We start from the raw sequence: 144,179 nt of genomic DNA, 5'->3' as shown, positions 1-144,179 counted from the left end.
TTGTTTGTTTTTCTTTTTTAATTTATTGGTTAGATTTGGCTAGTTGAGTGATAACCAACAACACTATTTACGTGGATAGGCATTTTCTCTACGGGGTTGGGGTGTTCAGTCACTGTTCACCCTAACCAATCATAATCCTTCATTTTCATCGTCTTCGATCCAATCCAAATTTTACACGTTGAAAAAATTTGGGTGAAAGTCGCTTCGTTGATCTCTTGCAAATTGGCCTCCTCTTGCATCATTAATTTCTTGCAAATTGGCATCCTCTTGCAAATGGATATCCATAGTCGATTTATTGCTGTCCCTGTCGAGAGTCACTCAAAATATTTCCTAGTTAAGTTTCATAAAGCCCACTTCCAGTCTTCCTGTGACCGGCTCCATTTTTTCTAATAAAACCCTTCAAATTTCCTTGCAAGATAAAGGGCTTTTCAATCCACATATGCAAAGCCCTTGGTACCCTCTGATTTGGCTAATCTAGAGCATTGCTATCCATACATTAGACATAATGTTATTCTGGTGGTGATGGCTATATACAAGTTGCCACAGGGAGAACAACTACTCGTCAATGCACCAAAGATGATATAAAAGGCCCTCGCGACTGAGTAGGATTTGTCTTCCAAAAGAAATTAGTTCTTGATGTTTTTCACTTGTGCTCAGGAGCATGCGATCGATTACCTTATTCAAAACCTCGATGTCGTTTCGAAATAGGGGGATTTTCCACGATGGGTCACCTTATTCAAAACCTCGACGCCGTTATGAAATAGGGGTGTTACAGGTCTATTTGTGCACATCACTCCCATCATTCAGATTAGTACTTTTAGGGCTCATCAAACCCTAATTCAGTTGCTACATTCTCTAAGAAAGTCATCACATGAATGACATCATTCCTGAGAGTTTCCTTAGCTGAAGACATCCTGAAATGGCTCCTTGAGGGATTAACACAGCCTTGGTCAGGGGTAAGTATGCTACAAATCACTTAGGCCCTTTCAAGCCTACTCTGTAGAGCACCTAGAACCACTTTGACCTGCGCTGGGCGAGATTGAGCGAAATCTTCATAGGGTTCTTGGAATATTCTTTCATTCTAGATCATTCTAGAAGATTCCCACCTCTTATCCTCTCATATGAGCTCGAAATTGGATAGGGAATGAATCAAATAACCTCCTATCCTCTCATCCCTTCCTCCATGGAAACTAACTCCCAAATTGTAAAGTCATTCAATGCCTAATTTAAGACAAAACCACCTCCGTTTCCCTCTAAATTGAGCACTCATCATAGTGATCAGGGGCTAGACTTTGAGAATTTGTAAGGAGATACTATTGGTTTGAGGTTTGAGATTGTAAGCAAGTATTGTTATGTTGTCAGAGTGTTGCGCTTTTGGTGTGATAAGGGATGGAACTCAAGCTGGATGGGTGACATGGGATCGAACTTCTTCGGTTGTAACTCTTCCTTCTACTTAATAAAGTTGTTTACACCTTTTACCATATTCTTGTCTTTATGTATGATGATTATATGTGTAAATGATTTCGAATCCATTTTCTTATAGTATATAGTTCTCTTGCTTTGATTGGTTTTTGTCCTCTGTTTATGATTGCACGTACTTATCGATCAGATTCAATTCAAGAAGGATCAACGGGAGCTATTCAAAGGAGACAAAGGAAAGAAAAAGATAACAAGTAGGTCCCTTCTCTTATTTATTTCTATATGAAAAGGTTGAACTCTTTAATTATGTTGTTCTAGGTGTAGTTACCCACCTAGGGAAACTGTGTTTATTCGTAGATGAAAAATTCCACATAACAAATTGGCGACTTTGTTAGGGATCGACCATCATTCTGGGTAGTTTATCCTCATCATAGTACACTCTAGTAGACTTTACTTGCTTCCATTGATCTTTTTTCAGCCTTTTTGAAGTGTTTTTTGGTAAAACATTGTGCTTGGAAGCCCCTAGAATGGCCTCTCTGGAACCAGCGCAAGATTGGTCAGGACACAAAGCACTGTAGAGGACCCTTGGCTTGAGGACAGTGCTCTGAAGTACACTGTCTCCCATTCAGGGTTGCATTGATCCTCCTTAGGTCAAAAATCCCACCTTTGACTTGATTTTTCCAAATTTCCTTTTGTTTTTTCTTGATGAAAGATCAATGATTGTGGTGTCTCTAAAATCAATTTTTATTTCTCCTCCTAGCCCCACTTTGGCCTTGATTGTTTAGTGTTTCTTAAATGATTTCTTTATCATTATCAATTCATTGTCAAATTTAGTTTATAGTCGATTAATCTTTGCTGAAAAGAAAATGTCGTAAAATTCTTCATTTATTTCGAAACGGAATTGTCGTAAAGTCTTCGTTCTTGTAAAAAGATTGATTGATTGTATGAGCACTAGTTTCATTTTGTTCATCTCAACATTAAGGGAATTGAAAAGAAAAACTTGCATTTTGCATATTGTAGTTTGTGAATGCTTGATAGGAATAGCTAGGGAAATTGCATTAGGTGTTCTATTTTCTCTTTGTCAAAGATCTGATTGCTCTATCCCTTACTAGCTAGGGTTTTCATTGTTAATTGAATGAAAGAATGTTTCTCATGTTAGTTGCATTCTAGGAATTATAAACATACATCACTTGGTGAACCTTGAAAGGAAATTTTTTAAGAAGATCAACTTAAAATTTATCTCAATTAACCTAATGAAGCATTGTCACCTAACGAATAACATTTATAGGTCTAGGCTAGAGATGTGTTCTGGCGTCATAAAACATAGCAGCAGTCGCTAACTTGTCTACAATACATTTTGAGCGTGATACCTAATTCCATGTACATAATTATATGGTAGCTTGTCCATGTACTTTCGGGTATAGGGGGCGGTGTTACAATACGTAAAGTATAAAGGAGTGCTCTCATTGTGCGGTTTTGCATTAGACAGCGCTAACACGGATTGGAACTCCACATACTTTTGGGTATATATGGGAGGACTACATTAGGTTGCTATCCATCCTTAGGTAACCGAGTCGGCCACCTTGTAAATTGTGATACACCGAACACATCATTCGGGGAGATTTCCTGCACGTATGTTAAGTCCTTGGTTTACTGAGGCAGTATATTGTAGTTCACAGTTGCTTGGTAATCCTTTTGCCTAGATTATCCCTCTTTTGTTTTGTTATGTTATTTTCATTAGAATAAAATTAATTGATCACATATAACATCTTCCATGCTCACTCCTTAGTTGATCTTAGGTTGATACATATGGCAACAACTTCGGAGTCCACCGATCAAGGAATTCCTTTTGATTGGAATTCTAGTCCTTTTCCTCCTTTCCGAAATATTGGTGCTCCTTATATGGCTACATTTTCCATTTTTGGATTTACCATTGGCTTGCCAGTATGGTTTTTCTCAACCTCCTTGGTTCAAAATGTCATGATTTCTCCGCAATTGAGCACCCCTCCAACTGAAAAAAATCAACCTCCAGTTGATCCTTTGCCTTCTTCCTCAGTTTTTTCTTCCTCCCCTTCTTCCTCTTCACCTGGTGAAAGTATTGACACTAGTAACCAAGTGGCTAAGAAGAAGAAGAAAAGGAAGAAGAAGAAGAAGAAGAAAATTCAGCAGGGGGGCAACCAAGAAACCATTGCTTTAAATGTAACTTTTGATGAGAAACCATTCGATAAGCCTCACAAAGTTTGATATCCATGAAAACTTTGTATGAGAGACCATCATCTTCGAAATTGTCCTGATATTCCTCAGATCTTAGAAGAATGGTCTTCTCGTTCACATCGTCCTGTGTCATCAACTTCTGGCGATCATGTTGGTGACACACCATCAACTAGTGGTAGTAAAGTTCATGGAAAGGAGGTTAAAGTTAAGTTTCCCTATAGGTTATGTGAAGGGAATCACCTCATTCACCTTTGTCCCTATCTGGATGAAGCCAAAAAAGTGTTTGATAATCGTCCTTCTTCTCTGTAGCGACTTCCATCTAGTTACAGGAGACTCTCCCTTAATCCTTCACTAGTTGATAAAGTGATTGACCCAAATCAACCGTTAGTCAAACCCACTCTCTTTGAATGTGAATCCCATGAGTCTATACTTGACCAATCATAGGTTGAGGAAACAGTTGACCCAATTTCACCTTCAGTTAATCGTACCTTTCCCAAAGAGAGTGAATATGATACCACTCAGGTTCTTTTCATTTCTTCAGATTCCAATGAGCTTGGGGGAAATCCTCCTGTTCCATCAAGACAGGAGGAAAATCCTCCCGCTCTCGTAACTCAAGGGGTTAATTCTCCCATTTCTACGGTACCCCCTCCAAGTAGTCTGGTCACTTCCTTTGATTGGAATCGACTGGCAGGATGTCGTCTTCCTTCTTATGTGCCTTTCCAGATCATAGTACAGGTTTGTAATATGGTCATACCTGGCACTATTATAGATGAAGGTGCATCAGTGAGTATCCTTTCCTCCACTGCTTGGCAAGCGCTTGGTTCACTGCCATTTGTGCTTGTTACCCAGAATCTGTTGGATTTTAACAGAGGAACCAGTCAACCATTAGGAATCCTTCCTCAGTTGCCTATTACTTTGGGAGGAATTTTTTTTAATTTTAATGTGATGGTAGTCCCAGGCCCTTTAGATTACAATTTACTTCTTGGGCACGATTATGTTTATGACATGGGAGCTATTGTTTCAACACTCTTTCGAGTGATGTGTTTCCCGCATGAAGTAAGAATTGTCACCGTTGACCAGCTTTCATTTCCTGGTCCAAATATGGCTTCCAATCAACCATCTTCCCTAAATGGTTATTTTGTCCCAATGGTATCTTCCCCAGCACGGGTCAATTATGTGGCAACCCGTTCCATGCCTACATCAACTAATGATCGATTCCATGATGTTGTACATTATGTACTGGGGGCATTGGAACTAGATCTCTCTAATGAATTCCTTGCTACGTATCCCTTCTAGACTGGTGAGAACCTCTTGGAAGTCATGACCTCTTATGGGTCATGAAAAAAGAATATGAGGAGAATTCCTTGTCTTATGTCAACCTCGTTAAAAAATGAAACAAGGAATATGAAGAGAGTTCCTTGTATTGTGTCAACCTCATTAAAAAATGAAACAAGGAATATGAGGATAGTTCTTGGTCTTGTGTCAACCTCATTAAAAATGAAACAAGGAATATGAGGATAGTTTTTTTACTGTGTCAACCTCATTAAAAAATGAAACAAGTCCCATGAGCATAGTTCCTTGTCCTGTGTCAAGCTCATTAAAAAATGAAACAAGGAATATGAGGATAGTTCCTTGTCTTGTGTCAACCTCGTTAAAAAATGAAACAAGGAATATGAGGATAGTTCCTGGTCTTGTGTCAACCTCGTTAAAAATTGAAACAAAGGATATGAGCATAGTTCCTTGTCTTGTGTCAAGCTCATTAAAAAATGAAACAAAGAATATGAGGATAGTTCCTGGTCTTGTGTCAATCTCGTTAAAAAATGAAACAAAGGGTATGAGCATAGTTCCTTGTCTTATGTCAAGCTCGTTAAAAAAAGGAAACAAGGAATATGGGGATAGCTCTTTTACTGTGTCAACCTCATTAAAAACAAAAATGAAATAGGTCCCAGAGCATAGTTCCTTTTCTTGTGTCAAGCTCGTTAAAAAATGAAACAAGGAATCTGAGCAGAGTTCCTTGTCTTGTGTCAAGCTCATTAAAAAATGAAACAAGGTCCCCTGGAGCAAAGTTCCAATTCGAGTCTTTGATTAGATCTCATAAAATCCTAGTAGAGTCTTTCACTTGATCTCGTACATGAACCTTCATTCCATCCACGTGATGGCCATGAGTAGTCTACTTAGGTAAATGCAATGAAGCTTGGGGAGCATGCACCTAGAATTGAATAATCATGTTGGGGGCATGTAAACCAATTCCAAGCATAATTTTTCATTTCAAGCTTATGTAAAAATGAAACTGAATCCAAGCATAGTTTTTTCGTTTCAGCCTTGTGTAAACATGAAACTGAATCCAAGCATAGTTTTTCATTTCAAGCTTGTGTAAAAATGAACCCATCTCCATTTTAACCCTCGTGATTGCCATTTTATCAGCCTCTTCTGTTAGATGAGCCTTGGTGTTTCTCCTTCCATCATCACTATCTGCTTGGTGTTGAAATATGGCAACAAGAATATTCCAATTTAATTTGTCCTTGAATTAAATTGTGAATTAAAATTGAATTTAGTCTTAACAACTACTTGGAAATAATTAATTAATTAATTTTAAATCAATTTGTTGGAGAAATTCAAGTTAGAAGACTTTATGAAGTCATGCAAGAGTTATACCTTAAATTAAGGAGATAAGATTGAGTTATGTTTGAGTTGTAATTAGTTAACTCAGTTTACTAAGTTAAGTCTAGTTAAATTAGTTCCAAATCGTTTGAGGAACTAATAGTGAGTTAACAGTCAGTTGATGCATTAATGCACTCAATTAGTGCTACTCCAGTTAATTGAAGATTCCCTCATCAGAAACTCATGCATGTCTATTATGAGAAAGACCCAGTTGAGATTAATGTTCAAGGACAGTGTACTATCAGTTGCATGTGTTTTCTCATGGAGAAAACTCATGCATGCAGTCAAGGATTCATCCTTGAGGATTGCGTAGTTTTGAAGGCTTGTTTTTCCACTTGGTAATAGGCTAATCATCCACAAGAAACAACGCAAGGAAATAGGAGCTTGGAGGGCAGAGAGGAAAGCTAAGAGAAGCTGAGATTGCCTGTGAGCATCTGTGAGGATTGTACTGAGAGCTGGCTAGTTGTGAGAGCTAAGGCTTTGTATAATTCCTATGTATTTCCACCATATATGATAATACAATAGTGTGGGGTTTTTATCTAAGACTTTCCCCAAAGTATTTTCATGTGTATTGTGCCATTGATTCTTCTTCTTTTGGTTATATTGTTCAACTCAATCTTTAAGCTTCCGTAAATTGATAGTAGAAGTAGGTTATAGTATTCTTCTTTGATTTATATTGCATTATCGGGTTAAGCAATCACAAATTTTCTACATGGTATTGGAGCTGTGAACAATATATTGAGAAGAGAATTCGAAGTTTGAAGTTTAGGGTTGCAGGTGCAAATCGAATTCATATCATACTTCAAGGTTGGCCAATGGCGTTCTATGGCTTGAGACTCGAGTATGCCTTGGAAGGTAGCTCGAATTACATAGCATGGAAAGATAGAATGGAGGATGTATTAGAAGACAATGGCTTGAAGGAATTCATTGATTAAGAAATCCCAAAGCTAGCTTCAACTAATGCACAAGAGTTAGCTGAGTGGAAGAAGTGTGTGGCGAAGGTGAGATGAATCATCCTTGAGGGAGTTTGATACCATATTGTCTCAAGTCTCCATGGGAAGGATACTCCATTTTCAATTTGGAAGACATTGAAGGACCTCTACTAGAATAGTAGCGACCAGAGGAAATTGGCGCTCAAGGATAAGCTTCAAAGAATCAAGATGGAGAAGGGCGATACTATTTCCACATATCTGAACAAGCTCAAAAATTATAGAGATGAGCTTGGTAGTCTGGTAATAACTACTGCCGATGATGATATGGTGAGCCTCACTCTCCTTGGCCTTCCAAAGAGTTGGAATAGCTACCAGGACTCTATGAATGGAAGAGAGAAATTGCCAGATTGGGAACAACTGTGGTAAGATCTTATGCAGGAGGAGATCAGGAGGAGCACACGAGATGGTTCTTCATCCAAGAATGATGATGAAGAAAATCTGGCCTTATTAAGTAAGGCAAGGAAAGGGAAGGGGGAGGCTTCCCATTTCAAATCGAATTCTTCTCATGGAGGGAAGAAGGGTGACATGTATAAAGTAAGATGCTTTAATTGTCACAAGATGGGACATTATGCAAGTAATTTCCCATTGAAGAAGTCCAAGAAGGGATCCTCAGAAGGATCGGAAGGTGAGGCATTAGCCTCTCAGTTCAAAATGGACTTTACCCTCATCGCATGCATGGTGTCATCAATTATGGGTTGTGTCTGGTATCTTAATAGTGGAGCCTCATTCCACATGACTGGTGATAAAAATTTATTCAGTGCCTTAGAGGAGAAAGACCTCAATATGCGCATAGAGATGGGTGACGATGGAAGGTATAGTGTTTCAAGAGTGGGCACGATTGCTTTTCAGAGGGAGCATGGAGCTCCTCTCACCTTGACATATGTGATGTATGTGCCTGGACTGAAGAAGAACTTGGTATCGATCGCGATGTTGGAGGACAAAGGCTATGATGTTGTCTTCAGTAAAGGAAAGGCGTTCCTAAGACACATAGCCACGGGTCAGACCAAGAGGATAGGGATTCGGGTGAAGAATCTCTATAAACTAGAGGTAGATGATTATGTAGCATTGAGTACGAAAGCAGAATTGGTGCAAAGCCAAGATATTGGCGAGTTGTGGCATAGGCGGTTGGGGCATTTGCATCATGGGGCTTTGAAGATGATGCAGCAGATATCTACAGGACTTCCCAAAGGTAAACTTGAGCAAGTTGACACATGCAAAGGTTGTACCTTGGGAAAGTACACCAAGTCTTCCTTTCATGATAGAGATAGTCGAGCAGAGGCTATCTTAGAGCGAGTTCATACTAATTTGTGTGGACCATTCTCGGCAGCATCCACAATGAAGCAAAAGTATTATGTGATTTTCATTGATGACTATTCTCATAAATGTTGGATTTATTTCATGCAGAAGAAGGACCAAACTTTCACAAAGTTTTGTGAGCTCAAATATTTGGTCGAGAAAGAGTCAGGGAAGAAGAGCAAGGCCCTGAGAAGCGAAAATGATGGAGAATATGTCTCTCAAGAGTTTAAGGACTTCTGTGTAGTGGAATGAATCAAGCGAGAGTTGACGGCACCTCATAACCCACAATAGAATGGGGTGGCCGAGAGGAAGAACATAACTATTATAGGGGAAACATGGGAAATGTTGCATGACCAAGGCCTACCACTTCACTTGTGGGCTGAGGCATGCAACATAGTGGTCTATTTTCAGAATAGAAGCCCACATCACATACTTGGGATGAAGACACCAGAGGAAGCTTTCTTCGATAAGAGACCAGATGTGGGTCACTTCAGGATCTTTGGCTTATCGGTATATTTCCATGTGACAAAGGATTCCTGGAAGAAGCTTGAGCCAACAACAGGGTTGGGGATATTTGTGGGGTACACTGATACACCTCACAATTATTGGGTGTACTTTCCTACCAGTTGGAGGGCAGTGGTTCGCAGAGATCTCAAGTTTGATGAGCAGAAGGCCATGCGAGTTTCCCTTGAGAGGGAGCTCCAACTATAGGCTATGGAGGAACTGTTGGTTCCTAAGGAGGAGGAGCCTCAGACTGATGCAAAGCAGCTGCATGCAGAAGTTCCAGGAGTGGAGACATCCACTCAAGCAAAGTCTTCAAGAGATGGATGGAAGTGCAAAAGAGAAGATGACAGATTATTGGAGGATGTGAGAGAGAATGTGGGAGCACCATCTTCTTAGAGCGGACAGAGGAGGTCACTTGAGAGGTACACTGGATACATGGCCCTTACTGGGGAATGTGTTGAGACTGCGCCATCTTCCTTTCAGGAAGTAGTGCGGCAGCTAATTTGGGTTGATGCTATGGTGGAGGAGTATGGCTCCATAGTTTGTAACAGTGTTTGGGACGTGGTTCCGAGACCAGAGAACAAGTCAATTGTGAGTTTCCGTTGGATTTACAAGGTAAAGCAAGCTGCTGATGGTAGTGTGGAGAAGCATAAGGCAAGATTTGTTGCTAGTGGCTTTTCAATAGGTTCTCTCTCATATTATTTTACGCTTTTTCGGACTTAAGAGACAAATCTACGAAAAAGAACTCATGGAGTTTTATTTTTGTCCCTTTTCAAACTCTCTAAATATTAAAAGGACTGAGTTATCATTTTCGTTAAACTCATTGAAACATCAAATAACGACAAACTTATCCATCATGACAAGACCGAATTTCACCTTCGCTAGACTCGTTAAAACATCACATAGCGATGGATTCAGCCGAAGGGTGGAATTATACAATAAGAATATGTTATCCTCCTCAAGCTTGATAAAAATAAAGAGGTACTGGTCAACAATGACTAGGGAAAATGGGAAAAGGGGTAAACCACTTTATGGTAGCAGGTCACTCTTGAACATGACACTTTCACTTCATCTTTGTGACTACTTGGGTTGGGTTATCTACTTGATGGTTATCATACCTATGGTCTATCACACCATCCATCACTTTTGTTTTGGGTCAATGTTGTCAATTCATTTAGTGTCACTGATATGTTCAAGAGAATTCATTTAGTAAACTTCATCCTTTCCAATAGTCATAAACATTTATTTTCATGATTGTCATTCTTGAACTTTGTGTTGTCAATCACTTTCCCTCTCCAAAAATAGTTACACTCATTTCGTGTTGTTGATGTGGGATACATCAAGGCCCTCCTGCGATGAGTCACTTCTTGTCGACATCAGCACATTATCCAAGAAGTTGACTTAGAAACACCCTTTCAGTACCTTGGGGCTTGCATACATCAATGGCAAGTTTCTCGCTTCCAGCGATAGGTTGACATCACTGGCCTTCGATCGAAAGACTTTCTATGGTGTTCGACATCAAAAAATCCATTCACACCATGCAGAATGTATTGCAGTACCTTGAGGATCATTATCATTATCGGTGATTTCTCTCGTGTTTGTTAATGGCTTACATCATTGGTTGGTAATCAGACATTGTCCTCCCATGTTCGACTTCAGATCACATATTCACATGGTTAGACTCGTACTTGAGCGAATGATTGAACAAGATAGAAGACCCCAGATCTAGTTTCATCCATCTGGGCTGTGATTTTAGGAGAGTACTAAATCATCTATATGATTGATTTACACTGTTGGTCATCCCATCTTGGGTCTATATCTGCAGACGACTATTTATGTTCATGTAATGAAAAGTTTATAAGCTGAACATGGGTATTCCTTCCCTCAACAATTCATGAAAAATCCAAAATATCATGATATTATGTATTGTAATTGATGCAGGTCACCATCCGCTTTAGAACCTCCTCATCACATCGTAAAGCATATCACTCGACATTATAATTTTCGACTTCATGCTTTAGGGGGAAACTGTTATAGGTCTATTTGGGCGCATCACTCCCATCATTCAGATCAATACTTTTAGGGCTCATCAAACCCTAAATTGGTTGCTACATGCCCTAAGAAAGTCATCACATTGAATGCCATCATTCATGAGAGTTTCCTGGCTTGAAGACATCTTGAAATGACTTCTTGAGGGAGTAGCGCAACCTTGGTCAGGGGTAAGTGCACTGTAGAGAACTTAGGTCCATTCAAGCCTTCTCTGTAGAGCACCTAGGCCCACTTTGACCTGCGCTGGGCGAGATTGAACGAAATCTTCATAGGGTTCTGGGAATATTCTTTCATTTTAGATCATTCTAGATGATTCCCACCTCTTATCCTCTCTTATGAGCTCGAAATTGGATAGGAAATTAATCAAATAAACTCCTATCCTCTCATCCCTTCCTCCATGGAAACTAACTCCCAAATTGGAAAGCCATTCAATGCCCAATTTATGACAAAACCACCTCCATTTCCCTATAAATTGAGTGCTCATCATAGTGATCAGGGGCTGGACTTTGATAATTTGTAAGGAGATATCATTGTTTTGAGGTATGATATTGTAAGAAAGTATTGTTATGTTGTCGAAGTGTTGTGATTTTGGTGTGATGAAGGATGGAACTCAAGCTGGATGAGTGACATGGGATCAAACTTCTTTGGTTGTAAATATTCCTTCTACTTAATAAAGTTGTTTACACATTTTCCCATATTCTTGTCTTTACGTATGATGATTATATGTGTAAATGCTTTTGATTCCATTTGCTTATAGTAGATAGATCTCTTGCTTTGATTGGTTTTTGTCCTTTGTTTATGATTGTAGGTACTTATCGAGCAGATTCAGTTCGAGGAGGAGCAACGTGAGCTATTCCAAGGAGACAAAGGGAATCGAAAGATAACAAGTAGTTCCCTAGTCTTATTTATCATCTATAGGAAAAGGTTGAACTCTTTAATTCTGTTGTTCTAGGTGTAGCTACCCATCTAGGGGAATTGTGTTTATCTGTAGATGAAAAATTCCACATAACAAGGGGGATTGGTTATAGATGGTTTTTCTTGATCTGATCCTAAAGGTTTGCAGGTCGAACCCTATGGAGAAGGGGACATACATCAAGACCATAATTTCGTTGTTGAATTCATCTTCGACCGCAGTCATATACAAGTGCGCGAAAACTTTGGTGAGTCTTTCTTCATCCCCGACAACAATCCAGGCTACGGGGAATACCTAATATAGTTGTTGTCATAGAGTACCAACAATGTGAAGCTCATTGTGTTGGGTCAGTTACAAGAGCTTAAGGTTTCACACAAGGATGTTATGGTGGATATGATCATGGATGTGCTACGGGCGTTTTCGAGTCTGAATATGGATATATCGAGGAACACGTTGGATATAGCCTTGGAATCGATCACTCCCAGTAATATAATGAGGTTTCGATGACACAGATATTTGTGAAAGAAACCATGGCTTTTCTAGAGAATGTAGATAGATACAAGTTGTGTGTGCATACTGTCTCTAGTATGCACTAATCTGGAGGACTGATTATAGATTTTCTGATTGGTATTTTTTAATGTAAATTTTCCTTGAACACCATATATTTTATAAGAGAAAATGGATATGCCACTAGAATTTAAAGAAGTCAGAACATTCCAAAGAATATTAATGCATAAAATCAAATATTTTGTGTGTAGCGATAAAGGTAGAAAATTATATTAATCTGTAAGTGATATTGAATAAAATATTTGTGGAGATTCACTGGGTCTGTAGATAGCTAGAATAATATCCCAAAACACCAAATCAGATAAGAGACTTCAAAGGTTTTATAAACCAAACTTTACAAAAGCAAGCACACAGAAACTGTTTAAAAAACACCGAGGAACTGATAAAAGAAAATAGGAAAACCCTTGGGCTCTCAAATCCTAGAGGCTTAAATACTAGTACCCTCGACATCAAATACAGAGGAAATCAATTCATCACTTGCATAGTAATCTCACGCCACTACCTATGGAAAGGTATGAATCCCCATTATTCCTCAAATTTACTGCATGGTTTTTCTTAAATCAATCTAGAGAAACAATTGCTTATCAACTTGAAACAAACCCTAAGAGAGAGAAATTTGTCATTTCTTCTCATGGCCTTAGTGGACCTTGCAAATTATTGCAAACATATTTTACGGTTTGTTCTGAATTGATTTTCGAGGGATACCAGTTTTCAATATAATTTATTTTAGTGAGGGATTTAGCTGGTTTCTTTTAAGCTGGGGTTTCTAGTTTAGTAGGGTTATTCATGGATCTAGTGTAAGATATTTATTTACTTTTAAGGGTTGTTACGATGGTTTAGGAGCCGAGATATTGCTCGAACTATGGCTTGTGTGCTGTGGAAAATGAGATAAATCATATTTCAATAGTTCTCTTTAGAAAGAAGTGAAGAACTAAGTATTTTGAAGTTGCCCTATTATATAATACACTCTATAACAAGTGAAAATCCATTGGATTTGGCCAAAGCTCCTATGGCTGTGGAAATTGATGTCATGTTTAATGTTAGTTGCTTTAGCAATGAATCTGTGAGGGCGTTTATAAGTTTTGGAGTCAAGGAACTGGGGTACTTAGTTGGTATGATTCTTTTCATTGAAGGTTTTTCACATGGAATTTGCACCTATGGTTGGGTGTGGTGATTCTCGAGACAAACATCATTGGGTAGAGGGAAAAGCTTACATGAGAAAGGGTCATGGCAAAGGATCTAAAGGAAATGCTGGTTTTAATGCTCAAAATTTGACAGCATAATTGCAGAGAGCATTAGGGGAATTTTGAGGTCTAAAATGGGCCTCCTAAGAAAAATGAACAACCAAAATAAACTTTATAAGAACCAATAGGATTCAAGATGATGATTCAACCATGGGGGATACTTCACAATTTTTAGAGTACAAAAGTAAACAGATTAAAAAATGATAAAACTACTTTTTCAACTTGTATTTTCAACTTATCTCCCTAAGGTTTTTACTCAAATTTCAAGCGTGAGTACTCGTGGGATGAAAAATTTAATTCCTCGTCCAAGGAGTACCCCCGTTGCATACTTTTTATGGACCCTACTACACGAAAAATGAGAAATACATGAAAAAACATGATTGCAATCACATTTTTCATGTATTTATCATTTTTCATGTAGCAGGGTACATCGAAAGTATTCAACATTGGTGTTCCATCGATGAGGAATCAAATTATGCATCCAACGAGTGTTTTAAGTCAAAATTTGAGTAAACCCATAGAGAGATAAGTTGAAAATACGAGTTAAAAAAAATTGTTTCTTCTTTTTTCCCTCTAAAATTTGATGATGTAATATAATATTATTTTATTATTTCCACTATTATTTTATAATTTCCTTAGGAGGCCCATTTTAGACCTCAAAATTCCCCTAGTGATAATGACAACATGGGCAATTCGATTTTCGATAATGGAAAATATGAAGCAGCATATGAGGGATTGTTGAGCCTTAGCAGGAAGTAAATAACTGTAAATTGGGATCATCCTCATAATGAGACTATTAGCATGCCTGTTGTTGGAGGATTGCACAATGTAAATACTCATGTTACTTTTAAGTTGGAGGGGTGCTCCAAGTAGAAGGTATGGTAACTTCGTGAGAAATTGACAAATGAATTAGAACAAGTTAGGGGCACATTCAAGAGACTTGAGGGTAGAGAATTGTATTTGAGGGGCTGTTATGTTTCTATAGGAGTAAACACTAGTTACAATGCCTCTTAGTTATATGGAAATGATACGAGGAACAACAGTGGCAAGGAGGTCACATCTGAAATGGCATCTGGTGGAGCAATCACACCTAAGCAAAATCAACGAGAGTCTAATCCTGCTCGTCAGTTGAGAATATATATCATGGAAAACAATCAAGTTGCAAGTGGCATGGGGGAAGGGGAAGTGCACACCAAAGGCTAACTAGTATTACTGCAATTCAGAATTTGATTTTGGAAAATATAAATTCCCACCTACATAGGGTAAGAAATCTAAATATAATGGTAACAAAAAGATTTCACGATCCAAAGTATTTTCTAAAGAGACAATGCAGGTAGGAAAAGAGTTCATGCCACAAAAATCTGTGAATGAGGTCTTCAAATAATGCAGCTTGTTGATTACAAAGCTGATGAAACACAAGTATGGTTGGGTGTTTAACTTACCAGTTGATGCATAGGCACTGGGACTTCATGATTATCATACGATAATAAAAGGGCCAATGGACCTTGGTACTATAAATTCCAAGCTGGAGAAAAACCTATATAACTCACCATTTGTCGAATATGTGAAAATGACATTCTCTAATTCCATGACTTATAACCCAAAAGGGCATGAAGTTCATACAACGAATGAGAAATTGTTGCAATTATTTAAGGAGCACTGGAAGCCTATATATGAAGAACACCTTGATGGTAAGATGAGGTTTGGAAGTGGGTAGCAACTTGGGGAAATCAATAGTGCTAAGAAACTGCCTTTCCAAGACTCAAAGAAGAATTTAAAGAAATCAAAACTTGCTGGAGGGCCACCTCCCCAAAAACCCAAATCCACAAATCACCATGAAAGTAGAACCCCAACTGCCAAAAAACCTAAGGCCAAAGATCCCCATAAACGTGATGTGACTTATGAAGAAAAGCAAAAGCTAAGTACAAACCTTCAAAATTTACCTCAAGAAAGATTGGAACTTATAGTTTAGATCATAAAGAAGAGGAACCCATATGCATGCCAACACGATGAAGAAATAGAGGTTAACATTGACAATTTCGACACTAAGAGTCTTTGGGAACTTGATAGATTTGTCACCAAATATAAGAAAAGATTGAGCAAGAATAAGAAAAAAGTGTTACTTGCTGATCATGCTAAAAAATCCAATGAACATGGTTCAACCAGAAATAAGCATCCAATGATTGGAAGAGAGCTACCAATGAAAAATAAAAAGGGAGAACAAGGTGAGAAGGAGGTTGAAATAGATCGCATGGCAGCAGCAAACCCAACCGTTTTTGAGGTTGAGAAGGATGGTGTTTATGCAACCAGATCTAGCAGCTCTAGTAGCTTGAGTAGTAATTTAAGGTCTTCTTTCGATAACTTTGATTCTGGGAGTTCCTCGGGAAGTGAATCTGATGCCTATGTTGCAACTTCACCTCCTGCTGGTTCAAACACATCAACTAGGGGTTGATTCAGAGGATATTGTGGCAGAAGGTGAAGATGGTTTAACATATTGGGAGTCAAAAGAAGATGTTTGGATTTCATACGATGGAACCCAATTGCTTCAGAGGCTACAATGTAGGAATGCAATGTCATGTAATCTATTTATTCACCATTGACTGTGGCATTGTTATAACCAAAAAGAGAGTAGTATATTTTTAAATTTAATGCAACCACATTCCTTTGGCAAGATGCTTTCTTGATGGTCATATTATAGGATATGATCAGAAATCCGATTTGCATATTTTGAAAGAACATTGGTAAGAGTGTAAGAGAGACCAATGTTGATGATACTATAAAAAGGGATTATCTTAAGGCAGTTTCACTCTCCTGGTACATTCTTACCATCGTAGCCACATGATTGGAAGTACTGACTTAGTGCAAAAGACATGATAGACACTAAAATAAAAACTAAGCTCATACAATCCTATCGTGTCCTTTTTTATTGTGGTTGTATTGAAGAAAGTAGATTTTAGCCCATTGTTCTGTACTTTGAATTATTGATTCAAAGGGTGTATCATAGGAGTTACTTTGAGTTATTGATTCAAGGGTGTCTCAAAGGACTTTCTATGAAAAAATATTAAAAAAAAACAAAACAAATAAGAGAACATGAAACCTCCTTCAAATATATTCACCTGTAGATAGAATATTAGTGACTGCCAGGTCTGGGATGAGATTTTAGAGTGAGTAAGGAATTTGATAGTATTAGTTCTCCTCAACTCAATTGAATGTTAGCTGCATTTGTTTCAAGTCCTTTAGCTTATTTTCCATGATGCCCCGAACCAGTTAGAACATCTCTAACAATGTTGCTTATCCTATTCTTTGTTGAACCCTTATGTCTCCTTACTAGAGTCCTAGTTGTATTGAGTTTAAGAAGGAATTATTGAGGCATATGGATGGGAAGTTCATGGCCATGGTTGATTAGTTGAACATGTAGTGGAAAGAAGCTCATGGTGGGTTGTGTGAACAGGTAATGGAAACATGCTATGTAAAAACTTATGGCAAGGGGTTTGCAAAGCACAGTTGACGAGTGGAAAAATATTTCCATATGCTTGAAAACTAAGTGTTTGATTATGCATCATAAACTTCACAATGTGAGTTTGAGTGGAAGGTGAATTAATATAAACAAATTGCATCCTATTTTAGTTTATAAGCCTATAGTTTGTAAAGTAATAACTCTATTAGTATGATATTTGTATATATTTTCATTGAGTGACATAATACTCCATGATCCATTGATTGGCTTGTGACTGACTTACTGGGCATAACCCTCATAGATAACTGGGTTGTCATAATTGAAAGTTCAACTACATTCTGTGTTTAAAAAAATTCTCTTTGCTTGGTCTTAATAAAACCTTTTAAACAACCGGGAAAACATATAAATTTGAAATTTTGTTTGGTGGGAAATTTTTTTATTATTTTTATAGATTTCATTTGACACGTGATCTTGCGATTTGCATGTCAAGATTTCATTTGACATTTCATATTGATATTTGTGCATTGGGTGTTAAAAAAATTATATTTTCTTGCACTCTTTCCAATCGCATGAGACAAATCAAGTTGTCATCCTTCAAAATACATAAAAATTAAATCAAAATTTGTATCTTAATATCTATGGCATATTTTTGGTGCAATATTTAGTTTCGTACTACACTGGTCCTTTTAAAAAGTAAAGTATAAAGTGCAATCTAAATTTTATATTTTGTTTTATTTATATAATTTTATGATAGAAATTAATTATATATATATATATATATATATATATATATATATATATATATATATATATCAAGAACTTGTTTTTTTATAGGTAAAGAAATAGATTAATGATCAGCAAGCTTGTCACTTGATTTTCTTTGAATAATGACTATGAATCAACGTGCATTAATGGATATCTCTATGACTAATTTAACAACTAAAATATGATAGTGACATAATTTAGATATGATCATTTTTTATTTTTTTATTTTTGACAATTATCTAATTTAAGATAATTTTTAATACTAACTATTTTACATATGGTGATAATAATTTAGAGAAGACTAAGTGATTCAAATATTTTAAAATTCTATGTTTCACACAAATTTAACTATAATTATAACCTTAAACAAAGGATCATAAAAGTTCAAAATCCTAATTTGGTTATGAAAACAATTAAATAAATGGACTTTTGAGTGTGGAAAAAAAAGAAATCCTTATTTTGAGATATTCGTCACACTTATTTGTTGGATGTGTATAAAGTTTGAGGTTGCAATAGAATTATAAAGGAATATCAAAAAAATCTAAGTGTTCTTTATGATTTAATCATAAAAGTAAAATAAATATGCCATGTCATATCCTCATCGTAAGAGTTAGCCTTTCCCCTATTGAGAATATGACTATGGCTAAGTACCTAATATACAAGCATGGAAAAACTAACATGAAAGATTCGATTATTCGTAAGATTGTTTCAAACTCTAATAACAGTCACTTGTGACTTGAGAGGGTTTGGCATAAAGATGTTAAGAGTTGGCTCAATCATTGGAAAGGAAAGAAGGAGATCATTTTAAAAATAATTATATCATTGAACATGTTATCGAATTCAAGTTTAATGATAAATTGTGGTGTGATAAAAAATAGAAGATAAGAGAAAATAAAGATATTGTAAAGAGGTGATTGTTCCCAATGTAAAATATCAAAAGTATCGTTTTGTTATGGCAACTTAAGAAAGACTTGACAAGCTTCATAATCAAATAATGTGATATATTATCCCTAAAACACCACGAAATAAAATAATTTGTAATATTTATGATACTAAGAAGGCCAAATATTTAAATAACTTTCACTTAAAATTCCATATGTATTTCCTCATTAAATATCACTTTCATAATATCTATAACATAATCAACCTTCCTACCCAACTAAATTTTCTCATTTTTCTTAAGGTATGATAAACCAAAGTTGGTCTCAATAGATTGTGACAACATCGACATCGACATAATTTATTAAAGAGAAATAAATAAATAATAAATAAGCATTCTTCTAGAGGTGATCATAATATCTATATGTTTAATGACAGATAGATATATGGGTTATAAGTATTGGTTTAGGCATTACTGCAAAGAGAATTCCAAGCATTAATGCATCTTGAATCCCTTTCTTCATTATGTTAGTTTGGTTTGGAGAAGCCAGATAGACATGGGGACCATTATTATGCATGTGTGAGGTTATTGGTTCATTTGCATGAGGAAATCTATGAGCATGGAAACAAGACTCTCACTATTTAGAGTCAAGAGGATATTTGGTTATGATGATGACCTTTTTCCTTCAATGTCCAAGGTAAAGGGTAAAAAAATTGAGAGTAAATGGCCCTTGAAGGCCAAACCCCAAGAAGAATGCTAATCAAAATGGCTAAGAGCACAATGAACTTAATTCTTGAAACTAGTAAAAAGAAAATTTAACCATGTCGATGACTAGGGTTTGCAACTTTTGGCACTCTAAATAGTGCAAGACGTCATCCTCACTACCAACAGTTCTGACATGGTCACCAAAAAAAATTCCAGAAACGCTCGACGAAGGAAGTCGAGAAGCAGTCTCATATACTAGATTCGAAGAGTTGTCTTATCATTTGACTCCACACTCAGTCCTAAAATCCTCCTGGGAATGCTTCTCTTATACTCTTTTGAAGTGTCTAGAAAAGCAGCATGGACACCAAATGCCATCGAAACCCCAAACCTCTAAGCAAATTCTTCTCTCTAACCAAATAGCCATATCTTCTCTCAAATTCCTCAGAGACTTTGATATCATCAAAGCTAATAGATGTGGCCATGAAAATCTTAACACCATTGGCATTTGCATTCTTGACAATATCAAAGTAATCCCATACTTCTCCTTTGGTTCCAAAATACTGGACCAAAACCACATAGACATCCTTGGAATTACTGTAATCAAAATCCTTCAAAACAACCTTTAAGGCCTTCAGATCAAGAGCGCCTACCTGAATTGACATAGCTTCTATTGCAATAGTCTTTTTTTCTAGAAGAGAAGAGTTGGACATGAGTAAGCCGGTATGATATGTAATAATAATTTCAAAACTCAATAGTGGCTCCAGCCTCCCCTGGGAAATCTTTGGCTTGTCAATTTTTTGTCTAGCTCTTTGAAGTTGTCCTTTGATTTGTATTGACCCAATTGGTAAAAGAAATAGTCTAAAAACTTATCCATTTTGTCTTCACAATTTCCCTTCCTAGTATGGAAACGTAAGAAACCAACAATTTCTTCAATACTAGAAGAACTAAATAGGGAATTGTATAAATGCTTCAGTCATTTGGTTACTTACCTGTGTAATTTCCCATCATTCATCTTATTCTAGGCATAACCAAATGTTACAATGAAAAATTTCCATCAACTAGTAAGTAACCACTGAAGTAGAAGGTTGCTCTTCGTAATCATAATCCCAACTACAATCATCTGAATAACGCTTTCAAAATCCTCATTTTCTTCACATCAACCATGTCTATGTGAATACATGATGATCAATTGATTCCTTCCCATTTCTTTCATTTGAACCCAAGAATTTCACTCAACATTGCAATTATCCACTCATTGTTGTTTGCATTGTTGGTGCTGTCAGCTTGACTTCTCCTACATCCATCATACGTCAACATCGTGGCTTGGAAACTCCCAAAAAATATCTCATCTTGCGCAACATATTAGGTTGTAGCATCAATGTCATCTTATGGGTCACACAATGCCTTAATCAATGGGACATAAATTCTTACTTTTTCACTTTATGAATCACTCTAGCCTTATAATCAAACAAGGTTGTGTCATCGAGTTCAGAGGAAGGACTATTAGAACTATCCCCACCACTTTCCTTCTAAAAAACCCAGATATTGTTGAAACACACCAGATCAAACAATGGTTTCATGAAATAGGTTTCAATACATCCTTGTCTTCACCGAGTTGAAAATATGCAAGAATATCTAATAGATCCCTCATAATAGAAACAAACTTTGAACTTGTTATGATTCGATAAAACTCTATTTATTGTCATTCATGCTACCATTACAACAATTAACATGGAAGATTTTTACTTCCTTGCATGCCCCCTTAGGATTGATGGGATGCAATGCATGAAAAGGTTGTCCTACGATCCCACAACATGTGGCATTGCACGAAATGCAATGATGCCTTCCTTGAATGTGACTACCACTATGCATTTCGTCTTGAATTACATGACCGTACTCGTCATCTGGAAAATTTCGTTGTTTTTGAAGATGTTGCAACTAAATTCTTAGGTGTAACAACAAAGGACCTTGACCTCCTTTTAAGCAAGCCAAAATCCATTAGACACATCTCCACCTAGATTAAATGTCATCATTTCCTTTTCACCCTATCTATTAAAACGTATGCTTTAAATGACGTTGAATGCCTCCACCCAACCCTTATGCACTATTTTTTATGTTCAAAACTTATTTCATGCCATTTTAAAAACCCCGAAAGAAATTGAACTCCTCTTCTATGCACCTTCTACCTGCAATGATTTCCACTATTCTGGGACATTTATGTTAGTGTAACTTTCTTCTTAAATTTAGCCTCCTACTACATTCTTTAGAAGATATATAAAAACTCAAATTTTGATTGTATTTCATTGTCTATATATTTCATTTATTTATTGCCTTCCATATTCCCCCCTCCTCCTATCGATATTCATTTGCACCTCCCGGTGCAATTGCTAGTTGTATATTAGTTGAAAGAAAAAAAGAAGCCATAATAAAACAGAAAGTAGATTATGACAATTAAACACAATCTTCAATGAAATTGGTAAGGTTTCCACTTGAATTGAGGTCAATGAAAAATTGCCTTTTATTTTTTATTGATCAACAATAGTTATGATATCACAACAAAGTAAATCCCCTTTGATCGAAGAAATTGAATTCAAAGGGGAAGGTTGTTTATTCATTTTGAATGGGGAAAGAAACACCTCAATTTTGGAATTTTATGCTTGGGAGAAGCTTCCAATTATATTTAATGAGACTTCCATATTAAGTAATACTTAATTAGTTTCAACCATTTTTATTACTTATAAATATGCTTGAAATGGTTTACACAAAAAAATAAATAGTACCGACTTCAACTTAAATGGATATATAATTAGTACAAGGTTTCGAAAGGGTTATTTGTGCACTCTTTATTTATATCTAGGTTAATTGGCATATCGTGATAAATATAAATAATGTTAAAAAAAAAAAGGAAATGGTTATAATTTTCAAAATTCACTAGAATTAAGAAGGAGGATTTGACTTGAGTTGTGTGATTTTATTGTTTCCACTCCTGAGCTCATGCTACTTTGAAAATAATTATCATCGAGTTTTGAAATCTTATGGGGCCCTATGAAAAATAAATTTTATTGTGTTAATTGGTTAGTGAATTGTATATTTAATTTTTGTATCACAGAACTCAGAGTCATAACTTGAATCTTTAAATAGAAACAATAAACTTTGTATTCATGAAAAAATCATGATAGATAACTTGTAAGTTGTTTAACAGTTTTTATGTTTTTTTTTGTTATTTATTTTATTTATTTTTGCATGACAAGTGAAATAAAATAACATGGAATGTACAACCTCAAATGTATATGATAAAGGGTATCACCATATTGAGCAAATACAGGTGTATTTTTATAGTAGAAAATATAAAATAACTTTATTAGTCATAGGCAATGTTTATATATAAATTTTGAAAGTGATAGAGGATTGATAATTAATAATATTTATAAAAAAATTGTTTTAGATGAAGCTAATTTAATGCTTGTTTTAGAAAGGAAAATTTCAAGTTTCACGTGTCTTAATCACAATTTATGGTATGAGTTTCTACTTATATATAATATTAATATCCATTTGGAATTTTCAAACCACCATTGATCTAGCTACCTACTTGTTTAAAAGCGACAATTTAAGAAATGTCCACTGTAATATAGTTGAATGTATAGACTATATAAAATGTAGGTGTAACGAAAATATACTTGATGTCTTCATTTTAATGGTTAGATCTTATCCAAATTAAAAATGAGTGATATTAACTTCAATGACTCTACATTACATGGAACTTGGAAACAATAATGTTTTGCTTAAATAATTGTAATATAGGCCGATAATAAGATATAATCTTTATTTATTAGTGAAATGTATAACATCATGATATTCATGAAATATTGAATTTTTTTTAGTGGTGGAAGGTTGAGATGGTATTCAAGTTTTTTTTTAATATAAATATAAATAAATAAATAAAATCAACATCTCCTATGTGAATAAGTTTGTTTATCCCAATGAGATACTAATGATTAAGCTCTATAATGATCAAGTGAGGAGAAACTTTCCAAGCTCATTCATAAGGATGATATTCCTTGTTTTGTGGAATGATGATTACTAAATGAAAAAAAAAACAACTAAGAATGATGTAAATTGGAAATGAGAATTTAGTATTGATATGAATGAAAGGTAATAGATACTTTATCCATACTGATGTGCTTGTAGTCCATTGGATGGATATGGGTGGATAAGGTTTATCAATGATCATATTCCATTCATATAAGGAAAAAAAATTATATGTACAATATAAGGTGTATATAGAATTAAGAGTTGATTTGAAATATATTTAACCTCTCCAAAAATGTTTATATAATACATTCATGTATTTAATAGTTAAATGAAAATAAATAGACTTGCTTCTTTGTTCCTTGCTTAAAATAGAATCTGCTAGTTGGGAGGATGTAGAAACGATAGGTCGCAACTACCATTCACTTTGGACAATGTGTTATGCCTATTTTCGCTAGATAGCCACTTATGTTGAGACTTTATTTGTATTTTCGTGTTGTTTTGGTAATGAAGGCTATGCAATATTGATGAATTTCAGTTGGATATATGATTTACTCATATAAAACACTTGATGGATTATGTTTTTTGATTAAAGTATTTTCACTTTAGGAATCACTCCAGTCCTTATAATGAAACAGGGTTGTGTCATCGAGTTCAAAGGAAGGACTATTCGAACTATCCCCACCACTTTCCTTCTTAAAACCCCAGATATTGTTGAAACACACCAGCTCAAACAATGGTTTCATGAAATAGGTTTCAATATATCCTTGCCTTCACCGAGTTCAAAATATGAAACAATATCTAACAGACCCCTCATAACAAAAACAAAATTTGAACTTGTTATTCTTCGATAAAACTCTTTGTATTGTCATTCATGCTACCATTACAACAATTAACATGGAAGATTTTTACTTCCTTGCATGCCCCCTTAGGATTGATGGGATGCAATGCATGAAAAGGTTGTCCTACAATCCCACAACATGTGGCATTGCACGAAATGCAACGATGCCTTCTTTGAATATGACTACCACTATGTATTTTGTCTTGAATTACATGACCGTATTGGTCATCTGGAAATGTCAATGTTTTTGAAGATGTTGCAACTGAATTCTTGGGTGTAACAACAAAGGACCTTCACCTCCTTTCAAGCAAGCCAAAATCCATTAGACACATCTCCACCTAGATTAAATGTCGTCATTTCCTTTTCACCCTTTCTACTAAAACGTATGCTTTAAACGACAATGAATGCCTCGACCCAACCCTTATGCACTCTTTTTTATGTTTAGAACTTATTTCATGCCATTTTAAAAACCCCCAAAGAAATTGAACTCCTCTTCTATGCACCTTCTACCTACAAGGATTTCCACTATTCTGGGACATTTATGCTAGTGTAACTTTCTTCTTAAGCTTAGCCTCCTACTACATTCTTTAGAAGATATATAAAAACTCAAATTTTGATTGTATTTCATTTTCTATATATTTCATTTATTTATTTCCTTCCATATTCCCCCCTCCTCCTCTAGATATTCCTTTGCACCTCCCGGTGCAATTTCTAGTTGTATATTAGTTGAAAGAAAAAAAGAATCCATAATAAAACAGAAAGTAGATTATGACAATTAAACACAATCTTCAATGAAATTGGTAAGGTTTCCACTCGAATTGAGGTCAATGAAAATTTACCTTTTATTTTTTATTGATTAATAATAGTTATGATATCACAACAAAGTAAACCCCCTTTGATTAAAGAAACTGAATTCAAAGGGGAAGGTTGTTTATTCATTTTGAATGGGGAAAGAAACACCTCAATTTGGAATTTTATGCTTGGGAGAAGCTTCCAATTATATTTAATGAGACTTCCATATTAAGTAATACATAATTAGTTTCAACCATTTTTATTACTTATGAATATGCTTGAAATGGTTTACACAAAAAATTAAATAGTACCGACTTCAACTTAAATGAATATATAATTAGTACAAGTAGGTTTTGAAAGGGTTATTTGTGCACTCTTTATTTATATTTAGGTTAATTGGCATATCGTGATAAATATAAATAATGTTTAAAAAAACAAGAAATGGTTATAATTTTCAAAATTCACTAGAATTAAGAAGGAGGATTTGACTTGAGTTGTGTGATTTTATTGTTTCCACTCCTGAGCTCATGCTACTGTGAAAATAATTATCATCTAGTTTTGAAATCTTATGGGGCCCAATGAAAAATAAATTTTATTTTGTTCATTGGTTAGTGAATTGTATATTTAATTTTAGTGTCATAAAACTCAGAGTCATAACCTGAATCTTTAAATAGAAACAATAAACTTTGTATTCATGAACAAATCATGATAGATAACTAATAAGTTTAATAGTTTTATGTTTTTTTTTTTGTTATTTATTTTATTTATTTTTGCATGACAAGTGAAATAAAATAACATGGAATGTACAACCTCAAATGTATATGATAAAGGGTATCACCATATTGAGCAAATATAGGTGTATTTTTATAGTAGAAAATATAAAATAACTTTATTAGTCATAGGCAATGCTTATATATAAATTTTGAAAGTGATAGATGATTGATAATTAATTATATTTATAAAAAAAATTGTTTTAAATGAAGCTAATTTAATATTTGTTTTAGAAAGGAAAATTTCAAGTTTCACATGTCTTAATCACAATTTATGATATGAGTTTCTACTTATATATAATATTAATATCCATTTGGAATTTTCAAACCACCATTGATCTAGCTACCTACTTGTTTAAAAGGGACAATTTAAGAAATGTCCATTGTAATATAGTTGAATGTATAGATTATATAAAATGTAGGTGTATTGAAAATATACTTGATGTCTTCATTTTAATGGTTAGATCTTATCCAAATTAAAAATTAGTGATATTAATTTCAATGACTCTACATTACATGGAACTTGGAAACAATCATGTTTTTCTTAAATAATTGTAATATAGACCCATAATAAGATATAATCTTTATTTATTAGTGAAATGTGTAACATCATGATATTCATGAAATATTGATTTTTTTTTAGTGGTGGAAGGTTGAGATGGTATTGATTTTTTTTTTTTTTTTTTAAATAGATAAAAATAAAAAATAAAAATAAAAATCAACATCTCCCATGTGAATAAGCTTGTTTATCCCAGTGAGATACTAATGATTAAGGTCTATAATAATCAAGTGAGGAGAAACTTTCCAAGTTCATTCATAAGGAGGAGATACCTTGTTTTGTGGAACGATGATTACTAAATGAAAAAAAAAACAACTAAGAATGATGTAAATTGGAAATGAGAATTTAGTATTGATATGAATGAAAGGTAATAGATACTTTATCCATACTGATATGCTTGTAGTCCATTGGATGGATATGGTTGGATAAGGTTTATCAATGATCATAGTCCATTCATATAACGAAAAACATTCTATGTAAAATATAAGGTGTATATAGAATTAAGAGCTGATTTGAAATATATTTAACCTCTCTGAAAATGTTTATATAATACATTCATGTATTTAATAGTTAAATGAAAACAAGTAGACTTGCTTCTTTTTTCACTACTTAAAATAGAATCTGCTAGTTGGGAGAATGTAGAAACTATAGGTCGCAACTACCCTTCACTTTGGACAATGTGTTATGCCTATTTTCCCTAGATAGCCACCTATGTTGAGACTTTATTTGTATTTTCGTGTTGTTTCATTTATGAAGGCTATGAAATATTGATGAATTTCAGTTGGACATATGAACTTACTGATATAAAACACTTGATGGATTATGTTTTTTGATTAAATTATTTGATGTATGAATTATCTCATATATGAGTTTCTTGATTATGGTTATTTATATATGATTATCTGATATAAGATTTACTTCCAGCATGTTGACATTAAATGAAAAAATAAATGGGTATGTGGGTAGCATACTTAATAACATGATGATTATGATCACTTGTATCTATATATATATATATATATATATATATATATATATATATATATATATATATATATATATAGATATATATATATATATATATATATATATATATATATATATATATATTCTTATTATTTATATGTAGGTATGCTAACTAACCTGCAGATTGGAAAGGACTATGTAATAGCCAAGATCTATATTATAAATGGGGGATATCGAGACATCCAATGAGGAATGGTATGGTGTACATTATTCTATTACATTTCATATATACTTGATATGCACTATTCTGATATGGGTAAAGTGAAAATGTCAAGTGACATGACTTCCTGATTGGACCATTTGGTCAGAGGTGTCCAACCAATGTCGTAGTGTGGTCCATATTAGGGTTTTTACCCTAGTCTTGAGGAGGGGTGGAGGCATTTCCCACTGTGTAACCTCCAAGCCTGGAATCGTGGGAGGACAGTGATGGACATGCTCCCCTAGACATGTGATGACAATTTTGAGTTGTCTGTTGGGGAAGTTAGGTTGATATAGTCTACGCCTCCGCCATATTGGTTTTATCAGGGGTTAGATTGGTATAGCCAATGCCATAGTATATTGCAACAGAGGATGGATATGATGGGAGAGGAAGTAGGTTAGAAAGGATAGGAGGCTATAGGTTAGTTGGAGACTCTTGACGGAAAGTGGTACCATTGCTTGACTTACTTAATTTGGCCACTACAACTCTCTCTATTCTGTTATGCCTTATCGTCAAACTTATTTCAAACTCCTTCTATCATTTTCACTCTATCTTCAGGATGAAGTTTTTTGAAGGAGGGCTGAATGTAATTCTCTACTTGATCTTATCAAGCTAATTTTGATTAATGTTTAATTAACCTACAGATATTGACTTACAATTATTAAGTAATATTGGCATATACCTACACTTGTGAATCTATAATTTTATTTTACTAATACAAGTTTTATTATTTGTTGTTATTCTATTCGCAAGGTGTCTTCTCAAATCTACTTTTGGATAAGATATGGTCTTCTTATATTTATTTCTAAACCAAATATCTATATTTTATTTCCAAGGTGTCTTCTCAAATTTACTTTTGGATAAGATATAGTCTTCTCCAATTTATTTCTAAATCAAATATCTATATTTCTATTCCCAAGGTGTCTTCTCAAATCTACTTTTGGATAATATATTTCCTTCAATTTATTTCTAAATTAAATATCCATATTTCTATTCCCAAGGTGTCTTCTCAAATCTACGTTTGGATAAGATATGGCAAGGAAAGTCAAGGATATTAAATTAAAAGGATGAGGGGGTAGTCATGGCATTAATGGTAAGAGGTTAAGGTGGATGAGAGGAAGAGACATAAAGGGAAGGAGGATGAGAGGATAAGGGGGGGAGGCGGGGCTGGGGGCGGATAGATACTTGTTCTTTATTTTGGCATTGGAAAATTTTATTTTGGGGGAGGAGGAATGTGATGAGAGGAGAAACGAGAGAATGAAGAGAAAAATGAGAGAGTTCAAACTTGGATCTATTAGACAATGTTGGTTTAAATTAGACACACTACAACTGGTTGGACTTGGGCTCAAAGGGATAGAGAATCTATGGAGGTTCCTTGGGCTAGGAAATCATTCCTGGTTGGCTGGGAGGTAAATTCAGTCGAGTAGCCATGCAAGAATATCTAATAGAGTCAGGAGCATCCCATCCAAATCTTGGGGCATGTATTCATCATTTTCTTGTTTTATTTAGATAAATTGTGGCAAACGAAATTTCTTACATATTAATATGTTGTAAATCTAATTCTACTTGTAATATGTTGTCAATCTAATTCTACTTGTATGTTATTATCAAATAAATTTCGAATTATAAACATGTTATTTTCCTTATTATTGTGATTAAATTAAATGATAAATTTGGTTTAGTTAGAATACCTAGGATATGTCCTCACGCTTTCCTTTTATATTATCCATCAAAATGAAGAGATACAACCTACAACAAATCCAATTTAATTTCCTCTTCGTTGTCACACATTCTCATCTCTCGTTCTTGCTTAGAATAATAATACATAACCGCAATACAGTTCCCTCATATAAACCAAGGGTTTCCTTTTAGGGAAAAAAAAACCTAAATTAACATAAATTATACCATCAGATCATATTCCTGATTAAAAATCGAGATTGACTATGAAATTACAATATTTTACAGGGTAATTTTTCATCTATGTTAAGCTTTGCCCTTGAACTCTCACTAGGGGGGGCTCCAAACATGTAGTTTCCCCCCACTTGAACCCCCAGGAAACAATAGTGGGGGGGGAAGGGCCCCACACTCCTTGTGGTAGATTGGGATCCAAAAACGACTTAAACAATACCTCTGAATTAGGAAGATAAATAGGCTCCACATCTAAAACTATCCTACTTCGAGATTTCTTATATCAACTCCATCACCACTTCACTTGCTGGACAATGCTTCCACTTTGGACCTAGCTATTTCTCATCATCATCATCATCCTTGAAGGCCAATTAAAACTGAGCAACAACTCAATTTCTCCCTATTTAGAACCTTTGTCAACATATATCCAAGATTTTGGCTAGTGTGTATTTTTTCTAGCTTCAATTGTCCATCATCCAAAACTAACTGTAACTTAGCTATATATGTTTAGTATTATAATGAAATGTTGAATTATTTGCAAGATGAATGGCACTCTAGTTGTCACTATATAACATTCTCATCTCCTTCTTCTTTTCCAACTCATCCATAAACCTTTGTAACCAAATCAATTCTTTACTAGCCTCTGTAGAAGAAACATACTCTGCTTCCATTGTTTAAAGTGCAACAATGTTTTGCAATGTTAAAACCCAACTAAAAATTGTTCCACCTACAGTAAACACATACCCTGTGGTGCTCCATCTGTTATCTCTGTCACCTACTATATCTGCATCAATATATCCATGTAGAGCAATGTTTGAACCTACAAAACATAATCCTCGATTTGTGGTGCCTCTCAAATACTTGAGAATCCACTTCACTTCCATACAATGCTCTTTTATGGGATTATTCATATACCTGATTACAAATCCCACTGCATGTGCAATATAAGGTCTTGTGTAGAGCATTGCATACATTAAGCTTCCAACAATTGATGCATATGGAACTTTACACATATAATCCATCTCTTCATAGGTCTTGGAACACATCTCCTTACTTAGTTTGAAATGACTAGCAAAAGGTGTACTGATTGGTTTTGCATTCTACATATTAAATACTTCCAACACCTTTTCTATGTACTCACTCTGAGATAATGTTAATTTGTGATTTTTCTTGTCTCTAGTTCTTCTCATACCAAGAATTTGTTTTGCAACACCCAAATCTTTCATTGCAAATGAATTTTCCAATTTTCCTTTGAGCACATTTATTTCCTGCATGTTATACCTTGCAACAAGCATGTCATTTACACACAATAGCAATATAATATAGCTGCCATAATTTTACCTTTTAAAATAAACACAATGCTTAGAGTGGCATCTAGTATAATCTTGTTCAGGCATAAACCTGTCAAATTTTAGATACCAGTGCCTTAGAGCCTGTTTTAAGCCATACAATCTCTTCTTGAATTTTCACACTAATTTCTCCTTCCCTTTGACCTCATACCCTTGTGGCTGCTGCATATATATTTATTCCTCCAAAATCCCCATGGAGAAAGTTTGTCTTTAAATCTAACTACTCAAGATGAAAATCTTTTGTTGCCACTAGACTTAAAATAGTTATGTTTGAAGTCATTTTAACAAGAAAAAAAAATTCATCAAATTTTATACCTTTCTTTTGTGCAAATCCCTTCACCACAAGTCTAGCCTTATACCTATGTTTACCTCCATCTTCTTCCTTTAACCTATAAACCCATTTATTTTGTAATGTTGTTTTACAAGCAGGAACCTTGGCTAAGTCCCAAGTCTGATTCTGCATCAAGGAGTCCATCCCTTCTTCCATGACTTGATCCCACTTCTTCCTAGTTTCTACCTGCGTTGATTCATATCTTTCTGGTTCAGCAAAATCTGTCAACAATACATAATATATTGAAGGAGAGTATCATACAAGGGGTCTATTTATCCTAGTAGATCTTTTAACATCAGTTTCAGGTGTTTGAGGTGCATGTTTCTATTGTGGTTGTTGTTGTGGTTGTTGATCTTATGCACATTCACTTATTATGTGATCTCATCAAACACTATGTGTTATTTGTTTTCCTTTTCCTTTTCCTTTGACCTTTTCATTGAATATGACATCTATGATCCTAATTATTTTAATAACTTTTCATAAGCATATAGGCAATAACCAAAATCATTTACACCATATCCAATAAAGATACATTTCTTTGATTTTGTCTCAAGCTTTGATCTATTTTCTTTATTGATGTGGACAAAGGCTTCACAACCGAAAGCATTTAAAAATGTGTAGTTTATGTATTTACTTATCCATGCCTCCTATAGAATACACCCATCTAAGGAACTTGAAGGCCTTTTTTTATTAGATAAAAAGCATTATCTACAACATCTGGCCAAAATTGTAAGGGAAATCCTGTATGCAATCTCATGCACCTTGCATGCTCCATGATTGTCCTGTTCATCCTTTCTGACACACCCTTTCTGTCTCATTCTCAACCAAATATTTCCATTTCTTGAAAATATCAAATACATCTGATTTATTTCAAATACAATAAATCAAGGTTTTCTTAGTTGTATCATCAATAAACGTAACATAATAGTGAGAGCCACCGAGAGATGATACCTCAGGAGGTCCCCATACATTTGTATGCACAAGCTCTAATTTTTTCGCTCTTCTTTTCCTTCCCAACATTGATAAATCTAACTATCTTTTGTTTTCCATAAACATAATTTTCACATAAATCAAAATCAACATGCTTCAAATCTGACAACAAACTTCTTGAGTGAAGAATCTACATCCCCTTCTCACTCATGTCACCAAGCGTATGATTCCAAAGTGTTATATGTGTCCCTGTGGAGGTTAAAACATTAACAAAATTATAAATAATATTGCTTAAATACAATGTACCAACCTTTTCTCCTTTTGCTATTAGTAGGGCTCCTTTAGTGACCTTCCAGGTTTTCTCTGTAAAAGTAGTTACATAGCCTCCACCTCCCAACTGCCCTATTGAAATTAGATTTTTATTAAAATCTGGAACATGCCTTACCTCCTTCAAAAGCCATTGTTTTCCATTATATTGCTTTATAAAAGCTTACCCATTCTAATGATTTTATAGTGTTTATCATCACATAGACAATTTTGTCCAAAATATCCTTGAACATAGTCATGAAAATGCTTCTTATTAGGTGTGGCATAGAATGAGGCCCCTGAATCTACCACCCAGGAATCAATAATATTCTCTAATGAAAGAATCAAAGCATCTCGAAACACATCATGTGTGAAATTATCTGCATGATTGTTTTCTTGTTGTTCATCTCCTTCTTTTCCCTTTTGAGATTTTTAGTATTTCTTCAGGTATCCTTTCTTCCCACATTTCCAGCACACTCTCCCTGATTTGGACTTGGATCTGCCTTTTCTTGACTTACTGCAATTTCCTGGGCTCCTTCCTCTTTCCATTTTTCTTCACCTAGTATTTGGAGTCAAAGCATTACCTGATGTCTCACCAAAGATTTTGCATCTCATTTCCATGCTAAGGATGGCACAAACAACATCATCAAACTTTAAAGTACTAGATCTCGAGATAAAGTTACTAATATCCATATGCCGGCCATTCCAACTTTCTGACAATGAGCACATAAATAACAGAGCCCTAAATTCAATAAAACCTACCCCTGCAGAACTTAAATGACTGGTAACCATGTTAAATTCATTTAAATTACCAGCAAGAGATACACCTTTTGACATATTCATATTAAATCGATGCTTCATAAGAAATACCTTATTTGAGGCCTAGGGCTTTTCATATAGTTTGGACAATGCCATCATTAAACCTTTTGTTTTAGTTTGCTTTGAAATTTTGAATACCACTAACACTACCAAACACAACCGTATTGTTCCTTTATGTCGAGAATCTCGCATTTTGTGTCTGTCATACTCACCGACTTCTTTGATTTTCTGCTCAATGGTAGGTCAAAATATTTCTGATATAGATAATATTCCATCTGCATCTTCCACGTCTGGTAGTTTTAGCCGTTAAATTTCTTGACCCTAAACCTACCATCTTCCACCATTTCTCCCACTTGAACTAGGAATCCTTCTCTCCTTCGATTTTATCAGCCAAATAAACCTTCGACTCTGATACTAGTTGATAGAAATTAATTAATGGAGCAATGAAATATACATGGTTCACCCAGTTTGGGCTACGTCCACAGAGAAACATCCAATACTTCCTTTTAAATTATCTAGCAAAATGAAGAGATACAACCTACAACAAATCCATTGTAACGTCGTCTTCACTCTCACATAGTCTCCTCTCTCTTTCTCGCTCAAAATAATAATACACAACCTCAATGCATTTCCTTCATATAAACTGAGGTTTTCCTTCTAGGGAAAAGAACCACAAATTAACATAAATTCTACTGTTAGATCACCCACCTATTGAATGGCCTAGATTGACTACAAATTTACAATAGTTTACAAGGCAGTTTTTCATGTATTTTTAGCTTCGGGTGTTATGAAACTAGCTCACAAAAAGATAGAAAAGATAGATCAACAACTTCAAAATCAACCTCTTCAAGGGGGCAACCTCCTTTACATTACACAAATGAACAATTCTTGAATGATACAAATGACAAAACCTCATTTCTATATATAGGAGTCTAAGGGGTCACAATATAATCAAAGTTGACATAACAATAATAATATAAGGGCAAAACAGTAACAATAGTGGGCTTCTATGGGGCACAACAATAATAATATGGGGACAATAGGGGTACAATAATAAAAATAAGGGCTACAATGACAATAGTAATGGGGGAATCACTAGTATTATAGGGACCTAACATGCCCCTCTCCTTCAAAAATGTGTTTTCCTCAACACTTGAGTAGTTCTGGATGATTTTGTATAAAATTCTCATCCTCCCATGTGGAATCTTCTGCGGTTAAGTTCTTCCACTTGATGAGATACTCCGAAATTGATTGATTTCGTAGCTATCGAGTTCTTGTTTCTGTGACTGCTTTAGGTTCCAATATGATTTTTCATTCCTTGTCAAGTTCTAGAAATATTGTTTGAATTAGGATCTTGTCACCTATAACATTATTTAAGCATGAAACAAGGAAAATTGGGTGCACTTGGGAAGCTACAGGAAGCTCCAATTTGTATTCCATAGTACTAATCTTTTGCAACACTTTGTATGGACCATAATAATTTGGTGATAATTTATTATTCTTTTTAGATTGCTTGAGGGGAATTTGTTTATATGGTTGTAGCCATAGGAATACCCAGTCACCTACATCAAAACTTCTTTCACTGCGATGTTGATCTGCCTGTTGTTTCATTATATTCTGCGCCAAAGTGAGTTTATCCTTTAAGATTTGGAGAATTTGTTGTTGATGCTCGATGTGATCTTCCACTTCTTGAACCTTAGAATTTTCTCTTAAATATGATGTGATTGATGGTGGATGATATCCATAAAGTTCCATAAATGGAGTCATTTTTGCTGCAGTATGGAAGGAAGTGTTATACCACCATTCAGCCAGAGGCAACCAATTCACCCATTGTGTCTATTTATCAGAGACAAAGCAACAAAGATATCCTTCCAAACATTTTTTTACTATCTCACTTTGCCCATCATATTGAGGATGATAAGATAGGTATGAGCTAACTGAGTACCAAGACAAGAAAATAATTATGTCCAAAAAATTCCAGTGAAAATGGGATCTCTGTCACTTACAATAATATTTGGGTTTTCTTGTAGCTTTTGAATTGTTTCCATAAATGTAGTAGAAGTTGTACTGGCTTTAAATGGATGAGATAATGCACAAAAGTGTGTATACTTGGTAAGTTTGTCAACTACCACCATGATGACACTCTTTCCTTTGGACTTGGGTAAACATGTGATAAAATCCATAGAAACCTCCTCCCAACATTGGCTTGGAATGGATAAAAGTTGTATTAGACCTGGGTATTAATTGTTTCAACTTTATTTTGTTGGCAAACCAAACATTCCACCACAAAATTTTGAATATTCGATTTAAGGCCATCCCAAAAAAATTCCTTCTTAACCATGTGGTAAGTTTTTAAAAATTTTAGTACCCTCCTAAGGGAGAAGTGTGTAATTCCATAAGTATCTTTTGTTTGAGTTGGGAAATATTACCTAGGTATAAGTGATCTTTGTACCATAATGAATCATTTTTCCAGCTAAATATATTAGATTCACTAGGATCTTGTTGTATCTTTTGAATGAGTGCACACACTTCTTCGTCATTCTTTCATTCATCCCTTGCTTCGTTTATCCAATTTGGTTGGATAATAGAAATGGCATAAAGAAATGATTCCACATCCTCATCCTTTCTTGAGAGTGCATCTGCCACAACATTTTGCTTCCCTTTTTTGTAGATGATTTCAAAGTCATAACCTAGCATCTTTGTGACCCATTTTTGTTGCACTTCTAAAGATAATATTTGTTCTAAAAAGTATTTAAGGCTATCATGATCCATTTTTACCTTGAAGTATCTTCCCATTATGTAGGGTTGCCATTTCTTAAGTTCTTGTAGTATTGCCAACATTTCCTTGAACTCATAAATAGCTTTCTGTAAATACTTTCCTTTGATTGGACGACTTTCAAAAGCAATGGGTCTTTCTTCTTGCATTAAAACAACACCAATTGCATTTCCTGAGGCATCACATTCCATAATAAAGGTTTTTGTGAAATCAGGGGTAGCTAAGACTGGTGCTTGGCACATTGCCTCTTTAAGATGTTCAAAGGCCTTCATTGCTTCTGGAGTCCATGAAAATGCATCTTTATTCAATAATGTTGTTACAAGTGCTGCTATTCTCCCATAATTCTTAACAAACTTGCGATAATACCCTGTCAACCTGAGAAATTCTTGCACACGCTTTATGGATGTGGGGAGCTTCCATTCCATAATGGCTTTAATTTTGCTAGGGTCTACCTTAACACCTTCATGAGATACAATATGACCCAGATATTCCACCCCTTGTACTCCAAAGTAACAATTGGAGATTTTTACATATAATTATTTCTCCTCCAATAGTTTGAGCACCCTGCCAACATGTTGAACATTATCCTTACAAGACTTGCTGTAGATTAGTATATCATCAAAAAATACTAACACAACTTTTCTAAGGAAGGATTTGAAAATGGAATTCATAAAACCTTGAAATGTAGAAGGTGCATTGGTAAGGTCAAAAGGCCTGATCAAAAATTCATAATGACCATCATGAGTTCTAAATGTTGTTTTCAGAATGTCTTGAGTCTTCATTCTGATTTGATGATATCTTGAACAAAGATCCAACTTGGTGAAGTAAATTGATCCATGCATTTTATCCAATAATTCATCAATGACAGGAATGCGAAATTTTTCTTTAATAGTGAGCTTGTTGAGCTCCCTATAATCCGGAAACATGCACCATGACCCATACTTCTTGTGCACCAATACTACTGGAGTAGAGAAAAACGTTGACTAGGTTGAATTATACTAGCCTCTAGCATTTTTGCAACCATACACTCAATTTCACTCTTTTGGGCATAGGGATATCTGTAAGGCCTGATGTTTGGAGGAACACTTCCCGGAATTAAATGAATAACATGATCATGATCACGAATAGGTGAGAGGCCTTTGGGAGTCTCAAATACTTTGGAATGATTGTCCAAGACCTTTTGGAGATCTGGAGAAATAGATGATTTCGATGTGGGAACCTCTAGCGAACATAATTGTGCAATTACACCTCGTTGTTCTTTCTTTAGAATATTTGTCATTCCATTAGAGCTGATTATCTTTCCCAGTTTCCCTGTGATACCTCTTAATTCAAATTCCTTTCCTTCCAAAGAAAATTTCATGAAAATTTCTTGAAAATTAAAATCTATTGTACCCATGGATTGTAGCCATTGGACTCCTAGTACAACATCAGCACCAGCCATTGGAATGGAAAGCATTGAGCTATTCAATACATATTATCCATGGATAGCTTGATATTATGGCACTTTCTAGAGAAATTTATGGTTCCTCCACTTGCAACCATCACTTGACACTCTGGTGTTTCATATAGGAAGAAATTCAATTCCTTGGCTATCTTATAATGAATAAAATTATGGGTACTTCCCGAATCGATCAACACTATTACCTTTTTCTTCTTGATATGTCTTTCTATCTTGACAGTTTTAGGAGTGGTAATTTTGTCCAATGCATTACAAGATATGGTCAGATTCATTTCTTCTTCCTCTATGGTGTGTTCCTATTTTATATCCTCTTCTTTTGATGTTTCTTGTTCCTTTTCTTCCCCCTTTTCACAATCTATGTAAAATAATTTCTTCTCAACACACTTATGACAACTGTAACAAAGCCCTTTTGCTCTTTTTTCTTCCAATTGTTGTGGTGTAAACCTTGTAGGTTGTAAAAGGCTAGGGGAAAAAACAATTCCATATTTATAGTTGTGAGCAATAGGCTTCCTTGTTGGCATAATTTTTCTTTCCATTTTTCTTGCCAACCTGAATGCCTTCTCCAATGAATCAGGTTCCCAAAGGTGAACCTCATATTGGATGTTATCCTTTAAAGTCCCTATGAACATACCAATCCTATGTTCCTCTGGAATATATTTTATCCTTATATTCAAGTTTTGGAAGTCCTCAATGTGCTCCATCATTGAACCCTTTTTTTGAGATTTATAAATGACATGTTTTGGAGTAGTGAAACCCTAGAATCCAAAGCTCTGATACCAAATGTTATGAAACTAGCTCATAAAAGATAGAAAAGATAGATCAACAAATTCAAAATCAACCTCTTTGAGGGGGAAAACTCCTTTACATTACACAAATGAAAAATTCTTGGATAATACAAATGACAAAACCTTCTTTCTATATATAGGATTCTAAGGGGTCACAATATAATCAAAGTTGACATAACAATAATAATATAAGGGCACAACAATAACAATAGTGGGCTTCTATGGGGCACAATAATAACAATATGGAGGCAATAGGGGCACAATAATAACAATAAGGGCTACAATGACAATAGTAATGGGGGAATCACTAGTATTATAGGGACCTAACATTGAGGTGTTTCCCTCGAACACCTGATTGGGGGGCGGGGGTGGCGAGACCCCCCACACCCCCCATCTATGATTGGGATCCAAACACAGCTGAAACAAGACCTTTGAATCAGGAATATAATCAAACTCCACATCCAACAAAAGTATTGTTTTTCTGTTATGCATATTTTCTTTATTATCTACAAATTAATCGTCTAGACATGATTCACAGTTGTTTTTGCTTCATGACACACCATGCATTGGAACAATATATAACTACAACACATTTTAGGAGATTGATGTATTACCAATTAATTCTACTGATAATGAAGCCAATATATATCAGAGCACATAAAATGTGGAAAGTATGCATTATGTGCTTTAGCACCTTTAATATATCTTGTTTTTAATATTGTCTTACACGTGAGACTAGTGGGAAAGTTTGACATGGATTTTTATATAATTATTCTACATGGCATATCAGTACAAAAAAATCATATTTGCTTCAAATTCTACATGGTATGGCTCCTAAGTTATAAGTACCCTAAACAATATTAAATTCCAACTAATACTTTCACACCTCAGTATTAGTTATTGAACTATTAATTTGTGACATGCATTGTGCAAAAAAAATGGAAAAATGGAAAAATAATGTTCAACACATCATATTAAGCCCAAAAATTAAGGTTTGAAATGAATCCTACATGAAAGTAGAGTTCATTTCCTGATTTCTGTTCTAATATAGAGGAAATTGAGCTCTATAAAGTACCATTATGTGTAGAAATTTTGAATAATATGACACATATTCACAAATATTATCCTGATTATACACTTATAAGCGGAACATGCATAATACATAACCTTCTCTATGTTGATCATCAATTTACAGAAGCAGAAACATTCATAGGCGCACATAGAAGCATCAATCACACATATCAACACAATATTTTCCCGGGGAAAGCATCTCGCTAAAAACCCCAACTATCTGTATATTATAGTGATTGAATCATGTAAAAATACATAGTACAATACTGCTCACAAGTACTCAGTACTATCTCCACATGCTACACATAATACAACTCAGATCTGATCTCCAAATCTTCCTCATTGCTTGCCTGCCTCCACAGCTTAGTACCTGCTCAAGAATGAATGAGAATGGTTTACCAAACTCGTATTTAACCTCCAAAGAATCACTCGCACTAGGAAAGACGTGAGTAGAGGCTATAATACTTGGTATTGACCAATTCATTGGCATACTCAATCCCTTTGATTGTGCAAATCATCATGCACAACTATAGTCACAACTGATAGCAATCTGATCCTCTAACACCTATCGCTGCTGAACTGAACATGCACTGACATGCAACTGAGTTAACTAATGTATTCTATAGTTGCATTATGAGTTAATAATTAGTTTAACAACTCATCATTAGTCTATTTGCAATTAGACTAATTACAACTAGTTTAACCAAGTCAAACTAAACACAACTCCATCAACTCTACAATCAACTCCAACAAACTCAACTGATTGAGTTCTAACTGAAGTCATGCATGCAACAACTCAACTGACTCATAAGAAAAACGTATTTCCTTCTGACAGCTGCATGTGCCACATATGTAGCTCAAACTGAAGTGCTCCAAAAGAATAAGATCAAGTTTATAGTCTAAATATTATTATGAGACAATATTATTTGACTTTTCTATTTTTGATAGCCAGTCTAAAAATAGACTTTGATCACTCCTGCTGTGATCACTCCTGCTATGATCACTCCTACTGTGGTCACTCCTACTGTGATCATCCCTGTTGTGGTCACTCCTGCTGTGATCATCCCTGGTGGGATCCAAAAATAGAACTTGCGCCATAATTTGCCTGCGGGCCCACTTAGTGAAGGCGACTCCTTTCCACTAAGCTCCATTATCTTGTTGCATTCTCAACAAGCATTTCTTGTTGCACACTTTTCAACACTCCCTCTCAACAAGAAAGGCTTCCTCTCAAAATCGATCCTGTAACGCTAGAATGTTCTCCATGCAACACATCTGGCCAGTCCACTTGCTCTGTCATCAATGTCTCTGATTGCTATTGCCTCTGTCGACTGAAGACTCTGCATCTCTGTGCTCTTCAGTATCTGACTGCTCTAGCATTTGTCACTTTGATCTCTGACTGCATCCGTGCTGCTGCTGGTTCTATCTCCCAGCATTACATCCGCACTGCACCTCCCAACTGACCTCCCTGTTGGGCTAGAAACACCCTCTGATGATGAAGCTCTACCTGCTGCTGAAAAGTGCTCCATCTCTGATATCTGCGCTACTGCAACATCTCCATGCATCTCGCACCATTGCACACCTCTTTGTGCCACCTAGAACTGTGCAAAACACTTGTACCTCTCGCATTGCTGCAGCCTGCTAGCTATGCACTGTCTTGGGATTCCCTGCACTGTCGCTCTCTCTGCCGCTCCATCCGCATCTGTCTCTACCCAATCAATCAGTTCTTGCTACTACACATTGGGGCTCCCGTAGCAAGGTCTCATCCAAGAGGTTGGGTACCTCAAGGATCCTGCCCCTTCTCCTTGGGACGATCACTCTATATCGCCCCACCTCCTACCTGCAGGTATGGCTACATGCGATCCCTCAGTCCACCTGGCTCGAGGTTTCCCCCTACTGGAGGTCTCTGGATGAGTAGATGTCTCTACTCGATCTTCTCTCAGCTTCCCCTGTTGTGGCTCCTCCACAACCTCCTGAAGCTGCTGCACCAATCGTGGCTCCTCCACAATCGTCTGAGACTTCTTATGGCTCTGTATGTTGAGAGATAATATACGCTCCCTCTCAACCACCAAGTCTCCATTAGTTGCCTCGCTGCTCAAGGCTTTGCATGCATCTTGAACTTCAAGAGCATATAGGTTCTTGACCCGTGAACCAATCTGCTTCACCTGTCTAGTGATGATGTGTCTAAGGAAAATCTTTCCCTTACTGAAGACTACATCATAGCCTCTGTCTTCCAGCATCGTGATCGACACCAAGTTTCTCTTCAGTGCTGGTACATACTTGACATCGGTCAAGGTAAGGCGAGCTCCATGCTCCCTCTGAAAAATAACCGTGCCTACACCTGAGACACTATGCTTCTCATCATTACCCATCCCTATGAGTATCTGGAGATCTTTCTCCTCCAAAGTACTGAACAAACTCTTGTCACCGGTCATGTGGAAAGAAGATCCACTGTCAAGAAACCAACCACTTCCCACCATGGATGAAACCATGCATGCGAAGAGTGTGAAGTCCAACTCAAGCTGTGAAGCAAGTGAGGCTGCCTCACCTTCAGATCCTTCCTCGGATCCCTTCATGGACTTCTTCTTTGGGCAATTAGTAGCATTATGGCCCAACTCATGACAACGAAAGAATCTCACCTTCGCCTTGTCAACCTTCTTCCCATCATTGGAAGAGCTGGATTCGGAAAGAGAAACCTTCCCCTTCCCCTTCTTCACCGTAGTCGCTAAGGCACAGTTCTCTTCATCATGTATAGATGAAGAACTGTCTCTGGTGCGCCGTCTAATCTCCTCTTGCACAAGATCTGACCAAAGTCTCTCCCATCCTGGCAATTTCTCCCTTCCATTCATCGAGTCCTGGTAGCTATGCCAACTCTTAGGAAGGCCAAGGAGTGCTAGACTCACCATATCCTCATCCTCAACAGTTACCCCCACACTTCCCAGCTCATCTCGGCATTGGGTGAACTTTGTGAGATACTGGGGCATACTGTCTCCATTCTCACACTTAATGTTTCTAAGTTTATCCTTGATCGCCATTCCACCAGCTCAAAACTCAACCGCTTCTGATCTAAAATTCGTGAGAACAAAGTATTTCTCGTACAGAGATCGACTGTATGGGCATTCACCGGATATCTCACCTTCCAAAAGAAGGATGAATCCAGAGGCTACCTGGCCCGATTACAGACTCTTCCTGAAGAAATAAAATGTAAAAACTTTCTGAATAATAGATCCGATGATCAATCCTCGCTTGATATCCTGTAAAAATCTCTTCTACAAATCAAGCAGCTCTGATACCATGTAGAAATTTTGAATAATATGACACATATTCATAGAGATTATCCTGATTATACACTTATAAGAGGAACATGCATAATACATAACCTCCTCTACGTTGATCATCAATTTACAGAAGCAGAAACATTCACAGGCACACATAGAAGCATCAATCACACATATCAACACAGTATTTTCCCGGGGAAAGAATCTTGCTAAAAACGCCAACTATCTGTATATTATAGTGATTGAATCATGTAACAATACATAGTACAATACTCCTCACAAGTACTCAGTACTATCTCCACATGCTACACACAATACAGCTCAGATCTGATCTCCAAATCTCCCCTGCTACTTGCCTACCTCCACAGCTCAATACCTGCTCAAGAATGAATGAGAATGGCTTACCAAACTCGTATTTAACCTCCAAAGAATCACTCAAACTGGGAAAGACGTGAGCAGAGGCTATAATACTTGGTATTGGCCAATTCATTGGCATACTCAATCCCTTTGATTGTGCAAATCATTATGCACAACTATAGTCACAACTAATAGCAATCTGATCCTCTAACACCTGTCCCTGCTGAACTGAAAATGCACTGACATGAAACTGAGATAACTGATGTATTCTATAGTTCCATTATGAGTTAATAATTAGTTTAAAAACTCATCATTAGTTTATTTGCAGTTAGACTAATTACAACTAGTTGAACCAAGTCAAACTGAACACAACTCCATCAACTCTACAATCAACTCCGCCAAACTTAACTGATTGAGTTCTAACTGAAGTCATGCATGCAACAACTCAACTGACTCATAAGAAAAACGTATTTCCTTCTGACAGCTACATGTGCCACATCTGTAGCTCAAACTGAAGTGCTCCAAGAGAATAAGATCAAGTTTATAGTCCAAATATTATTATGAGACAATAATATTTGACTTTTCTATTTTTGACAGCCAGTCTAAAAATAGACTTTGATCACTCCTGTTGTGATCACTCCTACTGTAATCACTCCTGCTGTGATCACTCCTGCTATGGTCACTCCTGTTGTGATCATCCCTGCTGTGGTCACTCCTGTTGTGATCATCCCTGCTGGGATCCAAAAATAGAACTTGTGCCATAATTTGCCTGCGGGCCCAATTAGTGAAGGCAACTCCTTTCCACTAAGCTCCATCATCTTGTTGCATTCTCAACAAGCATTTCTTGTTGCACGCTTTTCAACATCATGCACTTCTATATTTCATCTTTCCAATGAGATGTTGAGCTTGAAATCCCTCATGTATCTCTCAATTTTCACTTCTCGATATCATTTCTACCATCTAATATTGGTTCACTCAGGCATCTAGAGGAGCTTGATTTATCCTTTAATAAACTAAATACTTTACCAAATAATATTTCCAATTTAATAGCTTTAAAATTTTTGAAGGTGGCAAGCAACAAACTAGTGGACTTGCCACTTATGCTATCAAGTCTACTAAACCTGCAGACTATTGATCTTTTGAATAATAGATTGACATCTTTAGAATTTTTAAAGTTTTTTTTCATTTTAACAACCAGGGAAATTAATGCACAGGAGGAAATCTTATCTTCTAAATTAATGGCTCAATGTGCATTGTATATTGTCAGCTATTCAATAGAAACATAATAAACTTTGTGAAAAGTGGAAAATTATTCTTTGGATAAGCTTCAATTTGGAAGGAAATGATTCATTGGAATTAGTGGTTGTTGAGTGTGAGCCAATAAACCTTTCTAGTGAAGAAGAGGTTTTTGATTCAAATTTATGCAAGGAAAAAATAAAAAATCCATTTGAAGGCAATTCTAAAATGTATTTGTCAATCCTTTCTTCTGAGAACATGTCAACTATTGGATATTATCTCACATTCATATCATTCTTCTAAGAAAATGTAAACTATTAGATATTCTCTTAAATTCTAACCAAGAAACCCATGAAATAGGTAACACCATGATAATCAACAATGAACGGAGTGTCAAGGGTGACTGAACAATAATAGGAAGCTTTTTGTTGAAGGTCATAAAGAAAGAGAGAACACATGAATCATAATGGAGTCAGTGCCTATGTCAAATGGGAAATTTTATTATGGAAAAGAGAGTAGTGAGTAACAATAAGAAAATTCTTGCAGTGAAAAAGAACTGGATCCTAAGATACAAGATATAGTAACGAGAGGCAAGGATTCAGGTGACACTAGGTGCATTAATGCCAAAGAAATTTATTCCATATATCTAATGAAAAATAAAAATTAAAAGTAATATTACATTTGGATGATATTAATTGCAGTTTTTTATATTATACTAATTCCATTAGTAGTAATTTTAGAAAATCAGTTTCTAATGTCATGTCAATTGTAGATAAGAGTGGAACATCCCTTACTCTTGTGAAGGAGAGTGGTGAATTAGATGGTTTCTATGAGGCCATTAATGATGATTTTCCCACACCAAGTAAGCACCATGATATTTTATAAAAAAATGTAAGCCCAAAAAATAAAGAGGATCGATGGAATAATTTTCCTGGGCATCTAAAAAATATAGCCCTTGATTATTTATGTGGAATCAATGATCTATTACCTGATGGATTCTATGATATTGGATGAGATCACCAAGTTAAGCAATTAATAAAATTTGAAAAGGAGAACCTTTTCTTATATTCTCAAGAGATTATTTTGGTTGATAAAAAAAGTGATGAGGAGTTGAATGCAATAACTCTATCCTCTCAAAAAACAAATCCTGATTTGAAGAACTATAGAAAATGAAATGAAGAGGAAATCAAGTCTATAGTTTATGACTTTCATATAGTGTTACTACTTGCTCTTTTTGTTAAAATTCTTTGGTGTAAGGGATAAATATTTGAATATATCACCCATGTGAAGAGTTGATATCCAAGATTTTAATTACAATACATCCAATACTAACCTTTAGTGGTGTAGGAATTAATCCAAGATTTTGATTACAATATATCCAATACTAACCTCTCTAACTCTCATAATGTCTTTGTGATAAATGTGGGTGGATCTCTCTAGGAATTGGATTGGTTCCCTAAAGGAAATCGAGATATTGAAAACCAAATTAATTATGAGTTCCTTGCATTCAGATCACATCCACCTAGTTGTTCATATCACATACTTGGTTAAATACATATAGATAGGAAAGCTATTGTTTAAATGTGGTCCATTTTCAATGCATGTAAGTGTAAAGGACCCACCTTCCAAACGATAGAAGGTGAGAGAATAAAAAAGAAAATGGATAAAGGTGGACCTGGTTATGAAGAAGACAAAGTATCTACAATGCTTGTCCTATTTAAGGAGTTTGTGGTATGGAAATACTACATTCTAGAACTAGTATAAGTTCCAAAAAAGAAATCATGAGGGATCCAGTTCAATAAAATTAGTTGAAAATATAGAGGAAAAAATGAGGAAAAAGGGAATTTAAAAAATTTACCCAGCACAATATCAATTCATCCCTAAACTACTCAACCCTAGCAATCACTCAGCGCATATCAAATCCAACTTTACATGGGCTTGTTGTGCATCTAAAGCAATTATTTTTTAAAAAAGTATTGAAAGTAAAATGAAACACAACATGACTTCAAGCTATTCTTTGAAATAGTGAGAATTCAAATCATAATTCAAATATCTTTGTGAACCCTAGCTTAAATTTGATGATAGAGCTTACGATCAATGCCTAATTGTTTTTGTTTTTACAATAATTGCCCCCTAATCATCAATACATATATGTCCATAGAAAATCTAAGTCATGATGTTCTTTATTATTGATCTTGTTTATGTGTGCATTGTAGTCACTGTATCTACCAATGTTTTGAAAAAATCATTCAAACTTTGTTGAATCTAAATGGAATGACTAAGTTAGCAGGTTCAGTTGAATATGTTTTCTAGATTTCCAAATATCAACTACTATCTCTTTGATAATCCTTACAAATACATATAATGAAAATTCCTATAAATTTTCAACTTAATATTTGATGTATTGCCTCACCCCCAAATCATCATACTTAACAAGGAAATTGTGAGGTATTATATTCTAAATAGAGGATGGGAAATTGTGGGTTTAAATAATACCATCCAACAAGTTCTCAATATGAAATAGACTAGCTAATATCCACTAGCAAGACTAATTTGAAATAAAAAAGTAAATCAAGCATTTTAGGCTTATCTTTAGCTTGAAAGCATGGAAAAGACGATTACTTTAAGCCCTTGATATCACTATAATGTCGAGCCTAGCCCTTTCCCCTTTAAGAAAACAAAGGTCAGTGATGGCATCTCTTGCCTTCCCTTCCTCTAGATGCATTTCTATTGTTTAATTCCTCACTTGACCCAGCCCAAACACCTCACTTATGTGAATACATACACTTGAAGAGCCAGGAACACACACACTAGCCAACGCTTTAAGAGATTTGGAGTTGGATAGTTTTCGAATGACAGGTGGGTTAGTTAAACCTACAAACCCTACCAATATGCACCTAAATTCTCCTAAAAATACCTACAAATAGGTCATGATGGAGGAATAAATGGAACGTTGAATTTTCAAAACAAAACTTATGCATTGATGGAAGTAGGGTACCACCATTGGTTGATTTCTATTATGCCCCCAAAGAGAAAATAAATATTAATTAAAATAAATAAGAAATAGAAAAAGGGTAAGTTGAGATGAAATTGTTATTTCCTCTTAAATTAATGTCTCAAAATGTCCCTTCTTATAGTAGTGTTGAATTGTGTGGCCTTTAGAGTGCATAGAAAACCAAAAATTTGGGTGTTTCTCTGTTGGAGAGTCATGGCATTTTTCCACAAAGATATTAGTATTGGCTAGGAGCTAGTGCTTTTTCTAGATTTTCTACTCTTACAAGAAAAATAGAAAATTTAAGTGAGTGGAAGCAATGTACCCCTCAATATTTAACTCTATTTATCTACCATAATTAAATGCTCTCAATTCCTTCTTCTAAATTATTGACCATGGCTTCTACTTATAGGATAAATTGAGATATGAATCTAAATTAGTTTCAATGTGAATGCTCCTCCTTAAGTCATGGACATCCAAATTCTTTACTACACCTAAAGGAGGGCCAAAGGATCAAGTGCTAATGAGAAGGTGAGCTCAAACAAGTTTGTCTATGAATTTACTATGCAAGGTTTCCTTGCATATTTATGAGCTATAAAAATGCTAAATTTTATATATTTATAGCAATTTTCACAATAATTGAAGTGTTTTAGGCACCACTTGCACAAGTATTAAAGCATATATATGGTTAGAAATGGACCACTGAGGGTTTGAATCTGTTTAACTGTGTATAATATCTTATGGGTCATGACTTGACTATGTTATGTAAGTTATACGTGGAGATCTGATGCTTCCAAGTACCATCACTTGAATGTTATAGGTGAGTGAAATTATGGTGATAACAATATTGATAATATCAAATCTTACATCTCCATGAAATTTAAAGATAATACCTAGAATGACAATGAAATAATTAATCAGAGAAAGATGAACTACTTCAAATACTTTATAAATCCTAATTTTGTTGATCAAAACCATGTATTACATTTTAAATTAAAGAACAAACTGAATATTCAAAATTAAAACAAATTCTCATGACTTGCATCGTGAAAGTCATCATTGTACTAACCCAAAAACACCTTGGGATGAGAAAATTTGTGGCACAAAGGGTAATATCCTTAATAATATAAAACATTTTTACTCAATTTCATAATTTAACTATTCTTCAAGACTCCTTAATTAATGAAAACCATAATAATTTTTGTACTTTCATTTTCACCATGTTTAAATATAGAAATACCTTTATAAAAAATATTGTGTATTCTATTTTTTTAGTTGTTTAGTATAATGTAACTTCATTTTCATTTCTAATAATAATTAATATCATACAAAACATGGACAAGGTATCTTATAACTACAATGTATCTAATAATAAATAATATCATACAAAACATGGACAATGTATCTTATAACTACATTTTGTTAGAGTAAATTTCAAATATATGTACACCTACTACTTAAATATGGGCCTTATCTAGGAAGAAAATTGACTAGGGGTGATATATGAGAAGAAAATGGAAGTAATAGGGTAATTGGAAAGTGTGAGGTTTATTTTTAAGTTATACAGTTGACTATGGTACATGTTGATTACATCATTTACACATGTGATGTTGTGATGCTCCAACCTTTGGATTTAAAAAATTTCTTGTCCCTAGATAAATTATATAAATATCACACCCTAGATGACATTAAGGGAGTGGTGTTTGGGAGGTATGTTACAGTGGTTGCAACTCCACTGCCTAATTTCACGGGATAAGAAATATCCTTCAATACCATTTCAAAACTAATGGAACATCCTAACATTTGCAACTACAACATGATTACCAAGGAGAGCAAATCAAATCATGTGTTAATAGAATCAAAGAAAGTTTCCTTCAAAACAGAAGCCATGATTACAACATACATAAATAATAATGTGTTAAGGTTGGGGACTACTTATATACCATACCTGAAATGACTTGCCAATGATCTCGTTAGAAGTGTTTGTAAGCTAAACAATTACTTAAAAACTCTCCCTCCATAGAATGTATAGTTGCATTAACAATAAGTTGTAACCATAATTATAAGAGAATATATGTAAGGTGTTAGAAAAACCTTGAATCCAACACAAATGTTGGAGCATTTAAATCATATGAAATTATAATAAATAATGAGGGAAGTCACGTCTACTACCAAGGACCCTAAAAGTAAGATCTTCATATGGATACTAATGTGGCATTAATTTTGATATTCATAGGAATATTTTTTATCTTTACAGTGTTACAAGGGTAGCACTAATTCTGATTTTCTCAAGAATTTTTTATGATAGTTCTCTAAAACTATCCATGCCCTAAATTCATGTTCTACCATAATATTTTTTTATTTTATTTTATGAAGTGGCTTCAAAATGGTTTGGATCTGAGAGGGTCTCTGTTTGGAAGATTCATTTTCATTATTTATATCCTTATACCCTTGGCTAATCAGTTCACAACCTCCCTTAAACTTAAACTATGATTGTAGTAAACAATTAAAACTCACATTATTTCATCTAATTGTGACATAATTTCAACAACAAATTACTTCCCAAACTTCAATTAGGGAATGTAACTAAGCTCGGGAAGGGATTAGGTTTTCTATCACCTTGAGAAATTTACCTACATGCACTTAATATTCACTTGATAATAAAAATGTCCTACATCAACTAGAAATCACTTGTGGCTTGAAATCCAGAGTTAATTTTTTCTCTATTACAACATATTCTAAAACATATTCCATTCTCTAACTGGGATTGAATTTGTGGTGTTAACAACCTAAAAATTCCATTGGTCAAGGCCATTCTTTTACATTCTTCAAGAGTCCAAAAATCATAGGTTGTCTACCAATTGTCGCTACAAAATAAAATAAAGGCATTCTCACTATCTCAGGATTCTATTCCTAAAAATAAAAGCAGGAAATAAATGGTTACTCAATTTGATCTTCTTGTTGACAGATTTACTTGAAAAATCTACATATATTATTTTTCCTTTCTATGTGCATTATTTCATTATTCCATACTAAATAATGTCACATGGAATCACGTACCTCAATCATGCTTCCAAGGTGTCCTATTCTAAACATCTTGCCTACCACTTTATTGAGCCCTAATCCCACACTCAAATTGCATCTATTCCACACTCCGTTCACAATATTTTTACTACTAATATAAGGGTAAACAACCACAACTATAACAATGTCATTGTACCATTCCTCCTTTTCAGTGTATTTCTTCAACCACCATGCTTCCACGACAAACTTGGAAATCTAATTTGAAGAAGAATGTTAGTAACTTCAATAACACCAGACCATAAATATATGCTATAATGTTATTGATCCAATATATATACTAATGAATATCAGGTGAAAGAAGAAATTGCAAAATTTGTAGCCAAAATCATTTAATTGATCTTCAAGCTAAGGGAATTAGTGAAAATTTAATCCAACTTCCAAATTTTATGAGTATTCCAATTTTAAAAGTGAATAATAAACATACATTGGCCAAAGTAAACTTACCTTGCTTCCTTTCCTAAGTGGGTGTGCCTTGCAAAGGCATTATCTTAGCCTTCCTCAAGTAATATAAGGTCTAGAGTTGTTTGCAATCCATATATGGGCTGAATTGGTGGTGTGTAGGGACAATACATCCCCAACTTATAAAACTTCAAATAATCATTCTTATCAAAAAAATATCCTTAGTTACTTTGTAGTCTTTTCTAATTCTAAGGACTTTGGACTTGCACACACAATACGAACACGTGCTAGTAAGGCATAGCCTTTTGAGAACCTGGTAGCATTACATCCACTCCCCATTCATCCATACATAAGTCAATGACACATATAGAAGGCACACCATCCATAAGAAACAAATAATAATGAATGAAATCATCTGCATCCCCCTCATTCCAAATATCATTAGATACAAGTGAACTTATGATTAAAAAGAATAGTCATTTTTCTTATGATTATAGGTATGAGTGTAACTCAATTGCAGATTCCAAAAATCTAATGGAAAATAACAAATTCAAATACTTGACTTCACTCTTGTCCATCCAATTTTTGAAATCTGCAATTGATATAAGGATGGCCTGATTATAACCAGTTGCTCTTGTTTTTCAGATTTTTGGAATATTCCAGAATCTACAATCAAGATAAGGATGGCCTGATTATAGCCAATTTTCTAACCCTCAACTAATTCTTCTTCTTCGTAGACAATAAATTTATTAAGTGGCATTGTAAAATTATAAATAAATACTCTGAAGCAATGAAATCAAATCAACACCAGTGGTCATACTCACCAAGCACCTTCCTTATATTTGCCAAATTATTTTTGACCCCAGTTGTAGTCTCATTGTGAACACAAAAAATAGCCTTTACTTTGTGTTCCTTATATTCTTCAATCTTTTCCCTTAGTATCCCAATATCCACCCTTGTCCCCCATTCACACTATACAACATCAACATCAAATTTGAGGCGTTTCATTTGATCAATCCACAAAATACTGAATTGGCCCATCTCAAAAGAGATGATTCAATCTTGTGGTGATAGTGTGTTTGTAAGAGCACTTTCTTAAGCACTGATACTCAGATAATGCCACCAACTTACATAATATATATTACCACATTTGGTTAAATTAAAACTGCCAAATAGTGCTCCAAATGAATTCTTTCGTAAGTTAGCAATTAGTTTGACTCACTAACCATATGATGGAAGCCACATAAATCAAAATTGATGAAACCAAAGAAAAACACACAAATTTATTAAAAGCAAAGCACAATTTGTGATTTTTGTTTTAAATTTTAAAATTTAACGAGCCAAGATAGTGTAGTATAGTAGTAAACCATGCAAAAAAATCTATGAACAAGAACTCTTGTAGTGGTAGTAAACAAAAGTATAAAAGGAAAACCCAAAGTATGGGTTCTATCACAAGGTAATATGTTTCTCTCTGCTCTCTGATAAATAAGGAGTTTCAAAAATTAGATTTTCTATGGTGTATAATACATAATTATGAGTTAGCATAAAAAACCTTTATTGCCACTCATATGGATTTAGCAAGAGAAAATTTAAATGGAATGCTAAGATTGAGAAGAAGCCAAGCATAAATGATAGAACCATACCCTTAACAAAACCCTGATCAGTGTAGAGATGAGAGGTATTAAAACCCTTGATGTTGCACAATCTGAGGTTGATTCCTTACTAGGGATGGTGTATCTCAAGGGTTTGAATACCTATAAGTGCTAATTTGATCAAATAATAATACCAATGTACATACACTCAAGAGGCCAAACACTAATTTTTGAAAAGAGAAAAGTGATATTTCTACTAAAAATGATGAGATATTTACCCTAAATTATTGCATATGGTTGATGACATTTTGGATTCGGAAGCAGTCAAGTACAAATAATAGAATAATATTATACATACATAGATAACCTTCAATGGTGACAAATAAAAAAAAGAAACATAGGGCATAAAATTCTTGATGGCATAATTCGAGAACAACCAAGGAAAGCACCTAAACAATAATCGTTTGAACACAAACAATGTGGACTTAAAATTTCCCTGTTAATGAAGTTGTATATAGAAGAAATAAGAAATAGAATATAAATGTGCATTCACAAATATATAAAACCATGTAAGTTAGGGTCAAACCCTTGAGATGAGCATGATAATTCAAACAAGACTAGACATGCCCATGGTAGGAAATAAGAAATGAGTGTTTAAGGTGGATTTGAATATTTTCTTATGTCTTCAATAATATTCTTTTTAAGAGTTGGCACTACTGGAGAGTGCTAGTCCTCATTGTTTCTATTCATATCCTACAGAACATGCTCCAAAATATTGACATGCCCGAGAAGAAGTAGATGATTTCTCCTTGTTCCTTAGAAATGATCCATCTTTTACTTTGGATCTTGAAATAAAAAAATACTCAATATTTGATCTTGTAACTGCTTCCTGAGTATTTTCTTGTATTTCTGAAATAATTTAGTATAGTACGTATTAGCCTCACCCTTAATGTGACTGTAGGATATCTATTTCTATATGAAATCTAGGGAGGTTCTAGTTAACCATGTTTTTGTTGCCCAATTATACATTATATCATGTCTTCATGACCTATCTGAATCCTTAGGCTTGTAGATGTAACTTGGAATGTATGGTTTTGAGAACTAGGAACTCGATATTCTTGTCTCTAAAATTGTTGTATTGTAGCTAAGGTTGTGGGTATTTTGTGGGTGCAACAAACATGAACAATGTAGACCTAGGCAATGGTATCACAACTACATTACAAATTATGGGCAACCCTCAAAGAAAACTAGAATCTAAACTACAAGGATTAGTGATGAGATTGGAGTAGATGGAACTTGTGAATTGTAAACTTGTAGTTCACTTTTAGATTTATCAAGGTCTTGTTCGAGGCTTATTGCTGACTTATGGATCAAGTTTGATCCCTTCCTGGGTTTTAGGGAGACTTGATAAGACTTGGGCCTTCGATGCCTTGAGAAGATTCACTTTCCTCTGGTTGGGGTTGTAGTTTCACCTCTTTTAGGTATCCAATGGGAAATTCGAAGACAAAAGTATATATCAGATGAGTCCTTGCTGCAGATTGACTTTTTGGAGGAGAATATCTATCCAACAATCAATTCAACAATTATCTATGCCCTTCATTCAAAAGATATTATTCAATTTAAAATTTTGTTCAGTATTAAATATTATTTAATATTTGTCCTTCATTATCTTTTTGCATTACATCTTCTAAGCAAGAGTCAAATTGAATGCCAAAGATATAACAGAGACAACAATGCAAACGACATAATGAGAGTTAAAATCATGTGCTAAAATCTCAAATATAGAACAAAACGATAACCCTTTCACTAAACTACATCACAAATGGATCATCAGTCTTGAGAAGAAAGATCTTGCACAACTGGTTTTTTTGGTCTTCTTTCAACCCATTTGCTAGCAGTATAATGAAACTTCTTACGTGAGATGGCATCTGATTTGTAAGGCTGCTTCAAGCAATTTCTGAGCATGGAAGCACATACATTGACATAGGAAACATAGGTCAATCTTGTTTCCCTCCACATGAGAGTTATTGTTGTCACCACCATAGATCCCACTGCAGAAGCCATTCTACTATATTCTTTCTTTGTGCCTATACACACTACCACTTTATGTTGCCTTCTCTTTGTTATCTACACCCTTTAGTCATCTCGCTTATTCTTTTTATTATCCCATTCATTTATTTTAGAAAAGGGGCAAGTTGAGACGGATCGAAAAGTTGAGACAAAATTGTTATTTCATCTCAAACTAATTGAGCCAAGAGGCTCATTCTACAACCCAGTATGATGTGTAACTTTGTATGTCTGTCATCAAAGTTGAAATTTTTCTCATGTCGGTCCAAAAGAAAAAAAAAAAACATTAAATAACTATAGAAAATATTTAAACACTGTCGGTTCACAAAAAAAATTGCATGTGAAGAAATTGATTTGCACATGAAGAAATTAGACCCCTCTCGACTCATGTTAGATCTGTATTTAAGATGGATCTATGCTAGTGTATTAAAACACCCTATCATTTATGGTGCAAGTTGAGACAAAATTGTTATTTTGTCTCAAACTAATGCCTTAAAACACCCCATGGTGTAGTAGTGTTTGACTAACAGAGTCAACGGCATTTGCGGATAACAACTAGTGATGATTGTCATCGTGGTTGCAACTGAGTTATGATAGAAGGTTTTCTCATTGTATAAACAATGCATAAATAAAATCTTAGGAATTGATATGGAATACAAATTTACAATAGTGAAATCCAAATACAAATTGTTGTAATTTGATTTTTTTTTTAAATAAAAATTCGTAAATTCCAAATAAAAATTCATACTTGGATTCCAAATTTATATGATAATAGGAAACTAATACTAATGGAACCATATAAATTAAATGGATAGTAAATGTCAATAGACATCAAATGCATCTCATATTGCAAAAAAAAAAAAAAAAAATCATAAAACTGAGCTAAATTATAACTTTATTTAAATTATTATTATTAACTATAAAAAAAGAATTAGCTCCACTTTACCATTGATATTCTTAATTTGTAAGTGTAATAAAATTTTAATCATGAAGATTCAATTGTACGTTACCATAGATATTATTAATCTATAAATATTATTTGTTAGGTTATCACAATCCATCTTACTAATATCTTATACCCAAAAACTATAATTCATATTCATCTAACATTTTTTAAATAATTATTTTAATTGAAAGGGAAAAATAATATAACTACTTTAGAGGTAAATCTCAACCTTTAATTTATGACTATCTATTCTAAATATTTCATGGAGTTTAAATCCCTAGCAACCACCTTATAATTATCCATAATGAAATTAACATTTTGAAAAAACTTATTATACGATAAAAAAAAAATAACTAAAACAAACTTTAATATATATATATATATATATATATATATATTCATTTCTATTTTACTATAAATATTTTTAATTCTACTTTATTATAAGTTTTGCGATCATACCATGGATCAAGACCATTGCTTACTAATTACATATGACTTTTTATTATCCATTTAATAATGCATACTAATTTTTATTATTAACTTAATTCTTGCAATGTAATTTCTACGTAAAATGTTTCAAATATTTAAAATATATATCACAAAACTTAAATTTGAAAATCTAATAATAATTATTAATAATCAATTTAAATTTAAAAATCCTTATCCACGGTAAATAAAAATGCAATATTCATCTTTAACAAATTTATTTATACCACCATTAATAAATTTGGTCAAACAATAATTAAATTAAAATTCTTAAAATACTATGCCAAAAACAAAAACTTGTGAAAGCCATATTAAATTAAAATTCTTAAAATACTATGCCAAAAACAAAAACCTGTGAAAGCAATATTCACTGTGAACAAATTTATTCATACAAACATTGACAAATTTACTCAAACAAACCATTGAGATTTTAATTTATGCCCAGGATTCGTTTCTAACCTTAAACTTTAATTTGAGTCGTCACCTTCCAAAACTCAGACTGTAAAACTAGTCAACGCTGTATATGTTACTTTATATAGCAGCAACTTGGCAAGTAGAAATCTCTTCATTGCTGGTTCATACAGCATATACATGGAAACATATTGGTTAGCAAAACTCGAATTTTCACCTTTTGGATTTTCCCTTCCCTGCCCGCCGCTTTTGTGGTTGCTTTTCATGCGCATTATTGGGCTTTCCATTGGTTTGCATACCATTTGGTTTTCCATTTTCATGCCCGCTGTTGAGGTTTTCCTTTTCATGCCCACTGTCTATAATTCCTTTATTATGCACACTGTCTGATTTTCTGTTTTCATGCACATGTGCCTGCAAAAGCTGACTTTCAGCCCTCAACTGCTGGAGCTGGATATCTCTGAATTCAAGACCCTTGTTGACAGATTCTAAAGCACTCTCCAATTTCCTTATCTTGTCGAACGCTATTGCATATTTCTTCAATTCACTCCTTAATGAGTTGTTTTCCTCATGGAGGTTATTTTTTGCGTCGTCAAGGTCTGAAAGATGGCGACGTAGATCAGCCAACTGACACTCTTTCTCCACAGCCATGGCCTTGGACGAGTCAAGATCCTTGTTGAAAAAATCCAAAGCTTTTTCCAGTTCCCCTATTCTGCCCTTGAGATGCTGTTTTTCTTCCTCGTAAACCAATTTTATTTTCTCTGCTTCATTGTTTTTCTCTTCCAGGAGCCTTTTTTCCTCTGCAATGGACGAGAGTTGATCTTGTAAATCAGCTAACTGAATGACCACGGCACAAAGTTCACACTGTATATCAAAGATTTGGCTGTCCTTTTTCTCTGCAACATCTAAAAGTTGGCTATGTAACATAGGTATTTGCTGCTTACCCTTGGAAACGGATTCCTTCAATTCTTCAAGAGAAGATTTCGTTGACAGTAATTGTTCTTCAAGTTCCTTCTTTATGGACAACTGTAACATCAGGTTTTGATTTAAAGCTTCTTTTTCTTTATGCATTTGGCGGGAATCATCTGATAATTTATCCATGTATTCTTCGATCTTATTTAGTTCAACAAATACTTCATCATATGCAGACTTTGCTGATGCCAACTCTGACTGCAGTCCCAGTGACTGACTTTCAAGATACAGGATTCTCTGATCACTGTTCAAACACTTCACTGAAATTTCTTGAAATCTCTTGGATTCCTCATTGAGACTCTGAAGTAACAAACTATGCTCATTCCTAAGAGAAACGTTCTCTCTTTGCAACGATAAAATCATCTTTTCTTGTTCTTCATTTTCTTTCAACAGCTCCAAGTGTTTCTCCTCCAATTCTGTATATTTCTTGGCAAATTCTGCTTGCAATGATTCAAAGTGAATCATCTGCTCTTCCTTTTCCTCAAGCTGCTTCTTAATTGTAGCATTCTCGACAAGAAAATGTTCAACTTTCTGATTCTGCATTTCAAGCAAATACCTGGCATTGTCTACCTCCTTTTGCAGCATTTCATTTTGTTCATTAAGGCAGTTTTCTGTTAACTGGTACCTATGAACTGAATTTGAATGTCGTTCGACCTCATCATTCACCTGCTGTTGAAGGGCACTAATAACCTTTCTTAAGTCTCTCTCAGTTTCCTTACAGTTCTCTTCCATTTTCTTTGCAACTTCCCTTTCTTCGTTTAAGCTCTCTCTTTCTGCAATCAGGGTTTGATTCATCTCCCGCAATTTGGATATCGTTTCATCTCTTTCTGATGTGGACATTTTGTCATCTTTATCTTTGCCCGTGGAAGAATAAGCCTTGGCAGCTCCACGATTTTCTGACCGTGAAATTTTTCTCCACCACCTGGCTTTGCCCATTTCGTTCAACAGTTGCAACAGCCTGTCGAAAGCAGACAAAAAGTTGCTCTGTTTTTCTAACGAACCATAAATCTTCAACAAAAACAAAACTAAAAAATTTAAATTTCAGACTAGTGGCGGTAACAGTCACAATAGCAAAAACAACTTAAAACTTCACGTCTTTTCTGAAATTGGCGACGGAACATTGTGCCACAGGAAACAACAAGAAAATAAGAATCGTAGATAAATACCTCCTCCCTGGAAAATGAAAAAATGAAAGTCTTTTAACAAACAGCTGGTAAAATCTGCCGAATGGTTACTGTAGAGCCTTTACTCCTGCGATCCCTCCACGGAAGAGTAGTCAGAAAAATCAATTTCCTTTAATTTTAGAATTTTTTCCTGAATGCTTCATGCATTCACCCTGGTATGGAAACAAATAGAAAATGAAAAAAATATTGACAGGTAGCAAAGGATTCTGTCTCTGTCCCTTTTCCTTCGAATCACAGAACTCAGCAAACAACTTGTAAATCGTGCTTGGTATGGGAGCTGCCTACTCTATATAAGTCTTGTTATGACAATAGCAACGTTCCATTAGCCGTTACTAGGTTTTAGAACATCTTTTGGATTTGCTTTAGGATTTCAAACCTTCACAGTTGGTCAACCTTCCTGAGTTTGCTCTTTAGAATTTTTAAAGCAACATGGACAAAAATATATTAATATTAAATATTTTAAAAATAATAAACGGCAAATTTTAACTTTTTTAAATATAATTATAATAGTTTCCATAAATAATAATTTCATTCGAAAGAAAAATTAATAAGGAATTTAGACTTCTGTAATCCATAACATTGTATAGAAAATTTTCGGCAAAATCACATAACCAATCTTTTGTCGACGCGTTTCGAACCAACCAGTGTGGTTCATCGTCAGGACAAGTTGAAGAACCAATCCGGCTTAGCTTGTTTAAATAGAGTATGCAGAGACTCCAACGGCTATATCGCCAACAGCTAATTTTGACCTAATGACCTTAGTCAAACCCTTAATATTTAATTATTATTATTCTTAGAAAATAGCTAAATCAGGTAAATAATAAATAAATTCATTTGTTAATTTAAGTAAATGTATGTGTATATCTAAAAATAAATAATATATAATCAAGTAACTTATATATTAAAAAAATTCGTTTGTTAACCAAATGTATTTGTTTAATAATACATAATATATAAAATCCATATTTACTATCTTAAATTAATAATTCAGATTTATTATATAATCTATATTTATTATTATTCCCACAAAGTATTACACTCTCACCATTCCTAGAATTTAGTTACATTAGTTAATTATATATCTAATTTATTAATTATGAAAAATTAATATTTCATAATTTTTATTTTTAATTTTAATTTATAACTTAAAAATTATATTATATATATATATATATATATATATATATTTAATTATTTAAAATAATAATAATAATTAATTATATTGTTAAATTATTAAGATTTTATTCTTTTCATTAAATTTTATATTTTAAACAAAATTTCATATTTAATTAGAATTATATGGAAAACTTTACTTCATAGTATTCAAATCTCTGGGGTACTTGAATTTGAAGACTCTTAGCCAATGCATATCTCAAGATTTTGCTTTTTTTAAAAGTATGCTTTAAAAACCATTTTGAAAGGAAAATCTTGAATTCTTAAAATTAGAGAATGATATTTTTTAGGGGATGGTTTTAATTCATATAATCTTAATTAATCCATTTCGTCACAAGCTTTAAGTGTCAAAAATTTGGGTTTTCTTTATATTTAATTCTTTTGTAATACTCAAAAGTAGGAAATTGTTCTTACTTCTTCAAAGTCATTAATACCTATTCCTATGTCATAGTAAAAAGACATGTAGTGTATATCAAAGAAGTATAAGTCACCACCAACTCCACATGAATGTTGGGTTACCTAGAGTCATTAAAGCACCAAGGATAGTAATTATGAATAAAAACCACTAAGACATGTCTTCACTTCCTTTTTATTACATGTCATCATTAGTGCATTTGTTTATGTGAAAATATTGAATAGTAAAGACAATAATTTCCTAATGATTGTTTTATTCCTACCAATCCAAATACTCCATTTACCATAGTTGGGAGTGTTGGATGTTCACTTACCTCTTTGTCATTAGTACACTTCCCCAAGGCTTCTTAGTCCAATTTTGGATCCTAGTATTAATGAGTATCATCTAGAAAGTGAGCCTAATTCTGTAAGGATGACCTTTTAAATTAATTAAAAAATACTCCAACTACCTAGTGAGCCAAAATTAAAGAGGATAATCACAACACATTAATTAGCTATCTCTGAAGTACTACAATTAGGGAGGTGAGGGGAGGAAGTTATCTAGTTCTCTCCCCTCAAAAGAAAGGGGGCTTCATCTTGTTGTGTTGGGATGTGTAGCTTTGGAGGTACTCCAACAACCCTTGGGGTACTGGGTTTGTGAGAAGTCGACCCACGAAAAAGTAGTTTTGTGGGAAATGTACCCAAGTGGTGGGTTTTGGGCACATGTTGGTGGCTAAAGACCAAAAAGAATTATTTGTTTAATCTTATTGTTGTGTGAGGACACCATTGATGGATAAATGGAGGCACCTAAGGCAACAAGAGAAAACTATAAGTATAGGATACCATGAGAGGTCTAAATACACACCATCGATCTCATCCAAAGAAGCAAGTCTACAAGCTAAGGGAGTCGTAGGCCTCAGGAGGAGTTGAGTTTGGATTAGGAGAAAGTTTTGTGGTCTTTCTTGGTTACAAATGCTGGAAAAAGAGGGTCGAGTCTGCTCCGAGACAAGGCCAAGATTTCTATGGAGATTTTGTGCACTAATAGGGCTTGGTTCAAGCCGGGATTAGGATCAAAGGAAGAATTGATCTGTGTGTGTAATGATGCCCTAGTAGAGGTCTAAACTAGCCACGTTTCCACGTAAAATATCTATTCTGGAGGCCAAATATTTTTTGTACATAATGGAGATGAGCAAGCCACTAAATGAGGCCTAATATGCTTCAACCCACTATGTTAAGGAGGGATGAAAGGCATCTAGAATAATGCAGGAGTTTTGTGTCCAAGGTTTATCCTAAAAGAGGTTGAAATATGCCTCAGAAGTGGAGTAAATATTGCACATAATTACAAGAGAAGAGATAACATTGTATGCTAGTGTGGTTGGCTTTTTTGTAGAGGAAATTGAGTGTTGAGGTGTGTGCATGAAGGCCTGTCCAACAAAGGTGTGATTGGGCAGAAATTTGAGGGCTTAAGTATATTATTCTAAGGAGCATATTCACTATGTTGCAAACCTTGTTTTGAAGGTTATGTACAACCGTATTGGAGCAAGCAAAGAGACTTGAAATTCCAAAAGTATTTAAGGCCTAATGTACAATGATTTTGTGGAGGATAAATCAATGTGTTGAAGACCTTGTTTGGAGCTTAATTATACAACGGTATAGGAGGAGCTAACCCACTATGAGAAGGAGGATTATTGGAGGCTAATTCGACAGTGATTTGATGTGCATATTCGCTGTGAGAAGCCAAACTTGTTGAGCCTATATTCAATGACCTTTGGAGTAGCATTTTCACTGTAAGACGTAATATATGTTGAAGCTAATTCTGCAAGGATTTTGGAGTAGCAAAGGACCTTGTGAGAAGCTGAAGTGCAGAGGTATTGGAGGAACATATACTCTATGAGTATAAGTGGAAAAGGACCTATCGAGTGTTCAAGGAAAGTGGGCTGAAAGGGTTTTGTTCAAGTGCTTCTTTAGCAAGTAAGTCAATTGTATTCTTGTTCTTAGGCAGATTGAGAGTGAAATGTTGTTGGCCTTAAGCCCTAGTTTTCCTTGTATTAGGGAAAATTGTACAGGCCATGATCCCTAGTATGGGAGCCCTATGTTTTTTGTATTAAAGTTGTAATATAAACAAGTTTTGGGTTTGAAAATCTTTATGTACTTTATTGATTCATTGTTGTACATTTCAATTGTGAAAAGTGATTAGAGATATTTGTATTTTAGTGTGTTTGTAATCATGTTTTAGACATAGACCTAATTCTAAAGTACTAGAGGAAAAATCAACATGTTGACCAAAGTCTAATCAGATTCATTCATGGAGTTTTTATAATTGTGAAAATAAAGTCAATAAATTATATGTATTAGGGGGATGGAAGGGGTTGCAAGTGTGATTTGTAAACTACCATGGATATCTACTAAAATATATTAGAAAATTTTCACATCATATCTAGTAAAATATATTAGAAATTTCAATACATTATGAGGGTTTATTTATCCTTAGATTTATGTATCTATTAATTATTGATTATTGTCTATGAATGCAAATTCTAATGATGTAGAAAAACAAAACAATGAATAAAACTCACAAACCAGAGATTAACATAAGATATAACCCAGGAAACCCTTTCAAGATAAAGCCCCACTAGAAGGTGAGGATGCTTTGCTCTCTTTCTCTGAAGGGAAAATGGACACAAGTATAAAGAAGTGTGGCCTTTGGTTTACTACAATGCACAAATCCTCTCTATTTTCTCCCTCCTATCTATGTTCAACTACTTTATCCATCTATGGAACACAATGTACTCAAATAGAATGGAGCCCCTTTTCCACCTAGTGACATGATTATAACATAGTCCAACAACCTACTACTTGTTAAGTTTGTCTCCTTTATCTCTTAACTAGAGTTATAATATCGACTCTTCTAGAGTCTTATTCATCATGAACATTTGTCTAGCCCCTTTTCCATGATTAGTGGGGGCTGATGTGGTTTCCTCTTGAATTATGGTGGTCGAAACAAGAATGTCAACTTCTCAATGACATAATTTTACATATAGACTCTGATTGAGGTGATTATTGTGTTGTAGGAAAGACATCTATAAAATAACACAAAGAGGTTCTACACATTAGTAACAAAATTTTAACCCAAAAGAATATATTTGATGCCTCAAACTACTTCTAAGAGGTTGCATGCCCCAATTTTCTAAATTGGGTCCCACTGGTAAAAATGTTATGATGAACTAATTCCTCCATTTTTTCTACTATGAAAGCATCAATAGATGATAAACAATATAATGATCCAATTTGGATCACTCCTCCTCATTTTGGGAAGATTTTGGTCCCCAAAAGCTACTACTAGATAAACTGAGAAAATATTTCCTCCACCTTCTCTTGGGTGTACCATTTAGCCGTGCATGGAAGATGTCCTTTCACCAAATCTACCAACGGTCATGCTACCCTTTCTTGTAGTTCTAGATTTTGCAAAATTTTATCCTTTGTCAACTTTCCTTGAGCATCTTGTGCCAAACCTCTATAGAATGGAGGACTTATTCCTCTTCCTAATCTAACATGGAAGGTTCATAGAGATTTCAATTCTCTACATTCATCACTAAGTAAATGTGCATGTACATGGGTAGACTAAATATATAGACGTTATCTCCCACTATTTCTAGTATCTAAAATGGACCATATCATATAGACTTGATTTTATTACCATGACCTTGTAGCCTCTTCTTGTTTAACTATAACCATACTCTATCTCCCACCTAAAATGACATATTTGTTTAGTATAGGTCATGAATGGTCTTGCATTTTTCCTATGAATTATATAGTGCCTCTTGTACCTATAGATGGATATTCTTGATCTTTTCAACAACTTTTTCTACCCTTAGGGCATCCCCTATGAGATCGTCCCACAATGTAATCCAAAATGCATTGAGACATGTATCCGTACCTATCCAAAGAATAGGTTCAGTGTTTCTTTCCTTTTAATGGTCCTTTTACAAGGCATCAAAACACACATCTTGTTATTATTAACTAACATGAACAAGTGGTCATGTCTCTTCTTGGTTGCTGGTAAAACACCCACAAAGTCCATGGAAATTCTTTTTGAAGGATGAGTGGGTACAGGTAATGGATGATACAAACCTTTTTATCTATTATTAGAATTGTTGATGCAACAAATCATGCATCCTCTTATGAACCTAGTTACTGATTCTCACATCTTGGGATGATGCACATACCTCTACAAGTTAGCCATCCTCTTCCTTACACCAAACTTCCCTATAACTTTGGAGGAGTGGGACTCCCTAATTATCTATAGTCAATCACCTTTAGGAACCATAGATTATCTAACCTATAGAGTAACTCATCTTAGAGATGGTAGTCAAATATTTTGTCACCATCATGCACATGAATTTGGATCTACAACTGTTTAAACACCTCTTTGAAGTAGTCATCCTCTAAATATGCCTCTCTATATGTTTCATGGGTGAATGGACCCATGCGTATGAGAGTTGCCAAAGTTGTGATGTTTGACGTTGGTGGGTTTGAAACCATGTTGGCCAACTTGTTTTGTTTCCCTTATTAAACATGATCACTAGATAAAACTATTGTAGAAATCCCATCCGCTAGCAATGTCTATTTTGTTGTAGCTTACTCTAAACCTATAGGTATTGTAATGGTTGGTTATATATCTTGATTACTCTCTCTTTTCCCATTAGATAGTGATTCAATTTCTTCATATCTTTCACGAGGGCATATAGCTCCTTGACATAGGTACAGTAGTTGAGAATTTTCACATGAAATACTTTAGAATGGTAGAATATAGGATTTCTTGCATCAAGACTTCTCCCACAACATACTCACTCACATTTGTTTCCACTTTGAAGGGCTATTGCAAGTTTTGCAATTCCATAATCAATACTTGATTAAAATTCTTATTTAACTCCTCAAAGGCCCTCTAATGACAAATTCCCCACTAGAAAGTCTTGCCACTTGTTGTTATGGCATGTAGTAGTGCTTCTACTGCTAAAAATGAGGTTGTAAATTTCCTTAAATACTATGTTTCCTCAATGAAACTCCTAAAATCAGAAACATTAGTACGCATTTTCCACTTCATGCTCACCCTTATCTTGGTGCAATATATTTTCAACTATCCTCCACTTATAAAATAACCTAGATACACTAAATACTATTGTGTAAACTTACACTTCTTAATATTTGCAAATAGTTGGTGCTTATTTAATGTATCTAGCACTTGTATCAATTGTGAGATGTGCTCCTCTCGAGTAGGAAAGTACACCATTATATCATCCAAATAGATAATAACAAATGAATATGTAAAATGGAAAAATACATCATTCATTAACCTCATAAGAATAGTTGGTGCATTACATAGGCCATACAACATGATTAACCACTCATATAAACCTATTCTAGTTTTGTACGTGTTCTTCCAAGCATCTTCTTCTCTGACTTAGACTTGGTGATATCCAGATGTTAAGTCCATCTTGGTGAAGTATTCGACTTTCTGTAACTGATCTAGTAGATCATCTATCTTGGGTAGTGACGGGCCTCTAAATTAAACATAAATTAAGGCCAGTGCCTCTAATTTAAAACATAAATTAAGTCCTATGACCATCCTTCAGCACATTAAACCTCTCGTTTTGAATTAGATAATTTATTTTTAACTTTAATATATTCATTAGGAAGTTTTATGAATAATTGAATATTTGTGCCTAATATTATTTATTTTTTTGTGGAATATTATGAGAATATTGGGCAGATTATGAAGAGTTGGAGGAGGAGATAATTTAGGATCTTGTTCCCTACGACTGGAGGATCAATAATAAATAATAATTCAACAAGATATTATGGAATTATGGCACAAATTGGGGAACTCCAATGATTGAGAAAATCTAGGAATGTGTTCCACTAATCAAGGGAGAAGATCCACCAATCAATGGAGCAGATCCACTAATCAAGGGATTTCGGTGGGAAAGCTTCCTCCATTCATGGGGAATGATTCTTAATCATTTTTTAAAAGTACCAAGTCGAATTTTCCTCCAAGGAATGATTGAGAAAATATAGGAATGTGTTCCTTGCCATTTAATGCAAATTCCTAGTATTGGGGACTAGATCCACTAATCAAGGGATTTTGGTGGGGAAAGCTTCCTCTATTCATGGGGAATGATTCCTAATCATTTTGTATAAGTACCAAGTTGAAGTTTCCTCTAAGGATATATTTTCATTAGTTTTATTGGGGAGAGAGCTTGTATTTTTGTAGGTCCATTGTATTTTCTTGCAGAGATGTAATTCTATTGATGAAAATAATGAAGATTGTTGTCATGTTCAGCTTCTAAATCTTGTTCTCCTCCATAGGTCTTTGATTTTCCTTGGGCTTGGCAATCCCAGGAACCTCAGAGCCCTTTTGTATCATTCTTTTTCCTTCTTTTCATTGCTTATTCACATGCATCTCTAGTTTTTATTTCTTTTTATTTATGCCTTTAGTATTAATGATTTCTTGTTGTAGGATTGAGTTAAATGGTTGATGCAAGTTCTTTTTCAGGATCAAAAGCATTATTTCATCCTTGGAAAAGCTTTGGAAGTTCATAATAATCATTTAGGTCCTTGGATTAGTCTTTTTATTCCCAAATCTAGATTGTTGGACCTCCTTTTTAGCAAAGAACAATAAATTTCTTATATTTTTTAGAGCATGCTAATGAGCTTCAATTGAATTGATTCCACTTGAATTAGATCACAAAAAAATTCTAGTTCATAACAAAATCTACCCCATTTCATTTTCACTTGATTTGGTTAGGATTTTTTTAGATTTACTAGCTCACTAGTTGTCAAATTTCTAGATTTTCGACTAGTAATGTTTTTTATTTTTTTGCATGGGTTAACAGAGATAGTTTTGAGTGATTCCACTTGGAATAGGGACCTAAGATATCCTAGTTAATAAAAAAATATTCCCATCCAATTTGGTTTTCATTTTCTTGGTCATTAAACCCTCACCAACTTCATTATTTCACAAGGAAACTTCTCCAAGCTTTTTGAGCAAATCCATCAATCTCCCAACTTTGGTTTTGAGTTCTGAGTGATCCTAGGCATTTTCTCACTCCATTCCACCCATCTACCACCTTCCTAAGCCTTTCATCACCTCCAACACCTCACATTTTTCTCTCGACTATATCCTGTAGGTTCATTGTAATTCCTACAGGATCATCCTGTAGGTTTCTAGTACATCCTATAGGTTTTCCTTAAATGGCCTGTTTTGAGGTCGAATTGAGGGAAAACCTCTAGGAAGTCACCAAAATAATCCTAAGGGTCTCCTACACCATTCAAACATCTCCTAACCCTTCCAGCCATCCTCCAACATCCTTAATTCACCTGCCACATCACCAAAAGAAATTAGTTTGCATATTTGATTTTGCATGAAAAACCAAAAAGACAAAAAAAAAATTATTTCAATCCCTTTACTTGCACATTAGTGTTGTTTGATGCTTCTTACTTACATGCTTAGATAGTATCATTTGGTTCATGATAACTTAGCATTATTGCAAAGCATAGTTTCTTGGTAGTTAATTAGGAAATGATGTGATTTAGCATTGAATTTTCGTCTCTTTCGTTGTACTTTCTTTCTTGCAATAGGTTAAGGTTCCATTTTGAACATTTCATTCTCTACAATTAGTTTAGGATTTGACTTGAGTACATGCACTCCATTACATCATAACAACAAAGGAAGGACACATTGTATGCCTCACATATAGTGCGTACACCTCTTAAGTTTGTACAAACCTCGAGTTGATAATTAAAGTCGGTAGCCTTGGGAGTTGTAGCATTCTTGTTGTAATACCAAGGCTCATCAAGTAGGGAATACGTGTCCTTGAGCATAATTTTGTTGAACACCTTATAATCAATACACATCCACAAAGTTACATCCTTATTTGGTAAAATTATTATGGGTGAAGCAAATGGTGAGGCACTTAGTTGAATGACACCCTGTTCCAGTAGTTGCTACAAAATTATTCTTCACGTCACTTTCTTCCATAATGGACTTCCTATACAACCCAATTTTTGGTAATGGGGTGTCTTGCAATAGCTATATCTTGCAATCCACTTCCCTCTTTGGCTATAGCCCTTTAGACTCTTAGAACACATCCCTATATGCATGTAACAACTCTTCTAATTGGTTTTTTTGTTTCTTGGCAAATCTATTTAGGGATGACTATGTTCTCATTAAAGCTTCTACAAACTTATTTTATCTTAAGAATAGTAAAGCATACTTCTTCCTAGAGTTGACCAATGTCTTGGTTTGGTTGGAACATTCCACTGAATGTTTGGATATTCCCTTATGTATGTTGATGGTGAAGGGTTTTCCATCCTTGAAGAAGCGATATTGGTTGGATCTCCACATGAACATTGCATCTCACATGTATAGATAGGGACTTCCAAACATCACTCCACATACATCAAGGGGAACTACATCTAGTTCTACTTCTTTAATAAAATTAACACTGATAGTTGATATGATTTTTCACTATTTTGTCACCTTCATTTCCCCATCCTTATTTAACCATCCCAGTTGATATGGGGTTGGACGATCCTAAACATATAATCCCAATTTTTTGGTCAATTATGTTACAATGAGATTCACCTATGATCTTGAGTTCAATAGAACATCAATATTTTTCTTCTTTACTTATATTTTTATATGGATGAGTATGGTCTTTTCTTTTTCTTCTTATTGTTAAAGGCTACTCATATTCAACTCCTTCTACAATGATGTACAAATGATCTTCTCATCCATGTCTAAGTTTCTTTAATCCTAGTTGCTCGAATCAATGTCCATGAGGTTCTTCTTCTTTGCATCTTTATTTCTTTTCTTCGAGTTAACCTCTAGATGAAACTTCCACCACTTATACTATGTATGTCCATCAATGTTACAATGGCTACACTGTTTGACCTAAGATATCCTAGTTAATCAATACACATCCACAAAGTCACATCCTTCTTTGGCATAATGATTATGGGTCACCCACATGGTGAGGTACTTAGTTGAATGACACCGTGTTCCGATAGTTGCTACAAAATTATTCTTCACCTCACTTTCTTCCATAATGGACTTTCTTTACAACCCAATTTTTGGTAATGGGGTGTAGACTTACAAAAGCTATATCTTGCGATCCCCTTCCCTCTTTGGCTATATCCCTTTAGACTCTTACAACACATCCTTATATGCATGTAACAACTCTTCTAATTGTTTTTTTTGTTTCTTGGAAATTCTATTTAGGGATGATTATGTTCTCATTAAAGCTTCTACAGACTTATTTTATATTAAGAATAGTAAAGCATACTTCTTGCAAGAGTTGACGAGTGTCCTGGCTTCGTTGGAACATTCCACTGAAAGTTTGGACATTCGCTTATGTATGTTGATGGTGAAGGGTTTTCCATCCTTGATGAAGTGGTATTGGTTGGATCTCCACATGAATATTGCATCTCACATGTATATATAGGGACTTTCAAACATCACTCCACATACATCAAGGGGAACTACATCTAGTTCTACTTCATTAATAAAATCAACACTAATAGCTAATCTGATTTTTCACTATTTTGTTAACCTTCATTTCCCCATCCTTATTTAACCATCCCAATTGATATGGGCTTGGATGATCCTAAACATCTAATCCCAATTTTTTGGCCATCTACGTTACAATGAGATTCACCTACGATCTTGAGTTGAATAGAACATCAATATTTTTCTTCTTTACCTATATTTTTATATGGATGAGTCTGGTCTTTTCTTTCTCTTCTAATTGTTAAAGGCTACTCATATTCAACTCCTTATACAATGATGTACAAATGATATTCTCATCCATGTCTAAGTTGCTTTAATCCTAGTTGCTTGAATCAATGTCCCTGAGGTTCTTCTTCTTTGCATCTTTATTTCTTTTCTTCGAGTTAACCTCTAGATGAAACTTTCACCACTTATACTATGTATGTCCATCAATGTTACAATGGCTACACTATTTGCTAGTATATTTTAACTATTATTTTGTGGCCACTATATTTTTATCTTTTGCCCTTTTCAATTCTTCTTCCCTTACGTAGAAGCTTCATGTTTCTTCTTCTACTTTGACCCACTTGATTTCCTTTTGTTCTATCCTATGTTCTCTATGTATTTTCCTTGTACACAAATCTCATCCACCAATATGGACTTGAGTAACATCACTTACTTCCACAAATGGTTGTGTATACCCCTAAATCCTTGAGGAGTACGTCTATTTTATTTGTGAGATGCCTAATATTATGGCTATACTTCTAAATTCAATGGTGTACTCCTCTACACTCTACCCCTCCTTCTAAATGAGGTAATGCCATTAGATCCAATGGTTGTCTACATACTCGATAGGGTAAAATTTTGACTTTATGAGGGTTTTGAAATCATCCCACTTAGTTTTTGCAGGATTTCACTCCAACCTCAAGTTTTGCTTGTGGATTTCCCAACAAGTCAGGGCATGGCCCTTTAATTTCACTTGAGAAAATGAAATATTCTTTTCTTCTTCTATATTGTGAACACTAAAATAAACTTCTAATTACTATAACTAGTGATTCAACTTCAGAGCATAAATCTCACCTTGAAACAACTTAATGTCAAAATTCTATTCCATTTTGAATAGGGACTATGAATGGTTCATGGAAATTGAAATGTGTTGGTCCTTTTGAGGTTCTTTCTTATATTCCCTCTCTGGTCCTTCCTAATTTGTTGATTTCTCCTTTGATCTGACCCCCACATTAGAACCTCCATCTTTTCGAAATAACCCAAGATTATTGGTCGGGACCGCCATGAGGAGGCTTACATTATGATTTATATCTGTGACTTGTACTTCCAACAAAGAAAACCTCTACTCTATGAGATCATGAGGGTTATTCATAGATTGATCAGACATGACTAGGGTTTTATGACTTTTGGTTTGCTCTCTAGTTCTTCCCAATTTGTTTATTTCTCCTTTGGTTTGACCCCCACATTAGAACCTCCATATTCTCAAAATAGTCCAAGATTATTGGTCAAGACCGCCATGAGGAGGCTTACATTACGATTTATATCTATGATTTGTACTTCCAAAAATGAAAACCTCTACTCTGTGAGATCATGAGGGTTATTCATAGATTCATCAAACATGACTAGGGTTTTATGACTTTTTTCTTAGCCGATATGGATCCCCTGCAACTCTGCACAATACACTTAAAGAAACCGGGTCTAAAAAAATTTGATTCTTGAATTATTGTGGATCTTACACTAGACAATTCATCACAAAAGATCATCTAAATATACTAGAAAATATAAAATTGACACTATGAGGATTTATTACTCCTCAATTTTTTGGATGTGCTAATTATTATTTATTGCATATGCATGAAAATTATATTTATGCAGAAAATGGATAAGAATAAAATATAACTGACAAACCACCAACTCAGATAAGGTATAACCTGGGAAACCCTTTTAGGGGAAAACCCAACTAGAAGGTAAGGTTGCTCTACTCTCCTTCTCTGAATGGAAAATGGATGCAAGTAAAAATAAGTAAAGACGATGGACTATGGGCTGCTACAGTGCACTCATACTCTCTATTTTCTCTCTCCCTATCCACTCTCATTTTCTCTACTCATATATGGAACAAAACACACTCAAATGAAATGGAACCTGTTTTCTCCAAGTGGTCTGGTTATAACACAACTTGACAACTTACTTGTGGTTAAGTTTGACTCCTTCATCTCTTAACTAGAGGTATAATATGGACTCTTCTATAGTCTTATTCCTCATGATCACGTGGCTTGCCCATTTTCCATGAATAATGGGGAATGACGTGGAATCCTTTCAAATTATGGTTGTCAAAATAGGAAGGTCAACTTATGAGTAGCATAATTGTTTTGTACATACTTTGATTGAGGTGATTCTTACACCATTAGAAAGGTATCTTTGTTTAGAATAACACAAAAAGGTGTTGAACTTAAGTAGTGTAGAATTTCCCATTGTAGATCACCTGATAATGCAATATACTAAAGCAAAATACTTGTTCTACTTCTACAAACAAACTTGTCGAAGCTTAATCGATTTTGAGAAAGATCAATTAGAACACAAATAACAGAGAATGAGAAATCAATCACAATGAACATCGAAGAATACACTGGGGAAAGCCTCAGCTAAAAACCCTGATATCTGTATTATCATACAAGTGGAAAAATCTTCGGATTACACAAAGCTTTAGCTCACAATCTATCCAACTCTCAGTACAATCCCTCAATGTTGCTCATAGACTGAATAGACACAACATATGCCTTCCCTCGGTCCTCCAAGCCTCCTATTTCCTTGCGCAGTTTCTCCTGGGTCCTCTAGATACCACCTGTGTAAATTTGCTTCTCACACAACTCACCAAACTTAGAAGTAACTGCACAATCTCCAAGGAATGAATTCCTTTTGCATGCAAGAGATATCCTCAATGGAATATTCCTGCGACTGATAGTACATTGTCCCACCATCTGATCTCAACTAGTTCTCTGACTGAACTGACATGCATGAGTTATTTATGAGAGAGTATTCAGTTATCTGAAGTACAGTAGTTACATGCATGCATGCATTAACTAACTGAACTCACAATCAGTTCCACAAACTGTTGGAACTAATATAACTGGACTTAACTCAGTTAATTGAGCTAACTAATTACAACTCAAAGCACAACTCATCGTGATCACTTTAATTAAGGGATAACTTCCTCAATCAAAGGGAAAATTGTTGCATGTCTTCACATAGACTTCATGTTTGATTTTCACCAACTAATTAACTCAAGATGAATTAATTAATTATTTTTCAAACAGCTGCTAAGATCAAATTCGAATTTTAATTCTCAATTTTAGTTCAGGGACTAACTAAAATTGGAATGTATCCCAAAATTCTATTTATAGCAATTATGTTTTTAGCACTTCTATATTTAGCATTTCTTGTTGCTATTTTCAACACTCCCTCTCAATAAGAAAGGGATTATCTTTCACCCCAATCCTATCTCTGTGGAACTTGAATTTGCATTTTGACAATGCCTTAGTCAAAATATATGCATCCTGCTCCTCGGTCAAAACATACAGCAACAACATGATCCTCTTCACCACACAGTCTCGAAGATGATGATACCGGATATCGATGTGCTTGGACCTGTCATGAAATATTTGATTCTCAGAGAGTTTGATACAACTCTGATTATCAAAATAGATCACAGTTGGATCCATCCTCTGACCAAAAAATCCAACTAGAATTTTCTACATCCAAATGGCCTCACATGTTGCCTTACTGGTAGCCATGTATTCAGCCTCTTCTAAGATAAGTTTAACTGACCTCTGTTTCCTATTGTACCAAGAAACTGTAGTTGAACCAAGGTTGAAAATTCCTCCTGAAGTGCTCTTCCAGTCTGATGGACTACCTGCCCAATCTGCATCTGTGAAGCCCTGAAGCTTCACTCCCTTTGCCTGTCTGTACCATAATCCATACTGAGATGTGTCTCTAAGGTATCTCAGCACATGCTTCACTACCTTCCAAAACATCTTGGTAGGCTGAACCATAGCTTGACTCAGCTAGTTCACCACAAAGCACAAATCTGGTCGTGTGTTCACTAGATACATCAATGAACCCACAGGATGACGATAAACAGTAGTAGCTACTACCTCACCTGAAGTAGCATCCTCCTTCCTCCATTTACCTGTTAGAGGAGTCTGCATGGGCTTGCACTTCTCCATGTAGAATCACCTGAGTATCTCATTGGCATACTTGCCTTGATACACAAACACTTCCCCATCCTTCTACCACACTTCCATGCCTAGAAAGTAGTGCATAAGACCCATGTCTTTCATCTTGAACTCTCTTGCAAGGTCCTCCTTGCAAGACTTGATCAACTAATCATCACCTATCAATATCAGATCATCAACATAAAGAACAATGATCAATGGCTTACCTTCTACCATGATGTGGTAAAGGTTCGCATCCGCTTCACTCTTTGTGAAGCCCAACTCGATGAAATAGCTATTGAGCCAGGTGTACCAAGCACGAGGTGCTTGCTTCAGCCCGTACAAAGCTCTCTTGAGTTGGTACACATGTGACTCATGATCGAAGGTCTCAAATCCTTCTGGCTGCTCAATGTGCACCTCTTCCTCAATCTTTCCATTGAGTAACGTAGTCTTGACATCCATCTGATGGATCTTCCAACCCATCTGAGATGATAGTGCCAACATCGATTTGATAGATGAGTACCTTGCTATAGGAGGAAAATTCTCATCGTAGTCGATCCTCTCGACCTATGAGAGACCACAGGCAACAAACCTTGCCTTATGTTTCTCCACACTGCCATCCGTTGCTTTCTTTACCTTGTAAAGCCATTGGGAACTCACCACTGACTTGTCCTCCGGCCTTGGGACAACATCCCAAACACTGTTCCGAACGATGGAGTCATACTCCTCCACCATAGCATCAACCGAGATTGGTTACTGCACTACTTCCTCGAAGGAAGATGGTTCGGTCTCTACACACTCCCCAACTAGGGCCATGTAACCAGTGTATCGCTCAAGTGATCTCCTATGTCTGCGCTGAGAGGATGGTTGTCCCACATTCTTTCTCACATCCATCACCAATCTGTTAGCTTCCCTTGAGTGTTTTCATCCATCTCTGGAAGACTCTGCAAAAGTGGATATCTCCACTCCTGGATCCTCTCCATGCGGCTGCTCTACATCAGTCTAAGGCTCCTCCTCCTTAGGATCTAAAAGTTCCTCCTTTGCATGCAACTTGAGCTCCCTCTCAAGGGAAACTCGCATGGCCTTCTACTCATCAAACTTCAGATCTATGCATACCACTGTCCTCTGACTAGTAGGCAAGAACACCCGATAGTTGGGGTGTATCAATGTACCCCTCAAGTATCCCCAACTCACCTGTTGGATCTAGCTTCTTCTGGGCATCTTTGGTCACATGGCAATAAACCGTTGATCCAAAGATCCTGAAGTGACTCACATTTGGTCTCTTCCTAGAAAAGGCCTCCACTGGTATCTTCATCCCCAATATACGATGCAGACTTCTATTTTGCAAGTATACTACTATATTGCATGCCTCAGCACACAAATGAAGTGGTAGGCTTTGGTCATGCAGCATTGCCCGAGCTGCTCCCACAATCGATCTATTCTTCCTTTTGGCCACCCCATTCTGCTATGGGTTATGGGGTGCCGTCAACTCCCGTTTAATTCCTTCTGCTGCATAGAAGTCCTTAAATTGTTGGGGGACATACTCTCCACCATTGTCACTTTGCAAGGCTCTTATTTTCTTTCTAGATTCTTTCTCAACGAAGGCTTTGAACTCAAAAAACCTTGAGAAGGTTTGATCCTTCTTCTGCATGAAGTATATCCAACATCTACGAGAAAAATCATCAATAAAAATAACATAGTACCTTTGTTTAGCAATGGAGGCTGTAGAGAATGGTCCACACACATATGTATGAACTCGCTCCAGGATTGCTCTAGCTCTACTATCTCGATCCTGAAAGGAAGATTTTGCATACTTACCCAAGGTACAACCTTTGCATGTATCCACTTGCTATAGTTTTCCCTTGGGAAGTCTGGTATAAATTGCTACATGATCTTCAAGGCCCCATGGTGCAAGTGGCCCAATATTCTATGCCATAGCTCGCCAACATCTTGGCTCTGCACCAACTCTGCTTTGGAACTCAATGCAGCATAGTCGTCTACCTCCAACTTGTAGAGATTCTTAATTCGGATCCCAATCCTCTTGGTTTGTCTAGTGCCGATATGCCTCAGGAATGTCTTTCCTTTACTAAAGACTACATCATAGCCTTTGTCTTCCAACATAGAAATGGACACAAGGTTCTTGTTCAGACCAGGCACATACTTTACATGAGTCAAGGTGGGAGGAGCTCCATGCTCCCTCTGAAACACAACTGAAACATGGTACTTTCCATCATTGCCCATCTCTATGCGCATCTAGAGGTCCTTCTCCTTCAAGGTACTAAATAGACTCTTGTCGCTAGTCATGTGGAATGAAGCTCCACTGTCTAGGTACCAAACACAACCCACCATCAATGAAACCATGCATGCGATGAGGGTGAAATCCAATTCGAACTGTGAGGCCAGTTCCCCACCATCAGATCCTTTCAAGGATCCCTTCTTGGATTTCTTCTGTGGACAATTCGTAGCATAATGGCCCACCTCATGACAATGAAAGCATCTCACTTTTGATTTGTCAATCTTCTTCCCACCATGGGAAGAACTCGATTTGGAGTGGGATGCCTTCCCCTTCCCTTTCCTCGCCTTACTTGCTAAGGCTAGATTTTCTTCATCATCTTGCTTTGATGAAGATCCATCTCTGGTGCTTCTTCTTATCTCCTCCTGCATCAGATCCAACCAAAGTTGTTCCCAATCGAGCAGTTTCTCTCTTCCATTTACCGAGTCTTAGTAGCTATGCCAGCTCTTAGGAAGATCGAGGAGAGCAAGACTTGCCATATCATCATCAGCTGTCATGATCCCTACACTTCTAAGCTCATCCCTACAGGTGGTGAGCTTGTTCAGATATGTAAAGATCGTGTCGCCCTTTTCACACTTGATTTTCTGAAGCTTGTCTTTCAGCACCAGCTTCCTCTGATCATTGCTATTCTAATGTAGATCCTTCAATGTTTTCCACATTGAAAATGGTGTCTCCTTCCCATGGAGACTCGAGACAATGTGGTCTTGAACTCCCTCCAGAAGAATCCTCCTTGCTCTAGCCACACATTTCTCCCATTCTGCCAATTCTTGGGCATTAGCTGCTGCTGGCTTGGGGACTTCTTGATCAATGAAGTTCTTCAAACCATTGTCCTCTAATACCACTTCCATGCGATCCTTCCAGGCTATATAATTTGAGCTGCCATCCAGGGCATACTCGAGTCTCAAACCATTGAACGCCATTCGTGAAATTTGAGATGTGATAAGAATTCGAATTCTATAATCAGAAACTTCAAACTTCAAACTTCTCCCTTCTTTGTATACTATTCTTCGCTTTGATCACCTTTGCTCTGATACCATGTAGAATTTCCCACTGTAGATCACCTGATAATGCAATATACTAAAGCAAAATACTTGATCTACTTCTACAAACAAACTTGCAGAAGCTTAATCGATTTTGGGCAAGATCAATTAGAACACATATAACAGAGAATGAGAAATCAATCACACATGAACACAAAAGAATACTCTAGGGAAAGACTCAGCTAAAAACCCCGATATCTCTATTATCATACAAGTGGAAAAATCTCCAGATTACACAAAGCTTTAGCTCACAAGCTATCCAGCTCTTAATACAATCCCTCAATGTTGCTCATAGACTGAATAGACACAACATATGCCTTCCCTCAGTCCTCCAAGCCTCCTATTTCCTTGCACAGTTTCTCTTGGGTCCTCTAGTTGCCACCTATGTGAATTTTCTTCTCACACAACTCACCAAACTCAAAAGTAACTGCGTAATCTCCAAGGAATGAATTCCTTCTACATGAAAGAGATATCCTCAATGTAATATTCCTGCAACTGATAGTACATTGTCCCATCATCTGATCTCAATTGGGTCTCTGACTGAACTGACATGCATGAGTTATTTATGACAGAATATTCAGTTATCTGAAGTACAGTAGTTACATGCATGCATGCATTAACTAACTGAACTCACAATCAGTTCCACAAACTGTTGGAACTAATCTAACTGGACTTAACTCAGTTAACTGAGCTAACTAATTACAACTCAAAGTACAACTCATCTTGATCACTTTAATTAAGGGATAACTTCCTCAATCAAAGGGAAAACTGTTGCATGTCTCACATAGACTTCATGTTTGATTTTCACCAACTAATTAACTCAATATGAATTAATTAATTATTTTTCAAACAACCGCTAAGATCAAATTCGAATTTTAATTCTCAATTTTAGTTCAGGGACTAACTAAAATTGGAATGTATCCTGAAATGTTATTTATAGCAATGTTATTTTTAGCACTCCTATATTTAGCATTTCGTGTTGCTATTTTCAACAAGTAGTGAATTTTAACCACCAAAAAACATTTTTTGATTCCTCAAATGGTTTTCAAAAGATTTAAAGCCCTGATTTTCTAAATTGGGCCCCTTTTGTAAAAATGATATGTGAGTTGATTTCTCTACTTGTTCCACTCTAAAAGCATCAACATGAATTAAAAAAATATAATTTTCCAATATGGATCAAGGAAAGAGTGGATGAAGTGGATCTACATGTTTATAGGCATTGCGAGATATAAAATGAGTCTACTGGGGCATGGAATTAGCACTCTTTTTGCATCCATTTTTCTTATCTTGCTCACCATTTTGACCTTGATAGTCACATCTTGTTACTCTATTAATTTCCTTTTAACGAATGTATGCCTCTTTCCTATATCACCTAAATGTATTCAACTTTTTTGTATCTTGGTATGAAGTTGACTCTTTTAGGAATATTTATTAACGAAATTTACAAGGGGCGATTTCAGGGAAATTTGGCACGCTAAGATGTTGTTGTAGGGATATCATGTTGTTTCTCTCAATTTTGTCTTACCAATTCACAAACACCTTGTTGATACTGCTACTACTGTGCCAATTCTCTACCTTAAGGATGATCTGTTCTTCCAATGATAAAAACAATGGTCAACGCAGGATGTCACTCAATCACAATCGACATTAGTGTTGTGCCAAAAAATAAAATTAATTGTTGATAACATAGCCAAAGTTGGCTAAGGAAGTTATGATCTTTAGTTGTTTGCCTTTCATTATAGTACTTCTTATTCACCATAAAATATTGTAATTCATTATGTGAGGTTCAATTTGGGGAACACGATGATCGAGAGATTCACATGGTTGATTTTATTTCAAAGGTAGATGTAATGTAATCTATAACATGGAAAGCCATCTTCCTTGCAGGGGAGTGGCATCATTATTGTAATTTTGGAGAAACTGTGTAATTGCAATCATTTTCTAATATCAATGAAACTCTAATGATTCATGGCTTCATATCTCTCCATTGATTAGCCCATGAGATGTGTGTTACCAGCTCCCTTCTAAGAAAGAAGGTCCCTCATATTTAGTAGGGATTGATGAGACAATGAGGTATTGTAGCAGTGTTCTTGGTTTCTCTTAGTTATATTTCAAGATTATTTTACTATTAATATTACAAATTTCTTTGATATATTGCAGTTACTAACTAGTTTATTTGCATAATAGTAATATCCATCACTCTTGTAACAACTGAAGTTGTGATGCATTCCATTTGTTAATGCATGTGTTTCATGTTAATTTATTGTTACAACTCTTAGATTTTAATTTACGATTTGACTTTTTTTGTTACAACATAATTATTCATACTGATTGAGTGGTGTTACAGTGAGTTATTTTATTTAATGAGATTTTGAGTGAATGATTTTGAGTGTTGTTTTCCTTCTACATGAATGACTGAGTGATCGAGTGGGTTTTTTTGTAAGAGTGTTTTATTCTACAAGAGTGTTTTCCTTTCTGCACTATGTGCAAGGTGTGTTGAATATGGAGAAAAACAATGGTTTGGTGTGTCGAGAGTGAAAATTACAATGAATTCACTTTGGGAGTTTAATATTAAATATTGTTAGTTAGCATTGTTACCTACATATACTTTGCATGATAACCTTGAAATAAAATATTACCTTGGTTGAAAATTTATGACATATGAATGTGATTAACTGATCCTAATTTAAAGACACTTAATTCACCCAACATTTTTGCGCCATTACAAGCGAGGTTATTAAAGGTGCATATGTGTGACTAGAATTGTTTTTCTTTTATGCATTGTTTGCAAGTGTGTTAGGTGTGTTCCTGGATTTAAGAGAGGTAAGAACCTATGAATCACATCAATATACTGAAGCGATCTCGTCCTCCTAAGGAGTGAGGGTACATAGGATTTCATGAATTATAAAGAAGTGAAACATGGTGCCCCCAAATATACTAACCGTGAAGCTAAAATAGGATGTGGGAGAAAGAATAATCAAGATTTGGGAAGAGTAACGTACATTCAAGATTTGATTTCAAAATATGAGGTAGAATCATCTACCCTATGGAAAATTTCCAAGAAGAAAGGATCTAACAATACTATGTCACAACAATCAATATGTCCTGAATCGTTTGTGTTGGGAGCACATATCAGGGAGGTAGAATATTATGGTCCTTCAACCTCAGAAGCAAGCCAGAGGATTTTGATCCATATTTATCAGCTGAAGAAGAATATCATGACTTGTTGGAAGGATAAAGAGGAACATATAATTATGATTTGGAAGACTACAAGTTGAATCCAGAGGAACAACCCCTTAATCATTCTATTCCATACTTTGGAAGTGTTGTGAAACAATTTTTTGATTATTTTATTCCAGAATTTGGAAATGTTGTCATAAATTCTATTGGTCATCCTATTCAAGATTTTGGAAGTGTTGTGAAACAATTTGATTAGTCTGAAAAGCCTGAACAACTTATAGAATATTCCCGTCAACCAAGGAAACAACAATTACCTAAGCCTTGTAGAAATTCTGCAAATTCTCTACAAATCTACCTCTGAGATCTATGTAGAAAATTTGACTGTAGATTAACTCGACAATGCAATATACCAAAGAAAAATAGTATAATCTACTTCTACTATCAAACTTGCGGAAGCTTAAAATATTTGAGCAAGATCCAGCTGAACACATATAACCAAAAGAAGAATCAATGCACATGAAACACAAAAAATACTCAGGGGAGAGCCTCAGCTAAAAACCCCACTATTTGTATTATCATACAAGGTGGAAATAACTCAGAATTACACAAAGCCTTAGCTCTCACAGCTAGCTAGATCTCAGTACAATCCTCCTGGATGCTCACAGGAAATCAAAGCTTCTCACAAGCTTTCCTCTCTACCCTCCAAGCTCCTATTTCCTTGTGCAGTTTCTCCTATGTGATCCTTTAGTTACCAAGTGGAACACTAATCACTCACACTGATCCTACACCCTGTCATAACTGTGCAATCCTCAAGGAACCTTCCTTGGCTACATGGATGAGTTTCCTTTATATGAAAACACATGCAACTGATAGTAACATGTCCTTGACATTTAGCTCAACTGGTTCTTTCTCAGAACAGACATGCATGATTTAATGATGAGAGAATCTTTAGTTATCTGGAGTACACTAGTTGAGTGCATGCATGCATCAACCGACTGATAACTCACTATTAGTTCCTCAAACAGTTTGGAACTAAGTTAACTCGACTTAACTCAGTAAACTGAGCTAACTAATTACAACTCAAATATAACTCAATCTTATCTCTTTAATTAAGGGATAATCTCGTTAATTTAAGGGATAACTTTTGCATGACTTCAAAAAGACTTCTAACTTAAATCTCTCCAACTATTTAACTCAATATGAATTAATTAATTATTTTTCAAGCAGCTGGTGACACTAAATTCGAATTTTAATTCATAATTTTAATTCAAGGACAAATTAAAATTGGAATATTCTGGATTCTATTTTTATCATTTCTTGTTGCTATTTTAAACAATCCATCTCAACAAGAAAGGAATTCAACTCGATCCTGATCTTGAACCTTTGGAATGTTCTACATGCAATGCTTCTCTCTAGTGTTGTTGCTCCAGCAACTCTAGAAACAAAAATAACATCCAACCTGAATCAATATGATGCATCTGTCATCAACGTATCTGACCGTTATTGCCTCTGTCGACTGAAAACTCTTCACTTCTACTGACTCAACCTTTCTGCATTGTTGTCAGTCCTTCTCTGCACTCTTCAGTATCTAACTACTCTAGCCTCTGTCACTTTGATCTCTGACTGCATCAATCCCACTGATTCCTCTCGCTACTATGTACTTTAGGCTCCCGTAGCAAGGTACGATCCATGAGATAAAACCTCTCAATGGACCCTGCCCAATTTCAACCTTATTGGGACTATCACTTCATATCGCCCCACTGCACACCTGGAGGTTTGGCTGCATGTGATCCCTCTACCCACTTCTCCAATTGTGGCTCCTCCACAATTGTCTGAGAATTCTTCTGGGACTGCATGTTGAGAGGTAATTTACTCTCCCTCTCAACCACCAAGTCTCTAACATTTGCCTTGCTCCTCAAGGCTTTGCATGCATCTTCAACCTCAAAAGCATATAGGTTCTTGACTCATGAACCAATCTGTTTCACCTGTTTCATGGTGATGTGTCTAAGGAAAACCTTTCCCTTGCTGAAGAAAACATCGTAGCCTTTGTCCTCCAACATCGCGATCAATACCAAGTTCTTCTTCAGTCCAGGCACATACTTCAAATCTGTCAAGGTGATAGAAGCTCCATTCTCCCTCTAAAAAGCAACCATGCCCACTCTTGAAACACTAAACTTTTCGTCGTCACCCATATCTATGTGCATCTTGAGGTGTTTCTCCTCTAAGGTACTGAATAAACTTTTATCGCTGTTTATGTGGAATGAGGCTCCATTGTCAAGATACCAACCACAACCCATCATCGATGACACCATGCATGCGATGAGGGTGAAGTCCATTTCGAACTGAGAGGCTAATGCCTCACCTTCCGATCCTTCTGAGGGTCCCTTCTTGGACTTCTTTGATGGGCAATTAGTTGCATAATGACCCATCTCATGACAATTAAAGTATCTCACTTTAGACTTGTCAACCTTCTTCCATCCATGAGAAGAATTTGATTCGGAATGGGAAGCCTTCCCCTTCCCTTTCCTTGCCTTACTCGCTAAGGCCATATTTTCTTCATCATCATCCTTGGATGAAGAACCATCTTGTGTGCTCCTCCTGATCTCCTCCTGCATGAGATCTGACCACAGTCGTTCCCAATCTAGCAGTTTCTCCCTTTCATTCATAGAGTCCTGGTAACTATTCCAACTCTTTAGAAGGTCAAGGAGAGTGAGGCTCACCATATCATCATCGACAGTAGTTACTCCCACACTTCCAAGCTCATCTCTACAAGTGGTGAGCTTGTTTAGATATGTGGAAATAGTATTGCTGTTCTCCATCTTGATTCTTCGAAGCTTATCCTTGAGTGCCAATTTCCTCTGGTCGCTACTGTTCTGGTAGAGGTCGTTCAATGTCTTCCACATTGAATATGGAGTATCCTTCCCATGGATACTCGAGACAGTATGGTATCTAACTCCCTCAAGGATGATCCGTCTCGAACTCGCCACACACTTCTTCCATTCAGCCAACTCTTGTGCATTAGTTGAACCTAGCTTTGGGATTTATTGATCAATGAAATCCTTCAAGCCATTGTCTTTTAATACAACCTCCACGCAATCTTTCCATGTTGTGTAATTTGAGTTGCCTTCCAAGGCATACTCGAGTCTCAAGCCATAGAACATCATTGGCCAACCTTAAAGTATGATAAGAATTTGATTTGCACCTACAACCCCAAACTTCAAACTTTGAATTCTCTTCTCTGTGTACTATTCACAGCTCCAAAAAACTTGTAGAAATTTCTCTATAGATCAGCTAGCTCTGATACCATGTAGAAATTCTGCAAATTCTCTACAAATCTACCTCTGAGATCTATGTAGAAAATTTGATTGTAGATTAACTTGATAATGCAATATACCAAAGAAAAATACTATAATCTACTTCTACTATCAAACTTGCGGAAGTTGAAAATATTTGAACAAGATCAAGTTGAACACATATAACCAGAAGAAGAATCAATGCACATGAAACACAGAAAATACTCAGGGGAAAGCCTTAGCTAAAAACCTCACTATCTGTATATCATACAAGGTGGAAATATCTCAAAATTACACAAAGCCTTAGCTTTCACAGCTAGCCATCTCTCAGTACAATCCTCCTGGATTCTCATAGGAAATCAAAGCTTCTCAAAACCCTTCCTCTCTGCCCTACAAGCTCCTATTTCCTTGTGCAGTTTCTCCTAGATGATCCTCCTGTCACCAAGTAGAAGACTGATCACTCACACTGATCCTACACCCTGTCTGAACTGTGCAATCCTCAAGGAACCTTCCTTGACTGCATGGATGAGTTTCCTTTATAGGAAAACACATGCAAATGATAGTAACCTGTAGTTGACATTTAGCTCAACTGGGTCTTTCTTAGAACAAACATGCATGAGTTAATGATGAGAGAATCTTTAGTTATCTAGAGTACACCAGTTGAGTGCATGAATCAATTGACTGGTAACTCACAATTAGTTCCTCAATCAGTTTGGAACTAATTTAACTCGACTTAACTCAGTAAACTGAGCTAACTAATTACATATCAAATATAACTCAATCTTATATCCTTAATTAAGGGATAATCTCCTTAATTTAAGGGATAACTATTGCATGACTTCAGAAAGACTTCTAACTTGAATTTCTCGAACTAATTAACTCAAGATGAATTAATTAATTATTTTTCAAGCAGCTGGTGAGACTAAATTCGAATTTTAATTCAAGGAAAAATTAAAATTGGAATATTGTGGATTCTATTTTTATCATTTCTTGTTGCTATTTTCAACAAACCTATTAAGAACGATTTTCAAATTCAGAAAGGGAATGGATGGAGAGACAATGGCTACCTTTGAGTTCCCTATTGAAAATGTTTAGGGGAAACAACCTATGAAGAATATTCCCCTATTAGCCCTTCTGTTTTTCCAAGGTACTACATACAAAGATCCATATGCTTTTCTTTTTGAATTTCATGTCCTATGTAGAAGTTATGATTATACCTTAGAATCCCAAAAATTAAATTTATTCCCTGCTACTTTTAAAGGAGACAATTTAAGATGGTTTATGGGGCTAGGGGGTTCATCTATTTCTTCATGGGAATATATGAAGAAAACCTTCCTAGAAAAGTACTAGGGCTATAGTAGGACTAGGGACAAAATGGTGTAGTTATTTAGAATGTCCCAAATAGACAAAGAAAGATTGGAAGAATATATAAAACATTTTCATTATAATTTGTAGAAATCCAAGCATAGTAATTTGGATAAGGACATCTTAAAGAATATTTTGATCAGATGAATTAAGGAGGACTGCCTAGATATAATAAATATCATGGGAAAACGGGACATATGTAAAGAACCCTATGATACAATTGTTGCACTTTCTTAAGAAGGTCTATAGGATCAACAGGAAGTAAGGTTTTGGCACAAGTTGCCTTTTCCAGGATACAAAGATCAACCAATGGTGGGGTAACAAGAGTGGAAATTGGAAATTTGTTAGAATACTTTAAAAATGACATTACGAGCTCCCTATATTCTCAGCTTGGTGTGTTACATGATAAACAAAGGCAGATTGAAGTAGGAAAAGCTTTGTCTATATTCTTCCCTAAATGCAGAAAAATGCATCCGCTTAGAAAATTCCCACTCAACAATATAGGGACATGTAATATTTATGAATGGGAACATTCTATAGAGCAATTATCATGATTTCTAATACTAAATGTAGTTTATAATGAATTAATAAACGAGGATGAAACAACATATTTCATTGGTCCTAATAACCCTTGGCAAGCTCGACCACAAAATATGGTCCAAGATCCTTTTTCTTATTTTAATTATTAGTATAGTATGTATAATCTTAAACAAATTTATGAGCAAATGCAATACCCTGTAGCCCCATCACAACCTCCTATCCATCCTCTAGTGGATCCAATTCCATTGCCCCAATGGCATTCTCCTCTAAATCAATCACTTGTGTGGACAAAAGCATGGTAAGGAACCACTTTTCGTAATAAAATACTTATACAGTTACTAATGTAGCAATGACAGTTGCAACTTCCTTCAAATGTACTAGTAAGTGGTCCTCCTTTGTGACCTTAGTTACCTGTATAACCTACCTCTAATCCCAATAACAAGGCAATGCAACAAATTGAAACAATAGTTCTCCCCACTTACTGTATCTCACCTATGGAATGTAATGAGGTATGATTACGATCAAGGAGAATAGTATATCCAAGAGTTTCCCCTGTTATCATAGAAAATGAGGAAGACAATTTTCCAAGGGAAGAAACTCCGATTCAAGGTTCATTTGATAAATAATAGGCTAAACCCTCTATAGTAGCTAATAATATTGTTGCTAAACCAATACCACTATAAAAATCGGTCCCGTTGTAAAAATTGGTATCACTATTATGATTGATATTTCTATAATAGTTGGACCTTCTAAAATAGTTGATGTCATTGCTACTGTAGGGCTTGTGCTAGTTGAAGATGTGATTAGTACTGAGATCTCTCTACACCCACCATATCTAGAAAGATTAACTGTATTATATGCTACCCCTCAACCCGAGTCCAATTTTCTAAAAGGAATGGAAAATTTACATGGATGAATCCCACCACTCCAAGAAATATTAAATGTTTCAATTTATGTGTCAAGAAACTTGGAAAGAAACCCAGGGATCCACCCACTGTACATGTGGTAGGAGAACTATCATACTTAATGTTAGAAAATGTTAGAAGAGGTCCCACCTACTAAATATGAGGATCCTGGGAACCCAATAATGATTGTTCATATTGGAGGAATACCCATTCCAAATACCTTGATTAATTTGGGAGCTGCAATCAATATAATGACTAGGGAGATCGTTGAACTATTTGGGTTTACCAAATTAAGACCAACCATTACTATGCTAGAACTCGTTGATAGTTACAAAAATCGGCCATAACTAAGACTAGAGGATATAGTTATTTTAGTTGATTCTTGGGAGTACCCAATGGATTTTGTAGTGTTGTTGCCCAAAACATGCCTAGGAGGACTTCCTTTGATCTTAGGCAAACCTTAGCTAGCCACTGTAGATTCTTTTATTAGTTGTAAAGATGGGTTTATGACCATATCAAATGGGTATACTACCAGGAATGTTTTTCTCTATCCCCCAGCTAGGATGAATGTTAAATATGAGAATCCTTTATGACCTGAATTTGAACCAGAGGAAGTTGATGCATGTCCACTTCTCACTATTGGAAAAGCCTTATATTTAAAAAATGAGACTAAGGATGATACCATTAACAACTTTATTAGTTATTCCTATGTTGTTACACATCCAGTTTCTCTATTATTGAGTTATATAATATACAAATCCAATGAAGAAGAAACTACTAATGATCTGATTATGGAAGAAATACCTATAACCCCTAGAATTAAGTGTATTCCAGCTGTCAATATAGAGCCTAGAAATATCTTGAATATTAATTCCAATCTATCCCTTACACAAACAAAGAAGCTGGTACAATATTTGTTGAGAAAGTATGAAGAAGATTCTGCATGGGACTATAAGGACATGAAGGATATTCACCTTGGTTATGCACTCACCTTATTTATTTGAATGAAGGTTTCTAGCCCATCCAACAACCTCAATGAAGAATGAACCTTGCCTTAAAATATGTTGTTAAGGAAGAACTTAAAAAACTCTTCAATGGAACTTAATTTCTGATAGTCAATGGGTATCTCCACTTGTTGTTGTTCCTAAAAAGACTAGCAAGTGAAGAATATGTGTTGTCTATAGGCAGCTTGACAAAGCCACTCATAAGGACCATTTTCCATTTCCTTTTATTGATCAAGTCCTTGATACCCTATTTGGTAAAAAAAAAATCTCATTTATTGATGGGCTTAGTGGCTATAATCAAATTAAAATTGCTCTTGAATATCAAGACAAGACTACCTTCACATGTGTATGGCATACATTTTCCTATAGATCTGCTCTTTTGGACTTCGTAATGCACCAACAAACTTCTAACATGTTGTATTAGGAGTCTTTTTTAATTTCGTTAATGATTGAATGGAGATATTTATGGATGATTTTATGTCTTATGGTGATGATTTTGATGAAGCTTTAAATAATCTTGAAAAGGTACTTGAGCATTGTATATAGACCTGTATCTCAACACTATAAAGTGTCATATTATGATGAAAAAGGGAATTGTATTAGGACACTCTCTCTCTGTTGCAGGTATACAGGTTGATCTAGCAAAAAATGAGGCAATTTTGAAGATTCCTACTCCTACGACACAAAATGAGGTACATAGATTTTAGGGCATGTAGGCTATTATAGATGCTTTATATAAAATGTGGTTAAAGATTATATCTCCATTGTTTGTTGTATTAACAAAATATGGATAATTTATATGGACTAATAAGTAGAGAAATGTGTTTGCAGAGCTCAAGAGGTGTGTAATAGTAGCTCGTATATAGTGAGGACCAAACTATACTCATGCCATTCCACACCTCGACGGATGCCTTTGATACAACCATTTGGGTTGTGCTAGGACAACAATTAGAAAATAAACCTTATGCCATCTACTATATCAACGATAATTTAACTCCTACAAAACAAAATTATACAGTAACAGAGAAAGCGTTTCTAGCTCTTATACCTGCTATCAACAAATTTAGGAATTATATCACTAGCTATCAAAATTTTGTGCATATCGATCATTCTGTTATTTTGTTTCTAATGAACAAAATAGTCATTAATGCTAGGGTTACTAGGTGGTTGATATTACTGTAAGAATTTAATATCACCATTATAGATAGGCATGGTAGTCACAATGTTGTTATTGATTTCCTTTTGAGATTTCCTAACTATAATGATAATATGCATATTAAGGATTCTTTTCTAAATGAATATTTGTTTGCGCTTTCCACTTACTCGCCTTATTAAGTAGATATCACCAATTACCTTTGTAACATCCCTGGGTTAAAATTTCATGTAATAAAGTTAATAAAGGCAAAATAAGACCAAGGTCACGGGGCACGTATTCCAAGCTGAATGTTGGGAAAAACATCCTAGTGGGTATTCATTTTGGTTTATTATGGCTAAGTAAATTGGCAAAGGAAAGGTGGCATTAATTGGTATTTTATTTATGGAATAAAGTAAATTAGGAGAAAATGAAGGTGAAAGGTCACAAGATTGCATGTGAGGAAAATTAGAAGAAATTGAAGAAAATAGAAGCCTCAATGATAAAAATTCTTTTGAGGATCAGTTCACAGCTTTTGTCAATTTAACCTTTTGTCATCTCAGTCTTGGAGCTCTCTCTCTGTTCTCTTTTGTCTCTCATACTCTTTCACACTTAGAGCATTCTTGGAGAACTCTAGCATTCGATAAAGGAAGGCAGGGGAAGGAAAATAAAGAAAAGGAAAGAAAGGACCAGGCAAGAAAGAGTTGGATCAAGTGGCTACAACAAGATTACTTTGTAGGTATTGAGTTGCATGTATTATTCCATTGCTAGATTTGGCATGCATAGTACATGCATGTGTGTATTTGGTTCTCTTGCTATCATTAGCATGGGTTTTTCTAGGTGAGACAATGGTTTCAATCTTTCCTTGCCATGGTGTGATGGGGTTCTTACATTTGGTTGAGCTTTGGATTTCTAGTTGGTTTTGGAATCGGGTGAGGTGGTCTTAGGAAAATTCCCAAGGGTCTAGGAATCCCTTAACTAGTTTTGGCAAGATTGAGGTAAATATTGAGGGTGGAGATGTTCAAATTCCTCAAGGTATTGGTGAATAAATTTCAAGGAATCCAAGCTTTCTTAGGGTCTCATGATCCCTTGACTCATTTTGGATGGATTGCAACAAAGCCTGGTAATGTATGTTTTTGTTTGGGCCTAGGAATACCTTGGCCAATAATGGCGGGATTGTGGTAAAGCCTGGTTGTGTAGGTGCTTGTTTCAGGCCTAAGAGTCCCTTGACCAATTTTGGTGTGATTGCAGTAAATCTTGACGAAGCCTTGGTTTTTTTGTTGTGAGTCCCACATTCATGCTTGAAATTTGGCATGGGGGTGGTTTGCTGAAATAAAATTTGGTTTAGCCCAATATATGGTCGAGTGGTACATGGAAGTCCCTGACTTGGTTGTGTTTCTTATATGTTAGTAATAACTATTTTCTTCTGGTATTTCATGAGTATTTATACTTATTATTATGCCACTTTGATTGTTATTCTATCATTGTTATTATTTTGGTTATATGGTAGTTATAAGCATGGTTTCATAACAGATTCTAGTTATGGCTCATAACATGTTTTTATTAGTAAATGAATAGTTATTAAAATCATGACCTAATAGATGTTATTGCAGCTATTGTGAGAGGTCATTATACCTTATTGATGATTTTCAGATAAGTATAAGACCCCTATGTTCAGATATGCATTTATGACTTGTAGATTACATATTCACAATGCATTAGACGAAATGACTGTCATGGTTAGGTCTTCTCAGGTCAATTCTTTGAGAAAATTTTGTATGAATGTGTTTGTCTTGATGTCATATATCATTATGGAAAGTCTCATTAAGTTATGGGAAGTGGTATGGAGACAGGCCCTGAAAGGTGACACTAATTCTGGGGTCATATGCTAAGAACTGCAGTCGCTACCTTGCAGGCTTATGCATGCGACTGGGGACCTACAATTGCGTGGATGAAGTGTTATGCCTGTGAATTGCAGTCTAGATTAGTAAAATAACTATCCAACTCAAGATTTGGGCACCTAGAGTGGTTGTTTAGCTCTTAGGGGTCTTGTATCTCCTGAGGAAGGTTAGTAAAATTCTAGTTTGTTTACCCCACTTCCTTAGTGTCGACTCTAATTCCTTAATGAATCTAGGAGGTTGGGTCTTGTCATAGTATCCCTTAGCTCATTTTTTCCCTGGCAGGATGGTGAAAGTGGGAAAATATGGGCTGGGGGGTTACAACCTTGTTATTGGAATGATTTTGTATCACCTTTCTCCTAGGGAGTAATGAAATATCATTCAACAATTTTCCCAATATTTTTGGTTATATGGATATCTCTTCCATAATAGTCTATATCATCAAATCCCAAGATGTATGAGAGAAGATGACATCCATGACATTCTAAAGGATTTTCATGAAAAGCCTTATGGAGGTCAATTTTCTCATAGGAGAACAAGTCATAAAGTGCTTTAGATAGGCTATTTTTGGCCTATCATATTCCAAGATGCAAGAAAGTATGTACAAGGGTGTGACAACTACTAGAGGATGGGCCAACCTATCCGATTAGATGAAGATATCTTTTTTTGGTATGGAGTGCCAAAGGAGATAGTTATGAATCGAGGAACACAATTTACTTCCCAACTTATACAGAACCTTGTCAAGAAATACAATATTAATCACTTGGTTACTTCATCTTACCGTCCATGGGCTAATGTAAAGTGGAGAGTACTAATAAAGTGCTTGAAGCAATTCTTATAAAAATTGTGGAAAGTCACCATCGAGATTGGGCTAAAAGACTTCTAATGGTGTTATGTACTTACAAAAATACTTGGCAGAATATCACAGATTTTTCTCCTTGTGAACTTGTGTATGGTAATAATCTTATCTTTCCCATTGGATTTGAAATAAACACACTCATAATTTTCTTGGAGGTGAATCTAGATTTGACCGCAGCACATAAACACCAAAAAACCAATTGAATGAGTTAGGAGAAATGTTCTTCACTATTGTGTAATTGTTTGATATTACCAACAACACTGTGCCAAGTGGCATTAAAGATTTATTAAAAAGAAGGTGTTTTGAAAAGGTTACTGGGCTTTGTTGTATGATTCTATATTTAAATATTTTAAGGGGAATCTCTATATCAGGTGGCTAGGTCCTTATGAAGTGGATCCAGTCTTTGACAATGGGATTATAAGATTGAAAACCTAATTTAATGGGTTGTAAACATCCTTTCTTTCTAATGGACATTGTCTTTAGTTGTATCATAAGATAACTTATAAGGATTCATTCATTAACATTGTATCATATTCAGAACTTGAATTTGTTTGGGTAAAGGAAAATATTCCTACACGACCAATCATTTAATTCATTTTCTTAAAAAAAAAAAAAAAAATTGAATAAAAATAAAAATAATGAAAATGTATCATGATGAAAACCCTTCTGTGGCATGGTTAGATGAAGTGGTGAATGAGAACCATCTTGTTGGTAATCAACACATATTTTCTTTTGTATTTACAACCTTCTAATATTTTTGTTGTTTCACTTGTAACCGTAATTTGTTGCTTGATGGACCTCACTAATAGGTATATAGCAAGGCCCATATGGCCATCCTTCAACATATATTTACCTCTCTCCTCGCATTTGATAACACCTTTTTAAATATAATTTGTTAATTAGGAATATTAAATGATATTTATGATATATTGTGGCCTAACATGATTATTGTGACGAAAAAGAGTGCATTTACTGTGCATAAGTATGTTGGAGGTAGCTAGAGAAGATGTAGGAAGCTTGTCCCCTGCATATACTCACGTACAACTTGACTTGTTCCTTGTATTTACTCACCCACACTTTGAGGATCTACCCACAGTTGATGAACACAAATATTGTGAGGATTTGAGGGAGATAGCTCCACATTTTTAGGGATTTCGGAGGGAAACAACCCTCCTTCCAAGGAAGCTTCCCCTCAACCATTTTTTTATAAATAAGGAAGCCCAAGGACTCAATAGGATTCAAACTTTTAGAGAATAATAGTGATTACTAGGTCTAAGAGATTTTACTTGCCATTTACATTCCATGTACTTGAGCACTTTTTGAGATCAATGAGAAGTCTATTTTTGCTTTAAATCTGAGTGTGTTTTAGAGGGATGAGTTCCCTTGTGTTAGGGCCAAACCCAAGCACTCTAATATCCCTCATTTGAATAATTTATTTTTCATCTACCTTTTATCTACATAGAATTAGCAATATTTCCTTTATGCAAGTTTTGTTTATATGAAAATGTTTCCTGTGCACAATTACTAATCATACTTCCTAGGAAATTTGGTTGTGATATTTGTTTTGGAAATAATAAAAAATTAGGTTTCATTTTGCATGAAGTAGGAAGCTCCTGAATAAAATTCAACTCATCGTTTCCTTCTATTTGAATTTTCTGCACTTTATACTGTTAGCATGCTCTATGTTTAGAAATATTGAGTAATTTTTGTGGTGTGTAGGTCTTGCTATTGGATTATAGGGTATAGCACTGTCATTTCCACTTCTCATCCTACCATCAACTCCTTCCTTCCTTCCTGAAAACTTCTTCAAAAACATTGTTCATCAAGAGTTCATTTCTAGTTTTTTGAAGGCCACCGTGTGAATTTCTCCTTATGAAATATGGGCCCCTAATGGGTAATAAGCTTGGAAAGGGACTCGTAAAACCTTATTCCTCCTTCCACTACCATTACTCAACTTTATATCACATTTTATCCCTCAGAATGCTCATAAATTCAATTCTGTAGCAAAACATGGAAATCCTATAGCAATCATGTAGAAATCTTGTAGCATCTTGTAGCACTAAGTACAAGCTCTCCAAACTTCATAATTGTCCTTAAAGATTTTTTTTTCCTCCTATATCTTCATAATGTCCCTTAGGCTTTGAAACCATGATTCAGGAATATTAGAGACCACTTATGACCTACCTCTTCACCACTACAATTCATCTTTTAAATTAGAGTTACTAAACAAGTTCATGAATTGAATGTTACAATGGTGATTTACATGATTACTTTATGAACCACTTAATCAACTCTCTTACTAGGATTTTAAATTAAGTGATTGAAGGCTTATTCCATGCTCTTTACTTCATACAAGTTAGATTAAGTTTTTCTTCTTTGGTTTATGCTTTCTAAGCTAGGGTTTCCATTTCAAATATTATTATTTCTTATACATAGACTAGGCTTTCCTTTGATGTAACATTTACATTTTGCAAGTAGAGTAGCCATTACATTTCTACAAGTAGGTTAACCTTTACATTTCTTCAATTATATTAATGTTTACATTTTGCAAGTAGATTAACGTTTACATTATGCAATTAGATTATTGTTTACATTTTGCAAGTAGATTAGCCTTTACATTTATGCAAGTAGAGTAGTATTTACATTTCTGCAAGTGGACTATCATTTCCATTTTTGCAAAGTAGATAAGCATTTCCATTTCTGCAATTAGATTAATATTTCCATTCCTGCAAGTAGATTAGAACTTGCTTTTATGCAATATCTTTTCATTCTTGGAAATCTGGATTCAGTTGATAGAATGGTCTCTGTATACCTTGGTTTTGTCCATTATTGCATAGCAACTTGAGTAGAGCTCAACTTACTGTGCATACAAAAATTCCACCTCTTAAGTTTGTACGACCATAGATTGATAATTAAAGCTAGTAGCCTTGGGAGTTGTCACACTCTGGTTGTAATAATTGATCTCATCACTATTGTTGAAGGACAAAAGTTGTTGCAGACATTATTGGTTATAATGAACATTGAGTGTTGTTATTGATACGAACCAAATGTTCCTATACCTACCGACCATTACAACTTACTGTGGATATAGACTACATGTACTTGTACCTGCTAATCATCACAAGTTGTTGTTGAATATGCACCACATGTACTTGTTATTCTTAGTAAAATCATGAATTCTGTCTATGATTTTATGTTGTTACAATGGATTTTCCCAAAATACGAGTTATTTGTACTATCATCATTGCATTGAGAGATTTCACCAAAGAAAATTGCAATGAATTCATTACCACACAATTTCAACTTAATCAGCATTACCCTCACAATCACCATGTCAACATGATTGGTATGTATATGACAGGTAAAAATTATATCTTTAACTTGCATTTTTATCATTAAGGATGTCATGAATATTTCATTACACTGGATGAGGATGACCATGATTTCCAAGTTGGGGGGAGTGGGTGGATTTGTATTGTACTATTGTATGATGCAACATCATTATCTTGATTTGGCATGTGTCAATAAAATCCACATTCATAACATCATTTATCATCCTTTCATTGTTACTCCAATGAAATTTCCTGTGACTATTTTGAAATCCTTCCAAATCATCCATACTACTTTGTAAATATGGAATTAAAAACCAACTTATATGTTGTCATAACTAAAAATTTCCAATTCCAGCAAACTTGGCATTCTCCTTTTAAAAAACATTTGCATAAAGGAGTGTTGCAGCTATAACAATTTCTTTGACAGTAAGAGCCATAGGTGGAGCATTGGTATAACATGAACTAGACTCTATTGATTCCTTAATGGATTATCCAATAGCTTATGGGATATTCCAGGTTATAGGATGACTGACATATTTTAATGGTTACAAGGGTTTAACAAGAAAATTTCTGTAGAAATTGAATAAATTTTGAATGCATAGTGTTTGCTAGTAAGGGGAGTCCAAATTTCTATTATAGAGGGTGTTATTACCAAAGAAAAAACCCTACCTTACATAGGATTTTGTTGGTATAGTGGGAAAATTGCAATTCCAATGGCCAAAGCTACTTTTTTATAAGAAGATGAGGAGATAAGGTACAAGTGGAGAGAAGTGGATAGAACTTCCCTTATGTACCCCTCATAAGATGTAGCCTACTTCATTCAAAAGTTTCTAACCTATGAAGGATAGTTTGGGATTATTTTTAATTACCATTTCTATTTGATGGCACACCTACGTAACAAGCAATTAATCAGCATGCCCTACTCTCTTCTTAAATCATTATAGAAAATTCCTTTCGAATTTACACAAGATTTGAATGCAAAATGTTTGGTGGTAAGGGAAGCACAAATTGTTGTTATAGGGGATGTTATTTCTAGAGTAACAATCCTACCTCATAAAATATTGTGCTGGTTTAGAAGGAAAATTATAGTTCCAATGGAAAAATCTACACCCTTAAGAATTTGTAGCCTACTTCATTCAAAAGTTTATAGCCTGTGAAGGACATTTTGAGATTGTTTTTAATTACCATTTATAGTTGTTGGCACACCTATGTAATCAAAAATTAATTAACATGCCCTACTATATTCTCAAATAATTGCAACAAATGGTTGATGTTTGTTCAATATTCCAAACACCCAAAAACAAGTGTGATGGATCACGAGTTGATTAAGTAGGTTGATGGTAGGATCAATAGTATCAGATTAGGAAGATGTAGAAGAGACAGAGGCCCTAGGAGCAAGATGAACATGTTGAAAGAAAAAAGTCATAGTTAAGTAGGCGGAGTGTTTCCTCTACTGAAACACCTATTCAAATCCCTCAGGAGGATGTCCTTGTAGAAAATTATCCTACTAAGGCACCAGCTAAAGAATCCTACATTGAAAGTTAAATTCATGTTGAAACACTAGTGTATGTTGCTACTGGATAGTCTAAAGGTTTTGAATATGGTCCATGCCCTAATGAGGAAGAAAAACCCCCATAAAAGAAGGAAAAGGGTTACAATTATTGTTACACCGTCATCTTCTCCATCATCCGAGACCTTGTTTGTTACAAATAATTGAAAATGTCAAAGGAGCAGGCCACTAGGAGAAAGAAGAGGAACTTAGGAAAAAATAGGAAGATAACCCCCCACCTCATAAGTCTAAATCTGATCCTCTATCTCAACAAACTAATGATTTAAGAAAAGAGAATGAAAATTTAACAAATCAAATTGATATGCTAAGGATAAATTTCAATTTAAGAAACAATTAGGGTTGGAAACCCCATCTGAGGTAGTGGAAATGATAGATACACACTCTGAGATAAGAAAAACTAAGAAGCCATTATGCAAAGTGTGTGGGGAGCTTCTTGAAGAAGGTAGTTATGCAAAGGAAGAAATTTATAATCCAATCAGTCTTTTAGTGGGAGTGCAAGTAGAATTTGAAGTGGAGAGTGAAATTTTGGGCTCCACCATAAGAATTCGCTAAAGATGTTATCGACAGATAAGAACAAATAGTTAAAGCGGAGAAACCTGAGGATTTTTGGGATGCACCACAAGAACTTACTGATGATACTATTCTCATAAAAGAACCAACAATTGAAGCGGAGCAACCTCACGAAAATAAAATTTTTGGTACACAAGAACACACCAATGGTACTACTACTACACAAGAACCAATAGTTAAGGTAGTACAGCCGGAGAAAGAAGGAGAAGAATTGAAAGAACAAGAGAATTTGAAGGAAGCCATTGAAGTCACTACTTTAACATCAGTGGGATAGTAATAGTAGTGGATACATTAACGCTAGTGGAGGTAGAACAAACTAAGTTTGAAGAGATTTTGAATTCAATATTTTTACTTGTTGAGTTCAGCAAAAGGAGACAGTTGACGATCTTATTGTATTAAGAAGTGATCCCTTTGAGTGAGCACGAGAAATGTTTCCATAATCTTAAGAGGGCTTCGGACAAATAGCTAATGCTTCAAAGATTAAAGTGGAATAAGCTCAAAGAGGAGAGTAAGAAGGAAGAGATGCAAGTGAAATCATTATAGGATAGATTTGGGTTGTGCCAAAAGAACAAATAAGAAATGTACGACTTGGCACATAGTGCACTAAGTTGTTAAGAGATCTTATCCTTCCTATCCTTTATTCTTTTAAGAAAAAAATTCCTCTTTAGATTAAAAAAAGTAAAGGAGAAGAGACAGTATAAAATGAATGACATCAAAACATTCCTAGAGACATTTTAGTAGGATGACTTCATGGAACAATACTTGATGTGTGAGTTATACCTACATGAGAATGCTTACTTTGGAGAGAAAAGTTTTAACTTGTCACCTTATGAAGAAGAAATATAGTTTAGGTTTTTCACCTCTTTTGTGAAAAAATATTGGCGTGGGGTTCAAATAGACCTAGGTTGTAACACAATGTCAACCAGCAAACCCACTCCAACCCCAAGCCTTTTGGAATCACCCACAAAATGGATGATGTCTCACTTGAGGTGCCATAGGGGGGTTGCTAGAACTAGGTTTTGTAGTGAGATGGAATTTCTTTGAATGTAGGGTTGTTTTCCTTATATATTATTCTATTTCCAAAAAATTAACATGACATAAGTGCAATAGTTATACTAAACTCCTATGTACCTAAGTGGTGGGATAAAGACCCAAAAGAATGATTTGTTTAATCATTTTGTTGTGTGAGGATACCGATGATGGATAAATGGGGGTACCTAAGGAAACAAGAGAAAACTATAAGTATAGGATACCATGAGAGTTATCAATACACACCATAAATCTCATCTAAAGAGGAATGTATGCAAGCTAAGGGAGAGGCAGACCTCAGCAGGAGTTGAGCTTGGATTAGGAGAAAGTTTCATGGTCTTTCTTGGTTATAAGTGCTCAAAAAGGTGGGTCAAGTATGTTTTGAGACAAGGCAAAGATTTGTATTGAGATTTTGTGCCTTAATAGGGCTTGATTTAGGCTCGGATTAAGAGAAAATGAAACGTTGATCTATGTGTGAAATGATTCCCTAGCTTAGGTCTAAACTATATGAGTTTCCATTTAAATTCTCTATTTTGGAGGATGAGTTTATGTTGTGCACGAGGGAGATGAGAAAGCCACTAAATGAGACCTATTATACCTTAATGCAATCTGTTAAGGAGAGCCACAAGGAATTTGGAATAACACGGGATTTTTTGGCCAAGGTCTATCCTAAAAGAGGCCAAAATATGCCTCAAAAGTGGAGAATACATTGCACATAGATACAAACATATAAAGAGTGTTGTATGTTAGTGTTGTTGGCTTGTATATAAAGAAGATTGAGTGTTGAGGTGTGTGTGTGAAGGTCTATCCAATAGAGGTTTGATTGTGCAGCAGTTTTGGGGCTTAAGTATAATAATCTAAGGAGCAGATTCACTCTATTGCATATTCTATTTTGAAGGCTATGTATAGTCACCTTGGAGCAAGCAAATAGACAGTGAGTTGCAAAAGTATTGAATTCATAATGTACCATGATTTTGTTGAGGAAAAATCATTGTGTTGAATACCTTGTTTGGAGTTGTTATACGTTGGTATAGGAGGAGCTAATACACTATAAGAAGGAAAATTATTGGAGGCTAAGTTGAAATTGATTTGGTGTGTATATTCATTGTGAGAAGCTAGACTTGTTGAACTTACGTTTAGTGACTTTTGGAGTAGCATTGTCACTATAAGAAGGAAGATGTGTTGTAGCTAAGTTTGCAAGGATTTTGGAGCCGCAAAGGATATTGTGAGTAACTAATTTGAAGAGGTATTAGATGAGCATATCTCTATGGCTATAAGTGGTGAAGAACCTCCTAGGTGTTTAAGACAAGTGGAATGAAAGGGTTGTGGTCAAGCGCTTCTTCAACAAGTAAGTCAAGTTTTTTCTTGTTCTTGGGTAGATTGAGAGTCAAATGTTGTTGACCTCAAACCCTAGCTTTCCTTGTATTAGGGCTAATTGTAAGGGCGATGATCCCTGATACAGGAGCCCTATATTTATTGTATTAAAGTTGTAATATAAACAATTTTTGTGCCTACAAATATTTTTGTACTTTGTTGATTCATTAATGAAGGAGTTTTTAAAATTGTGGAAATAAGGTCAATATATTGTATGTATTGGGTGGATGGAAGAGTTTGAGGGCATGATCTATAAATTATCATGGATATTCCACTAGACAATTTATCACAACATATATACTACAATATATTATAAATTTCAAAATCTACACTATGAGGGTTTTTTTCTCCTTAGATTTATGGATCTGTTAATTTTTGTTTATTCTTTATGCATGCAAATTCTAATTATGTAGAAGATAGATAACAATGAATAAAAATCACAAACCACAAATTAACATAAGATATAACCCAGGAAACCCCTGCAAGAGAAAACCATTGGAAGGTAAGGATGTTTTTCACTCTTTCTCTGAAGGGAGAATAGGAAAAAGTATAAAAAAGTGAGGCCCATGGCCTGTGGGCTACTACAGTGCAAAAATCGTCTCAATTTTCTCCCTCCTAGCCACTTTTAGCTACTCTACTTCTCTATGGAAAAAAATGCACTCAAATAGAATGGAGCTCCTTTTCCTCCTAGTGACTAATTATAACACAGTTTAATAGCCTACTAATAGTTATGTTTGAATACATTAGCTTTTATCTAGAGTTATAATATGGAATCTTCTACAGTTTTCTTCAGCATGATCATGTGGCTAGCCCATTTTCCATGAATATTGGGCAACTTATGAGTGACATAACTTTTGCATACAAACTCTAAGTGAGGTGATTATTGTGTCATATGAAAGGAATCTATAGAATAATGCAAATAGGTTCTACATATGAGCAACAAAAATTTATCCCAAAAGAATCCATTTGATGCCTCAAACAACTTTTAAAAGGTTTCATACCCCAATTTGCTAAATTGGGTCCCACTGGTAAAAATGTTCCTATCAACTAATTCCTCCACTTTTTCTACTCTAAAAGCATCGATACAGATGAAAAAAATTATAATGATCCGATTTGGGCCACACCTCCCCATTTTGGGAGGCTTTTGTTCCCCCAAAAATACTGCTAGATAATATGAGAAAGTGTTTCCTCCACCTTCTCTTAGGCATACCATTTAGCCTTGCTTGGAACTTGGCCATTCACCCAATCTACTAAAGGTCATGCTACCCTTTTCTTGTAGTTCTAGATATATTTTGTAAAATTGTATCCTATTTAAATTTCCCTTGAGCATGTGGTGCCAAACATCTATAAAATGGAGGACTTATTCCTCTTCCTAATCTACCATGGAAGGTTCATAGAGTTTCATAGTCTCTACATTCACTACTGAGTAAATGTGCCTGTATAGGAGTAGACTAAGTTTATAAATGTTATCTCCCCCCTTTTCTAGTGTCTCGAAAGGACTACATCATAGATCATTGATTTTATTACCATGACCTTATAACATTTTTTTGTTCAATTGTAACCATAAATTAACTCCCACCTTAAATGACATCTTTTCTCAGTACAAATGGCGTGCCTGGTCTTGTATTTTTCCTATGAATTTTGTAATGTCTCTTGTACCTATAGATGGATCTACCTAATCTTCTCAACAACCTTTTCTACCCTTAGGACATCCCCTATAAGATCCTCCCTTACTCCTATTTTCATCCCGTATGAAATATTCAAAAGTGAAGGTGGAAAATATAAAAAGCAAGTTTGAAATGGGGACTTACTAGTAGAAATGTGGATTTCTCTATTCTAAGAGTGTTGTATATACACCAAATATTCGTCCTCAGTCTTCGGATGATTTTAATTATAACCCATAAAAATATGTACCAAGGTCCTGTTGACTATTGTTTTTCCATTCATCTGTGGATAAAATGTTCTAGAAATGTTTAAATTCACTTCCATATTATCCCACAATGTAGTCCAAAATTCATTGAGGCATGTCGTGTCATGTCTAAAGCGATGCTCCTTGGTATCCCTAAGTGCATATGAACCTATCCAAAGAACAAGTTTATTTTTTCTTTCCTACTGATGGTCCTTTTACAAGGCATCAAAGCACACATCATGCTAAACTTATTAAATAACATGGCAAGGTAGCCATATCCCTTCTTGGTTTTTAGTAAACCACCAACAAAGTCCATGGAAATTTATTTTGAAGGATATGTGGGTACATGTAAGGGACGATATAGACCTTTATATATTACTAGGCTTATTGGTGCAACAAACCATGCATATTTTTATGAACCTATTTACCTATTCTTTCATCTTGGGCTTATGTGCATACCTCTACAAGTTGGCCATTGTCTTCCCTACACCACAATTCCCTACAACCTGGGAGGTGTGAGACTCTCTAATTAGATAAAGTCATTGACCTTTAGGAACCATAACTTATCTAACCTATAGAGTAACCATCCTTGAGATGGTAGTCAAATATGATATCACCATTGTGCACATGTCTTTGACTCTACAATTGGTAAATCACCTCCTTGAAGTCTTCATCATCTAAAAATGCTTCTTTGTATGTATCATGGTTGAATATCTCCATGCGCATGAGATTTTCGAAAGTTGTGATCTTTGATGTTTTTGGCCTTTAAGGAATGTTAGCCATCTTCTTTTTCCTTCCCTTCTTAAACATGATCACTAAATAAAACTGTTGTAGAAACCCCATCAACTTGTAATTCCTAGTGTTTTGTAGCTTACTTTCGACATATTGGTACTATACTGGTTAGTGATCTATGTGAATTACTATCTCTTTTCCAATGAAATAGTGTTTCCATTTCTTCACATATTAGACGAGGGAATAAATCTTATTTTCATAGGTAGGGTAGTTGAGAACTTCCACATGAAATACTTCAATTTGGTAGCATAGAGGCCTTCGTACATCAAGGTCGATCCCATAACACACCCAGTTGCATTTGGTTCCACTTCGAAGGCATGTTGCATGTTTCATAATTCCACAACCAACACTTGATTGATATTCTTATTTTACTCCATAAAGGACCTCTACTGACCCACTCCCCACATGAAAGTCTTTCCACTTGTTGTTATGTCATCGAGTGGTGCTTCTACTGCTAGAAATGTGGTTGTGAATTTCCTTAAGTACTATGATTTCCCAATGACACTCTTGACCTTAGAAATATTAGTAGTCATTGGCCACTTCATGATAACCTCCATATTGGTGTGATATATCTTCAACTCTCCTCCACTTATAAGATACCATAGATACAACAAAGACTATTGTGCACACTCACACTTCTTGAGTTTTGCAAACAATTGGTGCTTCTTTAATGTCTCTAGCACTTGCATCAAATGTGAGATGTGCTCCTCTAGGGTAGGATTTTACATGGTCATATCATCCAGATATACAATAACAAATGAATCTATAAAAGGGAACAATGCATCATTCATTAACCTCATAAACATAGTAAGTGCATTACATAGGCCATATGACATGATTAAGTACTCATCTAATACTTTTCTCATTTTGAATGTGTTTTTCCATAACTCTTTTGATCTGAATCAAATTGGATGATATCCATACTTTAATTCAAGCTTGGTGAAGTATTCTACTTTCCATAATTGATCCTGTAGATCATCTATCTTGGGCATGGAATACTTGTTCTTGATCGTAATTTTGTTGAACACCCTATAATCAATACACATCCACAAAGGTTCATCCTTCTTCAGCATAATTATTATGGGCGACCAACATGGTGATTTACTTAGTTGAATGACACCCCGTTCTAATGGATACTACAAATTCTTCTTCACTTCACTTGATTTTACAATGGATTTTCTATACAACCCAATGTTTGGCAATGAGGTGTCTTGCAATAACAACTCTCCCTATTGTTTATTTTTTCTTGGTACACCCATATAGGAATGACTATGCTCTCACTGAATCTTCTACAAGCTTATTTTCTCGTAAGAATAGTAAAAAATATTTCTTTCTAGAGCTGATCAATGTCTTGGCTTAGTTGGAACATACAAGTCAAAGTTTGGACTTTCCCTTGTATTTGTTGATAGTGAATGGTTTTCCATCCTTGATAAGGTGGTAGTTTTTTTCTTCTTCACATGAAGTTTGCATCTCACATGTATATATAGGGACTTCCAAACATCACTCTACATATATGAAGGGGAAATACATATAGTTATACTTCATTAATAAAATCATCACCGATAATTAATTTGATTTTTCACTATTCAATTACCTTTATTTCCTCATTCTTATTTAACTATACCAATGGATATGGGTTTGGATGATCCTGAACATCTAATCCCAATTTCCTGAACAACTCTACTATAATGATATTCAACTATGCTCTTGAGTTGAATAAAACATCAACCTTTTTCTTCTTGACCTATATTTTTATATGGATGAATCTGGTCTTTTCTTTCACTTCTTATTGTTAAAGGCTAGTCATATTCACATCCTTCTACACTAATGTATAGATTATCTTCTCATGCATGTCAAAGTTTCTTTCATCCTAGATGCTTGAATAAATTTCAATGAGGTTCTTCTTCTTTTCATCTTTATTTCTTTTCTTTAGGTTAAGCTCTGGATGCAACTTCCAACACTTATCCTCTGTATGACCATCAACATTACAATGGTTTTATTGGTTGCTAGGACATTTGCACTACTATGTTGGGGCTTCTATATTTTCATCTTTCCCCTTTTCACTTCTTCTTCCCCTACTTAGAAGCTCTGTAATGATCCTTTTACTTCAACCCACTTAATTTCCCTTTCTTCTAGCCTATGTTTTCCAGGTATTGTGCCTATATACAAGTCTTGTCTGCCAATACATACTTGAACAATATCATTGACTTGCAAAACTAGTTGTGTAAAATCCCTAAATACTTGAGGAGTACGTCTATGTTCTTTGGGAGATACCCAATACTATGTACATATTTCTAATTTCTATGATGTACTCATGTACACTTTTCCCCTACTTCTACCTAAAGTAATGCCACCATATCTACTAGTTGTCTACATACAATTGAGGGTAAATTTGGGGTTTTATGAGGGTTTTAAAATCTCCCACTTAGCCATTTGATAATTTCACTCTAACCTCACAGTCTCCATGTGCTTTTCATAGCAATTTTGGGCATGGCCATTTAATTTTAGTTGAGAAAAGGAAATCTTCTTTTATTCCTCTATATCGTGAACACTAAAATAAGCTTCTAATTACTACAACTAGTGATTCAGATTCATAGCATAAATCTCACCTTGATACAACTTAATTTCAACTTTCTCTTCTATTTTGAATAGGGACTATGAATGGTTCATGAAACTTGAAATGGGTTGGTCCTTTTGAGGTTCTTTCTTAGATTCCCTCTTTGGTTCTTCCCAATTTATTGATTTCCCCTCTGAACTGACCACCACGTTAGTGTTGAAGAATCTAGGGAAAATGTAGTTAATGTGATTCTTCTTTTCACGATAACTATTTGTGAGGTGTTTTTTCAATTTTCCTTCTTATTCCAATCTTCACTTATTATTATTATAGTGTATCTTCGTTCGTTAATCAAATAGCTACAAAAAAAAGAGACAAGAACACAAGATGTTGGCATTCTGCTACGGCCAAAACCTCTCCCTCTTGGAGAGGAAAATATGCAAACAAATTCTTCTTATAGATATTCCAACTGACAAATACCAAGACCTTGACCCTTGACCTACTAGACCACCCTAAGGTGAAGACATCAATCCCCTTCTTATTGTAGAGATCATCATCATTATTGCTGCTTCAGTAAGATCATCATCATAGTACCACAGAGGTTCTTGTAGTTGCACCATTTCCTATACGTCCACCTAGATCATTGTTTCATCACCATGTTAATGAGGTATTTTATACTTTCATGTGAGATGCACCGAGATAGTGATCATGACCGAGACCATCATTGCTACTTCCCCAAGATCTTGAATGTGTCTAGAATGATGGAATGTATTACTAAGATCACTATTAATTATGTCGAGACTATAATGACAAAAGAGTGTCACTTTTAGATCCTTCCATCATCATTATGTTGAGATTGTGATCACTCTTGTTACCAAGACTATTGAGATCTTTATCGAGAATATAAATGTGTTTTCTTTTGACTAAGATCATCCTTGTCACTGCTATCAATGCTCCTTATTATGTTGAGACTGTCTACCATGCAATATCTATCTGAAAACATATAGACACCTTCTCCAACTGAAATACTATATATGAGATTTATGTTCCATTACTTTTCTGAGATATCACTATAATTATTAGCGATATTTCAGAGATATCTGAAGCTATACGAAGTTTTGTCTCTCTATGATTCTACCTGCATATTTATGGGTGTTATGTATCTGTATTTAGACAACATGTTAGGGTGAACTGATGTGTCCCTATTTTTGAGCCATCTTATCATTAATATTCTTTTTGAGGCTGACTTAACTATTTTCTTCATTGTTTTGTAGGAATAATTCTCCGTTCTTGTCTTGGAGGATTGTGCTTGTCTTAGAGGGTTGTTCTAGACTTGTATACATTTCTTATATGCTCAAGAAGATATCTTTACACATTTCTTTGACTCTTTGAGTTTCCTAGGCCTATGGAATGAGAAAGAAACTCATTCTTATAATTTACAAAAATAGTATTTCTTTTTCTTGAAAAGTACAAAGATCAAAATTACATTTCTAAATATTGAACCTAGTTACACTTTCTTTAACACTCCCTCTTAACTAGGAGCTATTTATAATGATACTTGGTCATTCTCAATATGAAGAGTTTCTCATAAGAAGAATCAGATTGGTAACCCAGCCGTTATAGCATCATAGTAACCAACATTGTTTATAGCAAGGCCTTGACTAACAACTCTATCTCTCATAAGATCAGAGCACAATGTTGGCAAGACCAATGATTTATAAACACCTTTATCATTGTCTCTCAAGGTACATACCCACCCGTGTGTTCAATGAGTATCACCTTCTAGTACTATTCTTATCCTGGGTTCCCAACCCTCAAAGAATATTGGTCCTCTTGCCTACCCTTATCTTGGATGCCTTACACATCCTCAAAGAGAATCGGATGCGAGATGATTACCGAATCTTCTATTATTTATTCCCAAGTGAAGACAAGAATGATGTGTTTATCATGTTTCTACATTACCATTCATGGCCTTCACCTAAACTTATGACTGTTAGTCCTGGTCTATTGCATGACACATGAGATAGAAAAACACAATTGTCACCCCTTTTTAATCAAGGGTGATCTAATCTAAGATCCCTCTTGATCAGGGACCTTTCAGAGCTCCCTCTTAGCTAGGGACTCTTTTATACATCAACAACTTCTTCTTCGTGGGTCCTTCGACTACTTGATCAACTTCTCTCCTTGATGTCATGAAAGTTAGTTGACCTTATTTCTTATAGGGAAACAGTAATAGATCACTTGCCTCCTTAGTTCATCATGTCATTCCTTTCTTCATAAAAAGTTGCCTTCTTCATATTTGGAATCTTAGTCATATGACTACTTCTTTCTCATCATGCTGCTTCCATTCATCACATGAATGCTAGTTGTACTTGTAATTAGCTCTACATGAACTTATCCAGTTATTGTTCAAGAAATCAAATATATCATTCAATCAAATCATACCTTACTAGGTGGCTCTTCGTCATGACATATTTCTGTAGGTATCAACATCTTGCATTCATGTTGACACGTCTCCAAAAGAAATCCATTGTCAAGGGGCTACATCTTTTCCATTAAAGTCTTCATATCTTTCCAGGAGATTTTCTAGTCAAGTCTTCTTGATCTTTTTGATGTTGATTTCCTTCATGAGGGTTGCATATCTCACGATCTCTTCCTTCCTTACACATTCCATTCACAGGTGCCTTTTAATTAGAGTTTCTTAGTTGTGATTAGCCACGTCATACTTTATATGAGGACATATTATGTTGATTTCATCTAGTGTGTCTTATGTCTTCTTGCATCCTTTTAGAGGAGGAGATCATTTTTCTCTGTATTATGCTTCTCAAGATAGAAGTAATGATCTATTTTACCTACAACCATATGAAATATCATTATAATATTAATATAATCATACATACCTTATTTTAACTTTTGGCCATCTAGGCTTCTTTCAACAACTTCCTTGATTGAAGTGTCTTCAACCTCTTGATCTGCTTCTTCTTATATGTCACCATAACATCATCTATGAATTCAATAAGTTGGATTTCTTGATGAAACACTTGCTTTTCCTCTACATTCGTGAACCCTTCAATGAGCATTCTATCAGAGTATCTCGAGGATATTTGTATATCCCCATCTAACAAATGTTTTTTTTTTACTTGATGTATGATGAGCCTTGTCATGGATGACTTCTTTGTTTCCTGCAATGTCCACTGAGATTCTCAAGAGCTATATCCTACATGTTTGTCTTCCATGGATTTTTTCCTTCATGATTCCCATGGTGATGTCATGAGATCCTATTTATAATGCTTCCATGATGCTACGATGCATCTTATTATCATTTTCATATCTTATAATAGAAGCTTATGATAGGATCCTTTTGTGAGGGATACTATCCTAATCATAGTAGAGATCTGTTACTCCCTCTTTCCTTGGCCCTTTTCTTCAGCTTCCTCCATCTATTTGGTGATATGATCTTCCAAAATATTTCCATAGCATTGAATCTTAGCTATACTTATTTTGTCTTGCTTGAGGACCAAACTTGCCTTTCCTTTCTGCACATGTTTTAGTCCTTTAACCTTCAATATTTTTTCCATCAACTTGTCTTTCTCTATTTAGCATAGAGACCATAAGTTTTCGAATGAGGTAACTTCCTTATCCCATGGATACTTGTTACCTTGTTAGTGAATTATAGATCAATGATGGTTATCTACCTTCCTAGATCTTGTATATAAGACCATATGAAGATATCCTACATCCTTTGATACCTTTTACTTTCATGTAGATTAGATTTCAAGTGGCTTTCTCCATTCCACCTTAAGAAAATGAGTTTATCATCTACATCACTTTGATGCCTCCAATATTGCTATGTGAGGAGATCTTTCATAAATATCCCTTTCCATAAATTCAAAGGAGGCCTTTGATATGTTTAATGACTTCAAATACTTATAGGAATTGTATATCCTTCTTCTCCATGAAAGGAATCTTGATGACCCATCAACCTATAGATGTCCTTGCAATTCATGAAGTCATTTAACCAAATTTATAAATTGAAAAGATACTTACTTATCATGTGAAGATGAAATCTTCACCTTGATTTCTTTCATGATGGTTGAAGAAGATATACTAGTTCTTCTTCTTGGATGTTGTTTTTTTGAATGAGACGATATTTCCTCAATAGAAGAGGTTGATCCTTTTGATGAGGATGATTTTTTTCTTCCTCAGATGATCTTCTTTTGGGGAAAGGAGATGATCCTTGCTTGATTTTATAACCTTGAAGATGATAATGCCTTCTTGGCTTCAATATGCTTTGCCTTTTTTTGTAGTATAGATCAGGTCTACTTCTAAGATTTCAACATGTTCTAAGATGATGTGTTCCTTGTTTTTGAGGTCCTTTCAGTTACCTTTATTTGTATACATCTTGATGAGGGCCTTGGTGTAATTTTGATGATGATTGTGGAGACAAACATTTTTGTTTTTGTAGACTGATTATTGATTGTTGTTGGAGACTGTTGTTGTAGACTAATTCTTCAATCTTAACAAAGAACATAAACATTGATTTGATGCCCTTCTTGAAGCTTGAGCATTGAATGTCTTTGAGACTTGATCTTTGAATGTTTTTGAGAATTGATTCCTGAATGTATATTTCATGCTCTTACTTTGACTTCAGCACCTTAGCTCTGGTGCCATGTTGAATAATCTAGGGAAAATGTAGTTAATGTGATTCTTCTTTTCATGATAACTATTTGTGAGGTGTTTTTCAATTTTCCTTCTTATTTCGATATTCACTTATTATTATTATATTGTGTCTTTGTTAGTTCATCAAATAGCTACCAAAACAAAGAGATAAGAACACAAGATGTTGGCATTATGCCAGGGCCAAAACCTGTCCCTTTTACAGAGGAAAACCCACACAAAAATTCTTGTTATAGATATTCCAATTGATGAATACTAAGACCTTTACCTTTGGCCTACTAGGGCACTCCAAGACAAAGACATAAATCCTCTTCTTACTGTAAATATCATCATCATCATTATTGTTGCTTCACTAAGATCATCATCATAGTACCACATAGGTTCTTGTAGTTGCACCATTGCTTGTACTTCCACATAGACCATTGTTTCATGAACATGTTAACGAGGTCTTTTACTTTCATGTGAGCTACACCAAGATAGTGATCATGACTGAGACAATCATTGCTGCTTCACCGAGACTTTGAATGTGTCTAAAATGCTAGAATGTATTACTGAGATCACTAGTAATTATGTCGAGATTGTAATGACAAAGAGTGTCACTTTGAGATACTTCCATCATCATTATGTTGAGACTGTGATCATTCTTGTTTCTAAGCCTATTGAGATATTTATCTAGAATATAATTTTGTTTTCTTTTCACCGAGATCATCCTTGTAACTAAATCACTATTCCTTATTGTGCTGAGACTCTGATTGTGTACCCTGTAATATCTATCTGAAAACATATAGACACCTTATCCAACCAAAATATTGTATCTGAGATTAATGTTCCATTACTTGTCTGAGATATCACTGTAATTAATAGTGATATTTCATAGATATCCGAAGTTATATGAATTTATGTCTCTCTATGATTCTGGCCACATATTTATAGGTTTTATGTCTCTGTATTTAGCCGACATGTTAGGGTGCACTGATGTGTCCCTATTTCTTAGCAGACTCATCATTAATATTATTTTTGAGGCTAAATTAATTGTTTTCTTCATCGTTTTACAGGCACACTTCTTCGTGCTTGTCTTGGAGGGTTGTTATAGACTTGTATATATTTATTATATGCTCAAGAAGATCTCTTTACACATTTCTTTGACTCTTTGACTTTCCTAGACCTATGGAATGAGCAAGAAACTCATTCTTATAATTTACAAAAATAATATTTCTTTTTCTTGATAAGTACAAAGATAAAAATTATATTTGTAAATACTCAACATAGTTACACTTTATTCAGTACTCCCTCTTACATAGGGAGGTATTTATAATGGTACTTGGTCAATCTCAATCGAAATAATTTCTCATAAGAAGAATCGAATTGGTAGCACATCTATTATAGCATCTTAGTAACCAACATTATTTATAGCAAGGCCTTGACTAACATCTCTATCTCTCATAAGATCAGAGCAATATATTGGTGAGGCAAATGATTTATAGACACCTTTATCATTTTCTCTCAAGGTACATACCCACATGGGTGTTTAATGAGTATGAAATTCTAGTACTATTCTTATCTTGGGTTCCCAACCCTCAAACAATATCAGCCCTCTTCCCTACTCTTATCTTTGATGCCCTACATGTCCTCAAAGAGAATTAGATGCCAGATAATTACCCAATCCTTCATTATTTCTTCCCAGGTGAAGACAAGAATGATGTGTCTATCATGTTTCTACATTTCCTTTCATGGCCTTCACCTAGACTTAAGGTTATTAGTCCAAGTCTAGTGCATGACACATGAGATAGAAAAACACAATTGTCACTCCTTTTTAATCAGGGGTGATCTAATCCAAGCTCCCTCTTGATCAAGGACCTATCAAAGCTCCCTCCTAGCTAGGGACTCTTCTATACATCAACAACTTCTTCTTTGTGGATCCTTCAACTACTTGATCAACTTCTCTCCTTGATGTCATGAACGTTAGTTGAGCTTCTTTCTTGTAGGGAAATAGTCATCGATCACTTTCCTCCTTAGTTCATCATGTCATTCCTTTCTTCATCGAAAGTGGCCTTCTTCATATCTTGAATCTTTGTCATATGATTGCTTCTTCCTCATCATGCTTCTTCCATTCATCACATGAATTCTAGTTGTACTTGTAAGTATCCATGCATGAACTTATCCAGATATTATTCAAGGAATCAAATATATCATTAAATCAAATCGTACCTTACTAGGTGTCTTTTCATCATGACATATTTCTGTAGGTATTAGCATCCTGCATTCATGCTGACAGATCTCCCAAAGATATCCATTGTTAAGGTTCTACATATTTTCCATCAAAGTCTTCATATCATTCCGAGAGATTTTCTAATCAAATATTCTTGATCTTTTTTATGTTAATTTCCTTCATGAGGGTTGCATATCTCACGATCTCTTCCTTCCTTACACATTCCATTCCCAGGTGCCTTTTAATAAGAGTTTCTTAGTTGTGATCAGCCACGTCATACTTCGTATGAGGACATATTATGTTGATTTCATCTAGTGTGTCTTATGTCTTCTTGCATCCTTTTAGAGGAGGAGATCTTTTTTCTCTTGATCGTGCTTCTCAAGATAGAAGTAATGATCTATTTTACCGACAACCATATGACATATCACTATAATATTAACATAAGAATACATACCTTATTTCAACTTTTGGCCATATAGGCTTCTTTCAACAACTTCCTTGATTGAAGTGTCTTCAACCCCTTGATATGCTTCTTCTTATATGTCACCATAACATCATATATGAATTCAATAAGTTGGATTTCTTGATGAAACACTTACTTTTCCTCTACATTCATGAACCCTTCAATAAGGATTCTATCAGAGTATCTTGAGGATCTTTATATATCCCCATCTAAAAAATGTTTCTTTTTTTACTTGATGTATGATGAGCCTTGTCCTAGATGACTTCTTTGTTTCCTGCAATGTCTACTGAGATTCTCAAGACCTATATCCTACATGTTTGTCTTCCATGGATTTTGTCCTTCATGATTCCCATGATGATGTCATGAGCTCCTGTTTATAATGCTTCCATTATGCCATGATGCATCTTATTATCATTGTCATATCTTATAATAGAAGCTTATGATAGGATCCTTTTGTGAGGAATACTATCCTAATCATAGTAGAGATCTGTTACTCCTTCTTTCCTTGGCCCTTTTCTTTAGCTTCCTCCATCTATTTGGTGATATGATCTTCCAAAATATTTCCATAGCATTCAATCTTAGCTATACGTATTCTGTATTTCTTGAGGACAAAACTTGCCTTTCCTTTTTGCACATGTTTTAGTCCTTTAACCTTTAATATTTTTTCCATTAACTTGTATTTCTCTATTTAGCAGAGAGACCATAATTTGTTGAATGAGGTAACTTCTTTACCCCATGGATACTTGTTACCTTATTAGCGAATTATATATCAATGATGGTTATATCCCTTCCTAGATCTTTTATATAAGACCATATGAAGATATACTAATCCTTTGATACCTTTTACTTTCATGTAGATCAGATTTCAAGTGACCTTCTTCATTCCACCTTAAGAAAATGAGTTTATCATCTACATCACTTTGATGTCTCCAATATTGCTATGTGAGGAGATATTTCATAAATATCCCTTTCCATAAATTCAGAGGAGGCCTTTTGATATGTTTAATGACTTCAACTACTTATAGGAATTGTATATCCTTCTTCTCCATGCAAGGAATCTTGATGACCCATCAACCTATATATGTCCTTGCAATTCATGAAGTCATTTAACCAAATTTATAAATTGAAAAGATACTTACTTATCATGTGAAGATGAAATCTTCACCTTGATTTCTTTCATGATGGTTGAAGAATATATACTAGTTATTCTTCTGGATGTCGTTTTTTGAATGAGAGAGTATTTCCTCAATAGAAGAGGTTGATCCTTTTGATGAGGATGGTTTTATTCTTCCTCAGATGATCTTCTTATAGGGTAAGGAGATGATCCTTGCATGATTTTATAACCTTGAAGATGATAATACTTTCTTGTCTTCAATATGCTTTGCCTTCTCTTGTAGTATAGATCAAGACTTCTTCTAAGATTTCAACATGTTCCAAGATGATGTGATCATTGTGTTTGACATCCTTTCAGTTACCTTGATTTGTATACAATTTGATGAGGGCTTTGTGGCCTTTTGATGATGACTGTGGAGACAAACATTCTTGTTGTTGTAGACTGATTCATGATTGCTGTTGTAGTCTACTGTTGTAGACTAATTCTTCAATCTTGAAAAATATCTTCAACCTTGCTTTCATTCCCTTCTTTAAGCTTGATCCTTGAATGTCTTTGAGACTTGATCTTTGAATATCTTTGAGACTTGATCCTTGAATGTCTCTTTGTTACCCTTCCTTTGACTTCATCACCTTAGCTCTAATACCATGTTGAAGAATCTAGGGAAAATGTAGTTAATGTGATTCTTCTATTCATGATAACTATTTGTGAGGTGTTTTTTCATTTTTCCTTCTTATTCCAATCTTCACTTATTATTATTACAGTGTGTCTTCGTTAGTTCATCAAATAACTACTAAAATAAAGAGACAAGAACACAAGCATTAGGGGAATTTTGAGGTCTAAAATGGGCCTCCTAAGAAATATGTACAACTAAAATAAAGTTTATAAGAACCAATAGGATTCAAGGTGCTGATGTTAACCATGGGGATGATTCGCCATTTTTGGAGTAAAAAAGTAAAAAATAATAAAATAATAAAACTACTTTTTCAACTCGTATTTTCAACTTATCTCCCTAAGGTTTTACTCAAATTTCAAGTAGGAATACTCATCTTGGATGTAGAATTTAATTCCTCATCCAAGGAGTACCCATGTTGCATACTTTTGATGGACCCTTCTACATGAAAAATGAGAAATACATGAAAAAATGTAATTGCAATCACGTTTTTCATGTATTTCTCATTTTCGTGTAGTAGGGTCTATCGAAAGTATGCAACATGGGTACTCCTTGGATGAGAAATCAAAATTTGCATCCAATGATTGTTTTCGCTTGATATTTGAGCAAGCCCATAGGGAGATAAGTGGAAAATACGAGTTGAAAAATAATTTTTTCTTTTTTTCCCTCTAAAATTTGATGATGTAATCTAATCTTATTTTATTATTTCCACTATTATTTTATAATTTCCTTAGGAGGCCAATTTTATACCTCAAAATTCCCCTAATGATGTTGGCATTCTGTTAGGGCCAAAAAATCTCCCTCTTAGAGAGGAAAACCCACACACAAATTCTTCTTATAGAGATTCCAATTGACGAATACCAAGACCTTTACCCTTGACCTACTAGGCCACTCGAAGACCAAGGCATCAATCCTCTTCTTACTCTAGAGATCATCATCATCATTATTATTACTTCACTGAGATCATCATCATAGTACGATAGAGGTTCTTGTAGTTGCACCATTTCCTGTACTTCCACCTAGATCATTGTTTCATCACCATGTTAATGAGGTCTTTTATACTTGCATGTGAGCTGCATTGAGATAGTGATCATGAGTGAGACCATCATTTCTACTTCAATAATATCTTGACTGTGTCTAGAATGTTAGAATGTGTTGCCGAGATCACTGGTAATTATGCCAAGACTGTAATGACAAAGAGTGTCACTTTGAGATCCTTCCATCATCATTATGTTGAGACTACGATCATTCTTGTTACCAAAACTATTGAGATATTTATTGACAATATAACTATGTTTTCTTTTCACCGATATCATCCTTGTCACTACCATCGCTACTCCTTATTATGACAAGAGTGTGACATTGTGTACCCTAAATATCTATCCTAAACCATAGAGACACCTTCTCCAACCGAAATATTGTATCTAAGATTTTAGTTCCACTACTTGTCTGAGATATCACTGTAATTATTAGAGAGATTTCAGACAACTTGTTAATAATATTCTTTTTAAGGCCAAATTAAATGTTTTATTCATTGTTTTAAAGGCACACTTCTTCATGCTTGTCTTGGAGGACTATGCTTGTATTGGAGGGTTGTTCTAGACTTGTATACACTTGTTATATGCTCAAGAAGATCTCTTTACACATGTATTTAACTCTTTGACTTTCCTAGACCTATGGAATGAGCAAGAAACTCATTCTTATAATTTACAAAAATATTATTTATTTTTCTTGACAAGTACAAAGATCAAAATTACATTTGTAAATACCGAAATTAGTTACACTTTCTTCAGCACTCCCTCTTAACTAGGGAGGTATTTATAATGGTACTTTGTCATTCTCAATTTGAATAATTTCTCATAAGAAGAATCAGATTGGTAAGCCATCTATTATAGCATCATAGTAACCAACATAGTTTCAGCAAGGCCTTGACTAACAAATCTATCTCTCATAAGATCATAGCACAATGTTGGCGAGACCAATGATTTATAGACACCTTTATCATTGTCTCTCAAAGTACATACCCAACCGGGTGTTCACTAAGTATGACCATCTAGTACTATTCTTATCTTGGGTTCCTAGCCCTCAAAGAATATAAGTCCTCTTGCCTACTCTTACCTTGGATGCTCTACACATCCTCAAAGAGCATCAAATGGAAAATGATTACCCAATCATCCATTATTTATTCCCAGGTAAAGACAAGAATGTTGTGTCTATCATGTATCTATATTTCCATTCATGGCCATCACCTAGACTTATGGATGTTAGTTCTGGTCTAGTGCATCACACATGAGATAGAAAAACACAACTGACACTCCTTTTTTTCCAGGGGTGACCTAATCCAAGATCCCTCTTGATCAGGGACCTGTCAGGGCTCCCTCTTAGCTAGGGACTCTTCTATATATCAACAACTTCTTCTTCGTGGGTCCTTCAGCTGCTTGATCAACTTCTCTCCTTGATGTCATGAAAGATGGTTGAGATTTTTTCTTGTAGGGAAATAGTCATCGATCACTTTCCTCCTTAGTTCATCATGTCATTCCTTTCTTCGTGGAAAGTGGCCTTCTTCATAGCTGGAATCTTTGTCACATGACTACTTCTTTCTCATCATTCTTCTTCCATTCATCACATGAATGCTAGTTGTACTTATGAGTAGCCCTGCATGAACTTATCTAGATAATATTCAAGAAATCAAATATATCATTAAATCAAATCATACCTTACTAGGTGGGACTTCATCATGACATATTTATATAGGTATCAGCATGTTGCATTCATGCTGACACATCTCAAAAATATATCTATTATCAAGGGTCTACATCTTTTCCATCAGAGTCTTGATATCTTTTCGAGATATTTTCTAGTCAAGTCTTCTTGATCTTTTGGATGTTGATTTTCTTCATCAAGGTTTCATATCTCACGATCTCATCATTCCTTAGACATTCCATTCCAAAGTTCCTTTTAATCAGAGTTTCTTAGTTGTGATCATCCACCTCATACTTCATATGAGGACATATTATGTGTATTTCATCTAGTGTCTTATGTCTTCTTGCATCCTTTTAGAGGAGGAGATCCTTTTTCTCTTGATCATGCTTCTCAAGATAAAAGTAATGATCTATATTACCTGCAATGGTATGACATATCATTATAATATTAAACATAAGAATACATACCTTATTTTAACTTTTGGCCATCTAGGATTCTTTCAGCAGCTTCCTTGATTGAAGTGTCTTCAACCACTTGATATTGTTCTTCTCTTATGTCACCATAACATCATCTATGAATTCCACAAGTTTGAGTTCTTGATGAAACACTTGCTTGTCCTCTAGATTATTGAACCCTTCAGTGAGGATTCTATCACAGTATCTTGAGGATGTTTGTATATCCCCGTCTAACAAATATTTCCTTTTTTACTAGATGTATGATGAGCCTCGTCGTGGATAACTTCTTCCTTTCCTGCAATGTCCACTGAGATTCTCAAGAGATATATCCTACATGTTTGTCTTCCATGGATTTTGTCCTTCATGATTCCCATGGTGATGTCACGAGCTCTAGTTTCTAATGCTTCCATGATGCCACGATGCATCTTATTTTCATTGTCGTATCTTATAACATAAGCTTATGATAGGATCCTTTTGTGAGGGATACTATCCTAATCATAGTAGATATTTGTTGCTCCCTCTTTCCCTGGCCATTTTCTTCAACTTCCTCCATCTATCTGGTGATATGAGATTCAAAAATCTTTCTGTAGAATTGAATCTTAGCTATACTTATTCTCTCTTGGTTGAGGACCAAACTTGCTTTTTCTTTCTTCACGTGGTTTAGTCCTTTAACCTTCAATATTTTTGCCATCAACTTTTCTTTCTCTATTTATCATAGAGACCATGCGTTTTCAAATGAGGTAACTTCCTTATCCCACGGATAATTGTTACCTTGTTAGTGCATTATAGATCAATGTATCTTCCTTCCTAAATCTTGTATATAATACCTTATGAAGATATCCTACATCCTTTGATACCTTTTACTTCCATGTAGATCATATTTCATGTGACCTTCTTCATTTCACCTTAAGAGAATGATTTTATCATCTACATCACTTTGATGTCTCCAATATTTATATGTGATGGGATCTTTCATAAATATCCCTTTCCATAAATTCAGAGGAGACCTTTTGATATGTTTAACGACTTCAACTACTTATAGGAATATGTATATCCTTCTTCTTCATGCAAGGAATCTTGATGACCCTTCAAACCTATAGATGTCCTTGCAATTCATGAAGTCATTTAACCAAATTTATAAATTGAAAATATACTTGTCATGCGAAGATGAAATCTTCACCTTGATTTCTTTGATGATGGTTAAAGAAGATATACTAGTTCTTCTTCTTGGATTCCCTTCTTTTGAATGACAAAGACTTTCCTCAATAGTCGAGGTTGCTTCTTTTGATGAGGATGTTTTTTTTCTTCCTCGAATGATCTTCTTCTAGGGCAAGGAGATGATCATTGCTTGATTTGATAACCTTGAAGATGATAATGCCTTCTTGCCTTCAATATGCTTCACCTTCTTTTGTAGTATAGATCAGGACTTCTTCTAAGATTTCTACCTATTCCAAGATGATGTGATCCTTGTGTTTGACGTATTTTCAGCTACCTTGATTTCTATACAACTTGATGAGGGTCTTTTGATGATGAATATGGAGACAAACATTCTTGTTGTTGTAGACTGATTCTTGATTGTTGTTGTAGACTACCGTTGTAGACTAATTCTTCAATCTTGACAAAGTTCTTCAACCTTGATTTCATGCCCTTCTTGAAGCTTGATCCTTGAATGTCTTTGAGACTTGATCTTTGAATGTGTTTGAGACTTGATTCTTGAATGTCTCTTTGTTGCCCTTCCTTTGACTTCAGCACCTTAGCTATAATACCATGTTGAAGAATCAAGGGAAAACGTAGTTAATGTGACTCTTCTATTCATGATAACTATTTGTGAGGTGTTTTTTCAATTTTCCTTCTTATTCCAATGTTCACTTATTATTATTATAGTGTGTCTTCATTAGTTCATAAAATAGATACCAAAACAAAGAGAAAGAACACATGGAGTTGGCATTCTACCAGGGCCAAAACCTCTCCCTATTGGAGAGGAAAACCAACACACAAATTCTTGTTATATAGATTCCAATTGATGAATAACAATACCTTGACCCCTGACCTACTATGCCACTCCAAGACCAAGACATCAATCCTCTTCTTACTATAGAGATCATCATCATCATTATTGTTTCTTCACTGAGATCATCATCATAGTACCACAAAGGTTCTTGTAGTTGCATCATTTCCTGTACTTCCACCTAGATCATTGTTTCATCACCATGTTAATGAGGTATTTTATACTTTCATGCGAGCTGAACCAAGATAGTGATCATGACTGAGACCACCATTGCTACTTCACTGAGATATTGACTGTGTCTAGAATGCTAGAATGTATTATTGAGATCACTGATAATTATGTCGAGACTATAATGACAAAGAGTGTCATTTTGATATCCTTCCATCATCATTATGTTGAGACTATGATCATTCTTGTTACCAAGACTATTGATATATTTATCGAGAATATAATTGTGTTTTATTTTCATGAGATCATCCTTGTCACTACCATCACTTCTCATTTTTCCGAGACTGTGAGAGTGTGTACCTTGTAATATCTATCCGAAAACATATAGACACCTTCTCCAACTGAAATACTGTATCTGAGATTAATGTTTCATTACTTGTCCGAGATATCATTGTAATTATTAGAAATATTTCATAGATATCCGAAGTTATATGAAGTTCTATCTCTCTGTGATTCTAGTCACATATTTATAGGTGTTATGTCTCTATATTTGGCCAACATGTTAGGGTGAACTAATGTGTCCCTATTTCTGAGCTGACTTATCATTAATATTCTTTTTTAGGCCGAATTAACTGTTTTCTTCATTGTTTTGCAGGCAGAATTCTTCATGCTTGTTTCGAGGATTGTGCTTGTCTTGGTGGGTTCTTCTAGACTTGTATACATTTCTTATATTCTCAAGAAGATATCTTTACACGTATTTGACTCTTTGACTTTCCTATACCTACGGAATGAGCGATAAACTCATTCTTATAATTTACAAAAATAATATTTCTTTTTCTTGACAAGTACAAAGATCAAAATTACATTTGTAAATACCAAACATAGTTACACTTTATTCAACAGTTATAACCTGCATCTTCTCTGAATAGCCCAAGACTATTGGTCATGACTGTCTTGAGGAGGCTCAAATTACGATTTATATCTATGACTTGTACTTCCATCCATGCAAACCTCTACCTTCTGGTATCATGAGGGTTACTCACAGATTGATCATCCATGACTAAAGTTTTATATGTTTTGGATTATTTGATATGGATCCCCTACGACTCACCACAATATACTCAAAGAAACTTGCTCTATAAAAAATATGATTCATAAGTTATCGTGGATATTACACTAGAGAATTCATCACAAAAGATCTACTAAAATATATTGAGAATACAAAACTGAAATTATGAGGGATTATTCATCCTTAGATTTTTGGATTTGTTAATTATTATTTATTTCATATGCATGCAAATTACATTTATGTAGAAAATAGACAACAACAAAATAATATTGACAAAGCACCGACTAAGACGAGATATAACCTCAGAAGCCTTTTAGGAGAAAATCTAGTTGGAACGCGAGGGTGCTCAACTGTCTTTCTATGAATGGAAAACGGAGATAAGTAAAAATAAGTGAGCATTATGCCTATGGGCTAGTACATTGCACAAATATTCTCTATTTTCTCTCACCCTATCCACTCTTAGCTGCTCTACTCATCTATGGAACAAAATGTAGTAAAATAGAATGGAACCCCTTTTCCTCCTAGTGGTGTGATTATAACACAACCCAACAACATAATAGTGTTAGAGAACTTATAGAAAAAACTACATAGATGTTTACCCTATCTAATATTTCATGTGGACACTCCACCCATCATCACGCACTAGAAAGAAAACAAATGATGAGGGTGAATTCTGATCCAAACTTAGATAGAAATTGGTAAGGCATAAAAGTAATGTTCATAAATATTTTTAATTAATAAAATAAATGGTCGAAACTCAAAAAGATATTAAATTATTATATGGAGTACTAAATGGTTAAAATGAATATTAAAAATAATTGAATAAACCTGTCAAAATTAATAATAAACAACTAAAAATGTGAAATTAATAAGAAAAATTGATTGAATAAAATGGTCAAAATTGATAAAAACAGTCAAAAAGGAAAAAAGAAAGAAAGAAAGATTATTAAGAAAGGGGGGGGGGGGGGGGGGGGGGGGGGGGGGGTTGGGGGTGTTGGGGCGCCTATATGATTTATACTTCAAGATTTAAATTTGTTTAAATGTATTAATTAAGTTAATCGTAAATGATTTATAATTATTAATAAATGAATTAAAAGTATATGAAAAATGTTATAAAGAAAAGAGAGACAATAGGAATAACGAAACCAGGAGGGAGGAGGGAAAAATAAAAGGGTAAGGGAGGATAAAAGGTAAATAAAGGGGGGAGGGTGTAGAGGAAGATTATAGAGTGATTTGATGGATAATAAGCTTCTAAGAGTGGCTAAGTTTATATCCATCTTCCTTGTTGAAGTTACTAGGGTGCTTTTCAATCTCTAAAGCGTCCCTAATGATTTTATTATTACGAAAAGGGATGTAAGCAAGGATTTAACCTTGGTAAAAAAAATATAAGATGCTTAGTGTTGAAGGAGTGCCCAACAATGGCATATTTTTCCACCCGGTGATGGTTTTTATCTGCAATATGCTCCTTAAACCAGGTTGTGATTGACCAACCTTTTTGGCCAATGTAAGATTTTTTGCATGAACAAGGAATTTGGTAGACACTTGATCCTTGCATGAGATAAGGATTATCTTTGGATGATATATTGTTTGAGAGTTTTATGGGGTTTGAAAATGGTCTTAATGTTATTGTCGGCCAAAATATTGGAAATGATATTGGTGGCTCCTTTAATGTAAGGGAGAGATGTTAAAATTGTAAACTAGGGCCAAACTCCGTGTGGGTCATCTTATTTATGGCAGCTGATATTTTTCTTGGACTTTTCTCATCGAGAGGTGTAGTATTGATCTAAAGATCATCTGTTTCCGATAAGTATTCATGAAGTTATGAAGTTATTTTCATTATAAGACAATTCGTCAAGGTCAGCTAACAACCAAATAACCCACACATGTGCTCAACGTTTTAGTATAAAAGGAGGTGACTTGAGAGTCATTTCAACACACACTTCACTCTTGATTTCTCTCCACTTGTTCTAGGTTTTAGTGGCAAGAGAAATCTAGATGATGAAGCCCTAGGCGCAGTCCTAAGGAGGATGCCCTAGCCGCAATCAAAAGGAGGATGCCTTAGCCACAGTCCTAGAGGGGAAATCTAACCCTAGACGCAGTGACAGAAAGAGCTCTAATTGCATACACCTATATGTTTCCCAAATAGGTCTTAGCCACAACAAAGTCATGGGTCTTTTGGAGGAACGAGTTGCTATAAAGGGGGCCTGAGGAGATTTTGGGATAGCATGGGAGAAATATGTGGTTGAAGGTCAAGTTGCTGAAGGTGTAATGGATGTATTTTTAGGGCTGTTCACACTTGCATGGAGGTTGAGTTAGGAATGAATAATTGTGGATTGGTTGAGGGAAGCAAGAGGTAAGGATTGATTTTTTTGGAGGGCTGTTAGGGTCCCACAGATATCTATGGTAGGCCACAGGCCTAGCCACTCCAAAACAAGGTTGTGTGTATGCTTGAGAGGCTGCCATATGCCTAGAACAACAACATGAGGAGGCAACACTCTACCTTGTCTAGGCCGCAATCATTTATAGGGCTAGTCTTGATGTGTGTTGGGTTAAGGGAAGTGGCACATGCCCTAACCAGAAGTGCAGGTGCAACAATGCTTACAATGGGACATCATCAAGGTCATGGTGCAATGGGATAGCAACAATGGCATGGTGCAATGATGGCACAACGGGAAAGCAGAAACAATAAGGTGCAACAAATGCAATCATGGTGGATCATGGTAAATGGGACATCAAGGACATGGTGCTTGCATGGGACAACAAGAAATCATGGTGCAGCAGTATGAGCAGTGACAACATTGTGATAATGGGAAGCATGATGTGAAATGATACAGCACAATGATGGGCATCATGACAATGTGAAGTGTAGCATGTTGTGTGTAGCACTTGCTAGTATAGTACAGTGATATTAAATGCTACAATGAGATGCATCATGGTGGGATAGTAAGGTACAAGATGAGGCAACATTGATAAGTGCAACAAGATGATAAGGTATAGAAAGATGTTGCAATACCAGAAGGTGCAACACAAGGTGCAACAGTATGATGTGTTAGCATGGTAATGAGGTCTAGCATAGTGATGATGGGTGCAGCACGATGTAGCACAGTGAGGTGTAGCATGATGATGAGGTACAACACAATGATAGGTGATGGAGTCACCTTGGAGAATCAGCTGAAGTAGCATGTCTTCAACTAGGTTTAGCTACCTTATGTATCATCTTCTTAGAGATGATCTATGCTATTATAAGTCAAAGTGTTGACTTCAGTTGTAAATATACTATCTCTCTCTCTCTCTCTCTCTCTCTCTCTCTCTCTCTCTCTCTCTCTCTCTCTCTCTCTCTCTCGTTGTTAAACTATTGAAGAACATATAAGAAGAATTGATCAAGGGTTTCCCCACATTGGGGTTTTCCCTGGCTAGCACCACATCTTGTGTCCTCTTGTCTTGGCTTGTCTTCTACAATTTATGTTTATGCTCTATCTGCAATTTACTATTATGCTAATGTGATTGCTAATCTAGAAAAGATATTGAGCTAACTGTGAAAATTGAAATAAATTTCTCTAAGAATAGAACACTCCTAAAATTAACACGGTATCAGAGCTGAGGTGAAGAAAAATCCCAAGCAAGAGTAAAAGAGAAATCACCGAAGACAGTTGGGAAAGGACAAAAGGATCAATGGATTCCTCATCCCTCTTCAAATTCACCAAGGGTGAAATCAAAGTAGAGAATATTATCAAAATGGCACAACGGAAGCTTCTAATGGCCTACCTAAAGATCACTTCAATGGGAAGTCCAGATCTAAGGGTGGAAGGAAAGGAAAATGTCGTGTTTGTAATAAGTTCAGCCATTATCCAAAGGAGTGTCTGAATGGTAGGGACACATCACTTGATGATGATAACAATCATTCCAGGGACATATTCAATGATCAGAGGAATGACAAGTAATGCAGGTCATCAAGGAAACGACCGACTCTTCAAGAAAGCAAGGAACCCTAGGTATGAAGAATCAAATGTTGTCTCTAATAAGATAAAGAAGCATTATATTGGCCCTCTCCTTCAAACTCTTTGGGAATCTTTCTTATTGATTGTAGTGCTTCAAGGCACTTCATCAGATAGAAGGGTGCTCTCTCTAATTTTGTAGATATGGAAACAATCGTGGGATTATACTTGGAGTCGATACCACCTATCCCAGAAAGGGTGTAGGGAATGTTACCCCTAAATTGAATGAGGGTAACTCGATTCATTTATGAGAATCTCTTTATGTACCTGATCACAAGAAGGACCTGGTATCCATTTCAGCAATGGAAGTCAAAGGTTTCAGGGTGGCATTCATCGATGGAAAGGTACATGTTTGAAAATGAAATTTTCAAAGATGCTTTTACTCATGGGTTCAAGGTTGCCAATTTGTATCAAGTTGCAGGAAGTCCATTGGGGACCATGTCAGTTGACACATATCATCTATAGCACCATAGGTCTACTTTATGGGGCCCTACCCGATGTGATTCAGATGGTGACAGGGATGCCTGAATTCAAAAAGAGCATGAAGGTACATGTTTGAGATGTACCGAAGGAAAATATTACAAGGGCACCATTCCCCTCATGTAGTAGGTTCACAGGTTTGGAACAACCCGAAGGGTTTGAGATTCAAGAACGAGAATCTCATGTATATAGGTGGAAGAAATCCCTTTATGGATTAACACCCTAGGCATAGTATGAGAGGATTGATAGCTTGTTGAATTGAGGCTTCTGTGATCCATATTAAATTTACGAAAAAAAATTTGGCTTAAATCACATGATAATATATTTTTTGACTCTTTTCGAACCTGTGAGTGTGGTTCATCATCAGGATTGATAGTTGTCTGATGAAGCTGAGATTCACTAGGAGTGAAGCCGATCCAAACCATTGCTTGAAGGTTGTTGATGATAGATCTCTCATACCGACACCTTCTGAGGATGACCTCTTTCTGACAGGTGTAGACCCTCTCATTTGCAAAAGTAAGAGGAAGTTGGATTCCAGATTTGGAATGGTAAACTACAAGCCCATGACTATCTCGATGGAGCTTAACTTTCAGAAGTTGGTGGTAGTCATGCTGGACCAAATTTGGGAAATGCCTCTGAGTTTCATAAACTCATTCACATTGATGTTCTTGGTGAACTTCCGTTTGGATATATGTTTTCGCAGTTAGCATGTTGGGCTCATATTTGGTTGAGCCTCACTGGATTAGTGCCAAGAATCTTCGAGATATCTTTGAGGCACAATCTCTCATGGATTGAGATACACTGCTGGAAATGTGAAGCTACATAATTATTCAAATGTTGACTGGGCAGGCAGTGTGGAGGATCACAAGAAGCACTTCTGAGTGCTGGTTATTTTTGGGTTCTGCTTCAATATCTTGGATGATCAGGAAGCATAAGTTGGTTTCTATAATCACTGCTAAGACCAAATACATAGCTACGAGTATGACCTCGCGTGAAGATGCTTGGTTATGGAAGCTCTTCAATGAGCTATTTTGTACACATGATAGATACCATCGTGATCTTCTGTGTCAACCAGAGGGAGATTCAATTATTGAGGAATATCGTATTCTATAATTGCTCCAGCATATAGACATCATGTACTACCTTATTTGGGATATGGTACATCGATGAGCAAGAAGGCTCCATTGCATTGGGACTGATGTGCAAGTCGTAGACATTTTGTCGAAGCCCTGAGGAAAGGTCAAATTTGTGACTTTCTAGAATGACTTGGAGTCATTGAGAGACCCTCTTATGAGGGTCTTATATGATGCATACATTGAGGTTTGGGAGCTTCAGGGGGCTTGGGGTACTTCTTCGAGCAACAAGCGACCATATGGCAACTCACCCTCCCCTAATGGTGTGATGTGTATAGGGTGAATGGTTCAACCTTCCCCTGTGATACCCTGTGGCAACTTATGGACAGGATGAGTGGTTCTCCTATCGAGGCATCCTACCCATGTAGTTTGGGACTCATGGGAAGTACCTCTCATCTGGTCAATGAGCAAGGAAATGGGGTTAGGGACCATAGTAGTACTATCGATGGATGCATCATTGTATCTACCATAATTCATATGCTAGGATGACCTCCATTGATCTGGGATCAATGAAACTGATCTGGGCTCAATATGAGTGGTTTGAGACACTCTCTTTTGATATTGATTTGGGATCAATGAAAATGATTTCAGGTTAGTAAGAGTGACATAACTCACTCTCTTTTGGAACTGATCTGGATCAGTAAGAGTGGTATGACACACTCTCTTCATATGGAACTGACTTCGGGTCAATAGAGAATGGTATGAGACATTCTCGATAAATTCTTCTTCTTCATGGTTCATCAAAGCAGAGCAAAGAAGAGAAGAGCAGAGCATTGTAGGCCACTTTTGGTAGAGATAGTACAGTTTGGCAGATGGATCAGCAGATGGAGTTCTCCCTAGTTGAGAGGGAGTTTTAAAATTGGAAACTAGGGCTAAAGTCCATGTTGGTCATCTTATTTTATGGAAGGTGATATTTTTCTTGGACTCCTCTCATCGAGAGGTGTAAGATTGATCTAAATATCATCCGATTCCGATAAGTATTCATGAAGTTATGAATTTATTTGTGTTATAAGCCAATTTGTCAAGGTCGGCTAGCAACCAAATAACCCACACATGTGCTCAATGTTTTAATACAAAAGGAGGTGACTTGATAGTCATTTCAACACACACTTCACTCTTGATTTATGCCCACTTGTTCTGGGTTTTAGTGGTAAGATAAATCTAGATGATGAAGCCCTAGGCATAGTCCTAAGGAGGATGCCCTAGCCGTAGTCCTAAGGAGGATGCCCTAGCCACAGTCCTAGAGGGGAAATCTAACCCTAGACGCAGTGACAGAAAGAGCCCTAATTGCAAACACCTATACGCTATCCAAATAGGTCTTAGCTACAAAAAATTCATGGGCCTTTTGGAGGAATGAGTTTCTGTAAAGGAGGCCAAGGAGATTTTGGGACAGTGTAGGAGAAATATGTGGTTGAAGGTTGAGTTTCTGAAGGTGTAGCGGATGTATTTTCAGGATTGTTTACACTTGCATGGAGGCTGAGTTAGGAAAGAAGAATTGTGGATTGGTTAAGGGCAGAAAAAGGTAAGGATTGACTGTCTTGGAGGGTTGTTAGGGTGCCGCAGAGATCTGTGGTAGGCTTAAAGCCTAGCCACTCCAAAACAGGGTTGCGTGTAGACTTGAGAGGTTGCCATATGCCCAAAACAGTAGCATGAGGAGGCAACACTCTACCTTGGCTAGGTCGCTGTCATTTAGAGGGCTAGTCTTGATGTGTGTTGGGTTAAGGGTAGTGGCACATGCCCTAATCAAAAGTGCAGGCACAAAAATTCTTACAATGGGACAACAACAAGGTCATGGTGCAATGGGACAACAATAATGGCGTGGTGCAATGATGGCACAACGAGACAGCAACAACATCAAGGTGCAACAAATGCAATCATGGTGGAGCATGGTAGATGGGACAACAAGGATATGGTGCTTGCATGGGACAACAAGCAATCATGGTGCAACAATATGAGTAGTGACAACATTGTGATAAGGGGCAGCATGATGTGAAATGTTACAGCACAATGATGGGTGTCATGACAATGTGAAGTGTAGCATGTTGTGTGCTGCACTTGCTAGTATAGTATAGTGATATTAAATGCTACAATGGGATGCAGCATGATGGGCATAGTAAGGTATAGGATGAGGTAGCATTGGTAAGTGCAGCAAGATGATAAGGTACAACAAGATGTTGCAGTACCGGAAGGTGCAGTAGTATGATGTGTGCAACATGGTAATGAAGTCCAGCATAGTGATGATGGGTGCAGCATGATGCCGAGGTGCAACACAATGATAGGTGATGGAGTTACCTTGGAGAACCAGCTAAAGCAACATGTCTTCAACTGAGTTCAACTACCTCATGTATCATCTCCTTAGAGATGATCTATGTTATTATAAGTCAAAGTGTTGACTTCTATTGTAAATGTACTCTCTCTCTCTCTCTCTCTCTCTCTCTCTCTCTCTGCTAAATTATTGAAATACATATAAGAAGAATTGATCAAGGGTTTCCCCAAATTGGGGTTTGTCCCTGGCTAGAGCCACATCTTGTGTCCTCTTGTCTTGGCTTATCTTCTACGATTTATGTCTATGTTCCATTTGCAATTTACTGTTATGCTTATGTGATTGCTAATTTGGAAAATATATTGAGCTAACTGTGAAAATTGAAATAAATTGCTCTAAGCATAGAACGTACCTAAAATTAACAATAGAGATCTAGCCAACAAGATGGGAGGGATTAGAGAGGTTGGATTTGGAGTAAGAGATTTATTGGAAATATTTATGGATTTGAGAGGAATAATAGATCTGATCAGTCACCCCCATAACAACAAGCCCGCGACTGGGAAGTTTCAGTCACTCCCACAAGCCTTTATCCATGCGAATGAGGCAGAGCATAAGCTAAAACAAGAGTCCTATCCCTCAGAATTTCAACAAAGATTCAGTGGGTTGATAATACATGTAAACCATCCTTCCAAGCCTGACTTGACATCAAGAAACCAACTTCATAAATCAACAAGACTTTATACACATCATCGACTAGCCCTCTAACACACATGTAGCTCATCTTCACATGAGGCATTATTACCTCATAAAAACACTTCTACAGACCTTCTACGACTTATGAAAACATTTTACATCAGCATGAAAGCCCTCAAAAAGTGTACAATAGACTCAAGATGATACATAAGGACTCATGAGAACATACTTCAACAGGTGACATCAAGGGAAATACAAATAGGTCGAAAAAAACTCCCACTCACAACACGAATGAATGTTGCGCAAAAAAGGCACTAGTGGCTGAGTTAAAAGACTCAGAGGTAGATGCATGCTCTGATTCTGAGTCAGAACCCGACAAAGGAAAGTAGATCATTAGCACAGAATCCATTGTGACAATAACCACCACCAAGATCGAAAAGGTGGAACTTGAGGATCCATAGGAGGGGGAGCACCTCTTCCACTCGCAGATGTGGGTAAAGGGTTCATCAGTGCAATTCATCGTTGACAGTGGGAGCTTGAATAACCTGATCTCAACTGAGGTCGTTAAGATATTAAGGTTTCCAAAGGAGACGCACCCACAACCATACACCATCAGGTGGCTCGACGAAGGGTGAGATTTCCGTGTCAGCCAACAGTTCAACTTGCCTTATAACATCAAGCCCTTTGTAGATGAGGTATTGTGTGATGTTTCCCTATGGAAGTATGAGATGTTTTATTAGGTCAACCATACATATGAAAGCATCATGTTGTTTATGAATACAAACCTCATTCTATTATTATTACTTTGGGTCAGAAATTGTACAGGGTACTAGAGCTAGTGTTGCCTACCACACTTTCTTTGATATTAGATAAAAATTACAATAAGATCATTTTCCAGATCAGGAAATTTGTCTTACTTATGATTTTCCCTCAGAGTAAGAGGAAGATTGTGGCCACATCCACAACCTCTAGACATGGATCCTTCGTATGGCAGAAAAAAATGGATAAGGTTGTGGAGGAGTATAGTGACATCTTCACCTCACTAACATAGGTATCCCTACATTGTTAGGTCAAGCACTCCATCGATCTGACCACAAGCGTGCCACTACCCAATGGACCAATCTACCAATGCTCTATTATGGGGAACGATGAAAGAAAGAGGCAGATTCAAGAGTTGTTCTAGAAAGGGCACATCAAGCCAAGTTCATCACCTTATGCGAGATCGATAGTGTTGGTACAGAAGAAGGATAGAAATTGGGGGCTCTGTGTTAACTATTGGGTGTTGAATAAGATCATTGTCCAGAATAGGTATACAATCCCATAGATTTATGACCTTATGGACCAGCTCAAGGGGTCCAAATATTTCAGCAAGATTGACTTGAAGTCAAGTTATCACTAGGAACCAATCAAACCCTTCGATGTGTGGAAGACTTCCTTTAAATCCAAGGAGGGACTTTTCAAATGGCTGGTCATGCCTTTTGGGTTGACAAATGCCCCCAGAACCTTCATGAGGCTGATGGATGAAATCTATTTGCCCTTCAACAAATTATCCATGGTATTGTATTTGGATGACATCTTGATCTTCAACTAGAGTTTGGAAGAGAACCTACACTAATTCAACAAGTCCTCCAATTCCCGTGATAACACAAATTGTGTGCCAATTTGGAGAAATGCACTTTTGGTATGAACCGGGTTCAATATCTGGGGTACATCATCAATGAGCGATGTGTGCATGTGGAGCCAACCAAGATATAAGTTATCCGGGATTAGCGAACCCCAACCACTCTAATAGATCTTTGAAACTTTCTGGGTCTTGCCAATTTCTATCACAGGTTCATGTTGGGATTCTCTCATATCACTTGGCCTTTGAGTCAAGTCACCAAGGGCGGAGTGGAAGCAAAGTTCTTTTGGTACGAATCCCAACAAAAGGCATTTGTTGAGTTGAAGCATCACCTCTTCTTTGCACTAGTTCTCACACTACCAAACTTGTAACAACCATTTGAGATTGAGACAGATGCATTTGACTATGTTATTGGTGCAGTTCTTACTCAATGGGGGCATTTATTGGCATATCACAGTGAGACACTTAGATACAGTCGAAAGTATCCCACCCATGACAAAGAGGTGCATTCCATTATGCAAGCCTACTGACAATGGAAGTATTACATTCTAGGGAAAGAAACAGTCATCTGCATAGCCCACCGAACCCTATAGTTCATACCGACATAAGGAAATTTGTGTAATGATTTCCATCAGAAATGGTCCACATAGCTGCAACAATTCCATTTCAACATTAAGTACAAGAAGGGAAACACTGATAATGTTGAATATTTCCTCAACCAGTCATTGGTTACAACGTTGACCACTATGCTCGATTCTTGTGGACATGAGAATTTAGGATGGCTGCATCTTTACAAGTGTGATCTAGAATTCAGCACGACATACCAGATACTCCTAGAAGGCAAGAAAGTTCCATTCTTTCACCTTTAGGACACACTATTATGTCATCTAGGACACCTTTGTGTTCCTTCAAGTGAATGTGCCAAGATGATTTGGGAGGCATACTATAGTGGCAATGCTATAGAAGTATTTTTATTGGTCGAAGCTTCAACATGATTGATAAGCCCCAATATTGGAACAAGAATGCTGCAACTCTCAAGGCTGCCAACTTAAATTATCAACCCTGGGTTCGTACAAACTTAAGTGGTGTTGGCTCTATATCTGCAATATGCAATGTGTCCTTCTTTCGTTGATCTGATGTAATGAAGTGAATGTCATAAAATCAAAGGCTTCATGTTCCTAATAAAGGTTAGATTGGCCTTAATTTGTTTCTAATTTGGAGGCCCATCAATGATGTTGGGAATTATATTAGATCTTGTGTTTTCTGTGTTATTACCAAACTTACAATTAAGAAGCAAGGCATGTATACTCCTTTGCCTACTCCTAGATAACCCTAGGAATCCATCTCCATGGATAACATGTCAGACCTTCCTTCTAGCAAGCATGGCAATGACTGTGTTTTTGTGGTCGTCGAAAAAATATCTAAGATGGCAATTATAGCAGTCTGCAAGAAGAGTATTACAACAGAAGCCATTGCCAAACTCTTCTTTGAACAAATATGGGTACTCCTTTGGATCCCACAGTCTATTATCTCAGATTAGGACAAAAGGTTCCTAAGTACATTCTGGTCAAGCCTCTGGTCATTGTTGGATACCAAACTCACTACTTCCATGACCTTCCACCCCAAAACCGATGGAAAAATAGAGGTCGACAATAGGATGATTGTGCACATCCTGTGCATGTACAACTCGAAGCATCCACACACATGGGATGAAATCCTCTCGTATGTCTAGCATTGCTATAATAGATTTTTTCATAGCTCAACTGTCCACAACCCCTTTTAGGTGGGGTTTGGATTCCAAATATTATGGTCAATTGATGTTTCCATACCACTTGCAATTACTCAGGAAGATTCGACTCATGTCCAGTTCAAAGCTGACATAGATACCAACTTCATTGAATGCATTCAAAATGTCCATCAGTAGGTCCATCACATATTGGATAGAGTAAGTGCTAAGTACAAAAAACGTCAAGATTAGCATCGGGTTCCACACAAGTTCTAGGTGGGCGACAAAGTTTGGTTACACTTGCAGAATGAGCATCTCATTGGGGCCCACTGCAAGCTTCGCATGCTCTGATATGGTCCTTAAACCATCAGTAATTCTATAGGAGACAATGCTTTCGAGCTTAGCATTCCTCCATTCCTTGGCCTGCACATAATATTCAATGTGGACCAACTGCAACCATACTTTTCCCCATTGTTGGACATATCAGACATTATTGAGAAGATGATACCAAAAAATCTCAACCCAAGATGTATCAATAGGCCACAAATGATAGGATCATGGACAAAAATATCAAGAACACTCATCAATAGAAGATTCATCTATATTGAGTTGTCAAATTAGACCAACTCCTTCACTAGGGCAAGTGGTTCACCACGAACCAGGTCCAACAGAAATTTCCTCACCTAATGGAGGCTCTGCACGCAATGGGGACCATTACTTCCTAAGGGGTGAGGACTTATCCATGTGGACATTGGTAGCCACCTACCTATTCCACCTCGACCTCCAACTAGTTTCATCGATTTCCTTGATTATAACACAAGTTACTATTTTTAGCAGTTTTCTGTGTCTTGAACTTCTGGAGTTGTTTTCACCTTGTAAATGGCATTTTTTTGAGGTCCGCGACAGGCCCAAAGGCAAAGGCAAGGGCCTATCACAATAATTATAGTACTCAAAGAGGCCTTTCTAACAAGGTATCGTACACACGAAACAGAGATCATATGACCAAGTTGTGACCCCAGGAAGTTGGTTGTCCAACTAACCCAAACTGGGCCCACAGACTCTTGGCATTCCATTTCCTAGGGTTAAGGTTTTGGTTGTTTAGGGTCTCCCTTTGTTGTTCAATAATAAAAATTCCCTTGAGCCTCATTGTAACATAGTTTAGAGCATGTAGCCGCCAAGATAAGCTACCATCGCCTGAGCTAGTTTATTTCCATTCTATATGTAAATGTATTTAAGTTATTTGATATTAATGAAATGGAGATTTATTTATGTTGCATCTCTGTGTTTATATCTATATTCTGGTTCATTCATGCATACGTCTGGATCATAAAACCCTCAGAGGTTGCACAATCTAAGGTCGATTCCTTACCGGGGATGGTGTACCTTGAGGTTTTGAATACCTATAAGTGCTAATTTGATCAGATATTAATACTTATGTACATACACTCAATAGGGCAAACACTAATTTTTGAAAAGAGAAAAGGGGCATTTCTGGTGGAAAAGATGAGATATTTACCCTAAATTACTGCATTTTGGTGGAAAAGATAAGATATTTACCCTAAATTATTGCATTTGGTTGATGGATTTTTGGACCGGAAAGCAGTTGAGTACAAATAATAGAATTATATTACACATACATACATAGACTTCAATTGGACAAAATAAAGATAAAAAGAAACATAGGGCGTAAAGCTCGATGGAAGAATCCAAAAAATCCCTAGGAAGGCACTTGAGCAAAAATTGTTTGAAGGAATACAATGTGGACATAAAACTTCCCTGCTAATGAAGTTATATATATATATATATATATATATATATATATATATATATATATATATATATATATATATCTATATATATATATATATATATATATATATATAAAGAAATAAAAGATAAACACACATTCAAAAAAATCTAAAACGAGGCAAGTCAGAGTCAAACCCTTGAGATGAGCATGATAATTCAAAAAAGACTAGACATACCTGTGGTAGGAATTAAGAAAGAAGTGCCGGAGGTGGATTTGAATATTTTCTTATGTCTTCAGGAAGATTCTTTGTAAGAGTTGGAATTACTGGAGAGCGGTAGCCTTCATTGTTTCTATTCATAGCGTAGAGAACAAGTTCTAGAATATTGACATGCCCTCGAACAAGTAGATGGTTTCTTTTTGGTCCACAGAAATGATCCATCTTTTACTTTGGATCTTGGAATAAAAAAATACTAAGTGTTTGATCTTGTAACTGCTTCCCAGGGATTTTCCTGTATTTTCAAATAATTTAGTCAAGTACATATGAGCCTCACCCTTGATGTGAATGTAGGCTCTCAATTTCTGTATGCAATCCAAGGCGGTCCTAATTAACCGTGTTTTTGTTTCAGTAGTAAACATTATAGCAGGTGTTCATGACCTATCTCCATGAATCCTTAAGCTCATAAATGTAAATCCAAAATGTAAGGTTTTGAGAACCAGGAACTCAATATTCTTGTCCTTGAAATCATGGCATTGTAGCTAATATTGTTGGTGTTCTGTGGGTGCAACAAACATGAACAATAATGGGATACCTAGGCAAGGGCAGTGCAATCGCATTAGAAATTATGGGCAAACCTTAAACAAAACTAGAATATAGACTACATGGATTAGTGATGATATTGGAGTAGCTGGAACTCGTGAACTATAAACCTGTAGTTCACTTTTGTCTTTATCAAGATCTTGTTCCAGGCTTTCTGCTGACTTATGGATCAAGGCTCATCCCTTCCTGAGTTTTAGGGAAACTCGTTAAGACTTGGGCCTTCGACACCTTGAGAACATTCAATTTCCTCGGGTTAGAGTTTCACCTCTTTGAGGTAGCCAATGGGACCATCAAAGAAAAAAGTCTATATCAGATGAGTCCCTGCTGCAAATTGACTTTTCTGAGGAGACTATTTACAATCTTATTTAATGTCTATCCTTCATTGTCTTTTTGCATTACATCCTCTAAGCAATATTCAAATTGAATGCCAGAGGTATAACAAAGAAAAAGGTGCAAACGAAATAATGAGAGTTAAAATCGTGTGCTAGAATATCAAATATAGAACAAAACAATAACCATTTCACTGAACTGCATCACAAGTGGATCATTAGTCCTGAGAAGAAAGATCTCGCACGACTGATTTTTCTGGTTTTCCCTCCACCCATTTGCTCACAGTATAATGAACCTTCTTGGGCGAGATGGCATCAAAATTGTAGGGCTACTTCAGGCAATTTGTAAGCATGGAAGCACATATGTTGGCATAGGAAACTGTTGAAATTATAATTTCAACTGCAGTGAACAGAACAGCAGCAGCTACTTTATTCATTTGTCGTGATCCGGCGCCCCACATTTTTTCCCGATCTTTTATGTCACCGCAATTACCATCTTTTCACTCTTTAATTATTTTTGTGTTTCTAGAAGGAAGAAGATCAGATCTAGTGCCACACCGTTACTTTTCAACAACCATATTAATGAGCAGAACAGCTGAAAGAGAAAAGAACCAGCCTCGAGCCGACGCAGCATTTATCAGTCTTGGGTTTCAGCACAACCGACTCAAGAAATACAACAAAAGATCAAATATGTTAATCATGAGCAGCAGAAACTTTATCAGCAAGTTAAAGCGGTGAAGACCGCTTCCCGCACTATAAATAGAAACAGAAACAGAAGTAGAAAATAGAGAGAAAATAGATTGAAAGTCCTTTTGTAACACACAGCAGTGTAGAACAAGAGAATTTTTTTTGTATTGCACAGCAGTGCTGAAATTTTCTGAGATAGTTGTTTTGTGGAACTGAAGCGTTCCTGTTGTAATCCCTCTATCAAGAGGAAGATGCTCTTTAGCATAATATTTTGTGAAGATCCCTCTACGTGAGGAAGACTTAGTTTTATCTGTTGGTTTATTTTCATAAATAGAAGTTCATTTCTGTGCGTTGCTGTTACACCAAAAGTTATCTTGTCAAAAATTTCCTGTTGCTGTTACACCGTAAGTCGAAAAATACTTGACGTCAAAAATTTACGTTGCTGCAACACCACGAACAGCGTTGCTGCAACACCACGAACAACAACTGAAAAAAAAACTGTGTTGCTGCAACACCGTTTCCAGAGAACGAATTTTTCTGTTTTTCTGAGTTAAAAACAGAGTATTTTTCTGCGTCAAAGACAAAGTATTATTTTGATCAGTTTTTGATCCTGAGGAAAAGTAGAGTATTATTTTATGCTCTGTTCTTGTGTTTTTGAATTATCAGAAAACAAAGTATTGCTCTCTGTTCATATTTTTGATTGTTTCGGAATTTATCAGAAAATTTTCAACAGTGGAAACAGAGGATTTTTCCACTATATTTTGTTTGGAATAACCAGAAATTCCCGACATGGTATCAGAGCTTGTCCAGGCTCTTTGAAGACATCAAAGAAGCTGAAAGAAGATTTGTTGCTGCAACAAATTATCCAGCAGAGCGAAAACGCTGTCAAGGTATTTTTCAGATTAGTTTTTTGTGTAGCTGCTGAAGACAATTAAGTGATTTTTTTACAGTCAAGTATTACAAGAATGGCCAGCACCAGCGTGGGTATGTTTAATACCCAGCTCCCATAGTTCAATGGGAAAAATTATGACTACTGGGCAATAACCATGAAAGCCGTGTTTGCCTCACATGATTTATGGGAACTTGTTGAATATGGATTAACTCAGGCAGAGAAAGAGCTGTTGAAGAGCAATAAGAAGAAGGACTCAAAAGCCCTTGTATTCTTATATCAAGCAGTGCATGAGAGTGTGTTTCTGAGGATAGCAGCAGCCAATACATCCAGAGAAGCGTGGCAAACTCTCAAGACAGCCTATCAAGGCATGGAGAAAGTGAAGACAGCAAAACTACAGTTGCTGAGGAAAGATTTTGAGAACCTGCGTATGAAGGAGTCAGACAACATTGACTCATTCTTCACACAAGCAATTGGTTTGGTCACACAGATAAGGTCTCATGGAGAAACTCTTGAAGAAAGGAGGATTGTGGAGAAACTATTGAGGTGCCTACCCTCAAAGTTTGATGTGATTGTCACCACCATAGAAGAGACAAAGGATCTCTCAAATTTTTCAGTTGATGAACTTCATGCATCACTGATAACACATGAGCAGAGGTTGAGTAGAAATGAAAACTCATCTCTAGAGCAAGCCTTCAAGACCCAAATGTCATTTGGAAGAGGAAGAGGTCAAGGCAGAGGAAACAAGAGAGGAAGAGGAAGAACCCAATACAGAGGCGGAAGAAACAGTCCAGCAAACGTTCAAGGAAGAGGCAGCAATCCAAATCAGAACCAAGGCCATGGCAGCAGCCAGCAAAGTGGACAACATCATGCTCAAGGACAAAGGTATGAAAAATCCAATGTCCAATGTTATTATTGTAAAAAATATGGGCACTATGCAAATTAATGTAGGAAGAAGCAGCATGATATGAGTAATAGATCTAGTGCAAATATCACTAGAGAAAATATCAGTCAAGATAATGTGTTGTTAGTTTGTAATATGGCTGAAACAAACAGTGAAGATATATGGTTTCTAGATTCTGGTTGCAGCAACCATATGACAGGAAACATAGCCCTGTTTTCTGCTTTAGATAAGAGTGTGCAGTCACAAGTTACACTTGGAACTGATAGTAAAATTTCTGTTATGGGAAAAGGAGAAGTTAAAATATTTACAAAGAAAGGTGAAAAGAAAACCATAGCAGATGTTTATTATGTTCCTGGAATGAAGTGTAACCTCTTGAGTATTGGACAGCTTGTTCAGAAGGGTTACAATGTTTTCTTTGAGAATGATGTATGCACCATCATGGACAGATTACCCAGCAAACGTTGTATTGCTGAAGTGAAGATGACAAGGAACAGGATGTTCCCTCTCAGAATAAAGGCAGATCTGAAAAATAAAGAAGTAATTGCAGCAGTGACACAAGAGGCTCTCCAAAGCGTACCAAAGGATGAAAATTGGTTGTGGCATTTGAGATTTGGACATCTCAACTTTGGAGGTCTTAATTTGTTGAGTAGAAAAGGAATGGTAAGAGGATTACCATTGATAGAAAATCCTGACAGCCTTTGTGAAGGTTGTATATTGGGAAAACAACACAGAGAAAGTTTTCCAACTGGGAAAAGCATAAGGGCAAAAGCACCTTTAGAAATTGTCCACTCAGATTTATGTGGACCGATGCAAGCTCCATCACTTGCAGGCAGCCAATATTTTCTAACATTTATTGATGACTTTACCAGAAAGACTTGGGTTTATTTTCTGAAGAATAAGAGTGAAGTGTTTGAAAAATTCCAAAATTTCAAAGCACTTGTAGAAAATCAAAGTGGGCTGCGTATCAAGGTTTTGAGAACTGACAGAGGAGGTGAGTATATCTCCAAAGAATTTTTACGTTTTTGCAGAGAAAATGGAATTCATAAGCAATTTATAGCAAGGTACACCCCGCAGCAAAATGGAGTTGCTGAAAGAAAAAACAGAACAATCATGGATATGGCGAGGAGCATGTTGAAGGCAAAGCATTTGCCAAATGATTATTGGGTTGAAGCTATACACTGTGCAGTATATATTTTGAATAGATGTCCTACAAAAGCAGTGATGAACAAAGTGCCAGAAGAAGCATGGAGTAGGAGAAAGCAAGGAGTCACCCACATGAAATTTTTTGGTTGTGTGGCTTATGCACACATTCCAGATCAGCTAAGGAAGAAATTGGACAGCAAAGGGGAGAAATGTATTTTCATTGGATACAGTGAAGAATCCAAAGTTTACAAGTTATATATCCCATCCACCAAGAAGTTTTTTGTGAGCAGAGATGTACAATTTATTGAAGAGGAAGCTTGGGATGGAAGCATAGAGAAAACAGTTAATGTTAAAAACTGTTTGTCTCATGATGATGATGATGAGGAGTTGGCTGAAACACATCCCCAAACAGCAGCGCCAACAACAGAACAACAAGAGACACCCTTGAGGAGAAATGAGAGTGCTTCTCCAAGCACACCACAAGGAGGAAATTCAAGTGCATCTACAAGCACTTGCACACCGAATGAAAGAGGTAAGAAATTCAGAAATTTAAGTGATATTTATGATGAAGGAATGAATTCTTTATTTGCTTTCTATTGTCATGTTGATGACCCTGTTCATTTCGAAGATGCAATTAAAGATAAGAAATGGATAGAAGCTATGGATGAGGAGATGAATGCCATAGAAAGAAATAAGACATGGGATTTAGTTGATCTACCAAAAGGTAAAGAAGTCATTGGAGTTAAATGGGTCTACAAGACCAAGAGTAATGCTGAAGGCAAGATAGAAAGGCATAAGGAAAGACTTGTTGTCAAGGGATACAAGCAGCAGTATGGGAGAGATTATGAGGAGACTTTCGCACCAGTTGCAAGAATGGAAACAGTAAGAGCAGTGATGTCCATAGCAGCACAAAACAAATGGAAAGTTTACCAAATGGACGTGAAGTCAGCATTCTTGAATGGAGTATTAATGGAAGAGGTTTACATTGAGCAACCTCTAGGCTATGAGAAAAAAGGCCAAGAGCACAAAGTCTGCAGATTGAAGAAAGCTCTTTATGGGCTAAAGCAAGCGCCAAGAGCATGGTACAGTAGGATAGATTCCTATCTACTGGAGAACGGATTTGAGAAGTGTGAGGGAGAACCCACTGTTTACATCAAAGAAAAAGACCGTAAAATTTTAATTGTTGTGTTATATGTTGATGATGTGATTTTTACAGGTAATGATGACTACCTCATTGAAAATTTCAAATCAGTCATGAAAGAAGAATTTGAGATGACTGACATGGGTTTGCTCAGATACTTCTTAGGAATAGAAGTAGACCAAAATAAAAATGGAATTTTTATTTCACAGGAAAAATATGTAAATGAAGTGTTGAGCAGATTTAACATGTAGGACAGCAAGGCAGCAATCACTCCCACAGTGATGGGATTAAAACTCAGCAAAGAGGACAGCAGCAAAGATTTTGACCCTAGTATATACAAGAGCATAGTTGGCAGCCTCATGTATTTGACTGCAACTAGGCCAGACATAATGTATGCTGTTAGTTTAATTTCCAGATTCATGGAGAAGCCAAAAGAAACACATTGGCAGGCAGCAAAGAGAATTCTGAGGTATGTTAAAGGTACAAAAAGGTATGGCATATTTTATACTGTTTTAGAATGTTCAGATTTAGTTGGATACACAGATAGTGATTGGGCTGGAAGTGTAGATGACCGGAAAAGCACATCTGGTTACATTTTTCACATAGGTTCAGGAGCCATTTCATGGGCTTCCAAGAAACAGCCAATTGTGGCATTGTCTACAGCAGAAGCAGAGTATGTGGCAGCTATAGCAGCAGCATGTCAAGCGGTTTGGATGAGGAGAATGTTGAGAAGTCTATGCCAGGAGCAGGCAACAGCAACAGTTATTTTTTGTGACAATAGCTCAGCTATTGCATTATCCAAGAACTCTGTATTCCACAAGAGAACAAAACACATAGAGACAAAGTTTCACTACATCAGAGAATTGGTGAACAATGGAGAAATCATTTTACAACATTGCAGGACTCAGGAACAGGTTGCAGATATTCTGACAAAGCCATTGGATCAGAAAAGTTTTGAGTTTTTAAGGAAACTTCTGGGTATGACTGATAACCCAGCAGTTGAAATTAAAGGAGAGTGTTGAAATTATAATTTCAACTGTAGTGAACAGAACAGCAGCAACTACTTTATTCATTTGTCGTGATCCGGCGCCCCACATTTTTTCCCGATCTTTTATGTCACCGCCATTACCATCTTTTCACTCTTTAATTATTTTTGTGTTTCCAGAAGGAAGAAGATCAGATCTAGCGCCACACCGTTACTTTTCAACAACCATATTAATGAGCAGAACAGCTGAAAGAGAAAAGAACCAGCCTCGAGCCGACGCAGCATTTATCAGTCTTGGGTTTCAGCACAACCGACTCAAGAAATACAGCAAAAGATCAAATCTGTTAATCATGAGCAGCAGAAACTTTATCAGCAAGTTAAAGCGGTGAAGACCGCTTCCCACACTATAAATAGAAACAGAAACAGAAGTAGAAAATAGAGAGAAAATAGATTGAAAGTCCTTTTGTAACACACAGCAGTGTAGAACAAGAGAATTTTTTTTGTATTGCACAGCAGTGCTGAATTTTTTTGAGATAGTTGTTTTGTGGAACTGAAGCGTTCCTGTTGTAATCCCTCTGTCAAGAGGAAGATGCTCTTTAGCATAATATTTTGTGAAGATCCCTCTACATGAGGAAGACTTAGTTTTATCTGTTGGTTTATTTTCATAAATAGAAGTTCATTTCTGTGCGTTGCTGTTACACCAAAAGTTATCTTGTCAAAAATTTCCTGTTGCTGTTACACCGTAAGTCGAAAAATACTTGACGTCAAAAATTTACGTTGCTGCAACACCACGAACAGCGTTGCTGCAACACCACGAACAGCAACTGAAAAAAAAAAAACTGTGTTGCTGCAACACCGTTTCCAGAGAACGAATTTTTCTGTTTTTCTGAGTTAAAAACAGAGTATTTTTTTGCGTCAAAGACAAAGTATTATTTTGATCAGTTTTTGATCCTGAGGCAAAGTAGAGTATTATTTTATGCTCTGTTCTTGTGTTTTTGAATTATCAGAAAACAGAGTATTGCTCTCTGTTCATATTTTTGATTGTTTCGGAATTTATCAGAAAATTTTCAACAGTGGAAACAGAGGATTTTTCCACTGTATTTTGTTTGGAATAACCAGAAATTCCCGACAAAAACGAAGGTCATTCCTGCTTCCCTCCACATGAGAGTTGTTGTCACTACTGTAGATCCCACTGCAGAATCCGTTCTACTCTTTTCTCTCTCTATCCATGTACACACTGCCACTTTGTGTTGCCTTTTCTTTACGCCCTTTAGTCATCCCACTCATTCTTTCTACCATCCCACTCATTTCTTTTAGAAAAGGGGAAAGGTGTGAGGAAATGGAAAAGTTGAGAGAATTTTTAAACTAATGTGTTAAAACACCCCATCATTTATAAAAATGGCAAGTTAAAACAAAATGGTTTTTTTTTTTGGTCTCAAACTAATGTCTTGAAACACTCCATATTGTAATTGTAATAATGCTTGAATAACATAGTCAAATGTATTTGCAAATAGCAACTAGTAATGATAGTCCTCACGCTGAGTTATGATAGTCAACCTTTAATTTATAACTATCTATTTTAAAATATCTCATAAAACTTAAATCTTATCCAATTAACATTTTGAAAAATTATTATACTATAAAAATAAATAAAAATTAACTAAAATATAACTTTATTTTAAAACATTATAATTATATATAAACAACATTCATACTCATAAAAATTACATTCCATTTTATTATAAATATTTTTAATTCTATTTTATTATTTTATTATGAACTTTCTTACAATATTACGGATTAAGTCCATTTAATAACAAAATAGGAAAGCAATATTCATCCCTAACCAATTTATTTATACAACCATTAAGAAATTTACTCCAGTCTCCAACAATAATTAAATTACATTTTTTATTCATAAAACCATGGACAAATTTAGTCAAACAACCATTGAGATTTTAATTTATGCACAGGATTCGTTTCTAACCTAAAATTTGAAAACTCAGACAATAAAACTGGTTAACGCTGTATATGTTACTTTATATCGCAGCAACATGGTAAGTAGAAATCTCCTCATTGCTGGTTCATACAGCATATACATGGGAACATATTGCTCAGCAAAACTCAAATTTTCACCTGTTGGATTTTCCCTTCCCTGGCCGCCGCTTTTGTGGTTGCTTTTTATGGGCATGGTCGGGTTTTCCATTGGCTTGCATACCATTTGGTTTTCCATTTTCATGCCCACTGTCTATAATTCCATTATTATGCAAACTGCCCGATTTTCTGTTTTCATGCACATGTGCCTGCAAATACTGGCATTCAGCCCTCAACTGCTGGAGCTGGATATCTCTGAATTCAAGATCCTTGTTGACAGATTCTAAAGCACTCTCCAATTCCCTTATCTTGTCGAACGCTATTGCATATTTCTTCAATTCACTCCTTCATGAGTTGTTTTCCTCATGGAGGCTTTTTTTTTTGAGTCGCCAAGATCTGAAATATGATGACGTAAATCAGCTAACTGACACTCTTTCTCCACAGCCATGGCCTTGGACGATTCAAGATCCTTGTTGACAAAATCCAAAGCTTTTTCTAATTCCCCTGTTCTGTCCTTGAGATGTTGTTTTTCTTCCTCAGAAACCATTTTTCTTCTCTCTAACTGACTGTTTTTCTTTTCAAGGAGCCTCCTTTCCTCTGCAATGGACGATAGTTGATCTTGTAAATTAGCTAACTGGATGACCATGGCACAAAGATCACACAGTATATCAAAGATTTGGCTATCTTTTTTCTCTGCAACATCTAAAAGTTGACTTTGTAACCTAGCCATTTGTTGCTCACCCTTGGAAGCGGATTCCTTTAGTTCTTCAAGAGAAGACTTCGTTGACAGTAATTGTTCTTCCAGTTCCTTCTTTATGGAGAACTGCAACATCAAGTTTTGATTTAAAGCTTCTTTTTCTTTATGCATTTGGCGGGAATCATTTGATAATTTATCCATGCCTTCTTCGATCTTGTTTAGTTGAACAGATACTTCACAATATGCAGACTTTGTTGATGCCAACTCTGTCTGCAATCCCAGTGACTGACTTTCAAGATACAGGACTCTCTGATCACTGTTCAAACACTTGACTGACATTTCTTGAAATCTTTTGGATTCCTCATTGAGACTCTGAAGTAACAAACTTTTCTTTTCTCATTCCCAAGAGAAACATTCACTCTTTGCAACGATAAAATCATATTTTCGTGTCCTTCATTTTCTTTCAACAGACCCAGGTGTTTCTCCTCCAATTCTGTATATTTCTTGGCAAATTCCGCTTGCAATGATTCAAAGTCAGTCGTCTGCTTTTCCTTTTCCTCAAGCTGCTTCTTAAGTCTAGCATTCTCTACAAGAAAATGTTCAACTTTCTGATTCTGCATTTCAAGCAAATACCTAGCATTGTCCACCTCCTTCTGTAGCATTTCATTCCGTTCACTGAGAGACTTTTCTGTTAATTTGAATCTCTGAACTGA

At 35.6% G+C, this 144,179-nt stretch overlaps 2 pseudogenes; one reads left to right on the top strand and one right to left on the bottom strand.

The window, feature by feature from the left end:
* The first annotated feature begins 14,660 nt into the window (after positions 1-14,660).
* Positions 14,661-16,311, top strand: LOC149145574 (transcription factor GTE4-like; annotated as a pseudogene).
* Positions 16,312-49,147: 32,836 nt separating this feature from the next.
* LOC149145573 (serine--glyoxylate aminotransferase-like) lies at positions 49,148-134,219 on the bottom strand (annotated as a pseudogene).
* Positions 134,220-144,179: the final 9,960 nt, after the last annotated feature.

Source organism: Pinus tabuliformis, chromosome X, assembly GCF_031772625.1.
Source record: "Pinus tabuliformis cultivar Carrire ecotype Pingquan chromosome X, CPIR1, whole genome shotgun sequence".
Lineage (NCBI taxonomy): Eukaryota > Viridiplantae > Streptophyta > Pinopsida > Pinales > Pinaceae > Pinus > Pinus tabuliformis.
Note: the sequence above shows the minus strand (reverse complement) of the source record. Positions and strands in the feature narration are given on the sequence as shown.